The 144,179-nt window shown below is 43.9% G+C and overlaps 2 protein-coding genes across 6 annotated transcripts; both read right to left on the bottom strand.

The window, feature by feature from the left end:
* Positions 1 to 12,337: 12,337 nt before the first annotated feature.
* On the bottom strand, positions 12,338 to 100,180 carry sdf4 (stromal cell derived factor 4). The gene is made up of 6 exons (XM_072245367.1): positions 99,554 to 100,180; positions 59,151 to 59,287; positions 37,982 to 38,095; positions 28,322 to 28,480; positions 19,322 to 19,497; positions 12,338 to 14,360 (listed from the first exon to the last, which is right to left on the bottom strand). Exons 1-6 carry the CDS (start codon positions 99,862 to 99,864, stop codon positions 14,184 to 14,186), a joined length of 1,074 nt encoding a protein of 357 aa, XP_072101468.1. The 5' UTR covers positions 99,865 to 100,180; the 3' UTR covers positions 12,338 to 14,183.
* A 12,582-nt stretch (positions 100,181 to 112,762) lies between these two features.
* Positions 112,763 to 129,472, bottom strand: b3galt6 (UDP-Gal:betaGal beta 1,3-galactosyltransferase polypeptide 6). Of its 5 annotated transcripts, none has more exons than XM_072245093.1 (2): positions 129,257 to 129,472; positions 112,763 to 117,763 (listed from the first exon to the last, which is right to left on the bottom strand). In XM_072245093.1, exon 2 carries the CDS (start codon positions 117,727 to 117,729, stop codon positions 116,737 to 116,739), a length of 993 nt encoding a protein of 330 aa, XP_072101194.1. In that variant the 5' UTR covers positions 117,730 to 117,763; positions 129,257 to 129,472; the 3' UTR covers positions 112,763 to 116,736. The 5 variants fall into 5 exon arrangements, 4 of the variants coding, with proteins under 4 accessions (XP_072101194.1, XP_072101195.1, XP_072101196.1 ...); XM_072245094.1 differs by having other exon boundaries at positions 129,179 to 129,262; XM_072245095.1 differs by lacking the exon at positions 129,257 to 129,472 and adding an exon at positions 127,622 to 127,643.
* Between the last annotated feature and the right edge of the window lie 14,707 nt (positions 129,473 to 144,179).

Below are 144,179 nucleotides of genomic sequence, written 5' to 3' on the forward strand. Positions count from 1 at the left end.
GGAGGGAGAGGGAGGGGGAGGGAGGGAGGGAGAGGGGGGAGGGAGGGAGGGAGGGAGGAGAGGGGGGGGAGGGAGGGAGGGAGGGAGGGAGAGGGAGGGGGAGGGAGGGAGGGAGAGGGAGGGGGAGGGAGGGAGAGGGAGGGGGAGGGGGAGGGAGGGAGAGGGAGGGGGAGGGGGAGGAGGGGGGAGGGGGAGGGAGGGGGAGGGGGAGGGAGGGAGAGGGAGGGGGAGGGAGGGAGAGGGAGGGGGAGGGAGGGAGGGAGAGAGAGGGGGAGGGAGGGAGGGAGAGGGGGGGGGAGGGAGGGAGGGAGAGGGGAGGGAGGGGGAGGGAGGGAGAGGGAGGGGGAGGGAGGGGGAGGGAGGGGGAGGGAGGGGGAGGGAGGGGGAGGGAGGGGGAGGGGGGAGGGAGGGGAGGGAGAGGGGGAGGGAGGGAGGGAGAGGGGGAGGGAGGGGAGGGAGGGAGGGGAGGGGGAGGGAGGGAGAGGGAGGGGGAGGGAGGGGGAGGGAGGGGGAGGGAGAGGGGGGGGAGGGAGAGGGAGGGGGGGAGGGGAGGGAGGGAGAGGGAGGGGGAGGGAGGGGGAGGGAGGGGAGGGAGGGAGAGGGAGGGAGGGAGAGGGAGGGAGAGGGAGGGAGAGGGAGGGGGAGGGAGGGAGAGGGAGGGGGAGGGAGGGAGGGAGAGGGAGGGGGAGGGAGGGAGGGAGAGGGAGGGGGAGGGAGGGAGGGAGAGGGAGGGGGAGGGAGGGAGGGAGAGGGAGAGGGAGGGGGAGGGAGAGGGAGGGGGAGGGAGAGGGAGGGGGAGGGAGAGGGAGAGGGAGAGGGAGGGGGAGGGAGAGGGAGAGGGAGGGGGAGGGAGAGGGAGGGGGAGGGGGAGGGAGGGAGGGAGAGAGAGGGGGAGGGAGGGAGAGGGAGGGAGAGGGAGGGAGGGAGAGGGAGGGAGGGAGAGGGAGAGGGAGGGAGGGAGAGGGGGAGGGAGGGAGGGAGGGAGGGAGGGAGGGAGGGGGAGGGAGGGAGGGGGAGGGAGGGGGGGAGGGAGGGAGGGAGGGAGGGGGAGGGAGGGAGGGAGGGAGGGGGAGGGGGGGAGGAGGGAGGGGGAGGGAGGGAGGGAGAGGGAGAGGGAGGGAGGGAGAGGGGGAGGGAGGGAGGGAGGGAGAGGGGGAGGGAGGGAGGGAGGGGGAGGGGAGGAGGGAGGGGGGAGGGGGAGGGGGAGGGAGGGAGGGAGGGGGAGGGGCGGGGGAGGGAGGGGGAGGGAGGGAGGGAGGGAGGGAGAGGGAGGGGGAGGGAGAGGGAGGGGGAGGGAGGGAGGGAGGGAGAGGGAGGGGGAGGGAGGGAGAGGGAGGGGGAGGGAGGGAGGGAGAGGGAGGGGGAGGGAGGGAGGGAGAGTGAGGGGGAGGGAGGGAGAGGGAGGGAGAGGGAGAGGGAGGGGAGGGAGAGGGAGGGGGAGGGAGGGAGAGGGGGAGGGAGGGGGAGGGAGGGAGGGGGAGAGTGGGGGAGAGTGGGGGAGGAGGGGGAGAGGTGGGGGAGGAGGGGGAGAGGGGGGAGGAGGGGGAGAGGGGGGAGGAGGGGGAGAGGGGGGAGGGAGAGAGGGGAGGGGAGGGGGGGAGGGAGAGAGGGGAGGGGAGGGGGGGAGGGAGAGAGGGGAGGGGAGGGGGAGAGGAGGGGAGGGGAGGGGGAGAGAAGGGGAGGGGAGGGGAGAGGAGGGGAGGGGGAGAGGAGGGGAGGGGAGGGGGAGAGGAGGGGAGGGGAGGGGGGAGAGGAGGGGAGGGGGAGAGGAGGGGAGGGGGAGAGGAGGGGGGAGAGGAGGGGAGGGGGAGGGGGGAGGGGAGGGGGAGGGGGGAGGGGAGGGGAGGGGAAGAGGGGAGGGGAGGGGGAGGAGGACTGGAGAAAAAAGATGAGGAGTTAGAGTAAGAAGGGGGGAGGGGAGGAAGAAATGCAAGGTGGTAGGTGACAGGTGAAACCAGGAGAGAGGGAGGGGGTGAAGTAAAGACTTGGGATGTTGATTGGTGAAAGAGATACAGGACTGGGGAAGGAGGAATCTGATAGGAGAGACCAGGAGGCCGTGGAAGAAAGGTAAATGGGAGGAGCAGCAGATGAGGAGATAGGTGAGAGAGGGAATTAGGATTGGTGAAGGGGATCATTGCCGGAAGTCCGGAAGTTCGAGAAATCGACGCTCATGCCATCAGGCTGGAATATAAGGTGTTGCTCCTCCAACCTGAGTGTGGTCTTATCACGTTAGTAGAGGAGGCCATGGACTGACATGTCGGAATGGGAATGGGAATGGGAATGGGAATTGGAATTGGAATTAAAATGGGTGGCCGCGGGGAAATCAGCGTCTCTGATAGTTTACCCCTTTGCAGTACAGTATTGCGAGCAGTTCTGGGCAATGTACTTTGTGCCTTCCGCTATTTTCTACATTATTTAAGATTAAAAAAAAGGTAAGATAAAACTTTATTTATTCCAAAGGAAATTATTGTTGCAAGCTTGCTCAGTCAGAAATATATACTTCGAAATACAAAATGTAAGTATAATACTCCACAGCTTCTGCAGCGTCCTCCGCTCAAACACAAGTCAGCAGGGAGACGAGCTCCACCCCCAGAGCAGAACCAGCCTTCCTGACGAGCTTATCGATCTTCTTGGTGTCAGCTGACTACAGCGTAGAATAGAATGCTGGCCACCACCGAGCCGTAAAGATTTGCAGCATAAGCACAGCAGACGTCGAACTTCCAGAGCCTCCTCAAGAAATACATTTGCCTCTGACTCTTCTTGTACAGAGCCTCTGTATTTTTAGGCCAGTCCAGTTTATTGTCCAGGTGAGTTCCCTGGTGTTTTTAAGTCCTGGACGACTTCCACATCTGCTCCCCTGATGGAGATGGGAATGCAGGATGCTTTCACCTTCTTGAAGTCCACCACCGTCTCCTTTGTCTTAGTGACGTTGAGCAGCAGGTGATTCAGCCCACACCACTCAACAAAGTTGTCCACCACTCTTCTGCACTCAGCCTCTCGCCCCTGGCAAATTCAATTGCTGACTTGTACACCATCTTCTTTCTCTTTTTAAACCTTTTCATAGAACCATAGAAACTACAGCACAGAAACAGGCCTTTTGGCCCTTCTTGGCTGTGCCGAACCATTTTCTGCCTAGTCCCGCTGACCTGCACACGGACCATATCCCTCCATACACCTCCCATCCATGTATCTGTCCAATTGATTCCTAAATGTTAAAAAAGAACCCGCATTTACCACCTCGTCTCGCAGCTCATTCCACACTCCCACCACTCTCTGTGTGAAGAAGCCCCCCCTAATGTTCCCTTTAAACTTTCCCCCCCTCACCCTTAACCCATGTCCTGTAGTTTTTTTCTCCCCTTGCCTAGTGGAAAAAGCCTGCTTGCATTCACTCTATCTATACCCATCATAATTTTATATACCTCTATCAAATCTCCCCTCATTCTTCTGCGCTCCAGGGAATAAAGTCCTAACCTATTCAACCTTTCTCTGTAACTGAGTTTCTCAAGTCCCGGCAACATCCTTGTAAACCTTCTCTGCACTCTTTCAACCTTATTAATATCCTTCCTGTAATTTGGTGACCAAAACTGAACACAATACTCCAGATTCGGCCTCACCAATGCCTTATACAACCTCATCATAACATTCCAGCTCTTATACTCAATACTTTGATTAATAAAGGCCAATGTACCAAAAGCTCTCTTTACGACCCTATCTACTTGTGACGCCACTTTTAGGGAATTTTGTGTCTGTATTCCCAGATCCCTCTGTTCTACTGCACTCCTCAGTGCCTTACCATTAACCCTGTATGTTCTACCTTGGTTTGACCTTCCAACGTGCAATACCTCACACTTGTCAGTATTAAACTCCATCTGCCATTTTTCAGCCCATTTTTCCAGCTGGTCCAAGTCCCTCTGCAGGCTCTGAAAACCTTCCTCACTGTCAGCTACACCTCCAATCTTTGTATCATCAGCAAATTTGCTGATCCAATTTACCACATTATCATCCAGATCATTGATATAGATGAGAAATAACATCATATCAGTTAAAAAAAAATTTAGCACTAACATTTACAATTTTTCTTTTAAATAACTACTATCCTTAACTTTAAGTCAGCCATGGTCAATCAGCCTTCTCACAGAGCCATTCTTTCTGATTGGAATATACTTTTTCCTGACATTTATCGAGTATCCTCGCTGTCCGCTATTGCTGATTCCCTATTTTAATCTCCCACCTATTCTGCATACAAGGTTTACACACTCAAATTGAAATAGAAATTCTAAAATGCGAGGGAGAACAAAAGAAACCTTTACCCCCACTCCCTCCTGCAACAGTAACCACATCATATGTTTGTCAAATTTGCTGAGAGAGGCACGAGTTTTTTTTTCTCTTTTACATAGTTATTCTGATGTGGTATTCATTGCCTGAAAAGCCAGCGGAAAGAGATTTAGCAAATTAACCATGTGCTGGAAAGGTAGTCTGCGTGTTGATGGGGGAAGGGAGACTGCAGGTATACGTGTCGAAGCCTCCAGGACTGAATGGTTTCCTTTACAAGATTTTAGTTGAATTTGGCGCAGGGTAAATTAATTACCTGGGTTAAAATAAATCAAGTTTTGATTACTGCAGACGGTTCCTAACTTCGTGGTCAATAGACTGCCATCTGAAGAGATAGGTAGCAATACCTCATCCACAGTTATCTTTTTTCACAGGAAGTTGTGCTGTTGCCCCATAAACACTCACGTAAGGTGGGAGATATCTTTGATAAGCTAATTGTTTTACTGCAGCAGTGAGATGTCCTTGAAGCAGCAGAATCCTTGAAGAGGAGGCAGCTCAGGGGCAAAACAGTTGCCACACCAAGCTGTAATGCATAAGAAGCTTTGCATAAAAACTGGTAAGGGTCAAAGCATACATACTTGACTTGTTTATCCTAAAGTAGAAGCAGCATTGGTGGGTTTTCTGGGCCAAGGCATGTGGTTTTTGACCAAGACAGGGTACTGGGTGACATTCACTTCTAGGACCTGCACCTCTCCAACCCCTTTGCCAGAACCAAAAAATGTACTAGGTTTTCAAAATTTTAGAAAAGACAGAGTAAAAGGTTGGGGGGGGGGGGTAATGTGAGCGAGGTATTTAATAAGTACACTGCTTCAGTATTTCTCAAGCAAAAGGATATGGAGAACTAGGAGATCAGTGCTGAGTGTGTAAATATGTAAGGACATTTAGAGGTCAAGGAGGAGGAAGTGTTGGGTCTCCTAATGAGAACGGCAGATAAGTCCTCAGGGCCTGGCAGAATTTACCCCAGGTTACTGAAGGAGGCAACATATGAGATTGCTGGGCCTTGGCCAATAACTTCAGGTCCTCACTAGGCACAGGTGAGGTCCCAGAGGACTGGCGAGTGGCTAATGTTGCACCTCTATTTAAGAAGAGACAAGGGAAAATCCTGGGAACTATCTCACATCAGTTGTAGGGAAATTGCTGGGGAAAAATGTGAGCATTTGGAAACCCTTGGCCTAATCAGGGAGAACCAGCGTGGCTTTCTGCATGGCAGGTCATGCCTTTCCAGCCAGGTTTAATTTTTTGACAAGGTGATGAGAGAGATTGGTGAGGGTAAGGCAGTGGATGTTGTCTACATGGATCTTAGTAAGGCATTTGACAAAGTCCTTCACGGGAGGCTAATCCAGAAGATTAAGATGCATGAAGTCTGCAGCAAATTGGCTGTTTGGATTCAGAACTGGTTTGAGCATATAAGACAGAGGATAGTGGTTGAAGGGACTTATTTGAGCTGGAGGTGTGTAATTAGTGGAGTTCCACAGGGATCTGCGCTGGGACCTCTGCTATTTGTGAAGTATTTAAATGACCGGGATGAATATGTCGATGGGTGGGTTAGTAAATTTGCAGATATGAAGATTGGTGGAGTTATAGTGTAAAAGACTGGCAAAGAATACAGTGCAATATAGATCAGTGCAGATATGGGCAGAGAAATGGTGGATGAAGTTTAATCCAGATAAATGTGGGATAGTGCACCTTGGTATGGCAAATGCAAGGAGACGGTACACAGTTAAGGGCAAGATCCTTAACAGTGTTGCTGAGCAGAGACATCTTGGGATCCAAGTTCATCACTCCTTGAAAGTGGTTACACAGGTCAATAAGGTGGTTAAGGTGGCTTATAGTATGTTTGCTTTTATTAGTCGGGGCACTGAGTTCAAAAGTCAAAAGGTTATCTTACAAGTTTATAAAACTCTAGTTAAGCCACATCTGAAATATTGCAGAGAGAGGTGCATACCTGGAACATGCTGCCTGATACAATGGTAGAGGCAAATACAACAGCAACTTTTAAGAGACATTTAGGTAAGCACATGGATGCAAGGAAGGTGGAGGGATTAGTATTTGGGTGTTTCTGATTTGCTTTTTAGCTGGTTTGACACAACATTGAGGGTCAAAGGGCCATTTCCTGTGCTGGGCCGTTCTATGTTCTATGCTGGAAATATTGAACAACACACACTCACACAAAATGGTGAAGGAACTCAGTAAGTCAGGCAGAATCTATGGAGGGGAATAAACAGTTGATGTTACTGGTCATCTGAACTGGAAAGGAATGGGGGGGGGGAGAGAACCAAAATAAGGTGAGGGAGGTGAAGGAGTCCAAGCTGGCAGTTGGTAGGTGAAACCAGGGTGAGGGGGAATGTGGGTGGGTGAAGGACGAAGCTGTGAGAGATAGGTGGAAGAGCTAAAGGGCTGAGAAAGAATCTAGTAGGAGAGGACAGCTGACTATGAAAGAAACAAGAGGAGGAGGAGGAGGAAGGAGGAAGAAAAATCAAGACATCTTTACCAATTGGGAGCCACGTATTCACTCAACTTGCCCAAAGACTGTGTACCTGCAAACTTCATGGGACGCATTTTTCTGGCAGAATTAAGTGTTAAGGCCCCTTTGACATATCAGTTGGAGCCTTATCCCAGCTCATGGGCTGCCTACACTAGCAGTTTCTGCTTAATGCAACAGATGGCCTAATGCCCTCCTGACCTTGGATACAATAGGTTGACTTAATTCTTTATTACAAGCATCCACAGCACTGACAAACAGAACCCACCCCTCAAAAACCACAAATTGGAGGTCTTCAGCTAAATTTGGACCCATTCACTTCCCATTATTATTGATGATGCCTGGGTGATACACAAACCTTACTATCCTACTTCATTGCTGGCAGCTCAATCCAAATATGCACCACCCTTTACGTGAAGCTGCACACGATGCTCCTCTCAAATTTCTCACGTCTAATCTTAATCCTATGCCCTCTTGTCTTTGGCACCTCCTCTCTGGGAAAAAGACCATGTCCTTTCACACCTCATGATCTTATATAACTTCTGTCAAATCACCCCTCCATCTCCTATGTGCCCGGGAATAAGGCGCACATTTATTCCAATTCTCCATTTTTTTTTTTTGTTCCCCACCCCCCAAATTCCCAGAAAGACAGTTTTTAAAAAAAGCTTGTTGGAAACAGTCAGCAGATCAGGAAAATATTGTGGAAAAGGGAAATGGAGTTGGCCTTTGAGGACAAAGATTCTTCCGCAGAAATGGGAATAAAAACTCTTCACAATTTTATGATGCAAAGAAACAGGGTAAAAGGAAGGAACAAAGTGATGGCGTGTGAAGGAAGAGTGGAAAAGAGACACTAGTGACTGAATGTATGATGGGACAAGGGAAAAGAGGGAATACAGAACAAGTATAAGGGCCTCTGTCAGTCAGGTTGACCACGGATGTTGCATCCTGGCTGTCTAGACACACAAGTCTGGGCAGTACAATATGGAAAGCAAGCCATTGCCCTTGTAGCAAGTCCTTCCTCTCCATTCATTTGATGAACCCAAAGGGACAGTAGAGACTGATAGAGTTTGGCACCAGCAGCAACACAGGAGTTTCCCATTAGTGTTGAACTCAATATAGGTCTGCCTTAGGGACCCCAGCTCTGGATTTTTTCCCTCGGGGTTTACTCCCAAAGCCTTCCTCATGAGTGGGTATAGCCGCAAGGCAGCGGAGGTCTGAGATCAGAGTTTTTCTTCTCCTAGATGAGCCCCATCTGCCTGAAGCCACTGGTTTTGAGATGCCACTAGCCTGCCTTTGACCCTTCTCATGTCAGTAGAAATGGTTCAGCCTGGCTTAGTATTTCAGCCCTATGTGAAGGGCAGGAGCTGGACTTGGTTGTCAGAGGCTACTTGAGGTGCACACCATTGGAAGCATTTAATAGGTAGTGGGAGCTTGTCCCCATTACTACCCCCAGCTATAACAACCTTAAGGAATAGGTAAACAAATAGAAAAGGTCAATTTAGAGGTGGTTTAAGTGGATGGAACCTCATATTTAAATCTCCATCACTTTTTTTTTTGATCAGGTTCTCCCCAAACCCCAACTTCTAAGTATTCTTTCCTAACTTCCTCAAGCTTCAGCTGACCAGCTCTTTCCTACGTAATCATTTCCCAGTCTCCAGCAAATATCTGCTGGTAGTCTAATGTAAGTGAGTCTAATAAAAACGGTTAATAAAGAAAACTCTACTTGCTGAACATTTTGCCATCTCATTCCTATTTTATTCCCTGAAGAAACTTTTAATAACTCTTCTGGTCAGATATTACAGCAAAGCAAAGAAGTGAAACTTGTCAATGAAAGTACTGATTTATAGATACATCAGATAATATCATTGTAACCATTTCCCTAGAATGCAAGTACAAACCACATTTCCAGAAAAGTTGGGATATTTTCCAAAATGTAGTAAAAACAAAAATCTGTGATATGTTAATTCACGTGATACTTTATTTAACTGACAAAAGTACAAAGAAAAGGTTTTCAATCGTCTTACTGACCAACTTAATTGTATTTTGTAAACATACACAAATTTAGAATTTGATGGCTGCAACACACTCAACAAAAGTTGGAACAGAGGCATATTTACCATTGTATTACATCACTTTTCCTTTTAATAACACTTTTTAATGGTTTTGGAACTGAGGATTCTAATTGTAGATTTGCAATTGGAAATTTTGTCCATTCTTGCTTGATATAAGACTTCAGCGGCTCAACAGTCCGTGGTCTCCGTTGTCTGATTCTCCTCTTCATGATGCGCCATATGTTTTCAATAGGAGATAGATCCGGACTGGCAGCAGGCCAGTCAAGCACATGCACTCTGTGTCTACAAAGCCACACTGTTGTAGCCCGTGCAGAATGTGGTCTGGCATTGTCCTGTTGAAATAAGCATAGACGTCCCAGGAAGAGACGTCACCTTGATGGCAACATATGTCTCTCTAAAATGCTAATATACACCTCAGAGTCGATGGTACCTTCACATACATGCAACTCACCCATGCCGTGGGCACTGATGCACCCCCATACCATCACAGATGCTGGCTTTTGCACCTTTCGCTGTAACAACCTGGATGGTCGTTTTCATCTTTGGCATGGAGAACTCGACGCCTGTTTTTTCTGAAAACTAGCTGAAATGTGGACTCATCTGACCACAGCACACGGTTCCACAGTCTTTCAGTCCATCTGAGATGAGCTCGGACCCAGAGAACTCGCCGGCGTTTCTGCATAGAGTTGATGTATGGCTTCCTCCTTGCGTAATACAGTTTCAAGTTGCATTTCTGGATGCAGCGACGGGTTGTATTGAGTGACAATGGTTTTCCGAAGTACTCCCGAGCCCAGGTGGCTATAATTGTCACAGTAGCAAGACGGTTTCTTATAGGCAGTGCCGCCTGAGGGCTCGAAGATCACGCGCATTCAACAGTGGTTTCCGACCTTGCCCTTTACGCACTGAGATGTCTCTGAATTCTCTGAATCTTTTCACAATATTATGTACTGTAGATGTTGAAAGACCTAAATTCTCTGCAATCTTGCGTTGAGAAATGTTCCTTTTGAACTAACAATTCTCTCACAAATTTGGCACAAAGGGGTGAGCCACAACCCATCCTTGCTTGCAAAGACTGAGCCTTTGATGGACGCTACTTTTATACCCAGTCATGATACCTCACCTGCTACCAATTAGCCTGCTTAATGTGGAGTCTTCCAAACCGGTGTTACTTAAATATTTTGTGCACTTTTCAATCTTATTTTAACTCTGTCCCAATTTTTGTTGAGTGTGTTGCAGCCATCAAATTCTAAATTTGTGTATATTTACAAAATACAATTAAGTTGGTCAGTAAAGCTATTGAAAATCTTTTCTTTGTACTTTTGTCAGTTAAATAAAGGTTCACGTGAATTAACATATCACTGATTTTTGTTTTTATTGCATTTTGGAAAATATCCCAACTTTTCTGGAAATGGGGTTTAAATTATTGGAGAGTAATGTTCATTCTCAAGAAGCCGTCACAAAAGAAACAAACAATGCAACATTTAAAAGAATGCAACATACAGTTGCCATTATAGATGACAATTAAGGTTGAAATATGACAATAATAGAACGACAAATGCTTTTCAGTGCAAAATTCTCAGCTATGTATTTTTAAATGCTTGCATGGTCCTTTAGTCTTAAAGAAAAAATACTCAGCTAACTTTCTAGCAAAGGAATGATTTACCCAAGAAGATTTACTGCAAATTGGATGCTAAGGTGTGTGAGCAAACTTCTTAAATAAATGCTGTTTCCTGGTCATAAATTGAGGATGTTTTAAAGTAATGACAAAAGTCTGCAGCTTCTTGAGTGAATATAAAACAATATAGCATTACCTCAATGTAATATTCACTATATGGATTCATATAGATTTATCAGCATGAACATCAAATGCACAAAGTATTCAATTTAAAATAATATTTTATAAAACATCCACCAACAGGCTTTCCACTCTTTGTACAAGAGCACATGTCGAGGACAAGATTCAGCTAGTGGCATTGACTTTGTAATAAATAACTCAGGATTTTTATGTTAATTTTTAAACATAAACTTCATCAACATCTTCAGCACTGCCTGTCTGGATTGTAGAATTTAAGTAAATTAAATTTTTAAAAAAACTATATATGCTGGAAACCTGTGAAAAGAGAAATAAAATTAACACTACAGGCCAGAGACCCTTGGTCAGAACTAAGAGAGAGAAAGAAAATAAAGTTTAATTTGCAGAGAAGATGATGGAAAGAATAAAGAGAATATCTGTGATAGGGCAAGACCAATCATATAGCTCAAGATTTTAGTCCTCCCTTGCCCTCTACACCAATGGATGAGTCTCACACATTCGTGGAGGATTTTCTAGGCCAGGCACAACAATTATGCGCTGGATGAGAACTGAAGACTCTGGGATGGGCTACATCAGAAAATCTCAACATGAAAAAAACATGAAGGTAGTCAAATAGACCTCAGGATCTACAATGGGTTGTGCTGATTGTATGAAGGACTACCAGACAGATGACTACATTAAAAGTAGAATAGAGTGCTGTCAGAGAAGGAAACAAAATATGGAACACAATTTGATTGTTTCCCTCCCCCAAAAAGTATAGGACTGTACACATGAATTGAAAAGTCTCCTCAAGCATTGCACTCTTGTGTGTACATTTCAACTCTCATAGAGTAGTTGTTCCAGTCTATTAACTGCAATCTCTATAACCCATCATGAAGAAAATCCATCAATATCTTGAGTTGTCATATTTAATTCCCGAGTTTACTTACCTGAAACCTCCTGATTTTTCTTTTTATTATTACACGTTTGAAAAGCAACATTAGGTATGTTCACCCCTTTCATAATTGAATGAACTCTTTAGTTTCTCCACAAACGAGAGAAAATCTGTAGATGCTGAAAATCCAACAAACACACACAAAATGCCGGAGGAACTCAGTAGGCCAGGCAGCATCCATGGAAAAGAGTACAGTCGACATTTCGGACCGAGACTCTTCAGCAGAACTCCTGATGAAGGGTCTCAGCCCAAAATGTCAACTGTACTCTTTTCCCTAGATGCTGCCTGGCCTGCCGAGTTCCTCTGCCATTTTTTGCATGCGTGTGTTTGTTCTTTAGTTTCTCCTCCTGCTTTTGCTTGCTTTGTTCTGCTAATTTGGTAAGATATTTGGTTTTGGTCCTGAATAAGTCAGCATCAAGTCATCCTATAATTTCAAGTACTTCAATTCTTTTCAGTAACGTAGAAGTTATAGATTCACACCACCGCCATCAAGTTTGGGTCCTTAGCACTGAAATGGTTTGGTGAGCCACTCTGAAAGCACAGTTCAGCAAGAGAACTATGCATGGTGGAAGCATTCGTTTTCTTTCAACGACAAACTGGACAAAAGCATCTTAAAGTGGGGTTTGATGTGGCACTACAGTAGTCAGGTACCTTCACTAAGTAATTTTCAAATACCTGTTTAAAAACAAGATTTCTACCGTAACTCCGATTCATGACTTTATTAAGTGCATTTGCAGCAAACAGATTTCACTTAAGCAATAAATATCAACTACAAAAGCAAAGTCAGGCTCAAAAAGACCAAGTTTAAATTACTGAATCCAAAGTGAAGACTATTTAACACGTTAATTGAATGGTCATTACAAAGGGAGAATCACTGAACTTTCACCTACACCAAATTCTCCTTTGAGAGAATTCTTTAGAGATACAGCACAGTATCAGGTCCTTCCCGCTCAATGTGCCCGCACTGCCCAATTACACCCAAGTGACCAATTAACCTGCTAACCCATACATCTTTGGAATGTGGGAGGAGACCAGAGCACCCGGAGAAAAGCCTTGCGGTCATGGAAGAACGTACAAACTCCTTACAGACAGCAGCAGGAATTGAACCCGGGTCACCGTCACCGTAACAGTGTTACGTTATTGTGTCACACCAAATGATGCTGGAATTCAGTCACCAATAGCTCCTTTGCCAGATTAACCCTAATGAGCAGCATTCTAGAAAGCTAGATGAGAAAATTAGTGAGCAGCTGATGCAAAACATAATTCTTTGGAAGGAAAGCTTGCATAAATAGTTAGTCATTGTGATTATTCAGAAAATCATCCAGCAGAAAGTTTAGGAAGATTTTTGTTGAGATAGTTGCATTGACTGTGAAGGAACACCTGGATTAGTATTTTTTCAAAGAACAGCCTTCACATCAGCTTATAGTAACCATTACAAAATTCCCAGCTGGCAACAGAAGCAGATAGGAAGTTAATTGTTTTGCTTATTCATAGATTGGTCAATTTAGCATGCTATCACACCCAAGGCCACCAGGAATCATGAATCCACAGTGCACTATGGCACAGAAACAGGCCCTTTGGCCCATCTCGCCTCTGCTGAACTGTCATCCTGCCTAGTCCCATCTCCTGCTTCTGACCACAGTCCTCCACACTCTTCCCATCCAAATTCTCCATCTAAACTTCTCTCAAGTATTACAAATGAACCCGTGTTCACTGGCAGCCAGTTTCACACTCCCACTACCCTCTGAGTAAAGAAGTTTGGGTAAAACTAACCTTGTGTCTACTGCTAGATAAGTTTCTACAATTCCAGAATAAGGCAACCAACCAAGGGGCAGGGAAATGATTATCCAGCCTTTAGGTGATGGCCATGAGAAAGCTCAAGCGATTACAGTATAATTAGCGATCATGATTGGGAGTCTCATAGCCTCAACAAGTTATTCAGTGTTTGCTTCCTGCTGACTTTACAGTGGATTGTGAGATCCACTGTGGAAATCCAAGGGCAACTTTTAGGGAAACTGCATGAATTGAAGAATTTCTTTTGCCACAAAGAACAAAAGTAGTAGTCAAACTTCAGCTCCGGCCACAGACAGCAGAGCCACTCAAGTGGAAACACTACACTTCAGACTAGTGGCGGTTAGCATTCCAAACGAGTGACAAAGCATCAATAGCCAAGTTAAGCTAAATTCACTCGGGTACGGTTACAACTCAACTTAGCTGGAGTCATTCTAACTCGGCAGCAGGAGTCCTCTGTGGAGCTCCGTGAAGCACTGCAAGACTTATACCCACTGGTCCCTGAACTCTGCTCCACCAACCACACTGCACGGTCCTTCAGAAAGCAGAGTATTAGAGTTCCCACTGTGCTGGCTTTTCAAGGAGATTTTACACAAAGTAATGTTACTGCTTGATGGTTAAGGAGCTCCATCCAAATGCAAGGGAAATTGTATTGACACAATGGGAATAAAGTAAAAAGCATATTTTGTTAAGCGCATTTCTGGTTGATAAAGCTGAAGAGATTTCAGATAGCGTCTTCTAACATGGGATCCACGTCCCTCAGAACTCCTCATGGACACTCTGGGCGTAGTTCATCAGTTTGCTTCCCGTGAAGTACTCGCTGTACTTTAGGACCTCTTCCAGTTCGAGGTAGTGGTCCTGATTCTCGTCTGCCACAGCTATCATCTGCTTGGCCTCATTCAGGGCACTGTACTCATTCATGGGGTCCATGTATTCCTGCCAGAGAAACAGCAAAGTGTTAGAGACAGCCCAGTGTTCCTCAATGTCATGGGAGACAGAACTATTCAATCCAACGGGGACAGAGGCAGAGATTTAAACCAGAGTACTTTTTGGAGGGTATTGCACTCTCACCCTTAACATAGTTAGTAATTAAGAGGGAATCTTGCACCTTTTGTTCATCGCAACCCCCAATCCAAAGTAGAGGTCGTTTAGTGCTATTCCAAATGTTCAGGATGCAGCTCTGTAGAAGTGAGAATCAGAGGTGTACAGCACAGGCCCATCACACACCTAACACTCAACTGCAGTAATCCCATTTCTCAGCACTTGGCTCAAACCCTTCTATGTCTAAGTAACATACAGACTTGCATGCTGTCAGCCCCACTACAACCACAGCATTTCAGGTACTCAACTCTCTCTGGATGAAAAATACGTCCCTCATATTCTTTCTGAATCTCCTACCTGGGATGAACACTTGGAATAGTACTCGGTGACTCCTACTTTGGATTGGGGTTTGCCGTGTTCTCTGGCCTGCCCCATCTATACCGCCTCAATTTTATAAACCGCAGCTTGCCGCCGTTCCTTTCCATGCCTTGCACCGCACTGGGCGGCATTTCATTTGCCATTTCCGTAGCATTTGACTGTTACAGAACATGAGGGGAAAACTGCTTCACTCAGAGGGTTGAGAGAGTGTGGAATGAGCTACCAGCACAAGAGGTGCACGTGAGTCCATTTCAACTTTTAAGTGAAGTTTGGATAGATACGTGGATGGTAGGGGCATGGAGGGCACTGGTGCTGGTGCCAGTTGACGGAAGTAGGCAGTTTAAATGGTTTCAGCAGAGTAGATGGGTCGAATGGCCTACTTCCGTGCTTTTCTTTTCTATGGCTCCATAATTGAGGTCACTGAGGAACTGCATGAAACGGCAAGTAAACTTGTGCACAGTGACTAAAAATCTTGCTTCAGGTGTACAACGAAGCTGCAACAATCCTCAATCTGATTATTTGGAAATGCTGGTAGTTTGACGTTTGACTCATTGGATGACCTTTGTCATACTCCCGATTCACCAGGACCATGGCTCCTGCGCTCCCTTTAAATTCATCCAATTTACTGGAAAATTAATTATAATTACACATTACATGTACATAAACTGTATTAAAGGTATGTTGAGGTGTTAGTGGATATAACATCCAAACACCTGGGAAACCTGCCAGTCTGGCACCTGTAATTATTAGAGATTTACTGCATTGAGCCCAGACTCCAGCACTGATTTCTACTCTTCTTCAATGTGCTGCAACAGAAATCTGCGTGTCCACCTTAGCTGTCAAATGGGATGTCAGGTGAGTGTCCCCTCAGTATGTCAATACCTCAGACACTGCAGGCTCTGAGCACAGAATGGTACAGTACAGGAACGTGCCCTTCAGCCCTCGATGGTGCATTCGTAATGAAATGCCTAAGTAAACTGATCCCTTCTGCCTACAGAATGTCCATATCCCTCCATTCTCTGCACTTCCATATGCCCTTCAAAGAGCATCTGAAATGCGTCTGTCACATCTGTCTCCACCACCACGCCCTGGTAGTGCATTTTATTCGTCCACCGTTCATTCATTACGCACCGTGTCGTATGATCTGGGTGATCATGGTCTTTCCGTGACCATGATTGTTCTTGCCAAATTTTTCTACAGAAGTGGTTTGCCATTGCTTTCTTCTGGCCAATTGTCTTTACCATTATCAATACTCTTTGGAGAACGTCTGCCTGGCATAAGTGGTCGCATAACCAGGACTTGTGATATGCACCAGCTGCTCATACGACCATCACCTGCTCCCATGTCTTCATGTGACCCTGACTGAGGGGGGGGGGGGCGGCACGGGGGTGCTAAGCCTTACACAAGGGTGATCTGCAGGCTAATGGAGGGACCTTACTACTCCTTTGGTAGAGACATATCTCCACCCCACCGTCCACCATTCTGTGAGTTTAAAAAGAAAATGCCCCACACATCTCTTTTGAAATTAAGCTCCCATCACCTTGCATTCTCTGCAGTATTAGGCATTTTGAGCCCCCCAAAAAGATGCAATGTGTCTATGCCTCTTAATCTGACAAACTTCTATCAAGGCAAACACGAGGAATTCTGCAGATGCTGGAAATTCAAGCAACACACATCAAAGTTGCTGGTGAACGCAGCAGGTCAGGCAGCATCTCTAGGAAGAGGTACAGTCGACGTTTCAGGCCGAGACCCTTCGTCAGGACTAACTGAAGGAAGAGCTAGTAAGAGATTTGAAAGTGGGAGGGGGAGGGGGAGATCCAAAATGATAGGAGAAGACAGGAGGGGGGGGGATGGAGCCAAAAGCTGGACAGGTGATTGGCAAAAGGGATATGAGAGGATCATGGGACAGGAGGCCCAGGGAGAAAGAAAAGGGGGAGCGGGGGTGAAAACCCAGAGGATGGGCAAGGGGTATAGTCAGAGGGACAGAGGGAGAAATAGGAGAGTGAGAGAAAGAATGTGTGTATATAAATACCGGATGGGGTACGAGGGGAAGATGGGGCATTAGCGGAAGTTAGAGAAGTCAATGTTCATGCCATCAGGTTGGAGGCTACCCAGATGGAATATAAGGTGTTGTTCCTTCAACCTGAGTGTGGCTTCATCTTTACAGTAAAGAAGGCCGTGGATAGACATGTAAGAATGGGAATGGGATGTGGAATTAAAATGTGTGGCCACTGGGAGATCCTGCTTTCTCTGGCGGACAGAGTGTAGGTGTTCAGCAAAACGATCTCCCAGTCTGCGTCAGGTCTCGCCAATTATATAGAAGGCCACACTGGGAGCACCAGACGCAGTATATCACCCCAGCCGACTCACAGGTGAAGTGTAGCCTCACCTGGAAGGACTGTCTGGGGCTCTGAACGGTGGCAAGGGAGGAAGTGTAAGGGCATGTGTAGCACTTGTTCCACTTACAAGGAAACTTCTATCAAGTTTCCTTTCAGCCTCGGCATTCCTTTAGAAATTTACTGACTACACACAGTCTAGATTATGCCCAAGTCAGTCAGGAGGGATATAAACGTCCAACTATCCTGACCCTAGAGGAGGAGTGTGAAAGCTGACACTGCAAAAGTGGAACAGCATGGTCACTTCCCCATGCAAGGGGCCAGGAACCAATTGCAGACGTGTGGCTGAGCATAGGAACCCACAGCCATTTTTGGTACACTGTTGGAGTAGAAAGTGAAGCCAGTCACAGCCTATCAAGGACACCATCTTGGAAGCCAATGAATCAGCAAACAGTTCATGGAACAGTCAGGATTTTTATTTTGTATTTCCATTAGTTGCTTTATAGTTGCACAACATTAGGGACTTTTCTTTTTCTTTTAACTGCCTATCTGGAAATTAATCTAGCTTCCTGCTCTGTAGAGCTGTCAGAGATGTACCTAGAAGTGTCATAAGGGGGGCGTTGGTGGCGGACCCAAATACAAGACACAGACACTGAACTACTAGGAACAGGACTAGAGTTAGGGATGTGACAGGATGCAGACTAGGAGTTGGGACAGGAACACAGACTAGGCTAGGGAAGCAGGACCAGGACGAGGGACTGGGAACAAGGAGCCTGGGCTTGGACTCCGAGCCAGAGACTGGACAAGGACCCGAAACCTGGGTCTTGACTCGGGCTCGGACCCCGGATCTAGGCAAAGACATGACGAGGCTTGGGTTCTTCGAGGCTTGGGTATGGACTCCGAGCTAGAGACTGGGCAAGGACCCAGAACCTGGGACTTGACTCGGGCTCGGACTCCAGAACTAGGTGAGGACAAGACGCAGCTACAGGAAGAGGAGTGGCAACAGGACTGGACATGAGACTCCTGGACAAGACAAGGGAACCCCAGCACAGGATGAGGGAACCCCAGCACTGGGCTGGGCAAGGTGCTCCTGGGCTGGGCGAGACACAAGGACAAGCCGAGAACACAAAGTCATGGCTTGGACAGGACTTGGACTAGACGAATTTCTTGGACGTGGCTTGGACTAGACGAGGTTCTAGGACGAGACCCCGAAGCTTTGACTTAGTCGAGGGAGAGACAGGAACGCAGAGCTTTGGTCGAGGGAAAGACAGGAACATGGAACACAGAGCCGGGACCCCTCCTTGGAAACAAGACGTAGGGCCGGGACTCATACACAGAACACAGAGCTGGGACCCCTCCTTGGGTACAGGACATAGGGCCCCCGGGACTCATTACACAGAATGCAGAATACAACGAGATGGTTCCTAACACAAGGCAGCGGCAGACGGCTGGACCTACCTAGTGAAGGCGTGGACACAGACAGTTCCCAGCACTAGGTAGCGGCAAACGGCCGGACCTATCTAGTGAAGGCATGGACACAGACAGTTCAAAACAATGATATCCTTATCTTGCTCCGGCGACTGAACTAGACAGTGGTGCAGGCAAGGGTTACAGGCAAGGCGAGGCTTCAGATGAGGCAACAGAAGGAAGGGGAAGGGAAGGGATACAGACAGGGGGTTTGAACAGGAACAATCCAGCAGCCAGAGGCTGAATCCTGAAGCTATTTATGAAGCCAGCCTAAACGAGAACCAGCTGCCTCAACAGAAACTGGGAAAAACCAGAAAACCTGGAATAAGGAACATGGACCGGACCGTGAACCGGAATGCGGATTTCATGGACCGGACCATGACAAGAAGGACTCCTGGAACTGATCTTAGACTAATGTGTCAGACTAGGTCTGGGTATCGGACAGGAAGGAATCTCCCCATTTCAAAGGGTACACTAAAACTCAAAAATTAAAATGTTTGTAAAATTGTGACTCAAAGTTACAGCTAGCGTAGGATGTTTAAATTCTCCCCTCTGTAAAAAGCAGGCTTACGCAGGATCAGCTGAATTTAAGTACATATACGAGTTCAAAGGGAAAAGCTGTAGTTTGAGATTCTTACAATTACGAAAAGAGGGTGACTGAACAAAAGTACCTACCACTAATTCTTCCATCGTGACAATACCGTCTCGATTGGCATCAATAACATCCTCAAACTCCTTCCTTCTCTCTCTGACCCAATCATCATCAATGTCTTGAGCCTCCTGGTTTTCCACAGTACCGACAGGTAAAGAAATAAACTCTGATACAGTCAACTTTTTGTCTCCATCTTGATCTGCAGAAGAATGTGAAAATGATGTTTTATTAGTGCAACAGTTGACAGAACTGGATTCTTTTTAAATTCTAGAGACTGTACTGCAAGGCCAACTCAGATGGTAACAAAGTAGGTCACTGTTCTTTATTAATCAATTAGGCTTTAATGGTCAGCCCACAAGTTAAACCCAGTATCAGAATCAGATTTAATACCACCGGAATATGTCATGAAATTTGTTACCTTTGTGACAGCAGCACAATCTAATATGTGGTAAGTATAGAAAAAAAACTGAATTAGAAGTATATTTACGTACATTAAATAGTTAAATTAAGAAGTGAAAAGCAGAAATTTTAAAAAAAGTAGTGAGGTAGTGTTCATGGGTTCAACGTCCATTTAGAAATCCGATGGCAGAGGGCAAGAAGCTGTTTCTGAATCGCTGAGTGTGTACCTCTGTCGTGATGGTAACAATGAGAAGGGGGCATGTCCTGGGTGGTCGGGGTCCGTGATGACAGAAGCCGCTTTTCAGTGGCACTGCTCCTTGAAGATGTTTTGTGTACTAGGGAGGCTGGTACCCAAGATGGAGCTGACTAGTTTTATAACTTTCTGCAGCTTACTTCGATCCTGTGCAGTAGCACACCACTGCCCCGCGCCCCCCCCACCACCCCAGACTGTAATACAACCAGTTCGAAGGCCCTCCAAGGTACATCTGTAGAAATTTGAGTGCTTTGGTGACATATCAAATCTTCTCAAACTCCTAATGAAATATAGCTGCTTCAATTTCAAGAAGGCACAGAAATTGTTCACTCTGTCTACGAGGATTGGTTTGTGTTCCCTCATCTTACCCTTTCTGAAGTTCACAATCAGCCCTCTGGTCTCACGGACATTGAGTGCAAGGTTGTTGTTGTGACAACACTCAACTATCTGCTTCAAAACATTTCAAACAAAGGGATGCATTCACCTTGAAATCTGGTTCCTTGTTGACAACAGAATTATTGTCTATTTATAACTGCAGTTCCTTGAGGGGGTGGCACTTCCCATGACCCACCCAACATGATTGGTAGAATTCTCCGATGTCTCTATCAGTTTGGGCCACAAGTGTTAATCTTCGCCCACCTTGGAATTGAGATATGGATCATAGCCCGCCCAAGGCTATCAGAAGTCCCACCAATGGAATCATAGTGCCCCAACCACTGACGCTTTCGTGCACCATCCAAGTACTCCCCAGCTACCCCCACCTTTTGGAACATTTAATTTCTACACCTCCCAAGCCTCTCAGACACCCCTACACCCGCCATCAAGTGCTACTTGCCAAAGCGGAGCACACAGTGTTCCTCTGGATAAGGGACTTTGAAAAGTATCACACAAAATTTACAACTGCAAAACTCAGATGCTGTGTGGCTACGTGACTGATCTCGGTATGTCGATCATTTACAGAAACCACAGGTTTGCCTACAAAAGGTGATAAGAATAATTTTCTATACAGGTAGGCATCGCTTAACGTCCGCCATACGTTCTGTGAAATCGGACGTTATATGATTTGGACGTTGTGTGAACACCATATTTTATACTTAGCAAACCTATATGGAGTACTGTAGTGTACCTGTATTGACTAAATAGCCAAGAACTTAGACTAAAACTGTATACTGTACAATAGGGGTCGCCAACCTGTTGATCGCGATCGACTGGTCGATCTTTCAGACTTTCCCAGTAGATTCCGAAGAAAAATCAAAAATAAATACACAAAATGTTGTAATGTGAGCATTATAAAAGTAAGTAATACTAATTAGGATAATGGTAATACAGCAATATTTTCACTAAAAAGCTGTTTGTAGAGAGATTGTTTCCGGGTTGCAGGGGTTTAGTTCCGTTCTTTCTGCCCAGTGCGCATGTGTGTAGTTCCCCCGCCATGCACCGCATTTTCAGCGTAGCCTGTGCTGCATCAAAGTGACCAATCAGATTAGGGATAAGAGTACAGACTGTCGCAAACACCAATATATGGCAGTGTCCCCAACCTCCGGGCCGCGAAGCAGGCAGTGGTGCAGCGGTAGTCGGGATGCACACAGCACATCTTTAAGAAAAAAAGCCAAAGTAAACAAACTAATTAATTAGGTGCTGCCCAGCACGTAAATGTCAGCTCAGATCAGAGGCGACGCAATAGGCAATCGCTTGTGATTTTCTGATAGCATAGCGGAGGCTCCACAAAAGGCGGTGAAAACATACAAATTCCATCCAGAATAGGAAGAGGAATTTCTATTTACCTCGGTGAAAGACAAGTGTGTATGTATGTTGTGCCACCAAACACAAGCACTGACTAAAAGAGGAAATCTGGAGCGGCACCACACCACCAACCACCAGGAATTTAAAGACACCTACCCCCCAAAGAGCGCAATTCGTGCCTGGAAAGTTGAGCTGAAATTGGGGTTGAAGGCCCAGCAATCGTTTTCCACAAAACATGATGCTCAAAATAAGGCTGCTATTGAAGCATCATTTCGTGTAAGTCACCTTTTGGCTGAACACAAGAAGCCTTTTACAGATGGCGATTTATTACCGCAGTGACTGTTTTTAATGACTTTAAAAACAAAAACGTCATCACAACCTGCATACGTAATATACTGCTTGGCCCTGCAACAGTGACAAGGAAGGTAGTCACGTCAGAGGACGTGAATATTTTTCACTACAGTTCGATGAATCCCTGGATGTAATGCAAACAGCTCAGCTTGTTGTATTTGTCAGAATGGCTTTCCAGGATCTTACAACAAAGGAGGACTTCCTCACTCTTTTGCAATTAAAGGAAAGAATGAGAGGTGAGGATATTTACAATGAGTTTAAAAAAATATGTCCCTGAAAATGACATCCCCATTCATAAACTGGTGGCAAAATTACTACTGATGGGGCCCCAGCAATGCGCGGTGTGTGCGTTAGTTTTATAGTCATAGTCATACTTTATTGATCCCGGGGGAAATTGGTTTTCGTTACAGTGCTCCATAAATAATAAATAGTAATATGTAAATTATGCCAGTGCCTACTTCGGGTCAACTTATCTATGTGAAATTGCATTTTCACAGATGAAAATTATTAAATCTATGTACAGGAGCTGATTTACTGACAAACACCTCACTAGGGTTGCCAACTTTCTCACTCCCAAAGAACGGACAAAAGTAGCAGTCAAATCCCAGGATATTTGTGTTTACCCCGAGAAAGACTACCATGACCATGAAGCCTTGCGCAGGCACCTGTGTGCGCATGCGCGTACGTGCCGATTTCTTCTCTTTACCCCACCAATCGGTTTTGGCTTAATTTTCATTATTTCTACTTTATATAGGCTGTGTATTTGTCATATCATTCCTGCTTTTACTATATGTTAGTGTTATTTTAGGTTTTGTGTGTTATTTGGTATGATTTGGTAGGTTTTTTTTGGGTCTGGGAACGCTCAAAATTTTTTTCCATATAAATTAATGGTTAATTGCTTCTTCGGTGTAAAGCATTTCGGCACGAAAGGTTTCATAGGAACGTTCTACCTTAGCAGGGGGAATACGGGACAGTTGGCAACCCTACACCTCACAGACGGTCTCAGACTGGCTGTCTGTAGTTATGAGCCAAATTTCAGAGAACTAGCAGAAAGTATTCCGTCCCAGTCATGACACTGAGTGCAACAGTCAATTTTTATTCATTTATTTTTCGTGTTGAAATAAAATTAAATAATGAAACTTAGAATTAAAGGTGTGAAGTATTGTAATATTCTTGAAGAAAGACAGCTAGCTATGGCCTGTTTGATATGCTAGTTAGTGTTTTCTTGTTCAAATTAATTTGGAAGTTTGACAGAAGTATTTTGTGTAATTCAAATACAATTTGCCCAAATAAAAGGCCTCAAATTGGAAGTACAATCTGAGCTGTTTTTTCTCTAAACGATTTAGTAGGTAGATCTTGCCTTTCACTGAGGTCGAGGTAGGGGATCTTGGGCTTAAAAAGGTTGGTGACCACTACTGTACACTATAATACATACACTATCATTTTTTTATTTCATTTTAACCTTTTAAATTTTTTTCACTTTTTAAACTTTTATGTAAACACTTTCTTAGCCTCTATCACACACAATTTATCAAAGATGATCAGGGTGATTCAACATCATCTCAACCACCTCACAGTGTTCCACTGGGAGAGTTTCAGGTCGAATAACCTGCGTATGGAAATCATCATGCACCTTATGGTAATATTTTCGAAAGAAAATTAAACAGAGAGATAATACTACTACACTCAAGTGACGCATGATACACGAGATTGGTTACGTCCATGTCACGTTCTCCGATCGGGACTACAGACATAGTTCAAATGGACGTTAAGTGGCGCACACCTGTATATCTTATTAATCAGTCTCTGGGAGATGGATCCTGAGATCAGGGAAACTGTCCAGGGTTTACTGTGGATCAGTTTTTGTTTGGTGGTTGATGTTGTAGGGTGGGAGCCATTGGTACATGTTTTTCTGTTTTGTATTTTAAGTCATGCTCTCCTGCATGTTTCAGTGAACAAGTCTGTTATGTTGCTGCCTCCAACACACACACACACATGCTAATGCAGCTGAGAATTAAAAACTAAATAAAAACACACAGTGGAATGCATTGTTTGCGTTAACAACCCACACGATCCAAGGATAAGTTTCTCGAGGACAACTCAGGATGGCTCAACCCACAAGGATCACATCCCTCGAATGAGAGACCAGTTCCGGAATCAATCTGCGAAATGCCTCTGCAGCCCCTCTCTACTCTTAGATTAGGAGAGCTGACTGAACACAATATTCTTGCATTTCAGCAGGGCTCTATAAAACTACGTCTTTTTTTTACTCTTGTACTCGTTTTCCTCATGTTAGAAATACCAACGCAGCGAAATACAAACAGAGCATGTGGAAACACTCAGTAAATCAGGCATTTGTTAAAAAGAGAAATGGTCAATGTTTCGGGTGCAGAACAATTTTTCATCAGAACAATTTTTTTTACTATCAGCATACCATTAGCCTTCCTAGTTGTTTGCAGTACCCCTTATTTTAACTTCCAGCATTTCATGTCCAAGGACACCCAGGTCCCTCTGAACACCAACACCTTTCAACGTCCCAATGTTTAACAAAAGAAACCATTTTCCCACTTTCCTGACCAATGTCACATCAAGCACGTCTACATGAAGTGTTGCTGTGGAAAAGTAGCATCCATCATAAAAGATCCTCACAACTCAGGCTATGCTCTTTTCACACTGCTGCCATCAGGTAGACGGTACAGGTGCCTCAGGACTCACACCACCAGGTTCAAGAGCAGTTACTACCCTACAGCCATCAGGCTTTTGAACAAAAGGGGATAACTAAACTCATTCTATTTTTTGTGTTCCCATAGCCAATGATCTCACTTTAAGGACTCTTTATCTTGTTATCTCATGTTCTCATTATTTATTACTATTTATTTACATCCGCATTTAAAAAGTTTGTTGTTTATTGATCCTGTTTACAGTTACCATTCTTTAGATTTGCAAGTAAGCTTGCAGGGAAAAAAGAATCTCAGGGTTGTATGTACTCTGATAATAAAATTTTATTTTGAACTTTGAACTTTTATGTAAAGGAACTTGCAAATTTCTATTCTGTAGCCCATCTTGATGGCTTACTTGGGCAGTATATATCCCTGTGAACCTTTCTGTGTCCTCTTCACATGCTAACCATGACAAATGAGAATCTACCATATCCCGTGCCCTTATCAATAACATTGGTGCAGATTATGAACAGCTGGGGCCCCAGCACCATCCGGTACGTCCCACATATTCCTATCTCAATTCATACCAAATATTACTGCCAACCCCTTGTACTCTAAATTGTTTACTAAACATATCGGGCGTGTGGCTGAAGGTGATATGAAAATCCAATTATACTGAACTTCCACTGGATTCCCTTTCTATTGATTCCACTAAGTACAATGGCAAAAAAAAACTAAGATTTGTCAAACGTTTTCTTTTCATAAATCCTTACTGACTCTGCCCAATCACATTATTATTTGTGCCCAAATACCACTTCTTTAGTAATAGATTGAGACACTTTCCAAACCACTGACATCAGATGTTTTTTTCTTTTTCTCCCTTTTTTAAAATGGGGTTGAATTTGCAACCTTCCAATCTATGGGAACCATTCCGTATGGTGGAATTTTATAATAGTTAGTGAATCCATTAGCACCATAACTTAGATAGGGAATTTATTATCCTTCAGTCCCATTAATTTCACCAATGCTCATTTCTTTCAGCTCCTTACTCTAGACCAGGGGTTCCCAACCTTTTTTATGGCAGGGACCAATACCATTAAGCAAGGGTTTTGGTTGTGGACCCCAAGTTGGGAACCCCAGTCTAGACCCATTCTGCACTACTTCAGGTGGTCTTGAGATTCATTGTAGAAAGACAAAGTATCTCCTACCACACCATGTTTTCCCAATATAACTTATTCTGTTTCGTTTGTAAATGACCCAAATTTTCTTTTGTTTTTACTGTCATTTACATTTATATTTCTTACCAGGTTATTCTTGTATACAACTTTCCCATACCCTGATAGAGCTTTGCTGAATTCTGGTATACCCAGTCTTCAGGCCAACTCCTTGAACAACATTAAGCAAAAAACAAACAACTTGAGGATTGAGCAGCATCAGAAGGGAGAAAGGAAATATCGACTTTTCACGCCAAAACGCTACATCAGGACCACTTTGCTCGTTGGGCTTCTATTTTTCTTTTAAAAAATGAAAACATGTTTTCTCATAAACTATGCCAAACGTTGGTCAATCCTAATTCACAATCACACGTATTTATGTGGTTGGTTGTCTGTTGTAACCAAGAGCAGCAGGAGACCTGTGTGGGAGAGCTTTTAAAGTGGAAAAGCTGCTGCACTGAGACAGTTCCACTCCCTTGACCTTGAAAGTCCAGGTTCAGTGGTATGAGTCATCATCACAAACTGGGGTCTTCCTTGGACGCAGTGAATGACCATGACTTCACCTGTGCCTTGCCGCGCCCTTCACTCCTCCACGAAGCATTGCAGAACTGCCTTCCTGGCCGTTGGATCTCACTGTTGATCTCATCCGTCCAGTCCACTGGAGCTGATTTCACATAGTAGGACAGGCATGTCCCTGTCTCACCAGGGTTCGGGGCCTGCCAGCTACCTTCACCTGGTTTAACCCAGGTCTGTCAAAGCACCATACCAGGGCATGGCTGTTGTCACTTGCAAATAGCTGAGCCACAGGTGGGAGCTGAGTATTGGGTGGGTACCAAAGGTGAGTGAGCTGCCTGGGAATGGACATGACAAGCCCCTTCACCAGCAGTGCTACCCTCTCCCTAGACATCCCATTTATGTAATGCTCCAATTTATTACAAGTCTCACCTGTGTTACGTACCCCGTAACTGGGTTGCCAAACCAGCAGAAATGGACCACTCGTTGGAGTCTGGATTACTGGGAACTAATAAAGTTGTATTAAAGAAATAAGTAACACAGTACTCTAATCGTAAGGATATAAATGCAACAGGTTAGCAAAGATAAAACACACATGTACGCAGAACTAGGGTAATAGGAATCAACCAAGCTCTATCGCAGTCTAGGGGTAAAATGATCAGTTTCAAGTGACGCAGAGTTCAGTTCAGCTTAGTACAGTTCAGAGGGGGAGAGAGGGGGGAGAGGGGGGAGAGAGGGGGGAGAGAGGGGGAGGGGGAGGGTGAGGGGTGAGGGGTGAGGGGGTGAGGGGGTGAGGGGGTGAGGGGGGAGGGGTGAGGGGTGAGGGGGAGAGGGGGAGAGGGGGAGAGGGGGAGAGGGGGAGAGGGGGAGAGGGGGAGAGGGGGAGAGGGGGAGAGGGGGAGAGGGGGAGAGGGGGAGAGGGGGAGAGGGGGAGAGGGGGAGAGGGGGAGAGGGGGAGAGAGAGAGGAGAGAGATTCAGGCAGACCTTTGATGTTCACAGGTGGTTTCGGGTGGACCCTTTTACGTCTTCTATCCTGCTGTGGTCACCGAATGTGACCCCTCCGTTCCGAATACGACCGTTCTTCCGCGGTGAACCCGGCACCCAGACAAGGGCGGACACACACACCAGGTTCCTACCGATCGTACCTTTACACCCTGTGAGCCTATGGTTCGTTCCCACGAACCGGACCTCCAAACTCCCACCACTTGTGGGAGCACACCGCTCTTTCCAGGGGTCTGGTTATCTCGTGATCTCATGGTGTCTCGTGCCTTAGCGAACCTGTTCTTTTTATCCTGCTGGGGTATCGCCCGTCCATCAAACTTCAAACAGTTCAGGTTCAAAGCAACCAGTCTGTCAATATTCTGAATTGTGTCTCTTTTCGTTATCTCTCTTTCCTCTCTCATTAACATTTTGAACGTTTTTCCATTGTCTCCCTTATCTCTCTCTCTCATTAGCATCAATCGTCTGATAACTTGGTTTGTCGTCACACCTGACACATATACTTGCTTAGGACTATGGCTCTGCTTTCAGACTGAACTGAATTATATGTAGTCTCTACATAAAATTTTAAGATAGAGGGGAAACTTGTACTACATTTGAATATAAAGTTTTGAATGTTGATTTATGGACTTTAATCATTGCACAGCAAATCCTGAAACAGGGCAAGTCTCCAGTTTGAATTGGGAAGCAGTTTTGAATCTGCAACATTTCTTTCTCAAAAAAAACAAGTCCTAAGCTGTGTACCTACAACCAGTTAGGTGTTAATACCATCATACACATGAAGTTCCAGTTCAACAGATTTGATACATTGTTAACGAGATGGTGTATGTCTTACAAATCAACCGCTCTAGCGATGTACTTTGAGCAATGGCATGGATGAAATCCCTTACCTAAATCGCGGATAATTTCTTTAACCATAAATGTAAGCATCCCGCGGCTGTGCTCAGGATGGAGAAAAGCCAAGAATTCATCCTCATTCAGGAGCTGATTTGCAGGATGCTCGTCAGCTTGAAACCAACGATCTTTTAGATTATCCAGAACTTCCTGAGCTGAAATCAACAAAAGTATATTTTACTACATTGTCGCTTTTTTAAAAAGAACACTTCTCAAGGCAGGGGAAAAGGATATTTTACTGATCAAAGTAGCAATTTCAAGATTATATTTTTGCTGCAAGAATCATTTCCCACCAAACAAATTCTGGGCTGTTTACCCATTATCATCAGAGATCTACAAAAAAGTAGAACACACTTACCTTGTGTGGTTCCCCGACATGAGCTAGATGAACAAACAAGGCTCCATATATCACAGCATAAAATACCGAGCAAATGCTTGTCAGTAGCTTATCTAGTGACTAACCTGAATCATTAGCTCAGTCAAAGCTTTTAAAATATCTGTCCTTGGCCTTCTCCATTTCTCTGGAGACACCAAATACAAAGTGTAAGATCACTATCTCATATTTTCATTCACTTCATTAAATTAGGACAGAGAGCTGGAAATAAAAACCTGCCCTTAAGTGTTAAGTCCAAACACAGATATTAAAATTGAAATTTCCACCAATCTTTCAGGGTTCCAAGATATTCTTTCCATTAATAGTATCCAGAAAGAAACCTAAAAGTCCTTAGCTTGTCGCTTTCATTAAGAATTCCCGTACTGAGAGTACTTGGTGTTCAGAAATTCCACAACTCATTCAGAAAAAAAAGTGATCTATAGAGTATTGCCTCAACTGGCAGTGGAGCCAATAAGAAACGAGTTAAATGTGGATCACCTGTTCTGACTTCAACTATTTATTTCTAACTATTCAGCAACACAAACTGCACACTGATATCACTGTAAAAGAACAATAACTTTCTGTCAGAAACATTCCTCGCGTTGAGGTGTCTGCCCAGACTGTCAGCACACTTATCGCCCAAATTCTCTTATCATAGTTAATGATTTGGCTTTGAACAATCATGTTTTTAAATCTTTTCTTTTCTGACTAGAAACCAGTTTCAAACGCCTGTCTTTCAGAAAAAATAAAGCCCAAACCGAGGGAAAAAGCTATCGGTCCATCATACCTCAGTTCTTCATTCATTGTCTTGCGTAATATTTTTCTTTCAAGTACATCAGATTTTAACTCAAATTCTTACTAATTACCACTAAGGACCTCAACGTGCATGCTAATGTCCAATTTATGTCCAGCTAGATGCAGGAAATCAGGCTGGAGAAATACAGTTATGGCATCTGATGAGAGTTAGCACCGAGAAAACAAACAGATCTGAAATGCCAGTTCCTATGCTCTCCACAGACCATTAGCATCATTTTCTGTTTCCAGCAGTTTGCTTTCGAACTAGTCATTAACTAAGCAGCAACCAACGATGCTTTAAAATGGGAAAAGCCTACTAATATTAACTTTCCTAGAGAAAAAGAATCCAAATGGTCAGCTGTAAACCATAGCTCAATGTGTCTGTATGTTGGACATTAGCTGGCAGGCTGCTGCCAATGAATCTTATGCTACGACTTCAAAGAAAGCCTTTTATGTCAATACATAAACAGAAAATCTTCTGCCACCTCTGGCTCGGTGTCTATTTCTTTGGCCAGAAGGCTTCACTCCAAACTGCTGGCGAGTGGCAGATGCCTGGAAGGCACTGTCTGGTATGATGGCAGAGGCAAACACATAAGAAGCTCTTAAAAGACGTTTAGATAGGCACATGAATATGAGGAAGATGGAGGAATATGGACGTGGTGTAGGTGGAAGAGATCGACTTTTGGGGGAACACACATAAAAGTTGCTGATGAACGCAGCAGGCCAGGCAGCATCTTTAGGAAGAGGTACAGACGACGTTTTGGGCCAAGACCCTTTGTCAGAACTAACTGAAAGAAGAGATAAGTAAGAGAGTTAAATATGCAGAAATGAGTTCGGTGGGGTAGGAGCAAGCTGAGACAATGGGTCTACCTGGACAGGCAGGTTTGTGGATCTTGGGTAGGAGGTAGAAATCGGAAGTGCCAGGTGTGGGAACTATAAGGTTGGTAGCAGTGGATGGGAGATCCTCTGAGCGGATAAAGTCGCTGATGATGTGGGAGACAATGGCCTGGTGCTCCTTAGTGGGGTCATGATCGAGGGGTAAATAAGAGGAGGTATCTGCCAGCTGTCGTTGTGCCTCAGCAAGGTAGAGGTCAGTGCGCCAGACTACAACAGCACCCCCTTTATCGGCGGGTTTTATAGTAAGGTTAGGATTAGTGCAGAGGGAGTGGAGAGCAGAGTGTTCAGAAGGAGTGAGGTTGGAAATGAGAACATTACTCTTACTATCTCTTCTTTCAGTTAGTCCTGACGAAGGGTATCGGCCCAAAACGTCAACTGTACCTCTTCCTAGAGATGCTGCCTGGCCTGCTGCGTTCACCAGCAACTTTGATGTGTTGCTTGAAATTCCAGCATCTACAGGTTTCCTCGTGTTTGAACTTTTGGGGGTTTTTGATTTACCTTTTCTGCTGGTTTGGCACAACATTATGGGCTGACGGTCCTGCTCCTGCTCTTGTGCTGTATTATTCTATGTTCCTACATCAGTCTACTCTATTACTGATCCACCTCCCCTTGACCAGTTACCCGAAGAAACTTCTTGATCAAGGGTCTTCAACCTTTCTTTCCTTATAGATGTAGGTACATTGGGAAAATCAGGTTGGAAATGAATCTCAAGAGAGCGAGTTTGTTGAATGCCGATCAGATGCTTTTTAGAGCAGTTTGTCATCGAGCCTACTAGGGGACCAGCTATACTGGATTGGGTGTTATGTAATGAACTGGAGGTGATTAGGGAGCTTAAGGTAAATGAACCCTTAGGAGGCAGTGATCACAAAGTGATTGAATTCAAATTGAAATTAGATAAGGAGAAAGTGAAGTTTGACGTAGCAGTATTTCAGTGGAGTAAAGGAAATTACAGTGGTATGAGAGAGGAGTTGGCCAAAGTAAATTGGAAGGAGCTGCTGGCAGGGATGACAGCAGAGCAGCAATGGTGTGAGTTTCTAGGAAAAATGAGGAAGGTGCAGGATAGATGTATTCCAAAAACAAAGAAATACTCAAATGGCAAAATATTACAACCGCGGCTGACAAGGGAAGTCAAAGCTAATGTAAAAGCAAAGAAAGGGCATACAACAAAGCAAAAAATTAGTGGGAAGACAGAGAATTGGAAAGCTTTTAAAACCCTACAGAGAGCAACTAAAGTAATTATTACGAGGGAAAAGATGAAATATGAAAGCAAGCTGGCAAGCAATATCAGAGTGGATAGTAAAAGCTTTTTCAAGTATGTAAAAATAAAAGAGGGACGAGAGTGGATATAGGACCACTAGAAAATGAGGCCGGAGAAGTAACAAAGGGGGCCAAGGAGATGGCAGATGAACTAAATGAGTATCTTGCATCAGTCTTCACTGTGGAAGACACTAGCAGTGTGCCAGGTGTTGAAGGAAGAGAAGTGAGTGCACTTCATATTACTAGAGAGAAGGTACTCAAAAAGCTGAAAGACCTAAGGGTACGTAAGTCACCTGGGCCAGATGAATTGCATCTTAAGCTTCTGAAAGAGGTAGTGGTAGAGATTGTGGAGGCATTAGTAATGATCTTTCAAAACTCACTGGACTCTGGCATGGTGGGAGAGGACTGGAAGATCACAAATGTCACTCCACTCTTTTAGAAAGGAGGAAGGCAGCAGTAAGGAAATTATAGACCAGTTAGCCTGACCTCAGTGGTTGGGAAAATGTTGGAGTCAATTGTTAAGGATTAGGTTATGGAGTACTTGGTGACACAGGACAAGATAGGATAAAGTCAGCATGGTTTCCTTCATCTTGCCTGACAAACCTGTTGGAATTCTTTGAGGAGATCACACGCAGGATAGATAAAGGGGATGCAGTGTTTGTTGTATATTTGGACTTTCAGAAGGCCCTTGATAAGATGCCAAACATGAAGCTGCTTTCTAAGTTAAGAGGTAGGAGGCACTGAGTGGGAATAAAAGGATCCTTCTCTGGTTGGCTGGTGGTGTTCTGCAGGGGTCGTTCTGGGGACCACTTCTTTTGATGCTGTATATCAATGATTTAAATGATGGAATAGATGGCTTTGTTGCCAAGTTTGCAGGTGATACGAAGATTGGTGGTGGAGCAGGTAGCGTTGAGGAATCAGATAGGATGCAGAAGGACTTAGACAGATTAGGAGAGTGGGAAAGAGAGTGGCAAATGAAATACAATGTTGGAAAATGCATGGTCATGCACTTTGGTAGAAGAAATAAATGTGTAGACTATTTTCTAAATGGGGAGAAACTCTAAAAAACTGAAATATAAAGGGATTTGGGAGTCCTTGTGCAGAACACCTTTAAAGTTAACTTGCAGGCTGAGTTGGTGGTGAGGAAGGCAAGTGCAATGTTAGTATTCATTTCACGAGGTCTAGAATACAACAGCAGGGATGTGATGCCGAGGCTTTATAAAGCACTGGCAAAGCCTCACCTTGAGTATTGTGAACAGTTTTGGGCTCCTCATCTAAGAAAAGATGTGCTGTGTCGGAGAGTGCTTAGAGGAGGTTCACAAGGACGATTCTGGGAATGAAAGGGTTATCATACAAGGAACATTTGATGGCTCTGGGTCTGTACTCACTGGAATTTAGAAGGATGAAGGGGGACCTCTTTGAAACCTTTCGAATGTTGAAAGACCTAGAGAGTAGAATGTGGAAAGGATGTTTTCCATGGTGGGAGAGTCCAGGATTTAAAAGGTATCCAAGGGCATGATTCCTCCACAAACACACACAAAGGGTGGTGGTTATGCCAGAGGAAATGGCAGAGGCAGGTGCAATTACAATTCTTAAAAAGACATTTGGACAGTGACATGGATAGGAGAGGATTATAGGGATAGAGGCCAAAAGGGACGAGCTCAGGTAGGCAACTTGTTTGGTTGGCATGGATGAGTTGGGCTGAAAAGCGTACTTCTGTGCTGTATAACAATTAGATTCAAACCTGCAGCAAATCACTCTAACCAAAAGTTTATTTTCAGTGCTAGCCTTACAAAAAGTAAAGCAGTGAATGATACCACTGGCTTTGTTAGTGGGTTAAACATTATAAGAAAAAGGAGAATTTGCTGGTCAATCAGACACTTAAAATTTACTGTTTTGCTATTCAAAAGGATTATGACTGATCCATTCTAGGCCTCAGCACCACTCTCCCAGTCTGACCCCATACCCTTCATCTCCTCATAGATCAAGTGTCTATCAACTTTGTCGATGTCCACCGTTCTGGCCTAACTGCTCCCTTGGGTCCATCTGCCTACTCAGTAGAGTGAGCATTGTATGCCTTACTGCCATTTAACTGGGCCGGAGCTGCCCGCTACCTCCTGCCTCATGCACAGCTTAACTTCCTCAAACTAGTTCCTTCCAAGATCTCGGGTAAGAATAGGAGCTCAGATTTGTCACATGTATATTGAAACATAGAGTGAAACGCATTGTTTGCATCATCATTTTGCGATGTGCTGGGGGCAGCCCTCCAGAGTCGCTGAGCTTCCAGTACACCCACAACTTGTGAACCTAACATGTACTTCTTTTTGGAATACTGGAGGAAATCAGCACCCGGAGGCAAGGCAAATGGTTAAGCAGAGAACCAACACATTACAAACAATTTTCTGATTGCAGGCACTGTAAAACATTCTGCTAATTGCTATGCGACCCAAGAATCGCCAAGAGACATGCTGCGAAGTATGTGGCAAGCAACTCCCCCTCTGCAAATTCCACATTATCCGAGACTTTTACAGATGAACGCTTCACAATCTGGTTCAATACCTGGGTAGCCGGTGCACAGTCCTGCACTCTGAGTCAGTGGTCCCATCACCTAATTGCCTCACAGTAGATAAATGAGCCTGGGTACTTCATGATTATCCAAGAGACTCTGCAGAGATTGCAAATCAAGATGCTGGGTTCCTTTGCAACATTAGCTCATTTCTGAATGCCACGACTGAATTTTCCTCCCACACCACCTGTGCCAGTGCATTTCACACCTTTCCTCTCCATTGGCTAAGAACAAGAGACATGGAATAAAGATTTCCCTCCAACCCGTCTGACCATATGGCTCTCATTTCCATCATAGGTCAAATGTCTGTCAACTTTGTCAATGTCCACTATTCTGATCAATCTACTCTGTCAGGTCCATCTGCTTCACTCAGAGTGAGCACTGTATGCCTTACTTCCTCTAGCAGTTCTCCCTCTACCTTTGTGTTTCCACTTTACCCTAAGAATTAAAGCTCTCCTCTCCATGAGATCAACTCTGGCAAGTCTACACTGTCCCTTCTGCAAAGCTTTCAGACACACTTCCAGAACTGGACAAGTAATCCAGCAGAGGCCAAATGAGTATTTGATGAAGGTTCACATCTTCCTTGCTGTTGTACTCTGCCTCAGTTTATAAAGCCCAGGATTCCACATGCTTTTCTTTAGCAACTACTTTCGATTTGATCTGCTCTTTCAAAATGTACCACAAGACCATAAAATATAGGAGCAGAATTAGTCCATTTGCTCCATCGAGTCTGTTCTGCCATTTCATCATGGCTGATCCAATTTTCCCCTCAGCCCCAATCTACAGCCTTCTCCCCATATCCCTTCATGCACTGAAAAATCAAGAATCCATCAACCTGTCTTAAATAAACATAAAGACTTGGCCTCCACAGCTGCCTGTGGCAAAGAATGTCACAAATTCACCACTCTCTGGCTAAAGAAATTCCTCCTGATCTCCTTTCTAAAAGGCTGCCTCTCTATTCTGAGGCCGTGTCCTCTGGTCTTAGACTTTCCCACCATAGGAAACACCTTCTCCACATCCACTATCAAGGCCTTTCAACATTCTAAAGGTTTGAATGAGGTCACTCCTCATTCTTCTGAATTCTGGTGGATATGGGCCCAGAGCATCAGATGCTCTTCATATGACAAACCTCACGTATCTGCTCTTAAAACCCATGCCCTCTAGTTTATATTGTCCATCCCATTCTTCTTACATAAACACTTCACATCTCAGGATTAAATTCCATTTAGCCATTCTGCCAGCCTACATGCCCTTGACGGTTATAGTTCACTCAAGTTCTTTGTCAAATTAAAGACCTGCTTGCTATAACTTATAATATGCCAGTTTGATATTTAGCCTGGGACAAGTCTGAGCACCAATCAATATTTTGTTATAAATGCTACCAACAGTTTTTTTTTGATCCAAATCCCCACCCACAGACCTCTCAGTGGATTTGAGGGTGCTCAAGGACAAAATGAATGAATAGTTAGTGGATAAATTAAAAGGGGATTGGAATACTGGCCTCCTAATTCAGGAGGGTGGGAGAACAAGTGGGGAGGAGATGCGGCGCATCTGTTGCAGGTATTTTGGATGGACAACATTTAAGGCACCACATCTCAGGAAGGACACTGTGCTGATTCACCAGAACAACGTCAAGCCACTATCCATAAAATGTGATATTCAGGCCTTTGAGCACCAATTTGCTGGCAAAAGTGAAATTAAGGATTTCAGTGCAGAAAGAATCACAATGGCACAGAATGATTACACTGCACTTTATGCTCGGAGATTGGGTTAAATGGAATACATGGGGTAAAGCACGTTCTAGTTTGCGTAAAGGGCAAGTAAATGGAACAGAATTTATTTTCAGTTTTCTGACATTTAACCCTTTTATTGGTAAATTAACTTACCTGAAAATTTCCCCAAACGTAAATACACAATCTCTACTCAGCTTTAACATATTAAAGTTTTTCCACTATTCTAACAAGTTCTGACAGACCTGACTTTTAAGATTGGAGGCAATGCTGATAACATCAGTGTGTGTGTATATATGTAAATGTACAGTTGTCTTTCATGAGGGGGCGTTGCAACAATTGAATTTCATGTACTTGCATAGAGAGAGAAAAAGAAATATGATTCTACCCAGGCTCATGCAGATAAAGGCAGCAAAGGAGTGGAAAGGCTGGCTGATCCCAATTTTTTTTTGCAAACTCAGTTCTCCAAAAGGGGAAAGAGAAGGAGCTTGAAGATAGTGGAAAACTTTGTAGTATGAGGATGAGTCATTGATGGTAGGATACCCAGCCCCTGCCCTGAATTTACAACCACGTAGCTATAGAGATAAGAGCCTGCAGATGCTGGAAATTGGAGCAAAATAGAAACTTCTGGAAGAACTCAGCACGTCAAGCAGCATCGGTCAAGACCTGCATCAGGACTGAGAGGGTAGAGGGAAGAGCCAGTATATAACAATGAGCAGTTGAGACAGAGGTTGGTAGGTAAAAGGTGGAGCTAGATTGGGGGTTGCGGGGGCGGGGGGAACGATGGGCAGATGGAGCCATGTTGGCGAGGGAATTAGGAAAGGTGAAGCAAGGAAGAAGAAACACAGGTAAATAGTTATGTGGATGATGGGCAGACGGAAGCAAGTAGAGGAAGGATGAAAAAGGCAAACAAAATGAGAGATCCAGACTAGACTGGCATAAAGGAGAAAGGAACATAGGGTTACCTGAGATCGGAAAATTCAACGTTCCTAGCATTGGGCTGTACGTTACCAAGTGCAATACAAGGTGGCAGTGCAGAAGGCCGAGGACAGGGAGGTCGGTGTGGGAATGGGAAGGGGAGTTGAAATGTCATGTAACCAGAAGCTCAAGATGGCCACTGCAGGCAGAGAGCAGGTGCTCTGCAAAATAGTTGCCTTTCGGTCAATGGTGACAACCAGGATGCTGGTGATAGGTAACCTGATGATAATTACACCCCATGACATCAAGAAGTGGTTATTTTTCACTTTTGTAACACTTGTGGTGAAAATATTAATTGGACACTTAGCAGATCAATGCCTGAACGTTGCTTGAAACTTGATACGAGCAGGCACGGACTGCTTCAATTCCTGGAGTTATAAACTGCAATTGAACATTTAGAAATCGTCTGCACAATCTTCAAACAGCAGTGCCTCAAGAAGGTGGCATCCATCATTAAGGACCCTCACAATCCGGGACATGCCCTCTTCTCATTTCCACCATTGGCAAAGGAAGTACAGGAGCCTGAAGACACACACTGAAAATTTTAGGAATAGCTCCTTTCCCTCCGGCATCAGATTTGTGAACAGCCCATAAACACAACTTCGTTATTCCTCTTTTGCACTATTTACTATAACCTACAATAGTTTTGATATCTTGCTTTGTAGTGCTGCCGCAAAGCAACTCACTTCAAATCAAACGTCAATGATAACAAACATGATTCCGACTCACTTTGGACCATTTGATGGGGGGATGGTCACTGGTGAAGATGATTGGTCCTAGGAACGGATGAATTACTTTCTTTATGTGAGCTATGACTCCAGCTGATACGGTTCATTCCCTTTCTTGCCCACTGAATTCGGTTTTACAGGGTCTGTAATGCCACCTTCAATTCACAGGCTGCTTTGATGTGAATAGCAATCATGCTCATCTCATTTCTTGAAATGGCTTCCTACTTACTAGGGTCAGAACACGAAATCAACGGCACAAACACACACAACAGGACATCAGCAGGAACAAGGCATGGGAAGCATGGGGCGGTGACCTGCACACAAGTACTTACTCTCTTCATCAATCTTCAGCTCTTCGTTGTTCTTGATTTTCTCTGCCACTTCTTTCTCATTAAATCCCTTGCTTGTTAGAAACTTGATTCGATATTCATCCCAGGATACTTGACCTACAGAGAGATGGTACATTATGTCTTTTTTAAAACAACACATACATACAGTTTTAGGAAAACAAATTAAACAGGGTGTAACCAAAGGAAGGAAATCTAGAGCAGACCCAGAGATGGATGTGCTCTTGCACAGAGACGACCTGCAATGTCTTAAACCTCTTCCCAGTGCTGTGAGCTTCTCTGTGAATCCCTTTCTGGTGTTTTTTACAGAAATAGTTTTAATTAATTACATGCCTCTGTTTGTCAATGGTAGAGGGATTGGATGCTTGTGGAAGGGGTACCAATCAAATGGGCTGCCTTGTACCGGATGGTGTTGAGCTTCTTCAGTGTTGTTGGAGCTGCACTCATCCAGGCGAGTGGCGAGTATTCCATTACACTCCTGACCTGAGCCTTGTAGATGGTGGACAGGCTTTGGGGAGTCAGGAGGTGAGTTATACGCTGCAGGATTCCTAGCCTTTGACCTGCTCTGGTAGCCACGGTGTTCATATGTCTAGACCAGTACAGTTTCCTGTCAATGGTAACCCCCTGGATGTTGATAGTCGGGGATCCAGTGATGGTGATGCGATGGAATGTAAGAGGATGATGGTTATATCCTCTCTTGTGGCACTTGCATGATTCAAATGTTATTTGCCACTTGAAACGTTGAGACTGCTGAATGAAAGTTTCCAATGAATTTTGTTTTGTTCAAAATAGAAGTTTTTCTAAAGATTACTGTCAAACAATGAGCAATGAGAAATGAGTCAACCCAGCCAAACTTTAAAATAAGGTTGCAAGTTTTAATTTTTGGGATATAGGCAAGGGTAGCACATACTACCCATCCTTACTGCCTTCAAAAAGGTGATGAGCATCTGCCTTGCACTGCACTTATTCTCCTAAACTTGCCATCACATTGACACTGGAGTGGGAGTTCCAAGATTTAGACTGTTGTTAGAATTAAAGCAATTTCCAAATCAGTATGGCTGCACCTTGGAGATGTCCACATCTGCCTACTGCCTTTGTCCTCCTTGGTGATTTGGGCTTGGAAGGTGCAGCTGGTATGCACTGGTAGTGATGGGATTAATGTCTAAGGAAATGAATGGGTGCTAATCAAGCAAGCTGCTTTGCCTTTGGTGGTGTTGAATTCCTTGTGAACAGTGGAATTAGCCAATGATGTGTGAGGACTGGGGTGAAAGGTCTTGGACAACCAGGGTGCCACTTATTATTATTGAGATGCAGCACGGAAAACACCCTTCTGGCCCTCTGAGCCGTGCCACCCAGCAATCTCCCCAATGACCAATTAACCCACCAACCAGCACACCTTTGGACAGGAGGAAACTGGAGCACCAAGAGAAAACCCACGCATCACGGACAGAATGCACAACCTCCTTACAGGCAGTGGTGGGGATTGATTCCAGGTCTCTGGTACTGTAAAGCACTGTGCCAGCCACTACACTACCATGCCACCCTACTTCGTAGTCCTGCTGATGATCTCTTCCATCGGTTTGCTGATTATACAGAACAGGTTGATTTAGCCAGTTTGTCTTGGTTTTGTGAAGACATATTTCAGTAAAGTTCCCCATTGTCAAATGGATGCCAATGTTGTAAACGTATTAGAACAGCTTGGCTAAAGAAACAACTAGCTCTGGACTGTTGATCTTCAGTACTACAGTTGGGATGCTGTCTCATTCTATAGTCAGTGGTTTTTTGCTTATTTCACAATATCACAAGAAATGACTTGGCTAGTAATAAGAATGATAGAGACAATGGTACTTCAGGAGAATTGTTACTAAAGCCAAATAAATTCTTAGAAGTTTCCTTGAAATTCAAGTAAAAGCCAGCAATATTTCTTCCCAACCCTGAAATTCTATTACATGAAGAGGAAATTAGTCACTGGAGAGCATCCATATAGAAAAGTACAGCATAGAAAAATGCTTTTGGGCTCACAATGTTATCCTGAACTAATTAAACTGGTAATTAAACACCTAACTAAACTAATCCTTTTTACCTACAGAATGACTATATCCCTCCATTCATGTGCCTATCTTAGAAACTCTTAAACAACTATCATACTTGCCTCACCTACCAACCCTGGCAGTGAATTCCAGGCACCCATCATTCTTAAAAAAAAACTCGCTTCCTTCACCTTAAATGTATGCCCATTGGTATTAGATGTTTTGATCTTGGGAGAAAAGATACCGACTGCCTTATCTATTCTTCTCATAATCTTATAAACTATCAGGTTTCCCCTCTGGCTTTGTTGCTCCAGAGAAAACAACACAAGTATGTACACCTCTCCTTAGAGCACATGCCCTGTAATCCAGGCAACACCTTGGCAGATCTCTTCTGCACGCTCTCCACAGCCTTCCTATAATTGGGTGATCAAAAATAAATGCATTAATCCAGATGTGGCCTCACCACAGTTTTATAAAGACGCAAGGCATCTTCCTGACTCTTGAACTCAGTGCCCTAATAAAGACAAACCTTCTTTCATCATCATCAGGTGCCATTCTCAGATTGAACCTTGACTGCCATGGCCCACGCACTCATGTTTCGGGTCAAGTGGATCAATTCATTGGTATTCATTTCCAGTTCTCTGGCTGCTGTCTCCAACATCATTTGTCTTTGCCTTCCTCTTACTTTCTTCCCTTCAATCTTTCCCATAATTACCGTGCATTCTAACTCCTCTTTCCTGATCACATGTCCAATGAAGTCACGTTGCCTTTTCGTGCTCTCATACATTATTTCTCTTTTTGTACTTGTTCTGTTCATGACATCCCCGTTAGATATTCGTTTCGTCCATATTGCATCCTCCTCAAAAAACCACATCTCTGCTGTTTCAGTTCGGTTCCTCATGTTACTAGGTATTGTCCAACATTCTGAATCATATAACATAACTGGATAAACATAACATTTCAGTACTCTGAGGTGGGTTGTCATGCCTAGTTTAGTGTTGGTCATTATACTATTCATTCTCGTAAAGGTGTCTTTTGCCATCCCTATTCTTCTTTTGATGTCCATGTCGCACCTGCCATCTGATGTCACCCAGCTTCCTAAGTAGCAAAAGTTCTGTATTTGTTTTATGTCTTCCCCACTCATTTTCAGTCTGCAGATAGGATTCTCCTTCTTTTTGGGTATCACCATACATTCTGTCTTTTTGCAATTTTTGACCCATTTTTGCACTTTCTTCAACAACTATATCAATTAAGTTTTGTAGTTCTTCCTCTGTACTTGCAATTAACACAGTGTCATCTGCATATCTGAAATTATTGATGTTTTTACCGCCAACTTTGATTCCCAAGATGTCTTTTTTTTGTAATATTGTTTCACTGTACAATTAAACAAATCAGGGGTGAAAACACACCCTTGTCTAACACCTCTCTTGATTTTCGTAAACTGACTCACTTCTCCATCTATTCTTACAGCAGCAGTTTGTTCCCAGTACAGATTTCTGATAAGGCAGAGGTCTTTCGAATCTAGATCTAGAATTTCCTGTAATATTTCAAATAACTTATTGTGCTTCACTTTATCAAATGCTTTTGTGTAGTCGATAAAACAAACAAATCTTTTTGCACCTGAATAGCTCGTTCTGATAGTATCCTTAACTTCAATATCGCATTTCTTGTGCCTTTGCCTTTCACAAAACCACATTGTTCTTTACCTGTTTCAGCTTGTATCTTACTTTTAGCTCGTCATCAAAATTCTTAGAAGTATCTTGGTGATATGACTCATCAAACTTATGGCCCTATGTAATTCACATTCTATTGCTCCAGGTTTCTTCGGAAGAGTGATAAATACTGGTTTTTTTTCATCTCTTCTGGTATTATTCCAGCCTCATAAATGTCATAAAAACCTTTTTACCACCCTAATAACCTGTGCTGCCACTTTCACAGGAACTATGAACTTGGAAGCCAAAGATGTACTAACTGCAAGGGTCCTGCCTTTAATTATATATTGTCCCTTTATATTTGCTTCTCTCAATGTGCATCTCCTCTCACTTTGCCGGATTAAAATCTACCTGCCATTTCTCTGCCCATATCTGCAACTAACTTAAATCCTGCAATCTTCTACACTATCCACACCCCAATGTTATTATCGCCTGTGAACGTGCGAAAGGACACTGGCTGTACATCTCCCCCACAATTCCACACATACACACACGCACAAGAATTGGACAAGAAACCTTTTCCCCATATGTGCTACTAAGGGAGGAATTCTCACTTGTAGGTGAATACAGACTGACTATTTGACTTGGACAGGCTCAGTGCTCCACTCTTAATTCTAAATTTTATGCAAACAGTAAGAATTTGGGTGGCCAATATTCAACACCCATCCCTAATTGGCCTGGTGAAAGTATAGGTGTAATACTTCCATGACCTCTTATGGTCAGGTCCTTCAGGACACAACCAGTTGTACTACAGATCCAGTCAAGGTAAAGAACATATCAAACCAAGAATACATCAGGCAGCATCTATGGAGAGGAATAAACAGTCAACGTTTTGGGCCGAGACCCTTAACGAGCCCTGATGAAGGGTCTTGGTCCAAAATGTCAACTGATCCGCCTGACCCGCCAAGTTCTTCCAGCATCTTGTGTGTGTTAATCTGGATTTCTAGTAGCCGCAAAATCTCGTGTCCAAGAATACGTCACACTCTCTCTACTTTCTGTGTTTCACCCAATATGGAGACAGATGGAGTTGGAGGAAGATGGATTATTCGGCTAAAAGGAAGGATAAGTGGCAACCATGAGGTCAGAAGCCTTCAGGTTTAGTGCAGCTCAGAGTAGATGCTGCAGACTCCTTAGATCACTCCCTCTTCTGGATCACATAATATGGGCTGGGTCAACCTGCCGGCAGGAGATAATAATCAGCAGAGGAGATGAAAGAATCTGGGGGCTTTGCTCAAAAATAGTATTCTGTGAGATTGACAGCATTCAACTGAGAAATGTACCGGTTTTATTAAAGTACTATTTTAAATAAATACCAGAAACTACATACATACAAGGCAGGTTCAGGAGGAATGAAATGATCTCAGAACACTAGGACCAACTAGACCTCAAAGCCAGGAAATAAACAAAACATAAATGTGACTATGAAATAAATTAGTATCTGACTTAAGTAATACTGCAAGTAACCAGTTAACATTAAAAAAATGAAATACAGCTGGAAGGGCAGACATTTATTGTTGAATGTCCCAGCTGTACAACAAAGGATGAGTTGTAGCTTTATGGATAAACAGCTTACTAATTCGAAACGATCACAATGGATTGGATAATGGGGTACTTACACCAAAGTATCAGCATTTAAAAGCAAGAACTTTGAAAAATGTATACAAGTAGTCAGACAATTAATTTCTTTTGTTCCTCTCTGCACGTTGTGACACATCCGGCAAGAACTTTGCCATTTCTTTAGCATTTCTCTGTTTTTTTGCTAACTCGACACTCAACCCAGCACTGATGGAAAGTGTGGAAGGGGCCGGCTGGATTCGAACCTGGGACCAGTCGCCTTGAAGTTCAATGCTGACACCACTGGCCAGCTTAAAGACAATCCATTAAAATTGAAGGCAAAAAAAAGCACGAAGGATGTTAAGAAATTGTTGACAGAGACCAGAAATGAAATTGATTCTAACTAAAATCAAAAAGTTTAAGAGGAACAAAACTTAATTGAATCAGAATAGAATATTGAAATGCAAAGTCTATCAAAAGTTCACAATGTAGCTAAAATTATACTTTAAAAGATAAACATGCTGCCAATGCCAGCTCAAGCAACAAATACAAGCCAAGCATGAGAGATGAACTTGTAAAGAATGCAACATTCATAAAGCTATCACTTAGAGAGGAAAACGGACTCAAATTTCTCCCAATTCCATCAAGCAAGTTTGGTGTAATTGAGAACGCAAGCAGATCTGTTTTAGTCAGCTTCCGGAGAAAAGTACACATTTCTGGGCCTCAGTTTGAGAGTTGGAGTGGAGCTTTATACTTGCTATGAATTAATTGCGTCAGAGGATTATCTGATACTAGACAACGGGGTGACCCGTTGGGGCACCCTTTGAGAGAAGGGTGCAACCTGATGTGACCAGAATGAACATTAAATTTTCCTGAATGCTATTGGTATCGCTTTGCTTTGGAAACTGAAGTAGAAAACCTCAGTTTATTAAAGAAGAACGACGTGTAGCAAAGTGAATATAGCTGCTCCTCATTTAACGAAGGACACTTTTGATGGCATCATTTCTGATTTATCTGCCACCCTTGTGCCTCTCGTTGTCATTCTGGAGACGTGCAGCCCTTTCATCCCCCGTCTCTCCATCTCTTCTGCTGTTTGTTGGTTGTCTCTGATCCTGGAGACATGCATGCCTCTCCTCCTCTGTCTCATCTCTCATCTTTTCTTGTCCTGACTCTTTGATCCTGGAGTCGTGCGGCCCTGGCCTCATCCGATTCTAGTTCTCTCCCTCTCCTTGCCGCTTCCCGACAACGTTTGGCGTCATCTCACGACCATAATGTCCCCCTTCCCTTTCCACGCCACATAATTAGGTTGACCATTTTTTTTTTTTTACCCTAATGCTGGATAGAAGGTACGAAGCAATATAACACCAAAGCATGCTGATTATTCCTGATGATGTGGTTGGCGCGCTCCTAAATGGACATGATATAGTCACCGCTGTCCTTTGGCTGCAGCAGAGGGTTTTATGGGTGTCTTAAAGTACATCATTACAATAAGATTTAATTACCTCTTATGGATGAGTGGCAGTTAGATCTGTCCCAATCCTGCACATGCTGATGGTGATGAGCAGAATGGAACCCCCTGAAATAGAGCTGCCCTGCCCTTTTGCTCCAGTAGGTGTCGCTGCTGAGACTGCCCGTGCGCATGCGTTGGGCTGTTGCGTCCTGATTTCCATGATGGCTGATCGGCTCTCGGGTTAAATGGAAGCCTTTTGATTTTGGCGAATGAGCAATTTTATACAAATATATAACCCTGAACTTTGCCTGCATTCTGTAAGTTAGCACATTTTAATTCGATTTAGCCAAAAAAAGTGCCGCTGTAATGCACCGTTTGCGCTAATTGGAGGTCACTAACAGACAGAGCATGAGAGTTTTAGTAGTATATAGATCTTTTGAGAGTAATGACTACACCTCAGTGGCCAAAAGGGCAGAGGAAGGAAACAAATTATTCTGAACCTGTGAAAATTCTGAAAGTGCCTAGTAAGCAATTAAGAACATCGTTCTCATCAATAACTATTGAAAACTTAAGTTGTACTACAGAGTTTGAATGTGTGTTAAAAAAATTGACAGGGGCTGTATGCACAGGATGGTCTGCAAGACTTCAAACTCCACATTATAAAAACTTGAAATGAATAGGTGACTTGAAAAATTTACGCAGATGATATTTAAACAAATATCAACATTTAAACAGCTAAATTTCTAAGCAGCGTAGTAGGGTAGACCCAACCATGCAATTGGGCCCCCCTCAAATAATATCCAGCAAGGCCAGAGCACACCAGGGGCCACCTATGTCTTGGGGGAAAGCTGAGTTCACGTGATGGATGCCTGCTTCCAAAATGAACAGGGACGACCCAAGAGGTTGGAGTCATTGTGGGAAACAGGCCAGAGAAGGCATTAAGATACTACGCAGCGTTGGCCAGGCCAAAGGGAAAGGACAGTAGCTGGCGTCAAGGTAGAAAGCAGATCTCTCTCTGCAGCAGGAAGGTCTGAAAATGGTGCAGGATCACGCATTTCTAACCCTACTGCTGCGGCTATACGAGAGGTCGACTAGGCTCTTGCATGTGTAACGTTCAGTTATATTGGCTCATATATGTCTAGGGGAAATCCCACCCAGCACCCACCTCAACACTTCCCACGGGGTCGGTGGCCACCCGAATCAGTCCCAAACATCAATCATCAGTCAGCACATCCAGTAAATTTTAACAAGTACACTTTATAGATATTACTAATTCTATGACATCACTATGGATCCACCGGGGAAAGCCATAATGAACAAAGTACTTCTCCCATAACACCTTCGCCACTGTAGTCGCTTTCTGGTCCTCAGTAGGAAAAGCCTGCACATATCTAGTGTCAAGCAACACACATCAAAGTTGCTGGTGAACGCAGCAGGCCAGGCAGCATCTCTAGGAAGAGGTGCAGTCGACGTTTCAGGCCGAGACCCTTCGTCAGGACTAACTGAAGGAAGAGTGAGTAAGAGATTTGAAAGTGGGAGAGGGAGATCCAAAATGATAGGAGAAGACAGGAGGGGGAGGGATGGAGCCAAGAGCTGGACAGGTGATTGGCAAAAGGGGATACAAGAGGATCATGGGACAGGAGGTCCGGGAAGAAAGACGGGGGGGGGGGGACCCAGAGGATGGGCAAGAGGTATATTCAGAGGGACAGAGGGAGAAAAAGGAGAGTGAGAGAAAGAATGTGTGCATAAAAATAAGTAACAGATGGGGTACGAGGGGGAGGTGGGGCCTAGCGGAAGTTAGAGAAGTCGATGTTCATGCCATCAGGTTGGAGGCTACCCAGACGGAATATAAGGTGTTGTTCCTCCAACCTGAGTGTGGCTTCATCTTTACAGTAGAGGAGCCCGTGGATAGACATGTCAGAATGGGAATGGGATGTGGAATTAAAATGTGTGGCCACTGGGAGATCCTGCTTTCTCTGGCGGACAGAGCGTACATGTTCAGCAAAGCAGTCTCCCAGTCTGCGTCGGGTCTCGCCAATATATAAAAGGCCACATCGGGAGCACCGGACGCAGTATATCACCCCAGTCGACTCACAGGTGAAGTGTTGTCTCATCTGGAAGGATTGTTTGGGGCCCTGAATGGTGGTAAGGGAGGAAGTGTAAGGGCATGTGTAGCACTTGTTCCGCTTACACGGATAAGTGCCAGGAGGGAGATCAGTGGGGAGGGATGGGGGAGACGAATGGACAAGGGAGTTGTGTAGGGAGCGATCCCTGCGGAATGCAGAGAGAGGGGGGGAGGGAAAGATGTGCTTAGTGGTGGGATCCCGTTGGAAGTGGCGGAAGTTACGGAGAATAATATGTTGGACCCGGAGGCTGGTGGGGTGGTAGGTGAGGACCAGGGGAACCCTATTCCTAGTGGGGTGGCGGGAGGATGGAGTGAGAGCAATGTGCGTGAAATGGGGGAGATGCGTTTAAAAGCAGAGTTGATAGTGGAGGAAGGGAAGCCCCTTTCTTTAAAAAATGAAGACATCTCCCTCGTCCTAGAATGAAAAGCCTCATCCTGAGAGCAGATGCGGCGGAGACGGAGGAATTGCGAGAAGGGGATGGCGTTTTTGCAAGAGACAGGGTGAGAAGAGGAATAGTCCAGATAGCTGTGAGAGTCAGTAGGCTTATAGTAGACATCAGTGGATAAGCTGTCTCCAGAGACAGAGACAGAAAGATCTAGAAAGGGGAGGGAGGTGTCGGAAATGGACCAGGTAAACTTGAGGGCAGGGTGAAAGTTGGAGGCAAAGTTAATAAAGTCAACGAGTTCTGCATGCGTGAAGGAAGCAGCGCCAATGCAGTCGTCGATGTAGCGAAGGAAAAGTTGGGGACAGATACCAGAATAGGCACGGAACATAGATTGTTCCACAGGCATAGCTAGGACCCATACGGGTGCCCATAGCTACACCTTTAGTTTGGAGGAAGTGGGAGGAGCCAAAGGAGAAATTATTAAGAGTAAGGACTAATTCCGCTAGACGGAGCAGAGTGGTGGTAGAGGGGAACTGATTAGGTCTGGAATCCAAAAAGAAGCGTAGAGCTTTGAGACCTTTCTGATGGGGGATGGAAGTATATAAGGACTGGACATCCATGGTGAAAATAAAGCGGTGAGGGCCAGGGAACTTAAAATCATCGAAAAGTTTAAGAGCGTGAGAAGTGTCACGAACATAGGTCGGAAGGGATTGAACAAGGGGTGATAAAACAGTGTCGAGGTATGCAGAAATGAGTTCGGTGGGGCAGGAGCAAGCTGAGACAATAGGTCGGCCAGGACAGGCAGGTTTGTGGATCTTGGGTAGGAGGTAGAAACGGGAAGTGCGGGGTGTGGGAACTATAAGGTTGGTAGCAGTGGATGGGAGATTCCCTGAGCGGATAAAGTCGGTGATGGTGTGGGAGACAATGGCCTGGTGCTCCTTAGTGGGGTCACGATCGAGGGGTAAATAAGAGGAGGTATCCGCGAGTTGTCGCTGTGCCTCGGCAAGGTAGAGGTACGTATGCAGAACTCGTTGACTTTATTAACTTTGCCACACATGCAGAACTCGTTGACTTTATTAACTTTGCCTCCAACTTTCACCCTGCCCTCGTTTACCTGGTCCATTTCCAACACCTCCCTCCCCTTTCTAGATCTTTCTGTCTCTGTCTCTGGAGACAGCTTATCCACTGATGTCTACTATAAGCCTACTGACTCTCACAGCTATCTGGACTATTCCTCTTCTCACCCTGTCTCTTGCAAAAACGCCATCCCCTTCTCGCAATTCCTCTGTCTCTGCCGCATCTGCTCTCAGGATGAGGCTTTTCATTCTAGGATGTGGCTTTTCATTCTAGGACGAGGGAGATGTCTTCATTTTTTAAAGAAAGGGGCTTCCCTTCCTCCACTATCAACTCTGCTCTTAAACGCATCTCCCCCATTTCACGTACACCTGCTCTCACTCCATCCTCCCGCCACCCCACTAGGAATAGGGTTCCCCTGGTCCTCACCTACCACCCCACCAGCCTCCGGGTCCAACATATTATTCTCCATAACTTCCGCCACCTCCAACGGGATCCCACCACTAAGCACATCTTCCCCCCCCCTCTGCATTCCGCAGGGATCGCTCCCTACACAACTCCCTTGTCCATTCGTCTCCCCCATCCCTCCCCACTGATCTCCCTCCTGGCACTTATCCGTGTAAGCAGAACAAGTGCTACACATGCCCTTACACTTCCTCCCTTACCACCATTCAGGGCCCCAAACAGTCCTTCCAGGTGAGGCAACACTTCACCTGTGAGTCAACTGGGGTGATATACTGCGTCCGGTGCTCCCGATGTGGTCTTTTATATATTGGCGAGAACCGACGCAGACTGGGAGACCACTTTGCTGAACACCTACGCTCTGTCCGCCAGAGAAAGCAGGATCTCCCAGTGGCCACACATTTTAATTCCACATCCCATTCCCATTCTGACATGTCTATCCACGGCCTCCTCTACTGTAAAGATGAAGCCACACTCAGGTTGGAGGAACAACACCTTATATTCTGTCTGGGTAGCCTCCAACCTGATGGCATGAACATTGACTTCTCTAACTTCCGCTAGGCCCCACCTCCCCCTCGTACCCCATCTGTTACTTATTTTTATGCACATATTCTTTCTCTCACTCTCTTTTTTCTCCCTCTGTCCCTCTGACTATACCCCTTGCCCATCCTCTGGGTCCCCCCCCCTTGTCTTTCTCCCCGGACCTCCTGTCCCATGATCCTCTCATATCCATTTTGCCAATCACCTGTCCAGCTCTTGGCTCCATCCCTCCCCCTCCTGTCTTCTCCTATCATTTTGGATCTCCTCTCCCCCTCCCACTTTCAAATCCCTTACTCACTCTTCCTTCAGTTAGTCCTGACGAAGGGTCTCGGCCTGAAACGTCGACTGCACCTCTTCCTAGAGATGCTGCCTGGCCTGCTGCGTTCACCAGCAACTTTGATGTGTGTTGCTTGAATTTCCAGCACCTGCAGAATTCCTGTTGTTTCCATATCTAGTGTAGTGATCCGTGAGGACCAAGACATTCGCGGTGTTGCTGGTGTCTGGCTCAATAGACAGGAAATCCATACACACCAGATCCATGGGTCCCCTCGCTCTGCAAGTGGGATAACGGAGCCGCCTGCGCAGGCAAGGTCTTCCTCCTGATGCAACGACTACAGGTCTTACAATATTCTTCCACCTCTCCCCTCATCCAGGGCCAGTAAAACCAGTCCTTGAGTAATCCATAGATCTTCTCTACCCCCAAGTGCCCGGAATCATCATGTAGTGCCTAGAGCACAGTCTTCCGATACTTCTCAGGCATGACCAGCTGCCAGCGCCGGGGGTGGTCCGGGGGCGATGTGACCCGGTACAAGACGTGGTTCTTCAGCTTCAACCGATGCCACTCCTTCAGGAGTAGGGGAACAGAGGCATGCTTCACCTTCTCCACCTGGCCCATATCACCCTGGCTAACCGCGTACCAGATACTGCCAATGCTCGGGTCATCACGCTGAGCCACCCCCACTTCCTGGGGACTCAACTCCAGCAGCTGCCTGTTCCTCAGAGCAGTCAAATTACAGTAAACAGTGGGCAGCGCGTCACCATCAGCCCCCAGTTGATCTACTGCCCGATCCGTTCCCATCTGTGCTCCTACTTCCCTGTCGCTCCCAACCTGACACATGGCCTTTACTCCCGGGGCAGGGACACTCTTCCACTCCTCAGCCGTGCCCGACTCGTCGTGCGCCCGACGAGACAGGGCATCTGCATCGATGTTCTGACTCCCCGGGCAGTACTTCAGGCTGAACTCATAGGCAGACAAGGCTGCTAACCACCAGTGCCCAGTAGCGTCCAGCTTCGCCGAGGTCAGGATATAAGTGAGGGGGTTGTTATCAGTTCTCACCTCAAACTGGGCCCCATATAGGTAGTCACTCAACTTGTCCACCACCGCCCATTTCAACGCCAAGAACTCTAGCTTGTGAGTGGGATAGTTTCTCTCAGATGGCGACAAGCTCCGGTTGACAAACGCCACCAGCCTCAATCCATTGCCCTGTTCCTGGTACAGGACAGCCCCCAGACCCTCGTGACTGGCATCAGTGTGTAGAACATATGGCTTCCGGGGATCAGCAAAAGCCAACACTGGGGCCTGAGTCAGCACACTTTTTAGAGATTGGAACGCCTCCTCACATTGAGCATCCCACCTCGATCCAAAAGGCTCCCCTGGGTTCAAGTATCCTTCTACCTCCGGCCCTCGGTCTCCCTTCCTCTTCCTCCCCACAGGTGGATAGCCACACAGCAGCTGGTTCAATGGATGACTCATTTTCACATATCCTTTCACGAACCGCTGGTAATATCCGCAAAACCCCAAAAACGAGCATAAGGCGCTCACCTTCTGAGGTCTCGGACAGGTGGTGACTGCGGCTATCTTACCCGGATCGGTGGCCACTCCATTTCGCGAGATTATGTGCCCGACATAGCTGACCGATGTCTTACAGAACTGACATTTATCCAGGGCAAGTTTTACCCCTTCCTCCTTCAGCCGACTCAGCACCTTCAGCAGCCGCTCCTCATGTTCCTCCAACATAGATCCAAACACTATCAGGTCGTCCAGGTACACCAATACCTCCAGCAGGTTCATGTCCCCCACTGTCCGCTCCATGAGCCGCTGGAAGGTGGCTGGGGCCCCCGAGATGCCTTGGGGCATTCGTTCGAACTGGAAAAATCCCAGGGGGCAGATAAAGGCCGTCTTCTCTTTATCGGCCTCACTCATCGGAATCCGGTAATACCCATCCCGCAAATCCAATACACTAAACCACTGTGCACCACTCAGACAGGCCAATGCGTCTTCCACCCTGGGGACCGTATACTGGTTGGGGACAGTGCGCCGGTTCAGGGTCCTGTAGTCCACGCACATGCGTACCTTCCCATTTTTCTTCCTTGCCACCACTATGGGGGATGCATAGGGGCTTCGGGACTCCGCAATAATCCCTGTATCCTTCAACTGCCACACATCTTCCACATCTGCTGGGGCCAACCGCCGCGACCTTTCTCTAAACGGGGTCTCATTTGTCACCCGGATAGTGTACCGAGTGCTCTTGGAACATACCACATCAAACTTGCCCTGAGAAAAGACATCCCCTAGCTTCAGCATCTTCTCCACCAGCCTGCTCTTACACTCCAGCGGTACAGGGGAGTCTTCACAATTAAAGGCCTCCTCGGTCAGCCCCCCCCGTTCTCCAATAGTTCTCCTCCAGTGGGCCTCACGGAGGTGCTAGACATCACCGTCACCAGGAACAAGTGTGCAAGGGGCATCCCGCGCTTAAAGGTGATCTCCCGCTCCGTTATGTTCCTTACCATCACCCCCATCCGCCGTGCCTGTACAGCTGAGGGCCTCTGCAATTCAGGTCTCACCAGGGCTCCAGCCGGGAACCGAGACTCCCCTTCCAGCTCATCTGGGGCGTCTACTAGCAGGGCCTCGCCCGCCGGTACTCCGGGGAATCTGGGGGTCCCCATCACTAAGGCCGCCTCCTCTGGCCGTATCACCTTAGGCCTCGCCTGAGTGCATCACACCGTCCCTCGTTTGCACTCAGGATCCAGCCCCTGGGGGTCACCCACTCCTTCGTACACCGCTCGGAACACTGGGTGTACCGAGAGGGTCTCCAGAAAGTTCTCCCCCGCCTTCTTCTTACAGGCTCCCAAGAGCAGTCGCACAGAGGGGAGTTAGTCCCCACTAGCAGGGCAGCACCACCGGTTTCCACCAGGTCCGGACAGACCAACACCAGCGTCTCAAAGGCTTCCGACGCTCCCACATCGCCCTCCGAGAATTCCAGTCTCACTGACAAGTACCCATCGTACGGGTAATCACCGTCACTTATGCCCCAAATCTCCAGTGCATTAAACGGGGTTACTGGCAAATGCTTCAGATATTTGTTGTAGAACGATCGGTACAGTAAGGTAACCTGCGATCTGGTGTCAAGGATGGCTTTCGCAAAGACTCCCTCTATCCATAGGGACATGCTGGAACGGGGTCGCACCAGTCCATCCGGAATTTGGGCTTGTACTTTCTGGGGTTCCATAGCTGTTTTCTGGGAACGTGTTCCTCCCGAGACTCCAGTCCATTCCCTCACTGAGCCTCTCCTAAGTTTCCCAACACCTCTCCCTTCTTAGTGGCCTGCGGGCCCTCCCCCCTCGGAGCATCTCGTCTCTCACGATCCCTCCGCAAGTGACCCGCTTCCCCACAGCTGTAGCACATCCCTGGCCACTCACATTCCCACCAGAAATGCCCCTCCCTCCCACAGTTATAGCACCCGCTACCCGCCACCTCTCTCCTCCCGGGGACCCCTTGGATTTCTCTGATCTCACCCCGGCTACCACCTCCTGAATCGCTGAAGACCGTCCCCGGGGGTCCGAGCCCCCGGTCGGCCCGAAGCACTCTCCTCTGCCCGTACCTCTCTAATCAGCTGCCCGAATGATGGAGGGGGGCTCCTCTTATATGACTGCCGGATACTCCAAGCCACCCTGTCCTCCCGGAAACCTTTACATACCTGGCTCATCCTCAACTTCGCCACTTCGTCCTCCCTCACTACCCCTTGGCACCGCAGCCCCGTAAGCTTCCCTTCTAGCCGGAAAATGTATTCTGAGAGCTTTTCCCCTCTTCTCTGCCCCATCTCTTGAAACTCTGCTAAATGTTGCAAGGGATCTCCTGACAGTCCAAACACTTCCTCCAAAGCGTCCAAACACTCCAACAGGGAAGCCGAAGGGCGTTCCGCTCTCAACTCGCGAACTACACGGGCCGCCCTGCCCCTTAACCTTTCCACCAATCGCTGTCTCTTTTCCTCATCTGAAACTGGCCACACCTCTAACAACTGGGACGTATTCTCAACCCAGGTCTCATATTCATTCTCCCCTTCTGGGGTGGGACTGGCTCCCCAGAAAATTCTCAGCTTCGGGCGGAGCCCCTCAACCCTTCTCGCCAGGGAGGTAATGGCAGCCGCTAACTCGGAGGTCTCAGCCCTAACTGGGGGATGGGGCCTGGCCAAGCCTTCCCACTTCACACCTCCACCCCTGGCTACTGGCACCTCCCCTGGGGCCTCAGCTAGCTCCTCCTCCAGCACCTCCACACTTGCGTCCTCGGGGAGGGTGTGGAGATTCCACGGCCCCGCCTCCCCCTGGACATGGACTGTCGCTGGTAGTTCCAAAGTCATGACGTCGGCACTCGTCCGCACCAACATCCAGCTGGACTCCAGTTCTTTCCCACCCCTTCTAGCTACAAGTTCTACCTGCCCGATACCTTTAATCAAACTCAAACCTCGCACTAGTACATCTGCCGAAATGCAAAAATGCACCCCACTTAGCACGCACGCATGATTCACCGGTACCTCCTCCAATTCACACCAGCTTACAATCCATCTTCGCACTACTTAACGCGACGACTATACAACTTTACCGAAAATCCAGATCCAGACGAGCCCCCACTTGTAACGTTCAGTTATATTGGCTCGTATATGTCTAGAGGAAATCCCACCCAGCACCCGCCTCAACGCTCCCCACGGAGTCGGTTGCCGCCCGAATCAATCCCAAACATCAATCATCAGCCAGCACACCCAGTAAATTTTAACAAGTACACTTTATAGATATTACTAATTCTATGACATTAATATAAATTCGATACAGAGAGGGAAGTAATGAAAAAAAGGCGCCAACACTTATCAAAGTCCAAGTACTTCGCGCGCAACCGTTGGAGCTCAATCGATTCCCGACGACCACTGGAATCCTGTTGACTCACGGCTCGGGACCACCCGGAGTGATCGACCGGAGCCTCTTCGCACGTCCGCCATCCTCCCCGTCTCTCCTCTGACTCCCCGTCTCTCCTCCGTCTCCCCGTCTCTTCTCCGACTCCCTGTCTCTCCACCGTCCTCCCCGTCCCTCCGCCGACTCCCTGCCAAAAACACCCACACGTCCGCCGTCCTCCCCGTCTCTCCTCCGACTCCCCCCAAAAACCCCATCTCTCCTCCGACTCCCCCCCCAAAACCCCATCTCTCCTCCGACTTCCCCCCCGCCAAAAACCCCGTCCACAGTCATATGATACAGCATTGTATCCGAAAACAAAACGATACATGACCACCCATTGGCTAATAGCACCCTGCTGTCTATAATAACCCAAGCAACTGTCTAGTTAGAGACTTTCTCAGCATTCCCCAGTATAACATAACAAAGAAGCCATTTTAAATTTAACAAAAAAAAAGACCCCGAGGATAATGAAGCCCGCAACTGATGCACCATCATGGATTCTTACCCCTGCTGCTGAGGCTACACAAGAAGTTGGCTAGGCTTTCGTGTGGATAATGAAGTCCGTAAATCCGCAGTAAGGAGATAAAGGGGATGACTTTACAGGAAGCAGAGTGAGAAAATTCCTGATCCATGTGACATTGGGAAAGCCTACCAATACAGACAGAGGGAAAAAGATGTGCAAGGTATGTTAAGTTTATATTTACTTTACCTTTTGTCCATCATATACTGTGGTACTGCTGCCAAAAGCTAACCTTCATGGTATTTACACCCTGGGTATGTTGTCACAGGCAATGGCAAACAATGGACTTGAACCTGAAAAGCATCTGGCATCACAAGCAGAGTCAAAGAGGGGCACTGAATCGGGTAGCAACAAAACACGTTCTGCACGTGACTGGTGCTACAAGGTGTAGCAGAGGCCCAACATCAGACAACTTGTAGCTCCATTCATTTTCTTTTAGCATCCGCAGGAGCTGCAGCAACTGATGCAGTCAGAGGGAACACAAGGTCCTCCTGAAGAGAAAGAAAGGGAACCCAACTACCTGAAATCACCAAGTCATAGATAAAAGCACGGAGTGATTTGCACTGTGCGCTCTGCTTCCGAAGCTCTCTTACTTTGGAGTTTTGAGTCCTGAAGAACTGAAGGTTTCCATTCTCAGTCTGTATTTTTGTGCTTTGGATGATTATTGTGGCAGCACCTCATTTCTGACGCATCAGGGGCAGTATTATTTACTGGACACGTTTGGAATGTCCATAGCTCAGGGCTTACTTCAACTGCCAGGTTTCACCAGCAGGCCTTCCCGGCTTTCAGGATCTCCAGAAATGAGAGGAGCAGAATTAGGCCATTCCAATCCATCCAGTCTGCTCTACCATTCAATCATGGAAGATGTATTATTATTCCCACTAAACCCCATTCTCCTGCTTTCTCCCCCTAACCTCCGACACCCTTACTAATCAAGAACCATCACCCCCAGCTTTAAGTGGATCCTATGACTTGGCTACCACAGTCATATATGTCAATGAATTCCACAGATTCACCACCCTCTGGCTAACGAAATCCCTCCTATCTTCTGTTCTAAATAATGTTCCTTTATTTTGAGGTTGTACCCTCTGGTCCTAGACTCTCCCACTATTGGAAACATCCTTTCCACATACACTCTATCCAGGCCTTTCAATACTTGCTTTGGTTCAATGACATCCCACCACCCCACACCCCCATCATCCTTCCAAATTCTAGCACGTACAAGCCTAGGACCATCAAAAGCCCCCCTGTATATTAATGCTTTAATTCCCAGCAACTAGTAATTTAAAGCTCCCATTTAGTCACCACATAGCACTTTATAGAGTAGTACAGCACAGGAACAAGCCCTTCTGCCCATCTAGTCTGTGCTGAGCCATTTAAACTGCCTACGTTCATTGACCTGCATCAGGATCATTGCCCTCCATATCCCTACCATCCAAGTACCTACCCAAACTCCTCTTAAATGTGAAAATTGAGCTCACATACACCACATACGCTGGTAGCTCATTCCACACTCTCATGACCCTCTGAGTGAAGAAGTTTCCCCCTTATGTTCCACTTAAACTTCTCACCTTTCACCCTTAACCCATGACCTCTGGTTGTAGTCCCACCCAACCTCAGTAGATAAAACATGCTTGCACTTACCCTATCCATACCCCTCATAATTTTGTATATCTATCAAATCTCCTCTCAATCTTCTACGATGTAAAGAACACATTCCTAACCTATTCAATTTTCCCTTGTAACTCAGGTCTTCTAGACCCAGCAACATCCTTGTAAATTTTCTCCGCACACTTTACTGTAAGTAAGTGACCAGAACTACACACAGTACTCCAAATTAGGCCTCAGTGTCTTAAACAACATAACATCCAATCTTCTGTACTCAGTACATTGATTTATGAAGGCCAGAAGCTTTCTTTATGACCCTAACTCCCTGTGACACCACTTTCAATTAATTATATACACGTATTCCCAGAACCCTTTGTTCTATCATACACCACAGTGCACTACCGTTCACTGTGTAAGACCTACCCTGGTTGGTCCTACCAAAGTGCAAAACCTCGTACTTGTCTGCATTAAATTCCATCTGCCATTTTTCAGCCCATTATCACAGCTGGTCCAGATTCCACTGCAAGCTCTGATAGTCTTCCTCACTGTCCACTACACCCCCAATCTTGGCGTCATCTGCAAATTTGCTGATCTAGTTAACCACATTATCATGTAGACCACTGATATATATATGACAAACAACAAAAAACCCAGCACTAATCCCTGTGGCACTCCATTAGTCACAGGCCTCCAGTCTGGGAGGAATAATCTACTACCACTCTCTGGCTTCTCCCACAAAGGCAATATTTCATTCAATTTACTACTTCATCCTGAATGCCAGGTTACTGAACCTTCTTGACCAACCTCCCATGTGGGACCTTGTCAAACACCTTACTAAAGTCGACGTAGACAACATCCAGTGCCTTGCATTCATCAACTTTCTGGATAACTTCCTTGAAAAACTCTAAGATCGATTAGATATGACCTACCATGCACATATTCTTCATCAGTCCAGGTCTATCCAAACAATTAGCTAACCAGTCCCTTAGAATACCTTCCAATAACTCTCCCACAACTGATGTCGGACTCACTGGCCTATAATTTTCTGATTTTTGTTTGGAGCCTTTTTTAAGCAGTGGAATAACACCGACTATCCTCCAATCCTCAAATACCTCTGCTATCACTAAAGATGTTTTAAGTATCTCTGCTAGGGCCCCGGCAATTTCTGTACTTGCCTCCCATAGGGTCTGATAGAACATCGTGTCAGGCCCTGGGGACTTATCCACCCTGATTTGCCTCCGGGTAGCAAACATCTCCTCTTCTGTATTCGTACAGGGTCCATTAAGTTGATGCTACTTTGCTTCACTTCTATAGACTCTGTGCCTATCTTCTGAGTAAATATAGATGTAAAAAAAATCCATTTAAGATGTCTTCCATCTCTTTTAGCTCCACACATGAATTACCATTCTCATCTTCCAGGGGACCATTTTTGTCCTTTGCAATCCATTTGTTCTTAACATATCTGCAGAATCCTCCATGATTCTCCTTCACCTTGTCTGCTAGAGCAACTTCATGCCTTCTTTTGGCTTTCCTGGTTTCTTTCTTGTGTTCTCTTGCATTTCTTGCACTTCATAAACACCTCGTTTGTTCCGACTTGCCTATAACTGCTATGAACACCCCTTTTTCTCTTAACCAGGGCCTTAATATCTCTTGAAAACCAAAGTTCCTACACTTGTTATCTTTACCTTTTATTCTGACAGGCACATACTTCGCACTCTCAAAATTTCAGTTTTGAAAGCCCCCCCACTTTCCAGGTACACCTTTGCCAGAAAACAGCCTGTCCCAATCCAAACAAATAATATCGAAAATGACAACTTAAGTAACACGATTTTTATTAGAACATGAAGATGTTTGAATGTTTTAGATTGCATTTTCTGACAACTTTCCACAGAGCGATCCAGTTCAGAAACATGCCCTTTGCCCCAGCGAGTCTACAACTGTCATCAACACCCATTGACACTATTCCTATGATGCTCCATCTTTATTCTCCGCCCCCCCCACTGTTCTCATTAAATATTCCAAACTTTACCACCCACCACACTAGGGGTATCTCACAGCAGCCAATAACCAACCAACCTGCAGATCTTTAGGACGTAGGAGGAAACTAGTGCATCTAGGAGAAGCTTCACACAGTCACCAGAACATTCAAAACCCATATAGACAGTACCCAAGGTCAGGAAAGAGCCTGGGACTCTGGCACTGTGGGACAGCTGCACCACTGGCCCTGGAACCATCTGCGGTGTTAATGACAGAGAGTGATTAGTATGTCTTACTCTACTGTATACTAACTCTTCAACATTTAAAAGAAAATAAAGCACTCTAGAGAGATGGGAAAATAGATTGATCTAGAGCATGAGCAAGTCGAGGCAGAGATTACCTTTTCTTAAAAAAAATTGTATAGATAGGCAGATGGTTTCAAAGAAGGGAGGAACAGAAGGGAGTTTAACAGACATGGAGAAAAATTCATTACCATCTCCATCAGGATCCACTGTTTTGAAGTAGTGCTTGTTTTCTTCAGCAGCTTGTTGAAAATGTTCCTCCGTTTTCTCCATAATCCATCGCTGCATCTCACTTGCACTAATTTTCTTATCAACGTTGGCATCGACCCTGTAGATGGAAATACATTAAAATGATGAACATTGACTAACGGTACAAACAAGAAAATTCAGCCTTTGGGTCCACTGACACGGTCTGACATCCTGGAGGCAAATCTCAAAGGCACTACACTGAAGGATCAGCAACTGTGGGCTGAATTGGTCAGTCTTCCTCCAGTACTGACTTAATCATTCACTAGACTGGCCTTTTTTGGTGAGTACTTGTCTGTCAGGTATCCAAAGTTCTCTTCCCTTCAAAAAGCATTATTTGAACACTGACATCACATGCTATTAGTGAAGAAGGGTGTCTACTCTTTGGTTTTTACTACAAGATTATAGTTTTCTCTTTGGAAAGCTTGGATGCAAATGAGAAGCCCTAAATGGTTATGGTGCATAACATTAAATAATTAATTTATTTTAAAAAAATAAGCTTTAATTGCAATAAAAAAAATTTACAAGAATAAACCATGCAATGTTTTTTCATTAACACAAGAAAATCTGCAGATGCTGGAAATCCAAGCAACACACACACACACACACACAATGCTGGAGGAACTCAGCAGGCCAGGCAGCATCTATGGTCCTGATGAAGGGTCTTGGTCCGAAATGTTAACTGTTTACTCTTTTCCATGAATGCTGCCTGGCCTGCTGAGTTCCTCCAGCAATCCTGTGTGTGTTGCAATGTCTTTTCATTCTCAGTCAATGCAACATTGAAAGTGCCAGTCAGCAGCGTTCCTCCACAGATATCCTGGTGTGCTGGCAAACCAGCAACTTCTCAGACCAAACATGAGGAAATCTGCAGGTGCTGGAATTTCAAGCAACACACACAAAAAATGCTGGTGAACGCAGCAGGCCAGGCATCATCTATAGGAATCCAAGGGTCTCGGCCCGAAACGTTGACTGTACCTCTTCCTATAGATGCTGCCTGGTCTGCTGCGTTCACCAACACTTTTTGTGTGTGTTACTTCTCAGACCAATTGTTAAGTTAAATGGGTTACATTTTCCAGGCTATATTGTTGCCTTCAAAAGATTTAAGCAAATGGACGACAGCTTTTGTTAAGTGATGTCTGTGTTTCCAGATGACCTTGAGGTTATCTATCAGAAGGAGACTATTTTGCCAGCCAAATTATAATTTGAGAAGGGAGAAAGGTTCAAGGCACTGGAAGGGCCTCTTTTTGTGCTTGAGAGTGTGGAATGATTTAAAACAGCCTGATAGTAGACCACTGGGCCTACTGCTGATCAAATGCTGTATCTTTAGCTTGGGAAGTTGGCACATTTGTGTGTTAGGGTGGTCATGGTTTTCTGGAAGGTGAGTTAGCAAGTTTTTAAGAAGCACAAGAGGCTGTGGTCAGTGGTCACATGTGAAGGAGTGGCACAAGAAATGCTTAATCATGGGATACATAAGATTCAGGGAATTTATTATTTAAACATACAGCAGAGTAGCAAGCCCTTCCAGCCCAACAAGACTGTGCCACCCAATTACACCCATGTGACCAATTAACCGTACGTCTTTGGAATGTCAGAGGAAACCGACATGATCACAAGTGGAACATACAAACACTTTACAGGCAGAGACTGGATTTGAACTGGCACTGTTATAGCTTTGCGCTACTGTGTCGCTCCCAACCACTACTGGAAGTTCGTCCTTGAAATGGAAATAGCCAGATATGGTATCTAAAGACTGCAATTGAAATAAATAAAAATGGGGAAGAATCAGAATGCTTCTGCAATAACTTTCTCACATTGTGACATTTGAAACCTGTCCCTTTCTCCACAGATTGGAATGGGCTATTAGGTAATTAAGCTAAGTGATTGGGCTAATGCTCAGATGGCAATCTGAAACCAGCTTTGAAAATAAAAGTTACAATAACCTATGTTCAAAAGGGAAGAAAATCTGCTGATCAAAGCAGAAAGCACTAGGAACACACTGCAGGCCAAGTGTCACGGCAGCAGGAAGTCTCGGAATTGAGTGGGAGCTGAGATCCAGTCTCCTGTGTGCCCAGCTGTGCCCACTTTTCTAAAGAAAAAACATCAGTGTTCTCTCCAACTTTCAAGTGTACTGGACATTTACCCACCTTCATAAACAAGTTTATCAACTCTGTCTGCAGCCAAACCATGTCCCATCATTCGTGCTTGCAAGCTTAAGCAATCTTACTAATAGCTCCTAGGTCCAAACTCCTTCATCCATACTGCCGTCAGACACATCTGCAATCCTTGCCTCCTGTACATCCCTGATCTGGATGCCCCGACAAGCCTTCATCTGCCACGGACCCAAGTTCTCAAATTTCTCACTTCGGCTTTCAACCCAACTCCTTAACCAAGCTGTCATTGCTGTACCAAACTCCGATGACTTGATGTCAAATTTTATTTTGTCAATGGTACGTGGATGACACTGGTAAGGCTAGTACTGCTGATCCCTGTTTACTTCTTGACCATAGACCAATTCTGACAGTGCTTAAGAGTCAACTGCATGAACAAGTCTGGAAATAAAAAATAAATTCGGCAGATGCTGGAAATCTAAAACAAGAGCAGAATACTGTGGATACTCGAAACATATTGACTCTACCCAAAACTAATATGACCAAGTTATAGTCTTAAGGCACTGCATCACAGAAACAGGCTCTTCATGTCTAGTCCATGCTGAACTATTATTCTGCCTTGTCCCATTGACCTGCACTTGACACAGAGCCCTCCATACCCCTCCTATCCATGCACTTATGTAAACTTCTCTTAAATGTGGTGAACGCACATCCACCACTTGCGCTAGCAGCTCATTCCACACTCTCACCAACCTCTGAGTGAAGAGGTACCCCCTCATGTTCTCCTTAAATGTCTCACCTTTCACCCTGGACCTCTAGCTCTCACCTCAGCTGGAACGGAGCATGGGGCAGACCGCAAGGATAGCAGATTTCCTTCTTTGCAACATCACCAGGTAGTTGCAAAACCCCATCTGGTCAGGAGCTGACTCTCAAGCTTTTAAGAGCTCACTCATCGCCGCAAGGTTTAATTTTTGTTGTTATTCCTCTCTGCACGTCAGGCACACACTCAGCACCATTTGCCTCAAAGCCTGGTGCTGATGCGACTACACCACCGGGTGGCTAGAGTTGAACTACTTGAAGTTAAATTCCTCAGCTGCAGTGACAAGATCCAAAACCTCTTTGCATTAGTGGTCTGGACCTCTGGAAATTAACGTCTGTGCTACTGTGACCTGGTTAATTAGTCTGTAAGGTTTCTTGTATTTAATAAATTGAAACATCCACATTGCTGAAGCTGTCTCTATAACCTGGTCATGGTAAATGCAAACAGGCGTTTTCAACTGAGTCTGGGTGAGGCTGGAACTAGATATCATGGGTTACAAGTGAAAGGTGAAATGTTTAAGGGGATCATGGGGGGAGCTTCTTCACTCAGAGGGTGGTGTGAATGTGGAACGAGATGCTCGTGGAAGTGGTGAATGCGGGACTGATTTCAACATTAGAGAGAAGTTTGGGCAAGTACATGGATGGGAGGGTTACAGTCCAGATGCAGGTCAATGGGAAGAGGTAGAATAGTATTTCAGCATGGGCTAGACGGGCCAAAAGGCCCGCCTCTTTGCTGTAGTTCTCTGACAAATTGGAATTCCTAGGCAGGGCTCTGACAGAGAGATCAAAGAAAGCTGCTCCCTTTCAGAAAGGGATACTAGTCTTAAGAGAATTCGAAGAGGCAAATCTTGCAAGAAAATAACTACTTCAGGATAGATGTGTATTCCCAGCATTTTCCACTTTTTTTTTTAAATAAGAAAAATGAAATCAAAAGAAAAAAATTACACAAAGCTGGAACAACACATTCAAAAAGGAAACCGCTTTTGGTAAAAGCTACCTAATTGAGTCTGGCTGTGGGGGCGCACTTCACAATTTAATCACTGTTTCCAAACATCTAAGGCTTCTGCCAGTTATTGTTCATTTTCGACGCGGTTGCACTTCATTTCAGCGGACATTTGGGAGTTTTTAGTCCCACCCCCATCAGACACGACTTCAACCCACGGCCCGATTCCAGGCTGCTGCCAGCACGCAGCGTGAAGTTTGTCCTGATGGCAGGTCACAGGTGACCATCCACCATAAGCATCATCTTTCACCACACAGCACAGGAAGAATGGATCGCTGGTCCCCAGTGTGATGAAGACGTCCAACAAGTAACAATGGAGATCAAAGAGTAACACACTCAAAATGCTGGCGAGCTGATGAAGGCTCTTGGCCCAAAACACCGGCTGTTTATTCATCTCCATGGATGATGCCTGGTCAATGTCTCCAGCCTTTTTTGTGCTCTACTCTGGATTTACAACACTTGCAGAATCTCGTGTCAATGAAGGTCAAAACCAAGCTGATCCAAAACATTGGGAGTGCCCCTACATCCTCCTCCTCTTCATACATGGAGGGCAGAAATAACTCTACCAAGTGCATGCTTGTTTTACGTCAGCGCCTTCACACCCAGTCGGTCTACTGATGAGATTACGGGATTACTTGCACAAGATTTTACCAATACTGTCACTAATCTCAATTTGAGTGAGCTGCAATTATTTTGATGCCCCCAGATAACAGGGTGGAAGGCTTCAAGATGTCCGGGCACCATTTCCACTTGCTGCAATGGCCCTTGCTGGGAAACGGAGCAGCTGGATACCGACCCACACCAAAGGCTCTTGAGTTATTCATTCATTTTTCAGGATTTGGGCACCACTAGCAGAGCCAGCAGCTTTTGTCCGCTCCTGATTTCCATAGGGTGGAGATAGTGAGCTGCCCACAGCCGGGTAGCTTGCCAGATCATGCCAGAGGCCATTTAACCACCCACTATGATGCCTGGGTACAGATTCCCATAAAGGATCTTCTGAGAATGGTGGCAGATTTCTTCCCCTGGAAGATCCTGAACCACATTTCTTTTATAACAAGAAGCCAGTAGTTTTTGCAGGGGTTTTAACTTTATTTATTTATTTATTGATATTTATGTACTTTATATCGGTTTCCTTCAGATTTTTGGTGTTTTCTTTCTTGTGGACGATTGGTAGGTGGGTGGGTGTTCGGTCAATTTTTGTGTGTAGGGGTCTTTGGGGATAATGGTGTTATTGATGTTGTTTTCTGCGAGTGCGAGGGTCGGTGTTCGTTATCGTGGCTGTTTTTCGCTGCGGGGGAGAGGAGTTTTTGACACCTGCAAGTTTTGTTTCCTTTCTTTTCGGCGCTGGAAGGAAAGGTTGATGTTTTATCTTTCATCAACACCCATTGCCTTTCTGTATTTAATGGCTATCTAGGGAAGACAGATATCAGAGTTGTGTTGTACATGCATAAAATAAAATGAACCTTTGAACCTTTTAGTTATTTAGAAATACAGCACAGTAGCAGGCCCCTCCTGTCCAATGAGCCCATGCTGCCCAAACACACCCAAGTGGCCAACTAACCTACTAACTCGCAAGTCTTGGGATGTGGGAGGAAACCAGAGCACTCGGAAGAAACCCACATGGTCATGGGGAGAACGTACAAACTCCTTACAGGCAGCGACAGGAATTGAGCCCAGGTAGCTGACACTACAAAGCAATGTGCTAACCATTATACTACTGTGTCACCCCCTACGTTACCATGCAGTCCAAGCCAACTACTATCTCTTCACCAGGTTGGTTCCAGAGACAACAGGGTTAGACCATGAGGAGAGATTGAGTCGCCTGGGACTGTACTCGCTGGAAATCAAAAGAATGAGAGGAGATCTTATAGAAATTATGAAAGGGATAGATAAGGTAAGAGACAGGAAAGTTGTTTCCACTGGTAGGTGAGACTAGAACTAGGGGACATAGCCTCAAGGATCGGGGGAGTAGATTTAGGACGGAGATGAGGAGGAGCTACTTTTCCCAGGGAGTGGTGAATCTGCAGAATTCTCTGCCCAATGAAGCAGGGGAGGCGACCTCAGTAAATAGTTTCAAGACAAGGTTAGATAGATTTTTGCATAGTGGAGAAATTAAGGGTTATGGGGAAAAGGCAGGCAGGCAGAGATGATTCCATGGCCAGATCAGCTATGATCTTATTGAATGGTGGAGCAGGCTCGATGGGCCAGATGGCCGACTCCTGCTCCTATTTCTTATGTTCTAACATCGCTGATTTTCCAAGTTGCTAAACAAGTTATATCCGGCAGTGGGACTTGAACTCAATATCAAACCAGGTTTTACGAGGCGAACCAAAAGACCAACAGCCTTATTCCACTTCTCTGTTCAGTCTGCAGTCCACGGCTTCAGCTAGAATATAAATTGTCTGGACGCTGGTCACAGGAGTGACTGACGCGTGCCCAGGTCAATGGAGAAAAAGCTCAGAGAAACAAAGTGCAGTGCAGGTAGACAAGGTGCAAGGTAATAATGAAGTAGATTGAGGGTCCATCTTATTGTACTAGGGGGCATTCAATCGTCTTATAGCAGTGAAGTCGAAGCTGATCTTGAAGATTATGAAAGCTGGAACCAGTATAGTGATATCCTGAAATACATCCAATATTACTAAAGAGGAGGTGCTGGCAGTGTCGACGCCCATAAAGGTGGATTAAACCCCCCTAAGGACTGAACAAGTGTATCCGGGAGGATGTGGAATCGATATGGGTAGAGCTGCATAACACTAAGGGGCAGAAAACACTGGTGGGAGTTGTGTACAGGCCACCTAACAGTAGTAGTGAGGTTGGGGATGGTATTAAACAGGAAATTAGAAATGCGTGCAATAAAGGAACAGCAGTTATAATGGGTGACTTCAATCTACATATAGATTGGGTGAACCAAATTGGTAAGGGTGCTGAGGAAGAGGATTTCTTGGAATGTATGCGGGATGGTTTTTTGAACCAACTAGAGAGCAGGCTATTCTAGACTGGGTATTGAGCAATGAGGAAGGGTTAATTAGCAATCTTGTCGTGAGAGGCCCCTTGGGTAAGAGTGACCATAATATGGTGGAATTCTTCATTAAGATGGAGACTGACATAGTTAATTCAGAAACAAAGGTTCTGAACTTAAAGAAGGGTAACTCTGAAGGTATGAGATGTGAATTAGCTAAGATAGACTGGCAAATGATACTTAAAGGGTTGACGGTGGATATGCAATGGGAAGCATTTAAAGATCGCATGGATGAACTACAACAATTGTTCATCCCAGTTTGGCAAAAGAATGAATCAGGGAAGGTAGTGCACCTGTGGCTGACAAGGGAAATTAGGGATGGTATCAATTCCAAAGAAGAAGCATACAAATTAGCCAGAAAAAGTGGCTCACCTGAGGACTGGGAGAAATTCAGAGTCCAGCAGAGGAGGCCAAAGGGCTTAATTAGGAAAGGGAAAAAAGATTATGAGAGAAAACTGGCAGGAAACATAAAAACTAACTGTAAAAGCTTTTATAGATATGTGAAAAGAAAGACTGGTTAAGACAAATGTAGGTCCCCTACAGACAGAAACAGGTGAATTGATTATGGGGAGCAAGGACATGGCAGACCAATTGAATAGCTACTTTGGTTCTGTCTTCACTAAGGAGGACATAAATAATCTTCCAGAAATAGTAGGGGACAGAGGGTCCAGTGAGATGGAGGAACTGAGGGAAATACATGTTAGTAGGGAAGTGGCGTTAGGTAAATTGAAGGGATTAAAGGCAGATAAATCCCCAGGGCCAGATGGTCTGCATCCCAGAGTGCTTAAGGAAGTAGCCCAAGAAATAGTGGATGCATTAGTGATAATTTTTCAAAATTCTTTAGATTCTGAGGATTGGAGGGTGGCTAATGTAACCCCATTTTTTAAAAAAGGAGGGAGAGAGAAACCGGGGAATTATAGACCGCTTAGCCTAACATCGGTGGTGAGGAAAATGCTAGAGTCAGTTATCAAAGATGTGATAACAGCACATTTGGAAAGCGGTGAAATCATCGGACAAAGTCAGCATGGAATTGTGAAAGGTAAATCACGTCTGACAAATCTCATAGAATTCTTTGAGGATGTAACTAGTAGAGTGGATAGGGGAGAACCAGTGAATGTGGTATATTTGGATTTTCAAAAGGCTTTTGACAAGGTCCCACACAGGAGATTAGTGTGCAAACTTAAAGCACACGGTATTGGGGGTAAGGTATTGATGTGGATAGAGAATTGGTTGGCAGACAGGAAGCAAAGAGTGGGAATAAACGGGACCTTTTCAGAATGGCAGGCGGTGACTAGTGGGGTACCACAAGGCTCAGTGCTGGGACCCCAGTTGCTTACAATATATATTAATGACTTAAATGAGGGAATTAAATGCAGCATCTCCAAGTTTGCAGATGACACGAAGCTGGGCGGCAGTGTTAGCTGTGAGGAGGATGCTAAGAGGATGCAGAGTGACTTGGATAGGTTAGGTGAGTGGGCAAATTCATGGCAGATGCAATTTAATGTGGATAAGTGTGAGGTTATCCACTTTGGTGGCAAAAACAGGAAAACAGATTATTATCTGAATGGTGGCCGATTAGGAAAAGGGGAGGTGCAACGAGACCTGGGTGTCATTATACAACAGTCATTGAAAGTGGGCATGCAGGTACAGCAGGCGGTGAAAAAGGCGAATGGTATGCTGGCATTCATAGCAAGAGGATTCGAGTACAGGAGCAGGGAGGTACTACTGCAGTTGTACAAGGCATTGGTGAGACCACACCTGGAGTATTGTGTGCAGTTTTGGTCCCTTAACCTGAAGAAAGACATCCTTGCCACAGAGGAAGTACAAAGAAGGTTCACCAGATTGATTCCTGGGATGGCAGAACTTTCATATGATGAAAGACTGGATCGACTAGGCTTATACTCGTTGGAAGTTAGAAGATTGAGGGGGGATCTTATTGAAACATATAAAATCCTAAAAGGATTGGACAGGCTAGATGCAGGAAGATTGTTCCCGATGTTGGGGAAGTCCAGAACGAGGGGTCACAGTTTGAGGATAAAGGGGAAGCCTATTTGGACTGAGATTAGGAAAAACTTCTTCACACAGAGAGTGGTGAATCTGTGGAATTCTCTGCCACAGGAAACAGTTGAGGTCAGTTCATTGGCTATATTTAAGAGGGAGTTAGATATGGCTAAAGGGATCGGGGGTATGGAGGGAAGGCTGGTACAGGGTTCTGAGTTGGATGATCAGCCATGATCGTACTGAATGGCGGTGCAGGCCCGAAGGGCCAAATGGCCTACTCCTGCATCTATTTTCTATGTTTCTATCCTTGGACCTTGTGGGATGCAAGGGAAGAAATTCCAGGGGACCTGTTGGAGAATTTTCTATCTTCTTTAGCTGCAAGTGAGGTACTGGAAAACTGCAGGGGTGGCTAATGTTGTGCCTTCATTTAAGAAGGGTTCCGAAGATATGTCAGGGAAGTACAAGCTGGTGAACCTAACATCAGTGGTGGGAAAGTTACTGGAAGGCATCTGAGAGTCAGGATTCATCTGAATTTGGAAAGGGGTAAGGATTTGACCGATATAGCCAGCATGGGCTTGTGTATGGGGAAACTGAATTGGACTGAGGTGATCAAGAGGATTGAGAAGAGCAAGGAAGTAGTTAAGCAATTACAGAAGGCCTTGACGAGGTCAAAGGTTGGGGCTGAGGGAAGGGATTCAGCCTATTAAGATTCTGCATTTGGTTTTGGTTCTGCACTCCAGGGAACTGAGTCACCAGTCAGCTTCTGAAAATTAAGTTATGTTCAGTGCTCAGCTAAGGACTTGGACACCTCTGTCACCTTTATCATAGTCAGATTGCTGCAATGGTTTCTTGAGTTCAAAGCATTTTCCTCTGCATCATTTGGTATCAGTGTAGTCAACAAAAAGCCTTGCACTCATTTCGAAACCCTTTGAAGTAGGTCTGGTCACCCACTGTGTTTCATGGTCAGTAGATGACTAAGAACGAAAAGCTGAATTCTCACTTGCACTCTCCACCTGTGGGCACAACAGGGCTTCCCTGCGCTGTCGTTCCCTCACCACCTGGCTGAACCAAAAACTAGCACGGTGCGAGGTTGTGGATGGTGGTGAAAAAGGGCAGGATTTGGTCTCTTGTTAGTTAGTTAACAGGTATTTTCATGAAATTGCTCGTGCAATCCCACAGTGAATACCTGGGGACACAATGGGATTACTGATCAGTTTGGAACAGGATCCCACCAGGAGTGATCAATATCCAGGAGATGAAGTGAGAGTAACTGAGCGGAGAGGGAACGACGATTGGCGGGAAAGTGATCCATCTTGTGTGTGATAAGGTGCGTTTCTATGGTGTGGATCTTCAAAGAAAATGCAGAAGGGCAAAGTGGCAAGCTTGTCTGTAGCTTGGCTTCAACGGATGCAAGAGGTTTTAATCCCTGTGATCATTAAGGTGATGAGTGACTGGGAATAAACTTCACTCACAGTGACATTCTGAATGTAGTTGGCAGTGGTTGGCATTCTTGTCTCTAGAAGACTATGGGTTCAAATCCTGCTCCAGAGACCTGATAACAGAAGATCTGGAGAGACACTCTCCACCGCTGGACTGAGGGAAATGCTGTATTACTAGAGATCTGCACTCTCGGTCAGATGTATTTTAAGTAACCTCATTTTCCCGCCAGTGTCAGTACCACAAAAATGTCATGGAAACGGACGATCAGGTCACTTCACGTTGCCTTTGGTAGGTGTTTCCTATGATTTGACTCAAAGTATTTCATTGGAAGAAACATGCTTTGAATGCTCTCAGAACATAAAAAATATCCCATAAATGCAAGTTTCTCTATGAATGTGTAAGATGAGCATTATGCAAACTTTGTGTGTGTGTGTTTGTTGGGGGTAGGATAGGTACAAGCCAATACACACCAAACTACTTGTGAATTTTAGCCCTGACTTCAAGGTGACAATTCTGCATTTAAACAAAAAGAGCATGGTAACCCAGAATCTTATTATTAAAGGACATGGGAATCAGTCCTGATGAAGGGTCTCGGCCCAAAACGTCGACTGTTTATTCTTTTCTATAGATGCTGCTTGGCCAGTACTTAGAGTGGGATAGTTTGCCAGGAGCATGGGTAGAGGTTGAGGTAAGAAAGCTTCTGTTATTACATGCCAGAAAGTCAGGGCTGTTGCCAGACAGACAAGTTTCCTCTGGTGGCAGTCCTGGATCAGAAACCACCCCCTCCAAGTATTGAACTAATTTTGATACTAAACTTTGAAGTTTCTGGTTGCAGGTGCCAACAATAAAATTGAAAACTGCATCACTTTCTGTTTCAGGTTTTCAATGACTTTGCACTATCAGTCTCAACTTGAATGTTCCACCATAAAAGCAATCATCCCAGCCACATATACCACCTTTTTCCTGGCCAGTGCCTCAATATCCCTCATCCTACCAACCTTGCTCTTCTCGCTGACAGAAACACATTGTCCTCAAACTTTTAAAAGCCTCCCACTTGTCAGATAACCTTTAAACTACATGCACTCTCTCCCAATCAATCTTTGCAAGTTTCTGTCTAATGAAATCAAAATTAGCCTTGGCTCAATTTGTGGACCAACTCCTTCTCTTTCCATAACTAATTTTAAATGAATAATCTTAAAGACACTGGCTGCTCCTTCAGTGCCACTTCAGCCAGTTGCCCTTCCTCATTTTCAACAGCACGTCAAGTGTTGCTGCTCTCTAACAGACATCTACAGTACTGTGCAGAAGTCGCAGGCACCCTAGCTACATATATGTGCCTAAGATACTTGCACAGTACCGTACATATTACTCAAGAAAACTTTCGGTGGACCAAATTCTATCCTATCCAAGCCCTTAGTACTATGGCAGTACTAATCATCATGAGGAAAGTTAACACCATCTGCTACTACAATCCTATTATTCTATAGCCATTTCTGATACCCCCAATGTATTTGTTCCTCACATTCTTGCTGACTTTGGTGGGGCTGCTGATATAATCCTATCAGTGATCATTCTCTTCTTATTCTCCTACAGCCCCACTGGAGGATCATTAAGAATATCGCTTCCTCCACTGCAGTAATGTTTTCCTTCAGCTAAAGTTGCAACATCTTCTCCTACTTCCACCTCTATCACTCTTTAGCCTCTGCACCCTGGAACACTGAGCTGCCAGTCTTGCTCATCCCTCAACCATGGATCTATCACAGCTGTATGACCTCCGTGTCACGTGTCTTTACGTGCCCGAAATTCATCTGTCAGGCTTCTTGCATCAGAATACAGTCGCAAGAAAAAGTCCACAAACCCATTGCAAATACCTGGTTTTCACATTCATTACTCATAAAATGTGGTCTGATCTTCATCCATGACACAATAATCAAGCACGATCTGCCTAAACTAAAACACACAATCAATTGTACGTCTTCTCATCAATACTGAGTATACCATTTAAACATTTGCAGTCTAGATTCAGAAAAAGTATGTGAACTTCTGGAGTAATGCCTTCTACAAATTATTTGGAGTCAGCTGCTCGAATCAATGAAATGAGATTAGAGGTGTGGGTTGTAGAGGTGCCCTGCCCTATGTGAAAAAAAAACACACAAAGTCAGGTTACTGGCAGTGCCTGTTCTTCTCAAGAAAGACCTGTTTACATGCACCATGCCTTGATCAAAACAACTTTCAGAGGACCTTAAAAAAAGGTGTAGAGATGCATGAAGCTGGAAAAAGCTACACAAGCATTTCTAAAGACCCGAGTGTTTTATCAGTCCACAGTACGAACAATTGTCTATAAATGGAGGAAATTTAGTACCGTTGCTTCTCTCCCTAGGAGTGGGCGTCCTGCAAAAATCACACCAAGAGCACAATGCGCAATGCTGAAAAAGGTGAAAAGAACCCAAAGATAACAGCAAAAGACCTGCAAAAACATCTAGAGCTTGCAAAGACTCTGTTCATGTGTCCACTACAGAAAAACACTGAACAAGAATGGTTTTCTTGCGAGTACACCACAGAGGAAATCAATATTCTCCAAAAAGAGACATTGCTGCCCGTCTCAAGTCTGCAAAAGACCACTTGGATGTTCCACAACTCTTCAACAATGTTCTGTGGACAGATGAGACAAAAGGTAAACTTTCTGGCAGAAATGCCCTTTGCTATGTTTGGAGGAAAAAGGGCACTGCACACCAACACCTCATCCCAACTGTGAAGCATGGCCAAAGGAGTATCATGGCTTGGGGCTACTTTGCTGCCTCAGGGCTTGTACAGCTTATAATCAGCGAGGGAACAATGAATTCAAAATTGTATTGACATTTTATTGGAGAATGGTAGCAGTCTGTCACCTGAAGCTTAATAGAAGTTGAATGATGCAACAAGACAACCATACAAAACACAAGTGTAAATCAACAAACAGCACACACAAAATGCTGGATGAACTCAGCAGGCCAGGCAGCATCAATGGAAAAAAGTACAGTCGATGTTTCAGGCTGAGACCCCCTTCAGTCCTGCTGAAGAGTTTTGGCCCAAAACGTCAACTGTACTTTTTTCCCCATAGATGCTGCCTGGCCTGCTGAGTTTCTCCAGCATTTTGTGTGTGTTGCTTAGAGTTCCAGCACCTGCTGATTTTCTCTTATTTGTAAATCAACAACAAACTGGTTTAAAGAAAATGAAATTCATGTTTGGAATGGCCAAGTCAGAGTCCAGACCTTAACCAAATTCAGATGCTGTGGCCTGACCTGAAGTGGGCTGTTCATACAAGGTATCCCAGAAATACTGATGAACTGAAACGGTTTTGTATGGGGAATGGTTTAAGATTCCTCCTTGCCATTGTGCAAGTTTGATCAGCAGCTATAGGAAATGTTTGGTGGAGGTTATTGCTGCTAAAGGAGGTTCTACCAGTTATTAAATACAAGGGTTCACATACGTTTTCCTGTCTTGACTGTGAATAATTAAATAATGTGTTCAATAAAGACATGAAAAGTACACTTGTTTGTGTGTTATTAGTTTGTCTATTATTGTGGCTTAAATGAAGATCAAAAGACATTTTAATGAGTAATTAATGCAGAAAACCAGGTAAATGCAAATGGTTCACAAACTTTTTCTTGCAACTGTACATGCATTTTGATTTAACAGACCTTCCTCACTACCTTGCCTTGTCTACTGAACCTGTTTGACCTATGCTTCTACTTGTTTCTCAACTTCATTTGCCGCATCACCAATTTGGCTCCCAAACCTCCATCGAGTTCTTTAAAGCCTCCTGGGTAGTTCCTCAACAGTATCGTGGTCTTTGTTGCAGAGAAGACCTTAAACAATGAAGTTTAAAAGTCAAGAGTGGCATACTGGTTTGTGCCAGGAATCTGCTTGCTCAACTAATTGGCAATCAGCTGAACACAATGCCACCACAACATCCTCCCCTCTAAGTCTTCACCCTACACATTTTCCATTTGCAATTTGGATCCTTTGGTAATTTTAATTCATAAACCCTTTCAGGAATGAACTTCGTAAGCAACTGAACTGTCATATGCCCTGCCCTATCGTTCCTTGACATTGAATAGCAAAGCAGCTCCCCACCTTGCAATGCAGTTTCCAACGTACAGGTCTACCAATGTACCGTGGAGAGCATTCGAACCGGTTGCATCACCGTCTGGGGTGGTGGCGCCACTGCACGGGACCAGGATAAGCTGCAGAGGGTTGTAAACACTGCAAGTTCCATCATGGGCACTCCACTAACCTCCCTACCATCGAGGACATCTTCAAAACGCGATGCCTCAAAAAAAAAGATAGCATCCGATAAGGACCCAGCACTCATTATTACCATCCGAGAGAAGATACAGGAACCTGAAGAGACATCATCGATGCTTTAGAAACAGCTCCTTCCCCTCTGCCATCAGGTTTTTGAATGAACAATGAACCCAAGAACACTACCTATGTTTGCTTCCTTTCTGAACTTAATTTTTAATAAATTTTCTTATTATAATTTATAGTAAATTTTATGTATTGCACTGAAGCAAAAGAACAAATTTCACGATACATGCCAGTGATAATAAACTGGATTCTGATTCTAAAATTGATTCCAGACTCCAATACCATTCCAGCTTGTCAGTCCATGGCCTCCTCTATTGCCACGATAAGGTCACTCTCAGACTGGAGGAGCAACACTTCTTATTCCATCTGGATAGCCTCCAACCTGATGACACAAACGTTGATTTCTCTAACTTCTGGCAACCTTCCTCCTTCCTCCTCCTTCCATTTCCCACTCTGGCTCCACTTGAACCTCCTCACCCACCGATCCATCACACTACCCCGATGCCACTCCTCCTCCTCTCTCTCCCTACTTCTTTCTTCCTCCCCCACCCACCTTGCTTCATCTATCACCAACAGGAGAAAATCTGCAGCTGCTGGAAATCCGAGCAGCACACACAAAATGCGGGAGGGTCTCGGAAGACCAAGCAGCAACTATGGAAAAGAGTGCCATCGGCATTTCGGGCCGAGGCCCTTCATCAGGACTGGAGAAAAAGATGAGGAGTCAGTGTTAGAAAGTGTGGGTGGGGAGGAAGAACCACAAGGTGAGAGGTGAAATTGGGAGGGGGGAAGGGATGAAGTAAAGAGTTGGGAAGTTGATTGGTTAAGGAGATACAGGGCTGGATAAGGGGAAATCTGATACGAGAGATCAGAAGGCCATGGAGGAAAGAAAAGGGGAAGGAGCACCAGAGGGAGCTGATGGGCAGGCAAGGAGATAAAGTAAGAGAAGGAAATAGGACTGGAAACTGGGGGAAGGGGCATTACCAGAAGTTTGAGAAATTGATGTTCATGCCATCAGGTTGGAGGCTACTGATGGCATGAGCATCAAACCTGAGTGTGGCCTCATCGCAACAGCAGAGGAGGCCATGGACTGGCATGTCAGAATGGGAATAGGAAGTGGAATTAAAATGAGCGGCCACCAGGAGATCCCACTTTTTCTGGTGGATGGAGCGTAGGCGCTCGGCGAAGCGGTCTCCCAATCCGCATCGGGTCTCACTGATATACAGGAGGCTACACCGGGTGCACCAGATACTGTGGATGACCCCAACAGACTAGCAGGTGAAGTGTCACCTCAACTGGAAGAACTGTTTGGAGCTTGGATGGTAGCGAGGGAGGAGGTGTAGGGGCACTTGTTCCGCTTGCAAGAATAAGTACCATGAGGGAGATCAGTGGGGAGGGATGAACGGACAAGGGAATCACTTGGGGAGCAACCTCTGCAGAAAGCGGGGGTGGGGGTGGGGGAAGATGTGCTTGGTGGTGGCACCTTGTTGGAGATGGTTCACCTATCACCTTCTAACTTGTACTCCTCCTCTTCCCCCCTTTTTATACCGGCTTCTTCCTCCTTCCTTTCCAGTCCTGATGAGGGGTCTCTGGCTCAAAACATCCACTGTTTATTCATTTCCAAATGCTATCTGACCTGCTGAGTTCCTCCAGCATTTTGTCAGTGTTTCTCTGGATTTCCACCAAGGTAGAATCTGTTGTTTCTGATTTCAAAGCTTGATTCTGAAATGGTGCAACCCTGCCCCCTAGAGGAACATCAATGCACAAAAGCAAATTTTGCATCAACACATGACAAGAAATGAAATATTTATCTTGTAACTTTGATATGGACACCAATTTCCCAAATTAAAAAGGATGAACCTGAAACATTAAAATGATACATAATTGCGAACGCACCAGCTCCTCTACAAAGATCCATCTGCATGGACAGACACCTCAGTTTTCATAAACACAGAAGATTCGGCAGATGCTGGAAATCCAAAACAGCACACAAAATACTGGAGGAACTCAGCAAGTTGGGTGATATCTATGTAGGGGAATATATAGTTGCACTTCCTGGCTGATGCCCTTCATCAGGACTGGAAATGAAGGAGGCAGAAACCAGAATCTTTCCGGGTCTTTCACTGATTCTGTTACGGTTATTATTTTATGGATTTACTGAGAATGCCTGCAAGAAAATTAATCTCAGGGCTGTATATTGTGAACGGGTAAAGGTGGGTTACTGGCATCTTACCAGTGGTTTACCAGTTGCTTCAGGCAGATGGCACTTGTCACCTGTGGTTGGCAGCTCATCTAGGAGAAGGAAAACGCTCATCTCAAACTTCCACTGCCTCGCGGCTATACCTACTCATGGGAAAGGCTTTGGGAGTAAACACCATGGGAAAAATCCGGAGCTGGAGCCCCTCAGGCAGTCCTACACTGAGTTCAACGTTGACTGGCAACTCCTGCAACGCTGCTGGTAACAAACTGTTATCGGTCTCTCCCGTTCCTTTGCGTTCATCAGATGCATGGACAGGAGTAAGAGCTTGCTCTCCATATCATACTGCCCAGGCTTGCGTATCCAGACAGCTAGGACACAATATCCATGATCAACTCTGCCCACCTTATTCAAAGTTCAAAGTAAATTTATTATCAAAGTACAATAACGTCACAATATCGAGTTAAGGGCCTCCGTCAGTCCGAGTCACCATCCAAGCTGGAGAGACCAGGTGAGGCAGGTGAAGGAGGAGTGACGAAGTAAGAAGCTGGGAGGGGATAAGTGGAAGATGGAAGGGCTAATGAAGAAGAAATCTAATGGGAAAGGACAGTGGACTATTGAAGAAAAAGAGGGAGGAAAGGAACCAGAGAGCGGTACCGTACAAAACTCCTTCAATACTCCAGAAATGTAGGACTCTACCCTCCATTTCCACATTTGCTGTACCTTAAGAACTACAGTATATCTAACTTTTCCCTAGTTCTGAAGGAAGATCATCCAAGGTCACATTCCCGTATTATGCGTCCTGTGGCAATACTTTTTCTTAGAAGTTTAAGGAGATTCAGCATACCGTCAAAGACTATGACAAACTTCTCAGCGGAAAGCATTTTGACTGGTTGCATTACAGCCTGATGTGGGAACTCCAATGCACAGGAATACAAGAGGCCAGAGAGTGGTGGACTCAGCCAGATTCATTAAAAAAAAGTACATCTACAAGAGGCAATGTCCCAGGAAGATGATGTCCAATAGCAAGGTCCCTACCTGCTATATGGGCCACCCCTTCTTCTTGATGCTGCTACAGCAGGAGGTACAGGAACATGAGGATCTTCACCTCAAAGTTCAACAAATTCTTTCCCACTGCCATCAGTTTTTACAACGGACACAAAAAAACATAAAAGCCTCCGGTGTGTCCAGTTTGACTCCTATAACAGAGCCAGCCTTTCTAATCAGTTTATTGGGCCTGCTGGCATCATCCAAAGTTCCCCAAAAGTTGATAGGATGACTAAGTACCATCAGGCTCTTGAAGCAGTGTGGATAACTTCTCTCACCCCAACAATGAACTGACTCCACACACTATGGACTCATTATCAAGGACTCTACAAATCATGTTCTCAATAGTTATTACTTATTTGTTATTACTATTTTATTTTGAATTTGCATAACTTGTTGTCTTTTGCACATTGGTTGTTTCTGTCTTAGTTGTGTGCATTTCATTGATTCTATTGTGTTTCTTACTGTGCATGCCCACAAGTAAATGGATCTCACAGCTGTATGTGGTGACATATGCAATTTGATAATAAATTTATCTTGAACTTTTGAACACTGCTGGGTGCATGTAACGTGCTGTCAAGTGGTGGAGGCAGAATTATTAGAGAGATTTAAGACAGGCACGTGGATGAAAGGAAAATGGAAGGCTATGTGGGAGGGGAAGGGTTAGATTGATCTTAGAGTAGGTTCAAAGGTCAACACAACCATATTGTACTGCTGCTTCAAGAGGCAGATCTTCATAGCATTGCTACCCCCAGGTATGTGTGCCTAAGTCCTGGACATAGAGGGCTCTCTCTTCGTAACACTTCAGTTGCCATGTAGATGTGGGGCCAGTGTAACTTTATTCCTCCTGAAATCCTCTTTGGAGAGCTGTTTATTCACTTGGTAAGTTTGTTTGTTTAGTTTCTGTTTGGTCATCATTAGTTCAGTTCAATTAGTGGTTTGATTATCTGGTCCTATCTTATCAGCAACAAGCAGTTGTGGTCTTTCTTTCCACGGATAGCTGTTCCTTCAACTGTCTTGTCAGTCCAATGACTTCATCACATGTCATTTCTTGACCTCACAGGCTCTTTTCACAAGCTTGTCTCATTTTCTTTCTGGCTCCATTGTGTATGACCGTGGTGCACAAGTCATGTCCCTGTGAATCCAAAAATGGGCATGACCCCTCAACTTGTGAATTCAGCTTCTGAAAGCCCCTCACCACAGCCTCAAAATAACAAGTTGGCCATGCAAGATAAGAAAATGCTTAGGGCAGAGAATTTTTGGAATTCAGGACCAAATTGCTGAGTATACACAAGACAGGTTGATGTGGTTTTGTGTATTAAGGGAATCAAGGGATATGGATTTAGTGCAGGTAAGTGGTGCTTAAATTAAACATCAGCCCACCATTTCACTGAGTGGTAGAGGAAAAACAGGGAGGGGCAGGGTGGGAGGGAATGGCCGATTCCTGCTTCACAGAAACGTTCTCTGTTCCTCCCTCTCTACAGGTGCTGACTGACCTACTGAGCATTTCCACCACCACACTGACAACTCTCTGAACCAGCCACTCAACTGTAGCATTACCAATCACTCTGATGAGGGGAACAGAAGACTTTGCTAAGTCCTCCTCACAGTCATCTGGGGATCGGTGGCTACCAGTAAAGTCCCATGACATCAGATTAAACATGGACATAGCAACTTGGCTATTCCCTACTCTTGTCACGCTAAGAATCGGTGCTCCCCACAATGAGCAATACTTGGACGAAGCACCAAAATCCAAGATCTTTTAATGTCATTTTCAGTACACAAATGTAAGGAGAATGAAATAATTGTTACTCCAGATCTGATGCAGCACAAACAAAAACACACACGAGATAAAGAACACAATGACAATACTGTAATAAAAACAATAAACAAATAAATAAGATAGCTTATATACATAGATTGACCATAAAGTGATGCTAGGCTGTATATAAGGTAGCTGATAGGAAATAATAAAGTTAAAGTCTTTATTATCCATCAGGCCAGTGTTTATGCCGGTTTCTGTGGCGTGAAGTGACTGAGAGTATGAGACTCCCCCCTTCCTCCCCCCGGATAGGACGCCAGTCTACCACGAGGTTAACCCCCAGCACTTGCTGGTACCCATTTTCAGCTGAGTGGACCGGAGCAGTGTGTGGTTAAATGCCTTGCTCAAAGACGCAACACGCTGCCCTGCCCGAGACTCGAACCCACGACCTTCAGGTTGTGAGCCCAACACCCTAACCACTTGGCCACGTGCCGTACTGAAATAATAAAGTAGTGGTGGGTTAATGGGTGGTGGTGTTGTTCAGCCTTACTGCTTGGGGAAAGTAACTGCTTTTGAGTTTGGTGGTCCTGCTGTGGATGCTATGTAGCCTCCTCCTTGATGGGAGTGAGACAAACAGTCTGTTAGCAGGATGGGTGGGATCCTTCATGAGGTTACTGGCCCTTTTTCAGCATCTTTCTATATATATGACCTTGACGCTGGGTAGGCTGGAGCCAGTGATGTGCGATACAGTTCTGACTACCTGTTGTAGAGTATTCCTATCCTCTGCAATACAGCTTCTGTACCAAGTAGTAATGCTGCTGGTTAGGATGCTCCCAGCTGCACACCTGTAGAATAACATGAGTATGGATGTGCAAAGTTTAAGCTTTATTCAGCCTCCTCAGAAAGTAGAGGCATTGGTAAGCTTTCTTGACTGTGTAGGATGTGTTCTGGGACCATGAAACTTTGTGTGTGATGTACACTCCCAGGAGTTTGAAAATGCTTGCAATTTCCACCACTGTGTTGCTGATATAAAGAGGGGTATGAGTGATGCAAGTTCTGTTGAAGCTGATAACCATCTCCTTTGTCTTGTTGACATTAAGGAAGAGGTTATTTGCCTGACACCAGATCTCAAGCTCTTCGGTCTCCTCTCTGTAGCCGTCTCTTCCTTGTTGGTGACTTTGAATGCCACAAGGACAAAAAACCTCAGGGGTTTCAGTATCCATCAGGAATGAATAGGTAGTGCTAACACTGACCAAGTGGTAAAGGGACACAACAACCAAACAGTGAATGGGAGGTAGCAACTTCAAAAACATCCCCATCATCCATTATGGTGGGACCAGCGAGTGAGTGTTAAAGGCTGAAGTACTGAAAACTTCAACACTGAGATCTCCAATTTACCAATGGTAGTCTCCTGACAATTAGATTGGCATGAAAAAAAATGCAATGCGACTAGATAATGTCCCAGATGCTCTTCTGCTTCACTGTTCCAGTAGTTACAACACTGCTCAGAGATAAAGGGGGAAACATTTGGAGTTGCAGGATGAAAGGGAGGTCCCTCATGAATACTTGGCTTCAATGTTTACCAGGGCAGGGGACTTTGATGAATGTGAGGTCAGCATAGAACAGGCTAATATGTTGGTGCATGCCAAGGTTAAGACAGAGCAGCACTGGAGCTTGAGAAAAACATTAGGATAGGTAAATCTATGAAAGTTCTCAGTCATCCAGGTCATTGTATATAAAGCAGTAGTGAATCAGGCAACTGGACTTGCTGTGTTGTCCAGAAGATGTTTTGCTACTCATCCGAGGCTTCTTCAGATCTGATCCATGGGGGGTAGTTTTCAGGGTTATAAACTCTATGAGTTGTTTAAAGGTATAACAATCACATGAGAGTCATTAAGTGTTGTAGAGGTAATGACAGGGTCATTAGTCTTACTTTGCATGAATGGAGGTGTGAACTGTTGTGGAGATGTTAGGACTGCATTGTAAGTAGCTGATAGGTGGTGTAAACCCCACCCCCCCTCTGTTCAGGGATGGGCTTTCCACTTTGACAAAGATGTTTCTTTTAACCCCTCCTTCAAACCACCTGTCCTCCCTGTCCAAAATGCGCACGTTGTTATCAAAGGAATATCCCTTGTCCTTTAGGTGTAGATATACAGCACAGTCTTGGCCTGAGGTGTTAGCCCTCCTATGTTGGGCCATCCGTCTGTGAAGTGGTTGTTTTGTCTCGCTGATATACAGATCTGTGCAGTTCTCATTGCATTGGATAGCATATACAATATTGCTCTCTCATTACCTCTATGACTTTTAGCAAGCCTCATGTGATTGCTATACCTTTAAACAACTCGGAGTTTATAAGCCAGAAAACTAACCACCGTGGATCAGAACTGAAAAAGCCTCTCGGATGAGTAGCAAAATGTCTTCAAGACAACCCAGCAAGTCCAGTTGCCTTGATTTACTACTGCTTGATATTAGGATAGGTAAGACATCACGGCCAGATGGGGTAGACCTCAAATTACTATGGGCAAGGAGGGAAGAGATTGCTGGAGCCTTGACAGTTTTTGCGTCCTCCCTTGCCACAGGAATAGTAACAGAGTATTGGAAGATAGCAAATGTTGCATTGTTCAAGAAAGGTAATAGGGATAATTTTGGGAATCAGTATTATATCTGTAATGGAGTGGATTCTTTCAGATGGAATTTCTGAGCATTTGAAGAAGCAAAGCCTTATTAGATTGTCAGCACGGCTTTGTAAGGTACAGGTCAGGCTTCATGAGCACAACTGAATTTTTCAAGAAGGTGACAAACTGACAGAAGTAGACTGATATATGTGGTGCGTATGGATTTTAGTAAGGCGTCTGACTAATTTCACCTGGTATGGCCACCCAGAAAGGCTTACGGGATGGGATCCAAGGATACTTGTTGCGTGAATTTGGAATTGGCTTGCTCACACAAGGCAGAGAGTGGTAATAGATGGGGCATACGCTGCCTGGAAGTTGCTGACCAGAAGGTTCTGCAGGATCTGCTCTTTGTGATTTTGATTTTTATAAATGACTTGCATGAGGAAATGGAAGGGTGGGTTAGTAAGTTTGAAGATGATACAAAGGTTGGTGGAGGTGTTGTCAGTGCTGATAGTTGCCATAGGTTACAACAGGATAAAGACAGGATGCAGAGCTGGGCTGAGAGGTGGCCGATGGTGTTCAACCTCGAAAAGTAGAACGTGATCCACTCTGGAAGATTGAACCTAAAGGCAGAGTACAAGGTTACTAGCCGAATTTTTAGCACTATGGAGGAACATAAGGCTCTTGTGATCCAAGTCCACAATCTTGTGATTCCTCAAAGTCACCATGCAAGTTGATAGGGTGATGGGAAGACATATGGTGTGTTGGCCCTCATTAGTCAGGGGACTGAATTCAATAGCCATGAAGTAATGTTGCAGCTCTATAAAACTCTGGTTAGACCACACTTGGAATACTGTGTTCATTTCTGGTCACCTCATTACAGGAAGGATGTGGAAACCTTAGAGAGGGACACAGAGGAGATTTACCAGGAAGTTGCCTGGATTGGGGAGCATGTCTTAACGGAGAAAGACTGAGTGAGCTAGGGCTTTTCACTGTGGAGCAAAGAGGTGACTTGGTAGTGGTATTTAAAAACGCGAACACGAGGAAATCTGCAGATGCTGGAATTTCAAGCAACACACATAAAAGTTGCTGGTGAACGCAGCAGGCCAGGCAGAATCTCTAGGAAGAGGTACAGTCGACGTTTAGGGCCAAGACCCTTCGTCCTGCTGTGTTCACCAGCAACTTTTATGTATGTTGCTTGTTAGTGGTATATATGTTATGGGTTTGGGTCTGCACACTCAACGCCAGCACAGAGCAGGAGATGCAGCGTGAAATGGACTGCTTCTCACAAGCCTGCGACAACTTCGGTCTCACTATCAGCACCAAAAAGACCGAAGTTATGTACCAGCCTGCCCCAGGAAAGCCATACCAGGAGCCGCGCATCACGGTGAAGGGTCAGAACCTCCAGGCAGCCGACAACTTCACCTACCTGGGCAGCATACTCTCTCGCGCAGTGAACATAGACGCTGAGGTCAACAACAGGATTGCCAAAGCCAGCGCCACCTTTGGGAGACTCCGTGAGAACGTCTGGGAGCGGAGGGGACTCAGCCTTACCAACAAGCTGAAGGTCTACTGTGCAGTGGTCCTTACCACACTCCTTTACACTATCGAGACCTGGACTGTCTACAGCAGACACGCCAAACAGCTCAACCACTTTCACCTGAGCTGTCTCCGCAGACTCCTCCACATCAGGTGGTAGGACAAAGTCCCCGACACGGAAATCCTGGAACGAGCTGGGCTCTGCAGCGTCTACACCTTCCTGCTGAAAGCCCAAGCCAGGTGGGCTGGACATGTGGTCAGAATGCCAGACAGCCGATTGCCTAAGCAGCTGCTGTACGGAGAACTGTGTCAGGGCAAGCGCTCAGTCGTGGGGCAGAAGAAACGTTACAAAGACTGCCTGAAAGCGTCCCTCAAAGGCCTGGGTGTCGACATCAACACGTGGGAGACGCTTGCCCTCGACCGTCCAGCTTGGTGCAGCAAGATCACCACAGGAGCCCGTGCAGCTGAAGTCAGGCGCATCATCGAGGCACAACGAAAGCGTGCTGTGCACAAGGCCCGAGCAGCATCCACTGCCACGACAGCACCCACCCACTTGTGTCCCACATGTGAGCGAACCTTCAGGGCCCAGATTGGCCTCATCAGTCACCTTTGGACCCACAGCCACCAATCTCCCATTTGACTTTGAAGCCATGGTCATCTTCGACTACAAAGGACGAACAACAACAACATGTTATGAGAGGCATAGATACAAGAGGACAGTCAGTGCCTTTTTCTCCAAGAAGGCAATGGCCAATTAAGGTGAGTGGAGGGAAGTTTTGAGGAGATGTCAAATGAAGAATTTTTTTTTTTTTAAAAACACAGAGCAGTAGATCTTTAGAATACAGAGCCAGGAGTGGCAGTAGAGGCTGATACAATTAGAATACTTAAGAGACTCTTAGATGGAAACAAGGATGGAAGACTAATGCAGGGTTATGGGCTGTGTAGGAGCGAAGGATTAGATTCAAAGTACATTATCAAAGTATGTCTACATTATACAACATTGCGATTCATCACCTAACAAGCAGCCACAAAACAAAGAAACCCAAAATAAGCCTTATTAAAAAAAAAACTGTTGAACATCCAATGTGCAGAGGAAAGAAAAACCATAGAAACCATAGAAAAACTACAGCACAGAAACAGGCTTTTTGGCCCTTCTTGGCTGTGCTGAACCATTTTCTGCCTAGTCCCATTGACCTGCACACGGACCATATCCCTCCATACACCTCCCATCCATGTATCAGTCCAATTTATTCTTAAATGTTAAAGAAGAACCCGCATTTACCACCTCGTCTGGCAGCTCATTCCACACTCCCACCACTCTCTGTGTGAAGAAGCCCCCCTCCCCCCATGTTCCCTTTAATCTTTTCCCCCCTTCACCCTTTAACCCATGTCCTCTGGTTTTTTTCTCCCCTTGCCTCAGTGGAAAAAACCTGCTTGCATTCACTCTATCTATACCCATCATAATCTTATATACCGCTATCAAATCTCCCCTCATTCTTCTCCGCTCCAGGGAATAAAGTCCTAACCTATTCAACCTTTCTCTGTAACAGAGTTTCTCAAGTCCCGGCAACATCCTTGTAAACCTTCTCTGCACTCTTTCAACCTTATTAATATCCTTCCTGTAATTTGGTGACCAAAACTGAACACAATACTCCAGATTTGGCCTCACCAATGCCTTATACAACCTCATCATAGCATTCCAGCTCTTATACTCAATACTTTGATTAATAAAGGCCAATGTACCAAAAGCTCTCTTTACGACCCTACCTACCCGTGACACCACTTTTAGGGAATTTTATATATGTATTCCCAGATCCCTCTGTTCTACTGCGCTCCTCAGTGCCTTACCACTTACCCTGTATGTTCTACCTTGGTTTGTCCTTCCAAAGTGCAATACTTCACATTTCTCTGTATTAAACTCCATCTGCCATTTTTCAGCCCTGCAAGCAAATAGTGTTCTGATCTGAAATCCACAAGAGAGTCCCGTAGTTCAGCGCAGAACTGAGTAAACACAATATTGTGGGCCAAATGGCACATACTGTGCTGTACTGTTCCATGTTATCTAATCCCACATCCCACAGAGCAATTTAGTCTTTCAATTAGAAACCTGGGAAGCAACAGAACAGCATTCTTACTGAACTCCCTATAGGTACCCACCAAAGCAGACCAAGGCTGGTCAGTACATACAATGGAGATGATCCAGTTAGCTGACCAAACCCCATAAACATCTCAGTCAACACACAGAAAACACTTGCAGGAACTTTGCAAGTCAGGGTGCATCTGTGGAAGTGAATGCACAGTTGATGTTTTGAGATGAGACACTTCATTATGGCTGGAAAGGGGGAAAGAAGCCGGAATAAAAAGGTGGGAGAAAGGAGGAAGTAGTACAATGCTAGAAGGTCATAGGTGAATCCAGGTCAGGGGGGGAGGGTTAAAGTAAGAAGCTGCAAAGTGATAGGTGGAAAAGGTAAAGGGATGGAGAAGGAGGAACTTGATAGGATAGGGACCATAGAAGAAAGGGGCATCAGGGAGACATGATGGACAAGATGAGGAGAAGAGAAGAGGTAAGAAGTGGACCAGAGTGGGGAATTGAAGAGGGGGAAAATTTACTGGAAGTTGGAGAAATCAGTTTTCATGCTATCTGGTTGCAGGCTGCCAAGACGGAATGTGTGTTGTTGTTCCTCCAACCTGACAGTGGCCTCATAATGGCAGTAGAGGAGGCATGGACCAACATGTCAGAATGGGAATGGAGATTGGAATTAAAATGGATGGCCATCAGGAAATTCTGCTCTTTGCGGATGGAGCAAAGGTGCTCGACAAAGCAGTCAACATCTCAGTGACAATGCTTTTGGTACACACACAAAATCCAAGTCTGGCAGCATCTCTGGGGAGAAATAAACAGTTGTCATTTTGGGCCAAGACCCTTCATCAAGACCAAAAAAGGGGGTCAGAAGCCAGAATAAGGTTGTTTTTTTTTTTGGAGGGGAGGAGGAGCACAGGGTGGCAGGTGATAGGTGATAGGTGAGATCAGGTGATGGGAAGGGTGGACGGGTGAGAGAGGGGATAAAATAAAGCTTAAGGGAATTCGTAGAAAAGGGCTGAAGGATTCTGATAGAAGAGGACAGAGGACCATGGGAGAAGGGAATGAGGAGGGCAACTGGTAGGAGGTGATAGGCAGGTGAGGAGAAATGGATAGGGGGTAAGCAGAATAGGGAATGGAAAAAGGGGGGAGGAGAGAACACTGTTCATTGATGCTGCCTGACTTATTGAGTTCCTCTAGCATTTTGGGTGTGTCACTCAAGATCCCCAGCATCTGCAGGATCTCCTACATGTACATTGCTTTTAATCACCGTTCGTTTTCCCTCTCAGGTCGAGTGGCATGGCTTCCTACACCACTATCTGCGAAAGTCTGTGAAAGTTTCAGGATTGTCAAGACACATACTCAACTTCCTGATCTAAGCAGCTGCGCAAACATGTCATTTTCTGGTTGGCAAGAAACAAGCAGTATGCCACAGAATACAACTCTGAAGCAACATTTCAGTTTATGAAAGTGGATCACAGCTTTTAAGGTATAGGCACTATGTTTACTAATGGAAGAAAGACAGAAAAGCAGATTCTGAAGGGGACACAAGCAGAAAGGCCCAGATAGAGTGAATGTGAAGAGTATATTTCCTTGAGTGGCAGAGTCTTGGACCAGAGGGTCCAGCTTCAGAATAGAGGGATGTCCATTTAGAACAGCGATGAGGAAGAATTTCTTTAGTCAAAGGGTGGTGAATCTGTAGAATTCATTGACACAGCTGGTTATGGAGGCCAAGTCACTAGGTATTTTTAAGCAGAGGTTGTTAAGTTATTGATTAGTAAGGGCATCAAATGTTACAGGGAGAGGCTTTATAAGGCATTGGTCAGGCTGCACTTGGAGTATGTGAGCAGTTTTGGGTCCCTTTTCTAAGAAAGGATGCATTGGCATTAGAGAGAACAGGGGAGGTTCACAAGAGTGATTCTGGGAGTGTAAGGGTTATTGTGTGTAGTGTTTGATAGCTCTGGGCCTGTACTTGCTGGAGTTTAGAAGAATTTTGGGGGGGGGAGGCTCACTGAAACCTATCCAATATCGAATGACCTAGATATACTGGACGTGGAGAGGATATTTCTTTCCTTTCTTTTCAAATCTTTTCATTATTATCCAAAATTTACAAGAGTACATCGAAGTAAACAACACTTACAATGTCTCAAGAAAAAAAACATTATGAAGATGGAAAAAAATTTTGATTAAAAAAAAAGAGGAAAAAAAACCCTACTAGCAAGAAAAAGTGAGGAAAAAAACCCATTAGGTGTTCAACCCTGGAGCCATGCGTCATACAAAAGCTTCTAAAGATAAACTTCAAACCGCCAGCAAAAAAAAACCCCAAAAATTTACAATTAGATCGTGGGGGAAATCTATCAATTAACTCAAATTATAATAACGAGCAAATGAACACCATCTTTTCTCAAAATCAAACATAGGTTCACAGGTTCAACTTCTAATTTTCTCCAAACTAAGACATAGCATCACTTGAGAGAACCATTGTGACAAAGTGCAATGATCTATCCTTGCACTTCAACAAAATGACCCTCCTAGCTATCAATGTAACAAATGCAATAACATGTTGGTCAGACACAGAGATACCACGGATATTTTGAGGAATTATTCCAAAAAGCACAGTTAATTTGTTAGGTTGTAAATTAATTTTAAGTGCTTTAGAAATTGTAGAAAAAAACTGACTTCCAGAACTGTTCCAGTATAGAACAGGACCAAAACATGTGTGTCAGTGTAGCTGTCTCAGTTTTACATCTATCACAAAAACTATCAACGTTAGGGAATATTTTAGACAACCTCTCCTTCGACAAATGGTAACGATGTAAAATTTTAAATTGAATCAGCGAGTGACTAGCACAGATCGAAGAAGAGTTAACCAGCTTCAGAATCCGCATCCAATCCTCCGTCATAAAAGTCAAGTTAAGTTCCTTTCCCCAGTCTTGTTTCATCTTAAATAAAGGATGCTTATCCCATTGTAATAGTAAATTATAAATTCTTCCAATGGAATCCTTTATCGAAGGGTTCATACTCCTAAAAGTATCTAACAGGTCAGCATCCAATATGTAAGGAAAATTACTTAAATATTTTTGTAAGAAATGTCAAACTTGAAGGTATTGTAAAAAGTGTGAGTAAGAAAGAGAATATTTATCAACTAATGGTTCAAAAGACATCAGCCTATCTTCTTTAAATAAATCCAAAAAAGAATTAATACCTTTATTTTTCCAAAGTAAAAAAATTGGATCAAAGAAGGCTTAAAAAAGTAATTTTGATAAATTAAGACTACAAAGTTTAAATTTTTTAATATTAAAAAAATTGTGGAACTGGAGCCAAATTTGTAAAGAATGCTTAATCACAGGGTATAAATTTAAATTAGTAACTAGTTAATTGTATAGGTAAAGCAGCTCCCAATAACGAGGTTAAATAAAACTTTCATAGCTTTCAATTCCAAGTCTACCCAAATTGGCCGATCGTTCTTATCAACCCAATGTAACCAAAAGGACATGTATCGCACATTAATAGCCCAGTAATACATTCTTAAATTAGGCAAAGCGAGACCTCCATCCTTTTTCAACTTCAAGATATTTCTATTAGTGGGCGAGTCTAGGACCAAAGGGCACAGCCTCAGAATAGAGGGACACCTATTTAAAACAGGTGAGAAAGGAATTTCTTTAGCCTGAAGATGGTAAATCTGTGAAATTCATTGCAAGGGCAGCAGTAGAGCCCAAGTCATTGAGTACATTTAAAACAGAGGTTGATAGGTTCTTGATTAGTCAGAACGTCAACGGTTATTGGGAAGATGGCAGGAGAATGGGATTGGGGGGATAATAAATCATCCATGATTGATTGACAGAGCAGACTCGACGGACCGAATTCTGCTCCTATGTCTTATGGGAGTGAAGGGATTATACACAGGTGAAGTAAATGGTAAAAGCTCTGGCGATTACAGTATGGACTTTGTCAGTAAACATTAACTGGCAGAGCACTGCTGAGAGATCTGGGTGTCTTATTACATGACCCACAAAGGTTAGTTTGCATGTAGAGAAATTAGGAAACCTAACAGGAAGTTATCACTTTTTGCTGGAGGCAATGAAGCAGAAAGCTCATGCTTCTACTATACAGAGCATTCATGAGATGACATCTGGAGCATTGTAAAAGTTGCTGGTGAACGCAGCAGGCCAGGCAGCATCTCTAGGAAGAGGTGCAGTCGACGTTTCAGGCCGAGACCCTTCATCAGGGCTAACTGAAGGAAGAGCGAGTAAGGGATTTGAAAGTTGGAGGGGGTGGGGGAGATTCAAAATGATAAAAGACAGGAGGGGGAGGGATGAAGCCAAGAGCTGGACAAGTGATAGGCAAAGGGGATACAAGAGGGTCATGGGACAGGAGGTCCGGGAAGAAAGACAAGGGGGGGGGGACCCAGAGGATGGGCAAGAGGTATATTCAGAGGGACAGAGGGAGAAAAAGGAGAGTGAGAGAAAGAATGTGTGTATAAAAATAAGTAACAGATGCGGTACAAGGGAGAGGTGGGGCATTAGCGGAAGTTAGAGAAGTCGATGTTCATGCCATCAGGTTGGAGGCTACCCAGACGGAATATAAGGTGTTATTCCTCCAACCTGAGTGTGGCTTCATCTTTACAGTAGAGGAGGCCATGGATAGAGATATCAGATACAGTAGAGGAGGCCTCCAACCTGATGGCATGAACATCGACTTCTCTAACTTCCGCTAATGCCCCACCTCCCCCTCGTACCCCATCTGTTACTTATTTTTATGCACACATTCTTTCTCTCACTTTCCTTTTTCTCCCTCTGTCCCTCTGAATATACCTCTTGCCCATCCTCTGGGTCCCCCCCACCCTTGTCTTTCTTCCCGGACCTCCTGTCCCATGATCCTCTCATATCCCTTTTGCCAATCACCTGTCCAGCTCTTGGCTCCATCCCTCCCCCTCCTGTCTTCTCCTATCATTTTGGATCTGCCCCTCCCCCTCTCAAATCCCTTACTCACTCTTCCTTCAGTTAGTCCTGACGAAGGGTCTCGGCCTGAAACGTCGACTGTACCTCTTCCTAGAGATGCTGCCTGGCCTGCTGCGTTCACCAGCAACTTTGATGTGTGTTGCTTGTATTTCCAGCATCTGCAGAATTCCTGTTGTCTGGAGCATTGTGCAAGTTTTCATCTCCTTACTTCTATAATGTTAATGTATGAAAGAAATTCAAGGGAAGATTTATTACCAGCAATAGGCAATTGTTTGAAGGACAGGTCAAACAGGCCTGGTTTGCTTCATGGAACTTTAAACAGAACTAAATTGAAGCAGAAAACCCTGAGGGAGCTCAATGGTTAAGGAGCAGCAGAGGATAAATCTCATAGAGAATCTAACAGTAAGGGAGTGCTGTTCAAAAATGATGATGGAACCTTTAAGATAAGGAGTGAACTGTTCTTCTGAGGTTTGAGATTTTGAGCTTTTTCTCAAAGGGTGTGGAAGTAGTGTCATTTTTATGGCAGGAGTTGATAAGGAGTGAGATGTTACCACAGATTCACAGGAATCTGGAGTTGAGGTTAGCCGGGAAGTTACCAAGTCGCCTGCTATCTGATTTGCAAGCCGACAGGATGGTATGTTTAGCATGTGGCTTGGCAGTAATAGTGCCAATATTCAGATTTATTTATCGCACGTACGTATGTTAGCACACCGTGAATTGCATCATTTACATTAACAACCAACACGCCCAAGGATGTGCTGGGGACAGCCCGCCCGCAAGTGTCGCCGTTCCTCCCTCCTCATCTACATCCCACCCACACGTCCAGGGCAGGCGTCCTGTCTCCAGTCCATCCTGTCCTGGGGTAGGAATTGCAAAACAATCACCCACTCAATATCTTGTTTTAGAAAGTTAATTTTCTGTTCGACAGGTAAGGCATTCCTTTGTTCAGTTCATCACAACAGTAAAGAATATTCTGTGTTCCCAGCTTACATATCCCCAAACTACAACCTCTCTCACCCCTGGACTACATCCTGGTCCACTCCATCTGCACCTCCCCCTTCATTAGGGATGTCCTTGTTTCCTTATCTTTCTTCATGCTTGCCCCCACCTCCCCACAAGCAAAACTATTTATTGGAAAGGTCCTGATCCACATTGACAAGAAATATCTCTACCCGAATCAATGTGACAACTTACAAACTTACAATCATTGCAATCATGTATTATCCTCTGGCCGTTTCAGGCAACGAACAGGAGCCAAGCCAGACCTGATGAACGGTCTCAGTCCGAAACGTCAACTGTTTGCTCATTTCCATAAGTGCTGCCTGACCTGCTGAGTTTCTTCAGCATTTTGTGTGTTGCTTTGGAGTTCCAGCATCTGCAAAATTTCTTGCGTTTAAGATTCTGCAGATACTGGAAATCCAGAGCAACACACACAAAAAGCTGGAAGAATTCAGCAGGTTAGGTAACGGCTATGGAGAGGAATAAACAGTTGATGTTTTGAAACGCTTTACCCAATTTAATTGCAGATAAGTGCTAGAGCGATAATTACAGTCATAGAGAAATACGGCACAGAGAAAGACCCTTCAGCCCATCTAGTCCATGCTAAAACCATTTAGCCTGCCTATTCCCATTGACCTGCACTGGGACCATAGTCCTCCATACCCCTCCCATCCATGTTCAAATCCAAACTTCTCTTAAACGTTGAAATTGAGCTTGCATGCACCAACTGTGCTAGCAGTTCATTCCACACTCTCATGACCCTCTGCATGAAGAAGTCTCCCCTCATGTTCCCCTTAAACTTCTCACCTTTCATCCTTAACCCAGGACCTCTGGTTGTAGTCCCACCCAACCTCAGCATAAAAAGCCTGTTTGCATTTCCCCTATCTATACCCCTCAATTTTGTGTACTATCAAATCTCCTCTTAATCTACTTTCTAAAGAATACAGTCCTAACCTATTCAATCTTTCCTTATAACTCAGGTCCTCCAGACCTAGCAACATCTTTGTAGAATTTCTCTGGACTTAGTGAAATGAAAGACTTATGGACAGCTGTCAGGAACACAATCCTAGCATAATCCAGGATGCACCTGTATACATCCATGTTCTTTCAATGCAAACATACAAAATATAGAAGAAAAACTTGACATGAATGTGTTTGTTGTGTCATTAGGATAGTGGTTTCGTGCTGTCCGTGATTGATACCTAGACCAGTATTATTTCATATATCAGACTCTCTTATTCAGGCACCAAGATGCCAGGAATTTGGTTGTGGCCAGATCCAACAACAACAACTATCAATCCTGCAAAACATCACTAACTTGGCGGAAGATCTCATGCACTTCAGTACATGCAAACAAAACCAATTTTAACCCAAATATTATAAGAATTTCTAAATATGCAAAAAAAGACAGCAGTGGAAGTTAATTCAAATAGAGGAACAGCTGGGCATAATAATAGGAAAGAAAGAAAAGGCCGAGACATTGGAATAATCTGTACAAAGTCAACTACACAATCATTCCAAATACACTCAGAGGCCACTTTATTAGGTACACCAGCTCGTTAATGCAAATATCTAATCAGCCAATGAGATGGTAGCAACTCAATACATAAAAGCATGCAGACATGGTCATGAGGTTCAGAGAAAACACAAGAATGGGGAAGAAAAGTGATCTAAGTGACCTTAACCCTGGCACCCGCCAGCGTGGTTTGAGTTATCTCTGAAATTGTTAATCTCCTGGGATTTTCCACACACAACAGAGAACGATGGAAAAACAAATGAAAAGCAGCCAGTGAGCAGCAGTTCTGTGGGTGATATAATGCCTTGTTAAGAGGTCAGAAGAGAATGGCCAGTCTGGTTCAAGCTGACAGGAAGGTAACAGGAACACAAATAACCACGCTTTACAACAGTGGTGTGTTGAAGAACATCTTTGAACACACAACACGTCAAACCCTGAAGTGGATGGGCTACAGCCGCAGAAGACCGTAAATGTACTCAGTGGCCACGTTATTAGGTACAGGAGGTATCAAATAAAGTGGCCACTGAGTGCACAATGGGAATATAATAATCTAATGAGAAGAAGAAATTGGGAAGAATTAACATTGGCAAAGAAAAAGCACAGTGGACAAAAGCTCAAAAATGACCAAATCTCCAAACCAGATCCAACATCCCACTGGTGTATACTTACATAGTGCAGGTATTAGTTGTAGCTACCTTACAGAATTCTGTTTTCTGTAATGGTCCTAGGAAACTGGATTATAAAAGTAAGTCTGCTATTGAAGAAATGGCAGGAAAGAGAAAACTGAACTATACGGAGTCAGTGAGCCCAGTGCCAGATGGCAAAGTGTTAGAATCTATTATTTAAAGGAAGTTATAACATAGGGTATCAGAGAGGGGGAAAAAAATCATGGTTTGGCCAGATCAACATAGTTTTACAAGTGGAAACCCCCATTTAAAGCTTCGTGAGAATGTAACCATGAATGGAATAAGGAAAAAACCATGGAATTTCCAAAAGACTCTCACTAAGATGACAGGAAGACAAAAAGTAGACAAGGAGATACAAAAGTTGATTTACATGAGAAAAATGTCTGTTAAGGGAAAGAGAGAAATTAATAAATAGTATACTGGTGCGGGGGTACATCTGGGTCTCATGAAAGGAATGTCGCATCCGGAGTTTCTGCAGTTAGCAGACGATTTCCCTCCACGCCTCTCTGACGTAGTGGGGAACTGCGTACGAGGCAAGTTACAGCAGTGGTTTGCCATTGCCTTCTGGTGGGGGGGGATCTCATGAAACAAAGTTAATTAGCAGGTTCGACAACCAGCTGGCATGAATGATGCCATCTTTATTGCAATAAGATTAAGGTACACACAAGTTTTGCTTCACTGCGAGTTTCTGTCCTGACTTCCGGGCGAAGTTCGTACATTCTCTCTCCATGGCTGTGTGGGTTTCCTCTGGGATGCTCGGCATCCTCCCACATCACAAATACATGGCTGGACGTCATCTGGCTAATTGGGTATAGGTTAACAGCAGGCATGAGGGAGAGAGGATAAGCTGCAGAGGTACAGGGAAATAAGGCAAAGGGGGAAATGAGACTAATGTAATTGAGTCTCTGGCCCCCACCCCTCAAGACGCGATATGGACCAAATAGACTGAATGATTTCCATCCACGAGATACAGCATGGAACAGACCCTCCTGGCCCTTCAAGCCATGCTGCTCAGCAACCACTGACTGAAGCCTAGCCTGATCATGGGACAATGTACAATGTACCATTAACCTACCAACCGGTACATCTTTGAATTGTGCAAGGAAGCCCACACGGTCACGGGGAGAACGTAGGAACTCCTTACAAACAGCGGCAGCGCAAGGACGAAACGAGGCCATTGCAGGAGTAATGAGTGGAAGGTTGGTCTCCGTATCAGGGATGGATATAATTGGCTAGGAAGTACCACAGGATAGATTCAGTAAGTTGATTTCAATGATAAGGGCTTCCATCCACCAAACGAAATATTAAGGAAACCAGTCTTATTCTTAGGGGTTTAGATGAATGAGGTTCTTATTGAAGAATGATTAATTAAGTGGATGCTAGAAGGCTGTTTCCTCAGGCTAAGATTATCTATGATAAGGGGCCAGATTTTTAGGACAAGGATTATGCCACTTATAATTCAAATGTGAAAACACTTTCTTCAAGAGATCAAGATTCTTTGGAAACCTTCATTCCATGGGTTTTTGGACCAACACTCAACGAGATTAATCAATATCAAGATTTATATACTTTTGGATTTAAAAGAATCATGGGCTCAAGTAGGAAAGTATTGCAGGTTTGAGGGGCCCATTGGCCATCTCTTTCTGCTGGGTCTTGACAGTAAGTTGTAGTGTCAGCACCCTTTCTTCTTAGTGAAAAAAAAACACAGGTTCAAGTCTTGCCAGAGAGAAGTGGGCACCAGATCTAAGCCAATGCTCCAGCCAACACTGTCAGGCAAGAATGCAAGTGTAAGTAAAATGTTAAAATTGTTTTTTCATCGCAGCTGCTGCCTGCCCCCATGTTTTCTATTTGTATTTATATTAAACTGAGGCCCTATCTTTTCTTACACATGGATGAAGGTGATCTCATGGCATGTGTAAGAGGAATTCTCCCAGCCCCGGTGACCTGGCTGATACCCATCCTTTACTAATGGCACTAAAATTCAGAAGGAAAAAAACTGCTGGAAATGCTGAGTAGGACAGGAAGGGCGAACAAAGGGGATCGAGTTTTCCCAGATTGATGGCCGTACATCATTGACTTAAAACATTGTCTTTCCTCTCTCCATAAATAGCACTGTTAATTAACTTTTCCAATATCTTGTTTTTTTTTGCAATTTTTTTTAGTTTATTTTGCTTTTTACTTACTTGAAAACATGTTCTGCTCATTATCACAAGTTTGTGGAACTTTGCCTTATACAAATATTTGAATGTCTGGCTTCCGAGGACTTTGTATTGCATTCTTGGCTCCATAAACACACAATTTAAATACAGAAATCTGCTTAACTTTCTAAAATAAATCCAAGGAGCTACTCAGGAATGGAATCAGATTAAAATATGGTTCTATGATTTCAGCAAGAGTTGTGAAAATTAGGCCTAACAGCAAACTCTGCAGAGAAGGAGAGAAATTGTTTCAGATTGACATGGTGAAATTTCACTGAATAGAAATTGTCAATTTCCCTCTCCAGGAACAATGCCTGATCTGTTGAGTATTTGCAGCATTATTTTGGGTTTTTTTTAAACCTCAGAGTTCCAGCATCCGCTGTATTTAGCTTTTTGAAAAACAACTGGATAGGTGATTAGAAGCAAGAGAAAATCTGCAGATGTTGGAAGTCAAGCTGAACACATGAAATGCTGGAGAAACTCAGCAGGCCAGGCAGCATCTATGGAAAAGAGTAAACAGTCAACATTTCCGACTCAACTTAAGTCTATAGTAATAGTTAATCTACCATCAGATTTATTATGTAGCTGATCACTTGACTTTTCCAATATCGGTTTATTTATTTATTGACATACAGTGCAAAATACACCCTTCCAGCCCTTCGAGCTACTCCGCCTAATCACGGGACAATTTTTACAATGACCAATTAACCTACCAACCAGAACATCTTCGGACTGTAGAAGGAAAACAGAGCATGGGGAGAACACACAAACTTCTTACAGGCAGTGGTGGGAACTGAACCCGGATCACTAGAACTGCAAAGCGTTGTGCTAACCACTAGGCTACCACGCTGCCCCAGCTTACATCCTTACATGTTCTACCTTGTATCTTACTATTGTATATTTATATCCATAAACTAACCCAAAACTGCCCTTAAATCCGATCCCAGGTTCCACTTCCCATTACCTTCACCTAGGGCATGATGTTTTGGTCAAACTTTTTAAACTCTCAGCCTCATGTGCAAGCTTTGTTTTGATTTTCCGCCCCCCATACTCGTAAGCTTTACCTGCCCTTTAACCCACCAGCCCCTTCCTCTCCATAATTCAGGGCTCTATTCGCACTTCCTTTTCTTCACTTCAGCATTGCTGCCCAGCTTTTGTAGTCCAGGCATCCCCTTCGGCAATTCCAACCATAAGCAATTTTAAATCTATCACTTTGGTTATAATCTCAATTCCCTGATTTGGCTATGATTGTCCACATTAAAACAACACATTAATACATGAACCATGCTCCAGGATGAATCATCTTCAACAAGACTTGGAAACAGTCTTAAACAGGACAGACTTAAACAGGTAATGATCATAAAAAATCAGAATCCGGTTTATTATCACTGATGCATGTCATGAAATTTATTGTTTTGTGGCAGCACTAAAATTCAATACATAAAATATACTGCAAATTATAATAAGAAAGATATGTAAAAATTAAATTAAGTAGCGCAAAAAGGGAGCAAACGATGGTGAGGTAATGTTCATGGGCTTATTGTTTGTTCAGTAATCTATGGCAGAGGGGAAGAAGCTGCTTGTAAAGTGTTGAGGGTGAATCTTCAGGTTCTTGCACCTCCTCCCTGATGGTACCAATGAGAAGAGGGCACGTGCTGGATGTTGAGGGTCCTTAATGATGGATGCCACCTTCCTGAGGCATCACCTGTTGAAGAGGTCACCACGGTGGGGAGGCTGGTGCCCAGGATGGAGCTGGCTGAGTTTACAGTCCTCTGCAGGTTTTTCCCAATTCCGTGCATTGGCATCTCCGTACAAGACAACGGTGCAACCAGTCAGAATGATCTACAAGCTATATCCGTATATCTCCTAACGAAATAAAGCCACTGCTGTGCCTTCTTTGTAATTGCATAAACATGTTAGGCCCAGAATAGATCTTCAGAAATGCTGGTACCCAAGAAGTTGAAGATGCTCACCCTTTCCACTGCTGAAGTGGACTGGTGTGTGTTCCCCCCAACTTCCCACTTCCTGAAGTCCACAAGCTGCTGGTCACAACCAACTACCGCCTGATATTTGGTGACTATGTCAGTGTCCAGTTCTCATAATGAAGCAACAAGATTCATGGCCCTCAGGTACCAGGCAATAACCAGTCAAAAACACTCATCACTTAGGATGGCACTGCTGTCATCTAAACAGCGGCAGCATTATCAACACAACTGTCTTCGAAACAATGATTTGGTATTTGTATTAATCTGTCACGTTGCACACACTCTTGGTGTGAACAAGACTTGCCTTTAGTGTTTCATTTGGATCTGTCCAAGAACATCTTTCAAAGGTTTTAATAAGGGAAAGAAAAAGACAAAAGCAAACTGGACAAGAAAAATAACAGAGTCTATAAAAGCTTCTATGGATATGCAAAAAAAAATGATGAGAATTTCTTAGGCAGAAGGTATAGCGGGGAATTAGAAAATGAACTATTATCTTGCATTATTTCTCTTGGAAACAACACAGAAGTACAGTCCAGACAGAATGAACAGCCAAAATAAATTAGCATTAGTGGGGTGAGTTGGGAGGGAAATCTTGATGAAATTAACAGAACTGAAAGGTGGCCTGACAGCCTGTATGGCGCCCGGGAAAGGCACAGTCTTGAAGACAGTGGATGTTCTAGTCATTTTCCAAGTTTCAGAAATTCCAATACAGATCCCACAGATCTTCACTTAGCAAATTTAAACAGTGAGAAGGTAGAAAACTACTGTAATCTGTTGCAACTATTGCAAAAGAGAACTTACAAAATAACGACAGTTGAGCTGGTGGAATGTAGATGTGAATTTGAAAAGGAAACCATGTTTGACAAGTGGGTTTCTTTGAGGTTATAATTAGCAGAATGGGTAAAAATATACTACAGTACGTGACATATTTGTACTTTCAGAAGGCCTTCAAGTTGCTGCACAGGGAGAATCTGAGCAAAGGGATTGAACCTAACTAATTGACATAGCAAAAGAAAGAAAATAGTAGGAATAAGTAGCTCATTTTGGGTTGAGAAACTGTATCCAGTGAGGTGTCCTAGGGATCAGTGTCTGGGGTCTCTACTGCTCACAATCTACATCAATTGCATTGAAAGTATTGTATTAGAACATGGCTGCATTATGGCCTGGTATGGAAACATCAATGCCTTTGAACAGAAAATTCTACAAAAGATAGTGGATTCGGTTCAGTACATCATGGGTAAAGCCCTCCCAACCACTGAGCACATCTATGCGAAATGCTGTTGTAAGAAAGCAGCATCCATCATCAACTATTGTCACCACCCAAGCCATGCTCTTTTCAGGTAGAAGGTACAAGAGCCTCAGGATTCACACCACCAGGTTCAAGAACAGTTACTACCCCACAACTATCAGGCTCTTGAACAAAAGAAGCTAATTACACTCATATATGGAGATGTTCCCACAAACAACAATCTTACTCTAAGGACTCTTATCTTCTTATCTCATGTTCTCATTCTTTATTGCTATTTATTTATATTTGTGTTTGCAGTTTGTTGTCTTCTATGCTCTACTTGATCTTCCATTGATCCTGTTTACAGTTACCATTCTATAGACTGTTGAGTATGCCTACAGGAAAATGAATCTGAGGGTTGTATGTGGTGACATGTTTGTACTCTGATAATAAATTTTACTTTCAATTTTGAAAATACCCGAGAATGACAATGGTACAAGATTTGGCAGCAGTACTATTTACCAAATATATCCAAGGCCAACGTTCGTGGGATTTCTTTTTGATATTTAGATAATCGATATGGCATGAGTATGGAGAAGTGCCAGCGAATTAAATCAATTATTGAGGAGGCGCGCGTACTTACCGACATTTCTAAACCGGTGCACAAGTGTGTGCCCACCCAGATATCAGTATAGAGCAGAGATGACCAGCCAATTACCTGGAGTTGAACATTTATAAAGTTTTGCAACACTCATTATCTTCATCCCCATAAAGCGCGTCATGCGAAAGATTACTCACTTTTCAAATATGGAAATCAACTTTTTCCTGTTCCTAACGGGTTCCGAGTCTTCCTCGAACTCCTCTATCTCCTTGCCCAGGAAGACCTCCTGGTGGAAGTCCTTGTTGAGGTTGCCCCCCTTCTCCAACTTGAGCCCGTTCACATGATCCGGCGGCTGGATCTCGTTCTCGTCCTTGCCGACGGCCGGCTTCTCCCTCTTGGCCGCCGAGTTGTTGGTGGGTCGGGCGTAAACGTCCACCAGCAGGAAAATGGAGAAGCAGCCCAGGTAGAGGCTGGCAATGCTACACAGGACAGACTTGACGGAGACCATGGTCAAGGTGCACGTCTGGGCAGTGAGGGAGAGGGCGAGGCAGAGGGTGGGGACTACACTGATGCAAGCAGCCAGCGACTGCGTCAATGGCGAGAGCCCGTCATCTGGCCCGGGCCCAGGCCCCGGCCTCGGCCATGGATAGACAGCCTGTTCGCTGCGGTACACTCAACCCACGGCTCTCCCAACTCTAAGCGCCCGGCTAACCCACCGACTGCGGAATAAGCCCAGCCGCAAAAAGACTTCCAGCGGGAAGGTATCTGCGCTGCGGCGCTGAGCAAGGTCTACCTTCGGCGAGTCAGCGAGAAAGCCCCTCTGGCGCCTCCTGGCCTGGACGACTTGTTCTTTCTCTCCGGCGTCAGGCTGAGCGCTCTCCACTCAGCTCCAACCCCGGTGATCCCCTGGGTCTGGCCCAGTGCCGGTGGCTCTGCAGCTGCCTTCCATCTTAGCCGTTCCCCTGGGGTTGAGGATGAGCACTTGGAGCTCCTGCCTTGTTCTCATTACCATCAGGGAGGAGGCACATACTCAAGAGATTCAGGAACAGCTTCTTCCCCTCAAATGGACATTGAACTCGTGAACACTACCCCACTACTTTTTAAATTTATGTTATCTTGCACTACTTACTTTATCTCAGCTGTTTAATATAAGATCATAAGAAATAGGAGCAGGAGTCGGCCATCTGGCTTGTCGAGCCTGCTCCGCCATTCAATAAGATCATGGCTGATCTGACCATGGACTCATTTCCACTTACCTGTCTTTTCCCCATAACCCTTAATTCCCCTACCATGCAAATTATATAAAACTTAATGTAACTCAGTCTTTTTCTCTATATTTATTTATCATGTATTTCATTGTACTGCTGCTGTATAGTTAACAAATTTCACGACATATGAGGGGTAATGGATAAGTTCGTGGCCTAAGGTAGAAGGAGTCAATTTTAGAAAACCTAGCACATTTGTTTTTCCTACATTTACACACTTAGTCCAGCGGTCGTGGAGCATACGGCATCTTGGACCTCCAGAAAGTGGTCCACAGCAGCGCTGATTGATAAGTTCATGGCCTAAGGTAGAAGGACATTAATTATTAACTTCAAACTTTCTGCATTTTCACTCAGAGTTGAATTGCACGTGCATGTAAGGAAAGCGGTATAACTCATCTCCTTCTACCTTAGGCCACGAACTTATCAATCACCCCTGCTGTGGACCACTTCTACAAAGAAGGGATCCATATGCTCCATGACCGCTGGACTAAGTGTGTACATGAATAAAGGGGCTATGTTGAAAAATAAATGTGCTAGGTTTTCTAAAACTGACTCCTTCTGCCTTAGGCCACGAACTTATCAATCACCCCTCGTATAATGGACAGCGAGAAAGGTTGTCAAAGGTTACGACAGGACTGAGATTAGCTGGAGAAACAGGCAAGGGAATGGCTGATGGAATTTAATGTAGAAAAATGCAAAGTGATGTAACTTGGGAAGTTAAACCAGGGCACAACATATGGAGCAAATGGAAGGCCCCAGGAACTGCTATTGAACAGCAAAATTTTGGGTTACAAGTATATAGTAAATTGTTAAGTTATTGTCACATGTACCAAGGTACAGCGAAAAACTTGGCTTGCATCCGTTCATACAGATCATTTTATTACAACAGTACATTGAGGTACAAGGTGTAACAATAAAAGAGTGCAGAATAAAGTGTTACAGTGAGGGAAATTGCAGTGCAGATACTGTCAACTTTCATGAGATCTTATGTGAGGTGAGAACAAAGCGAGGTAGATTGTGACGCCAAGAATCCATCTTAGGTTCAAGCTTATTGTCATCTGATTGTACATATATATAACCCAGCAGATTGTCGGCACCCAATTGCCCACCATTGAGAACATCTACCATAAACGCTGCCTGGGCAGGGCAAAAAGCATAATCAAGGATGCATCTCACCCTAACCATGGACTTTTTACTCTCCTCCCATCCGGTAGGTGCTGCTGGAGCCTCCGCTCCCGCACCAGCAGGCACAGGAAGAGCTTCTTCCCTGAGGCTGTGACCCTGCTGAACCTCACATCACAGCGCTAAGCAGTATTGCACCCATATTGTACTGTCTCCGTACTTTTACATTTGTGTGCTGTAGCACTTACTTTTTATTTGCAGTTATTTTGTAAGTAACACTATTCTTTGCATTTCTGGTCTGATGCTAACTGCATTTCATTGGCTTTGTATCTGTACTCGGCACAATGACAATAAAGTTTAATCTAATCTAATCTAATCAAAGGAAACCACGTTCCTCTGGATCGCCCACACAGCACATAAACCAAAATATTATACAATAAATAAATTAATAAAATATAATTCCCACCATTGCCCACCATTGAGAACATGTACCATTAACGCTACCTGGGCAGGGCAAATGTGGTTTCCTTTGATTAGATTAGATTAGATTAGATTAAACTTCATTGTCATTGTGCCGAGTACAGATACAAAGCCAATGAAATGCAGTTAGCATCTCACCAGAAATACAAAGAATAGTGTTATTTACAAAATAACTGCGAATAAAAAGGGCTGATATGTCTAAAACCAAACTGGCGAAGTTTTATCCTGATATTAGTCCCTGGTGTGACAAATGCAAAGGAGGTGAGGCTTCCCTTATTCATATGTATTGGGCTTGTCCTTCTTTGGAAAAATTTTGGAAAGATTTTTTTTTAACTTTATCTTCTATATTAAATTGTCATTTGGAACCTGATCCTTTGATTGCTCTTTTCGGTATTTCTCGAGACTCTGACAAGCATTTGATCCTGGCTAAACGACGAACATTGTCTTTTGCCTCTCTTTTAGCTAGATGTGCAGTACTCCTTAAGTGGAGAGATGTAGTTCCCCCTACCCATGTTCAATGGCTTAGGGATATTATGTCTTGTTTAGATCTTGAAAAGATTTACTATTCACTTCTTAATTCGGACATAAAATTCCATTAGGTGTGGGGACCTTTTCTTGAATATTTTCATAATTCTCATCCAGATTGACAGGTGTATTTTTTTTTCTTCCTTTGATAGTCAGATCCCGCATTTCCAGCTTTCTTTGATTTTTTTTTTGATTAGTTAGCAGGCTGCTTTTTTAATTATTATTATTATTCATTTCTTTTTTTACTACAATGTATAGCTCTGGGGTGATAAAAGTTTATCTCTAATGTCCTTTCAAATATTTATACTTATAATATAATGGTTGGCTTGGAGTTGGATAGTGGGTGGGTTGGGTGCTTTTCTTTTTATTTTTTCATTTTTAATATGGGTGACTTGCTCATTTGTTGATATATGCATTATTGTTATTTTTGTCTGTATTGCAATGATCCTTCTATTTATACCACTGATTTTTTTTCTTCTATGCTGTAGTTTGTAGAAAATCATAAGTAAAATATTTTTAAAATATATATATAATTCAAGATGCAGTTAGTAAAGTGCAGCACAGGTAAACAGTAAACAACTCGCTGTCCTAGTGATGAGACCTCGGTGGTGGCAGGGTATTCATTCATCTCACAGCCTGAGAGATGAGGCTGTTACCCAGTCTGGTGGTCCTAGTCCTGATGCTCCTGTATCTCCTTCTTGATGGTAATGGGTCAAAGAGATTGTTGGTTTGATGGTAAGAGTCCTCAAAGGCAACCCTCCTGATAAATGTCACAAATAGGTGGGATGGTAACCACTCCTTATCCTTATGGCACTAAGGAACCATTCCATAGTTTTATAACTGCAGGAAGGAAGCTGTCCTTGAGCCTGGTGGTGTGTGCTTCCAGCCCTTTGCATCTTCTGCTTGATGGGAGGAGTAAGGAGAGAGAATGTCTGAGGTGGGTGGGATCATTGATTATGCTGGCTGCTTCACCGAGGCAGTGAAAAGTTTGGACAGAGTGCCACGTGGGGCGGCTGGTTACCATGATGTACTGGGCCGCGTCCACAACTCACTGCGTTTTCTTGCGAATGTGGGCAGAGCAGTTACCATACCAAGCCATGATGCATCTGGATAAGGAGGGTCAAAGGGTAATTTCTTTAGCCTCCTGAGGAAGTAGAGGCAGTAGTGACCTTTCATGGCCATGGCATCCATGTAGTTCTCTGATAGTTTTAACAAAGGTAGACAAGTTGATGAAGTAGGTGTATTGTATGCTTGCCGGAGGCATTCAGTATAGGAACTAGGATGTCTGATTACAGTTGTATAGATCGTTAGTTAGAATGCTATAGGAAAGATGTGATTAAGCTACAGAGGGTGCAGATAAACAAATGTTGCTGGGACTGGAGCGCCTTTGTTATAAAGGAAGATTGGATGGGCTAGGCCTGCTCTTTCTAAAGTTCTAAATTGGCCTTCATAAATCAATGTATTTGAGTACAGGAGTTGGGACTTTATGTTGAGATTGTACAAGACGTTGGTGAGACCTAACTTGGAGTTTTGTGTACAGTTTGCCTCACCTCCCTACGGGAAAGATGTAAATAAGATTGAAAGAGAGCAGAGAAAATTTACAAGGATGTTGCTGGGACATGAGGATCTGAGTTATGGGGCAAAGGTTGAATAGGTTAGGATTTTATTCCCTAGAACATAGAAGATTGAGGGGAAATTTGATAGAATACAAAATTATGAAGGATTTAGATACGGTAAATGCAAGCAGGCTTTTTCCACTGGGGTTGGGTGAGACTACAACTAGAGGTCATGGGTAAAGGGTGAAAGGTGGAATGTTTAAGGAGAACATGAGGGGAAGTGTCTTCATTCAGAGGGTGATGAGAGTGTGGAATGAACTGTCAGCACAAGTGGTGGCTACGGGTTCAATTTCAATATTTAAGAGGAATTTGGATCGGTACATTGATTGGAGGGCTATGGTCTGCATGCAGGTCAACGGGACTAGGCAGATTCATGGTTCAGCACAGACTAGATAGGCTGAGGGATCTGTTTCTGTGCTGTAGTGTTCAATGTGGGTGGCAGGGTGGAGATATGTCTCTAGCAAAGGAGATGCAAGGTGCTCCTTCCCTCCACTAGCCTGCAGGTCACCCTTGGGCAAGTTGTAGCACTTGCTTCAGCGCCACCATCGGGGTCAAGTGAAGCCATGGGAGCAGGCGGTGGGTGGTCGTATGAGCAGCTGGTACATATCACAAGTCCTGGTTATGCGACCACTGACGCCAGGCAGACAATCTCTGAAGAGTATTGATAATGGATGGAGTCATTTGTCCTGTAATGACACTGCCCAGAAGAAGACAGAGACAAAGACAAACCACTTCTGTGAAAAAATTTGCCAAGAACAACCGTGGTCATGGAAAGACCATGATTGCCTACGTCAAAAGGCACGGCACATTAGGGAACGAATGAGTGTTTTATCACTCTATGCAGTAAAAGAGGCTGAGAGACAACTAATGAATTAACCAACTCTGAGAGTCACAGGTAGGGTAGATAGTCACAGTCTCTTTCCCAGGATAGAGGGCCTGGATCTAAAACTAAAGGGCATAGGTTTCAAGGGAGAGGGGAAAGGTTTAGAGAGACATCAGTTCCATATAGCAGGTGGTGAACATATGAAACGAACTGCCAGGCAAAGTGATAGAGGCAGGTACAATTATGGTGTTTAAACAACACTCGGAATACGTCTTTCAGCCCAGTATGCTTTTAATTTTCACGCTGAATATGCATTTTTTTAGATTATGAAGACACGCAGTCCTCACTTATTGTCATTTAGTAATGCATGCATTAAGAAATGATACAATATTTCCTCCGGTGTGACACCGAGTACTGAGCGCCATCTCTGTCGGAACGATTCGACCTTGATCTCAGTCGCCAACAGCAGGCAAAGCCGGGGATTTTGAGGCCTTCCCTCCGGAAGATTCCCAACTGCACAGTAACAACAGTAGCGAACTGGCATTTCAGAAATTTCTCCAGATGTTCCTCTGTGCTTTCACGTCTGTCTCCATCGAATCACAATTGTCCACGGCCCCTATTTAACGGATACGATATCATTTTTCACCGGAGGGCTATGTACGTGCGGCGCGCTGCTCTTTCTCCTCCCGCCAACTGTAATTGCTGAATTGTTCTCATATGATCCCATAAGCAAATAGCCCCTTATAGTTATTAATTTCTTTCCATGTTTTCATACACATTTGTGACTCATCACCTTGAACCACTGGTGTCTTTATATTAAGGGCACTCCCACAGCATTTGGAAAATCTGCAGATGCTGGAAATCCAGAGCAACACATACAAAATGCTGGAGGAACTCAGCAGGTCAGGCAGCATCTATGGAAATGACACACAGCCTTACTGACTCAGAAGTTTCCCTATACTGCCGGTGGAGCTTGAGTGTTGATATTGTTTCTTACAGCATGGAATAGGCCCTTTGAGCCCCGCCACACGACAAACCCCAGATTTAATCCAAGCCTAATCACGAGACAATTTACAATGACCAATTAACCTACCACCCGGTATGTCTTCGGACTGTGGGAAGCCAGAGCACCCGGAGGAAACCCATGCGTTCAAGGGGAGAACGTACAAACTCCTTACAGGCAGAAGCGGGAATTGAACCTGGACCCCGGTACTGTTAAGTGTTGTGCTAACCAGTACGCTACCATGCCACAACTAGAAACTTTAAATTATCTCTTCTTACCCATCAATAGTTTTAGCTATATAGTTCGATCTTTAGATATTTCAAGTCTATTTAGACCATAAGACATAGGAGCAGAATCAGGCCATTTGGTCCATCGAGTCTGCTCTGCCATTCAATCATGGCTGATCCTTTTTTACCCCTCCTCAGCCCCACTCCCTGGCCTTCTTGCTGTAACTTTTCGAAGTTGTGGCCAATCAAGAACCTATTAATCTCTGCCTTAAATACACCAAACAACCTGGCCTCCACAGCTGCCTGTGGTAACAAATTCCACAAATTCACCCTCTGGCTAAAGAAATTTCTCAGCATCTCTGTTTTAAATGGACGCCCCTCTATCCTTGTCCTAGACTCCCCGACCATGGGAAATAGCCTTTCCACATCAAGTCTGTCTAGGCCTTTCAACATTTGAAAAGCTTTCAGTGAGATCCCCTCTCATCCTTCTAAATTTCAGCGAGTACATGCCATCAAATGTTCCTCATATGATAACCCTTTCATTCCCAGAATCAACCTCGTGAACCTCCTTTGAACCTTTTCCAATGCCAGCACAGCTTTTCTTAGATGAGGAGCGCAAAACTGTTCACAATACTCACGGCAAGGCCTACAGTGCCTTACTGTATAAAGCCTCAGCATTGCATCCCTGCTCTTATATTCCAGACCTCTTGAAATGAATGCTAACATTGCATTTATCTTCCTCACCACCAACTCAACCTGCAAGTTAACCTTTAGAGTGTTCTGCAGAAGGACTCCCAAATCCCCTTGCAACTCAGATTTTTGTATTTTCTCCCCATTTAGAAAATAGTTTGCACATTTATTTCTACTACCAAAGTGTATGACCATGGATTTTCAAACATTATATTTTATTTGCCACTTACTTGCTCATTCTTCCACTCTGTCTAAGTCCTTCTGCAGCCTTCCTGTTTCCTCAATGCTATCTGCCCCTCCACCAATCTTCATATCATCTGCAAACTTGGTAAGAAAGCTATCTATTCCATCATCTAAATCATTGATATACAGCATAAAAAGCAGCCCACACATCAACCCCTGCGGAACACCACTTGTCACTGAAAGCCAACCAGAAAAGGATCCTTTTATTCCCACTCACTGCCTCCTACCAATCAGCCAATGCTCTAACCATGCTAGTAACCTTCCCATAACACCACAGTAACTTGGTAAGCAACCTCATGTGTGGCACCTTGTCAAAGGCCTTCTGAAAATCCAAATATACAACCAGCCACTGCAACCCCTTTGTCTATCCTACTTGTAATCTCCTCAAAGAATTCCAACAGGTTCATCAGGCAAGTTTTTCCCTGAAGGAAACCATGCTGACTTTGTCCTAAGTCACCAAGTACCCCATACCTCATCCTTAACAATTGACTCCAACAATCCCCGGCTTTGCCTGCTGTTGGCGACTGAGATCAAGGTCGAATCGTTCGGACAGAGATGGCGCTCAGTACTCGGTGTCACACCGGAAGAAATAACACTTTCAGTACTCTATTTGCTACCTTTTTTGATTCTGCATCCCTAATGCACTGATGGTTGCAATTTTGTCCTATCGTCTGCCTGTCCTTCCTGACAGTATGACTGCACATTATCTTTGCTTTTTTACCATCTGCCCTATCCTGAGCCCCTTCATTCTAGTCCCATCCCCCTACCAAATTAGTTTAAACCCTTCCCAACAGCTCTAACAAACCTGCACACAAGAATATTGGTCCCCCTTGGGTTCAGATGCGACCAATCCCTTTTGTACAGGTTATGCCTCCCCAAATGATCCAAGAACCTGAAGCCCTGCCCCCTGCACCAGCTTCTCAGCCACACATTTATCTGCCAAGTCATCTTGCTTCTACCCTCACTGGCGTGTGGCAGAGGTAGCAATCCAGAAATTACTACCCTAGAGGTCTTGCTTCTCAGCTTTTTGCCCAGCTCTCTAAACTCCCTCTTCGGGACCCCTTCGCTTTTCCTTCCTATGTTCCAAAACATTTGACTGCTCTCCCTCCCTCCTCCAAGATGCCGTGTGTGCGATTCAAGACGTCCCTGACCCTGACACCTAGGAGGCAACATACCAGCCGGGTGTCCCATTCATGTCCACAGAATTTCCTGTCTGATCCTCTAACGACTGAGTCCCCTATTACTATTGCTCCTCTCTCACTTCTGCACCACTGACCCGTGCTCACTGCTAGTAACTTGATCTCTGTAGTATTCCCTGGAAAGGTCATCCCTACAACAGTAACCAAAACAGTATACTTATTATTGAGGGGAATGGCCACAGGGATGTTCTGCACTAACTGCCTGATCACCGTCCCATTCCTTCTACTGACAGTCACCCAGCTACCCGCTTCCTGCAACTTAGGGGTGCTACTTCTCTGTAACTCTGATCGATGATCTCACTTGCCCGTACAAGGTCATACAGCTGCTGCTCCAGATCCCCAACATGGTCATCAAGGAGCTGAAGCTGGATGCACTTCACGCAGATGTGGTCCCCTGGAAGACTAGGTCTGCCAAGACGCCAGCAGATATTATGTTAAAGATAGTATGCCATTTTCTTTATTTCTCTCTCTTCCCATGGTTAATACTCAGCAATTGTTTGTAGTGATTTATATCTGCTGTTTTGTTCACACATACATCATCATACTAACCTCAGTGTCTGAGGCATCTGCACAAATAGGTTAAGGGTGAGAGATCATTCTCAGAAGTTAAGGCTGACCCAGCAAAGTCCTATCAATAGTTCTGAGCAGTGGGAAATATCAGTGGTCTGGAAATTGCTCTGTGCAGTTTTTGGAATTGAAACTGTGCTGAGGGCACACTGACCAGCCTGTCAAAGTTGCAAAAGTCCAAGACTCCAATTTTAAGGTTTATAGGCCAGCAGTGTGTGCTACTGCACTGAAATTGCCAGTTTCAACACTGTACTCCCTGCTGATGTGTTGTTGGACCTTGCTGACCTTAACTCATTGGACAGTACAAACACTCTTTGTAGCTAGCTCTTAAAGGAAGAATTTAACAATACACTCTTCCCACTTCTGGATGAATAGATAATTTCATGAGGGGTGTGGCAGTTTTCCCAGTGAGATGTCCTAGGCATGTTGTAAAGAATAATGCATTTTAAGTTCACAAATGTGATTGAATAGATCACCTGTAATTTTCACTTCCTGCAGAATATTAATGTACATGGCTATGGTGATCCTCCAGGGCTACAGCCATCCTTGGCATAAAGTTACAAGGGAGGCCTCGGTGCAGTGTCTGAAGCCTGCAATGCAGGAATATGTCTGTGGGGAAGAAGTTTCTTCTCCTTGAGTAAGGGGTTTGTTTGTGTTACTTCCACAATGCAGGGAGCAGCAAGCTATGAAAAGTGGTAAAGATCAGCAGAAGCTCCCTGTAGTGATTCAGAGGCTGGGAAGCTGATTGCGATTAGACCATTGTAGTTAAAGCAGTTAAGCCACACAAATAACTTTGTCATTGAAGTTGTAGGTCATCAGAAATTTCAATAAAGACAAAATGCAAGAATTGGCTTTGTCAATAGCATGACTAAAGGCCAAGCAAATATTGTGAAATCTGACGCTTCAGTGAGTAAACAAACTGTTCTTTCCCAGACCAGTGAGGTTAAAATGTCCGCAGACAAATTTTAAGAGGGGAAAAATGCTAAAGCTCAGAACACCAAAGAAAGGACAATAGTGTTGACAGAAACGAGAGCTTTAAAAATGTATTCAAAATCAATCTATTTTAGATTAATTCAATTTTCAGCAGTCTTTTTTGTGTGGGCATGTGAATTTCTTACCTAAAGTGCATAAAAGCAGGTATTTGAATAATTTAGTGTAGCAACATGTATTATATCCAAGGTATCTGTATTCATATAAAAATTCAAATTAATAATGTTAGCCATTGGATTTGACTATAACATATTGCTTCTGGGTAAAAAGCACTGATCCTTGTTGGTGGCTGAGAAAACATGTTACAGAAAGCATCCAAAATGCTCAGTAGAATCTGAATAGAAAAATGTTTCAGGTTTACATCCTTCCATCAAATTGTGGAGGGAAAAATAGAAAAAACTGAAAGTAACAATCTGCTGTAGGAACTCAGCAGGTCAAACAGCATTGTCAGGAGGAAATAAATTCAGTGTTTCTCAGTTCTGATTCAGAACTTTGAGCAGAATGGAGGCACGAGATGGACTCCACTTCTACTTATGCTGGACCCACAACATTAAAAAAAAACTTCCTTTCTCCCATTGCTGCTACTTGATTGCCCAAGTTCCTCCAGCAGATTGCTTGTTGCTCCAGATTCCAGCATCTGCAGTCTCATGTCTTGATTAAAAATCTGTACGTGTGAAGAAAGAGGGGAAGAAAGAACAAATGGGAAGTTTATGAGTGTTTTAGTGGAGTAAGACAGAAGACAATGGGCAGCAAGATTGAGGGGGGCCGAATAAACAGCTACACTAGACTGGTTGCAGAGGAGTTTTGTAAAATGGACACCCCCCCCCCCACCCCCACATCAGTAGCCTTGATCATTTGGATACTAGTCTAGTAAGTTATCCACATTGTCACTACATCTTTCAATTAGAAGTTACAACATAATTAATAACACAATATTCACTGCTTGCCAAAAAAATATCATTTCACCAGCAAAATCTGATTATGGCTCTGACTGGTGGGAAACAAAGTTAAACAGCAGGTACTGCATTTCTGGAATTTCACAGAAAGGACACAAGATCAGATTCAATAGGTGACTGAGCAATAGATCTGAACAATGATTCTTCTCCCCCCCCCCCCCCCCACACACACCAAACGATTGTGAAAAGATAATAGTAGCATCACTTTGGAAATAATGCAGGTTGGCCCACTGAATCTGAAGGGCAGTGGGGTAGAAAGTGGAGACAGGAGAAAGCTGTGAGTTTGGAGTGGGGGGGGGGGGGGGAAGAGAGCAAGCTGTGGAACTGCACAGGGTTTGGTTGAAGGCCCTGGAAACCAGTGGTAAAGAATTGTTATTCAAAAAAAAAAGGGGGCAAATTAAAAATTACTGATGTGGGAGAAAGCAAATAGTATATTGGAATTGAATTCTTAGAAAATGGAGTAAGAATGAAAGTAGCCAAAGTAGAATTAGAGAGACATTGTTCACTAGCACTTCCAGAAATGAAGATATTGATGTAGGATACAATTAGATATGGACCATGTTAGGGAGGAAAATGCAAGAGAAAAAAAGCAGCAATTTGTGGCATCTATAGTTAAATTTTTAAAAACACTTCCTTTAAACTATTTGGATGGAAGTCATCAGGTCCTGACTGCCTTTAGTCCCAATAGTCTTCCAAAACATCAGCCTTTGTGCTAGAGGCTGTTCAAAGTTTTCTTCCTATTTGAAGCCAGCCCATCTGATATTTGCAATGTCCTCCCAATACAAAAAAATATCAGTTTAAATTATCTTTGTTTCCCCAGTCTCACTTCCCAAGGTTTTACTCTCAACTATCCTATTTTTCTGTATATTGCCAAACACTATTTGATTGACACTTTTCTCCCAATCTATTTTCTCCCTTCCATTTTAGGTATTTAGTTCTCTGCTGCTGGTTCCTGAAGAATTCCTGTTCCTTTTGCCCAGTTCTTTTAGCTTTGGTCAAATACAAAGATAGTATTAATACCATCTCATTTTAATAAGAGATTGTCATTATCACATTGTAATGATCGCATGGTAAAATTCCTGATACAGCATCAAGATGCACAAAAGCATTGAGGGGCATTACAAGGGAATGGCAGAAAAACTGTCCAGGGCAAACTGGGGAATGAGGCTAAAGTCAAGTTAGATGATCAGTGGCAGATATCCAAACAGCCATCTCAATGCACTGCAGAAATTCATCCCAATCAGAAACAGACTTAATGGTAAAGACAAACCGAAGGAGGTAAAAGAAAATATTAAGCCAAAACCAAAAGCATTGATAGTCAAATATCTGAGAGAAAATAAGCACTTTCAAACTGAACAGGTCCAAAAGGCTGAAGGAAAGCAAGGAAATCGGGGGAGGGGGGGCAGCAAATGTGTTTCTATTGTTCTACACAGATCTAGGGGGCTTTATAATGCCCACTCTATCCTCCGGAATGCTTCATTTGTGGCTGCTGGCTGAAGCTTCTCCACTTAACTAGGAATTGAAGTGCCAGGGAAATGTTCTGCCATTTAGAACCCAACTCCCATTTTCACCATAGACCTCAATACACTATTTGTCTTGCTCCAATGGATCTGACACCCACAGCTTTCAAGGTTAAGGTGGCAGCGGTGTTCATTAGGAAAAGCCAGAGGAATAACACAAACACAAAAATAACCATCATAGTGTATATGTTTTAATTACTGATCACCATACATTTAAACATCGTCACATTTTCCAACAGACAACGCATGATATTTTAAATTTGTTCATTAAAAGTCACTGCATAATACATTAATACACCTATAGAATTTGCTTTAAAGCAGATTTACTTCACACTGCATCCCCCAAGTACAGTGACCAGAGTATAGGGAACTAACCAGGGCAGGGCACAGCAAGTTGGTACAGTTTCGGCTGACTACTGGTCACAGGCAGACCACCTACTCTATTCTATCCCATACAGAGTGACGTGTACAGCAGCAAGAGCAACATGCTGACAGCCCAGAAGGCCGTGAAACTCAGCAGTATTCAATACATTTGGGGAAGGGGCATGTGGGTGAAATCTAAATAATAGATAAAAGAAATTGAATACAGAAGGTATTACATGTTAGAGTCAAAATTAGAACTTGGATAGGACTTCATAAACTGCATGAACAATAAAGAAATACAAAGATACAGATAATTATGGGATTTTTAAACTTAGAAGTATGTCCAGTTGTATTTCCTTATATATGTAACAAGTAACTAATTTCTGAGGTTTGGGAACTGCATCAGTTCATTGTATATCACACAGTACACCTCAGATTTAAAAATCACTAGTTCCCAACCTGAGAAAAAGACCATGCTTCTGGTTTAAAACTTCCTTTTCCATGATTTCTTTATGCAGCATCTAGTTTGATCTTCAAGCAAAAAAAAAAATGCACATTAGCTGCCCTGACTGCAAGTTCTGTTACCAGTTCCTGACAATCCACAAGTTGCCCTAACCCTGACAATTAAGCATTCTGTCCCCTTGTCAGTCATTAATGGGGCAAGGAGCATTTTATTAAGTGTTAATAAATGGGACTTTCAATCAGTTCAGAACCACTGACTTTAATTAATGAACAATACTAATAGTGTAGAAGGATATTTTTTAAAAAATGCATTTATTACCTTCCTTGTATTGAAATGCATACACAAATTGTGGTACCATTAGATGTTAAATATTGGTATGCACCATTAACCTTCTATACTTTTACTACACTGAAAATTCAAATGCATTACTACAACTCTACAATAGACATAGAAAATGTCCCAGGTATTGTGGAAAACTTCAAGTACTGGTTTTTCAATTAATTGAAAATGGAAATGTGCATTTTCAGCAGACAGCAAGAACTCATGCACAGAGGCAAGGTTAACAGTTTTTAAACTGAATCCAGCTGAAATAAGAGTTCCAATTCCAACAGCTCATTCATGCACAACAAATCTGTCAAGAGATCAGTTTTCAGCTCAGCGTTCTTTGATGTAAAATCTCTATCACAATCCATATATGGAAGCATTCAAGCACAACACATCATTTGCCCATTGTTCCCTTTCTGCTGAGATTCCAGGTGGAAGGTACAGTGATGGTGTACATCTTGGCATTGTCTCCAGCAAGTCATCATCCCCTACAGTGCATCAGTGATGCTGCGACGCTGCTGAAATATGAAAGCCTCCACTGAATGGAGGTGTGTTTGCAAGGGAAATAATAGCTCTATTGGCAATTTCTGCTGAAATGTCAGAGGCATTAAAGAAAGGTAATGCCCAATAAGGTAAACATCCACAGCAAGCTTCATACAAGGTGATAACTAGCAAAGATGTTATTTCTCTCGTTGTCATTCTGGATGGAAGGTTTTATCAAGCACAATTAACCAGCATTTTAATTACAAAATGATTTGCAGGTTTCACAGAAAATAAATAGTTACATTTAATTTTATCACTCCTATAGTTTACTCTATTTTACAGCAAGAAGAAATTTCAAACTAATAGCACAGTGGATGACAGCTCCACATGGGAGGTATATTGTACACTGGCTGGCTCAAGACTGTGTGTACAAGGTAAATTGGTACATACTTTAATATTTTCAAAAGCCTGAATAGTGAGAACTGGGTCCAGATTTACAAAACCTCCTTGGAGGAGCAAAAACACATTGAGAGCAAATATTTACCTTAATTTTAAAAACCAAGGTCTACATTCAAGGAAAAAGCTTCCATCAAGGTTTGTAAAACACACTATACCACAAGTTCCCATGTCATTTCTCCTATTGAGAACCATTTTTGTTCTGAAGGAAAACCTTTCCCCTTGAACCTAGCCATTTTCATTCTATTCCCACTAATTAATAAATACCTTATTTACTCCAAGAAATTTTATCAAAATAGTTTAAAAATCATTAGATGGTTCTGGATCAAAATTGGGGAGCAGAATAAAACAAAACTCCAAAATAGTGTTGCCACCCATCTTCCAACAAAATAACTAGCTATGTTTTTGAAATGATCACCAATTAGAGTTCTGCACTACATGTAAACTCAGTTTAGGCCTTCACAGGGAGCATGTTCACATCTGTTTACCCATTGCCTAATGAAAGGGCAACTTACCAGATCTTACTTTCAATTGGTGCTGGTTTTGTGCTGCGGCTCCTTGGTCATCTGCTGCATTGGACTCACAATTCCAATTGCACCAGTCAATGGACTACAACTTGGACATGCTCTTTGATTAGGTAACAGTAAAGCGTGTTACTGGAAGAAAAGTACGCTTCAATCTTTGGACATTGCCAGCAGTCATAAAAAGAAATACTCAGTTCAGCCTGCATCAAACTGATGCACCCTACCAAATGCTGAGAGACAGCAACAGTTTTGAAAAATCATTTAGCACCCACACAGAAGTTATACAAGTGCTTAGCTTTTGAAAATTGTTGCTATCTTTTCATGTGTTCTCTGCTGTTATTATTCAATCTCTTTTCCTATTACAAATATTTTTGGCCGTACGCAAGCACACATGTGGAATAGCAAAGTGTCCAAAATATTTTAAGCTTACCCTAGTAACAGCAGGCAAATACATCCCCAAAACTTAGGAGTCACTTAATTTTCAGAATTCAGCAAGCCTGTTCCATAATTACCCAAACTATTGAGTCTTCTGAATTTTATGATTCCCTGCAACGAAAACCAGCACAGCACAAACCCTACACAATAGGATTCTTACTGTGGATTCCTGCATTTCCAGAGAATTGAGTACACTCTACGGGAGAGTGAAATCTCAAAAACTGCAAACCATTGCGCACCCCCCGCCACCACCAAATCCCCAAGTCCAGCAGAGCTGCAGTTTAAAGATGAATCAATTCCGCAGTTGGTCAAAGAGTAAAACTGAACAATGCCAGCAGATCATGCAACAGCAACATTCAAGAAAATGCATTTGTCATGCAAATTTAGTTGGACATGTTGATAATATTTCCCCTATTGTAACATTTTAATGCAAGTTATCCCTGGCTCTGGTTTGTTTTTTTTTTAAAAAACAAACAATGTGTTGCTTTCTGAGCTAAAAATCAATCTTACTTTTAGCAAATTTTACGGTCAGAAAAGGGAGAATTCAAACTTACAATAAATGGACCAGAAGAAATTGACAAAATTCAAGGCTCAGAGTCAAGCCAAAGGCTTTTACCCAAAGAAACTATTAATAAGCATATAGATGCATATGCATACACACAAATATATTAACATTTACTGTTGAATTAGACAAATTCCAGAGCTTTAGACTCTTGTGCAATTAAATACAAGTACAATAGGACCCATGGACCCCTCTGTAGTCACTGGTTCAATTTACAAACACTGAGTGTTCTTCAGGACACCTTTTGCACACAGAAATTGAGCAAATGCAAATCTCGCCTATGAAGATAGTTAGACATGGACCAAATCCTTGGCACTACAATGTGCTATTCTCAACTCTGATCAGGAAGAACAGCAATTTTATGCTTTTTGGAAGAAAACACTTATTCAAGTGCAAATCCCAGACTTGCAATCAAGACCAATGTGCTCCCAAAGTACTGAGAAGTGATGGAGTCCCTTTTTAAGAGAAATTTCCTGCGTTGACATCCACTCCATCATTCTGAATAGGTCTCACTGACTCCTCCTTGTCAGGGCCAAGTTGTTCATCAGGGTATGCCATCTTTTCGCTGGCAGCACTGGGATGGTGGGACATACCAATCATAAATATACGAGAGCCTCACTTTTACCTCTTCTTTGCACAGTTTTCCTTCCCTTTGGAGTGTCTGCTGTTTCTCCAGCATATCCTCAATACTTTGCTTGTGCGTCACAATGTACTTGTTGTTGCAGCCACGTGATTTGTACTCTGTGTCAAACCGTGGGTCGTGCAGGCGTTTGACATCAACTGGCGCCAGCCAAGTACCCAAAGACACATCCTCACTCTGCCATACCTTCAAATAATCAATGTTAATTCGAATGTAGTGCACCAAGTCGGCAGATAGAACATACCCACCCCCGAGAGCATAAGGCAAATAATAGTCACACAGTACCCAATTGCTCTCTCTCCATTTTCCAGTGGACTTAACTCTTCCTCGTCCGGAGAAGAAACCCCAGTAGAGTTTCTTAGGCTCCTTTGCCTTCAGTTCTTCTTTAATGATATCCAACCTAGCAAAAGTGTCATCATCTGCTTTCAAGACAAACTTAAAATCCACATTTTGGTCCACCCATGCATACATGTGGAGAATCTTATTGGTAAGGTTCTCATAGGAGTCCTTCAAGTCTGGGAGTAGCAGTAGATCATGATGCCGACCATCTTCCTGCTCCAGGTTTTGAACTTCCTCTGGTGCAAGCCCACTAGTGCCGATGGCAAAGAAAGGGAGTATTTCTGGGTCTCGATTGGCTAGCCACGTGCTCCTGATGATGCTCCTTCTCTCAGTATACTTTGGGCCTGTGGTGATCAGCAGCACGAGAAAGGCAGAGAGACCTTTGGCTCTGCTGTGACCCTGATCGTTCGCTCGTCTTTCCACGCCATGTGGTAAGCCTGGAGATTTCAGTGTCTCTGAGGTGCATTTAGCCAAGTAAAGTAACATCAGTGCAAACAAGGATAGAGTGGCAATACCAAGGGCTGTTTTGTGACGACAGAAAAGTCGAGCTAGATTCATTGTGAAGGTGCTTGGAGCTCTGGAGTGCTTTCAGCTAGAGGGAGGGAAAAAAAGGCCGATTTATTAACAAGAAAAACAGGATTGTTCCATATTATCAGTTTTACCTTTTTGTTACTAACCTTTTATAGCAAACACACATCTTTTAACATAGTCTCTTAGTAATCTCTGAAAATAACTACTTGTTGCCAAATTAACTTTTTTAGTATCAGCTTATATGCACAAAAATCACTGAAAGTTAGCCAACGGATGGGGAAACAAAACACTGAACAATGTATACCGAGAAATTGACTAAATAACCATGTTTACAATTCGTAAAACAAGCTTTCTTAGAAACCTGAAATTATCTGACAGTCAGTTTATCATTTTGAATTGTTAACTTATAATTAGACATTTAATAGTTTTGGAAGAAATTGTTGCATAAAAATCTAAGAAACAGGAGTACAAGTAGACCAATTAGCTTTCAAATTGGCTTCATCAAATAATAAAATCCTCAACTTCAATACCATCTTCCTGCTTTCACCCCATGATTCCCATTGGTGTTTAAAGGCCTGTCAATCCCCACCTTCATAGCTACCTGGGATAGAGGATTCCACAGATTCATGGTCTTCAGAGAAGAAATTCCTCTTGCCTTTTCTGCCTGTACACTATGCAAGCACATCCAGATCTAAACTATGTAAAATTTAATCAGAACTTCCCCATTTAATACTCACTAAAAAGTCATTAATGTAAAGATGGAATACAAAAACAAGCTAGCCAATGATATGGAAAAAGATACTAAGTTTCTTCAGATGCATAAAGTGTAAAGGACAGGTGAGGTCATATCAAACCACTGGAAAATGACACTGGAGAGGTAGTAATGGGAGAACAAGGAAATGACAGACAAACTGATAAGTCTTTTGCCTCAGTCTTCATTGTGGAAGATACTCTAGCAGGATGGTGGAAGTTCCAGGTGTCAGGGTCATGAAGTATGTGAAGTTACCATTCCTAGAGAAGGTTCAAGGGAAATTGAAAGGTCTGCAGGTAAATAAGTCACCTCGATGAGATGGTGTACACACCAGGGTTCTGAGAGAGCTGGTTGAAGAGATTCTAGAGACATTAGTAATGATCTTCCAAGAATCACTAGGTTCTGGAATGGTTCCAGAAGAAACGGAAAATTACAAATGTCACTCCACTCTTCAAGAAGGGACAGGGGCAGAAGAAAGGAAACTATAGGCCAGTTAGTCTGACCTCAGTGGTTGGGGAGTTGATTATTAATGATGAGGTCTCAGGATACTTGAACGCACATGATAAAATAGGCCGTAGTCAGCATGATTTCCTCAAGGGAAAATCTTTCCTGACAAATCTGTTGGAATTCATTGAAGAAACAAGCAAGATAGACAAAGGAGAATTGGTTGATGATCTGTACTTGGATTTCCATAAGGCCTTTGACAAGGTGTCACACACAAGGCTGCTTAACAAGCTAGGAGCCCATGGTATTACAGAAAAGGTTCCAGCATGGATAAAGCAGTGGCTGATAGGCAGGAGGCAAAGATTGGGAATAAAGGGAGTCTTTTCTGGATGGCTGCCAGTGACTAGTGTTCCACAGTGTTGGGATTCATTATGTTACGTCAATGATTTGGATAATGGAATTGATGGCTTTGTTGCAAAGTTTGCAGACGATATGAAGATGGATAGGGGGCAGGTAGTTCTGAGGGAGTAAGAGGCTACGGAAGGACTTAGATTAGGAGAGTGGGCAAACAAATGGCAGATAGAACAGTGTCAGCAAGTGTATGGTCATGCACTTTGGTAGGAAAAAAAAAGGTTAGACTATGTTCTAAATACACAAATATGAGGCACAAAAAGGAGTTGTACAGGATTCCCCAAAGGTTAACTTGCAGGTTGACTCTGTAGTGAGGAAGGCAAATGCGATATTAGCACTCATTTCAGAGGAAAAGAATACAAAAGCAAGGATGTAATGTTAGACTTCTATAAAGCACTGGCGAGGCCTCACTTGAAGTATTGTGAGCAGCTTTGGGCCCATCATCACTGAAACTGGAGAGGGTTCAAAGGAAGTTCACGAAAATGATTCCAGGATTGAATGGCTTATCATATGAAGAGTGATGGCTCTGGGCATGTATTCACTAGAATCCAGAAGAATGAGGGGTGACCTTATTGAAACCTATTGATTGGTGAAAGGCCTTGTTAGAGTGGATGTGGAGAGGATGTTTCCTATAGTGGGAGAGTCTAAGACCAGATGATACAGCCTCAGAATAGAGGGTGTCCTCTTAGAACAGATGAGGGGGCATTTCTTTTGCCAGAGAGTGGCGAATCTGAGGAATTTGTTACCACAGTTAACTGCGGAGGCAAAGTCTTATGTATATTTAAGACAGTGGTTGATTGATCAATGATCAATCAGGACATGAAGGGATATGGGGAAAAGGCAGGAGATTGGAGTTAACAGGAAAATTGGATCAGCCATGATGAATTGGCAGAGCAGATTCAATGGGCCAAATGAACCAAGTCTGCTTCTACATTTCATGATCTAGTTGCAATAAAAACCAACATTTTGTTAGCTTCCTAATCATCTATTCTGTATGCTAACATTTAATGCACTAGAACCTCCAGATCTCTTTGTACTGCAACATTTTTTCTAATCTCACTCCATTTAAATAATAATAATCCACTTATTTCTTCCTCAAAGTGGATTACTGTCCACGCTTTCCTGCATTATAATCTGTCATCTTCATTCCTACTCACTAAGCCTTGGCTGTCTGCTTGCTTCCTCCTCACAACCTGCCAAACTACTCGTCCCTGGTCCACATGTCCCTCCCCATGGATCTCCCACCTGGCACTTATCCCTGTAAGCGCAACTACTACACCTGTCCCTACACCTCCTCTCTTGCCACCATTCAGGGCCCCAAACAGTACTTCCAAGTGAGGCAACACTTCACTTGAGAGTCTGTTGGGGTCATCTATTGCATCCGGTGCTCCCGGTGCGGCCTCCTCTACATCGGTGAAACCCGACGCAGATTGGGGGACCGCTTCGTCGAGCACCTCCGCTCAGTCCGCCAAAACAGACAGGATCTCCCAGTAGCCACCCACTTCAGCTCTGCTTCCCACTCCCATTCAGATATGTCCATACATGGCCTCCTCTACTGCCATGATGAGGCTAAACTCAGGTTGGAGGAGCAACACCTCATATACCATCTAGGTAGTCTCCAGCCCCTTGGTATGAACATAGAATTCTCCAACTTCCAGTAATTCCCTCCCCCTTCCTCTCCCTATCCCTATGTCACTCTGCCCCCTCCCCCAGCTGCCTACCACCTCCCTCTTGGTTCCACCTCTTTCTACTACCCACTGTGTTTTCCCCTATTCTTTCCTCACCTTTCCTGCCTACCACCTCCCTGCCTCCCTTCCCCCACCCCTTTATCTTTCCCCTTACTGGTTTTTCACCTGGAACCTACCAGCCTTTTCCTTCCCACCCTCCCCCCACCTTCTTTATAGGGCCTCTGCCCCTTCCCTCTTCAGTCCTGACGAAGGGTTCCGGCCCGAAACGTCGACTCATCGTTTCCACAGATGCTGCCCGGCCTGCTGAGTTCCTCCAGAGTGTTGTGAGTGTTGCTTTGACCCCAGCATCTGCAGATTATTTTGTGTTTACGCATCATCAACTAGTTTGTCCACAGTATTCCGCCACTTGATCCATGTCATTAACACAAGTCTGCAGTTGCCACATTGGCCACATCAGCCATCTGAGAACATACAAAATCAAAATGAAACTTATCCTCAACTTTAGCTGATCACCGAGTTATTATTATTGTGTGCACGTGACAGACCCTGAGCTGGTCCCATTCATCTACATTTGGTCCCTATCCTATTCATGCAGGTACAGTATATGAACATGTCTACATGTCTTCAAAGTTGTAAATTTATCTGCCTCTACCACTTTCTCTAGCAGCTTGTTCCAACACTCACCACCCTGCTAAGAAAAATCTTGTCCTTTAGGTCCTCTTTAAATATTTCCCCTGTCATCTTATATTTTTGCCCTCCAGATTTATTCTACCCTGCCCTTGGCAGACTGATCAGCTACTTCAAGAGATGTCTACCCTGAAGTTTAAATCTATCGATTTCAGCAAGGCATTTAATAAGGTACCCCATGCAAGGCTTATTGAGAAAATAAGGAGGCATGGAATCCAAGGGGGCATTGCTCTGTGGATCTAGAACTGGCTTGCCCACAGAAGGCAAAGGGTGGTCGCAGATGGGTCATATTCTGCATGGAGGTCGGACACCAGTGGAGTGCCTCAGGGATCTGTTCTGGGACCCTTACTCTTCATGATTTTTATATATGACCTGGATGAGGAAGTAGAGGGATGGGTTAGTAAGTTTACTGATGACACAAAGGTTGGGGGTATTGTGGATAGTGTAGAGGGCTGTCAGAGTTTACAGCGGGACATAGATAGGATACCAAACTGGGCTGAGAAGTGGCAGATGTAGTTCAACCCAGATAAGTGTGAAGTGGTTCATTTTGATAGGTCAAATATGATGGGAGAATATAGTATTAACAGTAAGACTCTTTGCATTGTAGAGGATCAGAAGGATCTTGGGGTCCGAGTCCATAGAACACTCAAAGCAGCTGCGTAGGTCAACTCTGCGGTTAAGGCGGCATACGGTGTATTGGCCTTCAATCGTGGAATTGAACTTAGGAGCTGATAGGTAATGTTGCAGCTATATAGGACCCTGGTCCGACCCCACTTGGAGTACTGTGGTCACCTCACTACAGGAAGGATGTGGAAACCATAGAAAGGGTGCAAAGATTTACATGTTGCCTGGATTGAGGAGCATGCCTTATGAAAATAGCTTGAGTGAACTCGGTCTTTTCTCCTTGGAGCGACGGAGGATGAGAAGTGACCTGACAGAGGTGTACAAGATGATGAGAGGCATTGATCATGTGGATAGTCAGAGGCTTTTTCCTAGGGCTGAAATGGTTGCCATAAGAGGACACAGGTTTAAGGTGCTGGGGAGTAGGTACAGAGGAGATGTCAGGGGTAAGTTTTTTTCTTAAACTCAGAGTGGTGAGTGTGTGGAATCGGCTGCCAGCAATGGTGGTGGAGGTGGATACAATAGGGTCTTTTAAGAGACTTTTGGCTAGGTACATGCTGCTTAGAAAAACAGAGGGCTATAGGTAAACCCAGTGATTTCTAGGGTAAGGACATGTTCGACACAACTTTGTGGGCTAAAGGGCCTGTATTGTGCTGTAGGTTTTATGCTTCTCTGCAACAAGAGTTCAGTAAAACTGTCTCTCACTGTTTCCCCCTCTGTGCTGGTATCTTTCCCCTTCTTTCTCAGTCCCGAAGGAGGGTCTCGGCATGAAACATTGACTGTTCATCCATTTCCATAGATGCTGCCTGACTGGCAGAGTTCCTCCAGTATTGTGTGTGTTGCTTTGTATTTCCAGCATCTGCAAACTTTCTCACGTTAATGATGTCCTTTTTCTCTGCCCTTCATGGTTTTAAACACCTCTATCAGATCAATGCCAAGCCTTCTTCAGTCTACGTAAAACAGTCTCTCCTTTATTACAGACTGTGGCAACTTTACCATCAACTTTCTATTTGCTCCCCTACTCCATCTTCTCCTTCTACAATTTTCAGTCATCCTTTGCTAGTTTAAAAAAAAGTATCCCAATTATCTGGCCAACCATTAGTCTGACCAATAGAGAACTCTATTTTAATTTTATACCATACTTAATTTCTTTTGTTAGCCGGAGTCAGTGCAATTTTGTCTTACGGAATCTTTCTTCCTCAACTGAATATCTTTGTTGGGAATTACAAATATCTGCCATCTCATCCCTTAACAATCCACTTTAGTCAACTCTGTCCTCGCACCACTGTAATTGCCTTTATTTAAATTAGGACACAATTTTCAGACCCAGGTTTCACACTCTCAAACTGAATTTGAAATTCCACTGTGCTATAATCATTCTTTCCCTGGGGGATTCTTTCTGAAGAAATCAATTAACCATATTTCAATACCGAAGCTAAAATAGTCTGCTTGCTGAGGTTCCCCAGTGTGTCAGTTTCAGAAATCATTCTTTGAATGTGTGGAAAGCTAATGCTGCCAATTTCATTTGGCCAATTTGTATAGTTAGCATCTCTTTGATTGCAGTACTTTGCTGACAAGCCCCTTAACTTGATTTATAGTGTGCCCTTCAGTATAGGTACTGTTGAGGCTGTTGTACTACATTTCTCACTAATTTTTTTTAAACTCCACCCCAAGCTGCTTATTGGACCTGTTATTCAAATCATCAAGAAGATTAATGGAACAAAGCACAGGACTACAAAGCCAAGTACATGATAATAATGTTGATTAGCCCAACTGGGAATTCAGTGGGAATGGATTAAGTCACCTTTACCCAACACATTACAATATACTGGAAAATAACTCCACAAAACACTGAGCAAGGAAGCTATTAACCTTTTACAGTCAGCATGGAATCAGAGTTGACGTATTGACTAAGATTAGAAATGTTGGCAGGTGTGTGGAATGAGTGGTTAATTAATAGCCAAGCAAATCTTTTTAAAAATAAACTGAATCAACATATGCTGAGAATAAACTGGATCAACATATGCGGGACTATGTTTGAACAAATATTTTTCCTTTATTGCATCCATCTTCAAATGCACCCAGATGAATGTCATGCTGGATGATACTTAAGGGGCTACACCCATTTTATGGTTGCTTCCATTATTTTGGCAAAAGAATGAGAAATTGATTTTAGGATCTCTTGTGCTACCTCTGATTTCCTGATTAATGTGAAGGACTTGCAAGCTTTAACTAACAGGCAGTCCCCCCCCCCCCCCACCCCCAAATTTCCTATGGAAATAAGACAGTTGCATTTATATACAATCACCTCCCAGAGCCACAGGATAACAATGGACATTTACAGCCAACAAACATCTTCTGAAATCCCCGCTGTAACATAGCAGACACTGGAGTTTCAAATCATCCTGTTCAGCTAATCTGCCAATGCAAAAGACCATCTTAACACAAGTGAAAATAGATTCTCATTTTGTTAGAGCATCAAGAATTATTGACATGATAAAAATAGATCATTGCACAAATCCAGAATGAACTGGAGAGGAGGCAGGGTCTCAGTGATAAGAGTGTTTTATGACAGGGTTGAATGCTATGCTGTGGTTACCTGACGGTGACATGAGGATGCCTGTGATTAGGTTTGTGGGTACAAACCTATCACTACTAATGAGGACGTGAAGCAAATGCAGGGAAGGGTCCCAAAATGCCAATTGCACATGACAAGGTGATGAGCTCAATGCCTTTGCCACCTTGTTCATCAGCAATTGGAAAAAGGCAGCCTTTATCTGGATTTCTTCCCCCTCATGTATAACAGGAAGAAAAATGTTACTCCAACCGCAACTTGATACTTGGACTAGTTTCAGAGGCTGAATAGAAACTGGAAGGGGAAAAATATGAGACAAATGGAAGAGTAATCCAGAAAGGGACAAAATTATTTCACTTTGTTTTTAAAATCATCAGGCTTGTATGCATATGAACTATTAACATTTGTGTCTGTAAACTATTCTAACCTACATTTACATGATTACAATGATCACTGTAACAGAAGTCAAACAGAAATGCTACCATGGTCACCTGAAATAGATTAGTTTAGATCATTAAATACTGAATAAAACTCACTGATCTCATCTGTTTTCTCAAATGATCAGTTTGCACCTATTCCAGAATATGCATAAGTTAGACATTGTGTCGACATTGCTAAAATTGATAAAAAGCCCATGACAAGAGGGACACTGATTAAATCGGAACATTTCCACAGCAACATTAGGAGATCCCTTCAGAATTTATGTATAGCAGTCAGCTATTGTTGCATTTCCAGCTTGCTGTTCACGACAATTAATACAGCTATGCAAAGAACGACCTCACCAGTCATATCACTGCTAGACTGATGAGCAGAGTGCTTCAGATGCTGAATTTTTCTGCTACACTGCACAAGAGCATAATGATTAAATGCGATCTGATCTGGTAATCCAATACCAAAACACAATGTTATAACAGTTTTCTGAGCAGCTAAACATCAGTATTCCATGCAGCAGTCACATTATTCAATACAGCACACCACCAAACATGAGACAGTGGTCACACTTGCTTCAGCACCAGTCCTATTTCACTGGAACACTTTCATAACAGTAGATCAGAGGCACTAAGCAAAGCACCTGCCAGGGCTGGAATCAAGTGGCATTTTTGATGTCCGAGGCTTAGCTCAGGGTCAAATGGGATATCAAGACTACTCAGTCCATTCACCAGCAGAGAGACCAGGAAAAAGTACAGTATCAAAGTGCCTGGTATAGGGTCTGAAACAGATAGTTACCAGATACAGTTTGAGAGCAATAATAGACGCAATTGGGGAGGCAGTGAAGATGAAGGCCATCTTGTACATGTAGAACCCAACAGTATACTCTTGGTTGGATAAGGAAGCACAAGGCTCCTTGAAGATTGAGGGGCAAGAGGAATGCCATTTAGCAAGATAGTCTAGCTACCAGCATGGACATTTCCAGAAAATTAATGGAGAGGAGCTTCTGAGGATGGTACTATTACAGTACAGAGATGAGGATAGACAAGGGGAGTCTTGCTCCAAAGGCAGAGGACTTTTTTTTACATTAACTTCGACTGGAACAGTTTCAATGCTCAGGTGGAACAGAATATGATGGAAATTCAAAACACAGCAGTTTTTGACTCTAGTGAAAGATGCTGAAAGACTTGGTAGCGAGGGAAATTACAGAAAGGTTGTGCATGTTAGAACACACCTAACACTGCACTCTCCAAGTTATTTCTGAATATTCTCAAACGGCATTGAGTTCCGCTGTATGTAATACATTCACAAATCCTACAGCATACATACATTAATCTAGACTATAGCCCAATTCTTTAAAATCTAAAATAAAAACAGTAAATTCTGGAAATATTCAGGAGGTTAGAATGGATCTGTGGAGAAACAATTAATATTTCAGACCAAAGTATTTCCAGCATTTCTGTTTTTATTTTAGATTCCAGCATTTGCAGTTGTTTTAAAAATTTCTCCTTTTTCAGGTGAGGAAGAACAAGGAGAGGTCAATGGGAGTAGGCAGTTTAAATAGTTTGGCATGAACTAGGTGGGCCAAGGGGCCTATTTCTGTGCTGTACTTTGCTATGTACAGGTATTGCACCAAAGGCAGAGGCTCCTTTCTTTTGAATGTCGTTGTTTGTCCATCTGTGAGTAGTTTTTAAAAAATAATTCTGCTGCATTTCTCTGTATCTACGATGAATGCCCACAAGAAGATGAAATTAATCTTTGGGTAGCACATGGTGATGTATAATAATTTGATAATAAATTTATTTTTGAACTTTGAAAGCTATTGCTTTTCTTGCCTGCAGGTCTCATCTCACGGTTATCAATGGAGAGTTTTATAGAAAGGGCTAATATTTGGCTCAATGAGGGATTGGGCAGGGATTAGGAGTAGGCCTGAGCCAAAATGTTGAGGAAACAGAAGAGCAAGGGAAAATTGGGCCAAGGCAGGGGTTGCCAAGCTTCTTATGCCATGGAGCAACATCATTAAGCAAGGGGTCCGCAGACACCACATTGGGAACCCTGAGTTAAGGTTTGACTTGGTGGCCTGAACGAGTTATGGACTCGATAGAGGAAAGTTCAATGTCTCACTGACGAGATGGTCTATGTCATACATTGTTGGATGAGAAGATAGAACAAAGATAGGATCAGAGATACTGGAAAGCAAAGACCTCTGGGATTACCTTTGCTACCTGGGATGACTGTGAAGTAGTAAAATACTTTGACAGAGGAGAACACGGCCAATGCTTGATGTGAACCTGACCATATCTAGACATGTACCTTGTGTGCAGACACTACTGTTTCATAGAAGACTGCACCTTTCAGAGCTTCAGGGCCACAGTGGAAATCTCACAACGATAAGCCAATGAGGCAGGACAGAATGCTGGATAAGATGGAGAGAGTGAGGAAGCAAATTAGAAATGTAATAAACAGAAGTAGAGTTTGAATCCTTTAGAGAAAGCTTATTCTCTGGAAGACAGACAAGTTAAAGGGATTTAGGGAATTTGCTGCTGATGACTGAAAACAGTCTGATTAGAGAGACCATTTGAGATTACATGGCTGGGGAAATGTGGTTAAATATGGCATCTGCATGTCTGGTGGGAGAAACATCCTCAGACTGTTTTGGTCGCTGATGAAAACATCACATTTCACTATGTTTTGATGTACATGTGACAAATAAAGCTGATTTTTAATTTCTTAATTTAAGAAATACAAATATCAGAAATGGGACAGAATTTCTGCAGGAGACCTTGGGAGGAAAGGAAGACATCTGAAAGACAAACTGGGTGGGAAGAAACCAGCTTGTTGAAAGCAAAGAATGAAGATCAAGGCAGATGTGAACAGGTGGAATAAGGCAGGGATTCAGGATTACTCAGGTCTTATAACATTTAAGTACACTACAATGGTAGATTAATGAATTTACTGTTCTTAAAAGAGATTTAGCCAGCACACTATTCAAGACATTGGTTCTCACTTCACTGAAGTATTTCCTAAATACAATTTAGATTGTGACAAAATACTCTGCTAGTCAGGATAAGAATAAATAGAAACAGTCAACAGTACAACCCTTTGCATTGTTCAAAATGATCAGGGCTGATCTGTTGCTTTCTGCATTAGCCTGACAATCCTTAATGCCAAATCTGCACTGACCTCTGTATTAAATATATCCAGCGGCCAAGTCTCCATGGTTCCAAAGAATCATTACCTGCTAGAGTCCAGTTCCAATATTCAGATAGCTCTTAGACGATTTAGGACAACAGTCTGCTTGATCGGAACATCAGCTAGTATCTTAGCCATTATGTGTACCATCTACAAGTACTGCAGTAAGTTAGTGAGGCTTCTTTATACTCTTCCGCCCCCCCCCCCCACCGTCACCCCAAAGGTCAAGGGCAGCAAGAGTATAGGAACATCATCATCCTAACTTGGAAATCTATCACTATTCTTTCATCACTGCTTGTTTTAAACACATGAATTTCAAACTCATTAACACTGTAGAAAGACTTTACTCGAAGACCACCACAGTTCATTTTAGCGACTACCACCTTGTGTTAAGGGCAATTAAACATGGGAAGCAAACACTGGTCCTGTCGATACAGCTTGTAATTTAATGAAAACACAATGCAGTATTTAGGGCAACGTGATATTATTTAGAATAATGTAATATTAGTCAGGATTATGCAGTTAAAGTAAGTGAGGTATCATTTCAAGCAATGCAGTATTATACAATTAGGACATTGCAATATTATTAATTGGGCTGTTAAATAATGTTTACAGTAATGTAGCATAAACACTTAAGGCATTATTATTCATGACAGCACAATAGTGCAGTATTATTACCAAGGCTGCAAATTTCAATATTATTGTCCTTGTCAACACGGAATTGTCTGTTCTGCTGAAACGGAGGCAATACTTCACCTTGCTCACCGCTCCATTGATTCCTGACCGAATGAGGCCGGCGACAACCCCGCGGAAGTCCAAGTGGCTCCGTCCTGCGCTTTTCCCGGCAGCGGCTGCCACCTCCTGGGCCCCAACCCCTGAAGAAGGACGCAACGAGCCGCCGCCAGCATCTCCGCAGCAGGCAGCGGCCCACTGACGTGGCACCACCCCTCGGCCCTCCCTCCCAGCTTGGCGACGGCGACGGCGGCCCCACTCCCCGCCCACCTTCTCTTTCGGAGGACTGCTCAGCGGCGCCCCTAGTGGCCGGGAGGACCCGGCAAAGTGCGCAGGGGCTGCGTAGGTCTCCGTGGTGACGGAAGGACCAGGCAGTGCATCACATGGACAGGACGGGAGGAATCGCCTAACCAGCCAAATAGTATCAACAGGGAAAGAGAGAGAAAAAAAAAACAATTGTCTCTTCGGACTGAGCATCTTTCAGCAGAACTAGAAGACTGAGAAGATAAGCTTGCAAAAAGGGGGATGGCGGGGCCTGCTGTATGACTGTCCCATACATAGGCCCTTCAGTTCACGTGCCCCTACCGAATATTAATTACCAGTTCCGATCTCATTTTCCAGCAATTTGTCTGTAACTTTGGTAATTCATGTGGAAATGTTTTAAGAGTCCCTGGCTCCACTATCTCTTCAAGTAGTGTTTCAGATTCCAATCATCTCTGTGTGAAAAAAATTCTTTTTCAGATCCCTTGTAAATCTCCTACCTTTAACTTACATCAACGTCCTATGGTGTTAAATACTTCACCATTCTTACTAGCCACCTATGTCCCTCATGATTTTTACATACCTTTCAGGTTCCCTCCTCAGCCTGTCACGCTTGAGGGAATACACACCTCACCTCTCAATGTCTCAGAGCTGAACCAGTTCATCACAGATAACATAACAAACTACCTCTATACTTTTTTCAAATGCAATTGCAGAGGCCATTTTATTAGGTACACCTGGACACTTGCTCATTAATGCAAGTATCTTATCAACCAATCATGCTGCAGCAACTCAGTCAGAATTAGATTTAATATCACTGGCATGTATTGTGAAATGTGTTACCTTTGTAGCAGCGGTACAATGCAATACAGAATAATAGAAAAGAATACTCTCCACGGTACATCTGGAGAAATTTTCACAACACACACAAAATGCTGGAGGAACTCAGCAGGCCAGGCAGCATCTATGGAAAAAAGTGCAGTTGACATTTTGGCCTGAGACCCTTCAGCAGGACTGGAGAAAATAAAGATGAGGGGGAGAGAGAAACACAATGTTCAACCCAGATAAGTGTGAATTGGTTCATTTTGGTAGGTCAAATATGATGGCAGGGTATAGTATTAATGGTAAGACTCTTGACAGTGTGGATGATCAAAGGGATCTTGGGGTCCAAGTCCATAGGGTACTCAAAGCAGCTGCGCAGGTTGACTCTGTGGTTAAGAAGGCTTACGATGTATTGGCCTTCATCAACTGTGGAATTGAATTTAGGGGCTGAGAGGTAATGTTGCAGCTTTATAGGACCCTGGTCAGATCACACTTGGAGTACTGTGCTCAGTTCTGGTTGCCTCACTACAGGAAGGATGTGGAAGCCATAGAAAGGGTGCAGAGGAAATTTACAAGGATATTGCCTGGATTGGGGAGCATGCCTTATGAGAACAGATTGAGTGAACTCGGCCTTTTCTCCTTGGAGCAACGAAGGATGAGAGGTGACCTGACAGAGGTGTATAAGATGATGAGAGGCATTGATATTGAGGATAGTCAGAGGCTTTTCCCCAGGTCTGAAATGGTTGCCACAAGAGGACACAGGTTTAAGGTGCTGGGGGGTAGATACAGAGGAGATGTCAGAGGTAAGTTTTTTACTCAGTGGTGAGTGCATGGAATGGGCTGCCAGCAACGGTGGTGAAGGCAGATACGATAGGGTCTTTTAAGAGACTTTTAGATAGGTACATGGAGCTTAGTAAAATAGAGGGCTGTAGGTTAGCCTAGTAATTTCTAAGGTAGGAACATGTTCGGCACAACTCTGTGGGCCGAAGGGCCTGTATTGTGCTGTAGGTTTTCTATGTTTCTATGTTACAAGGTGATAGGAGAAACTGGGAGGGGGAGGGATGAAGTGAAGAGCTGGGTAGTAGATTGGTGAAGGAGATCAGGGCTGGAGAAGGGAGAGTCCAATAGGCAAGAACAGAAGGCCATGGAAGAAAGAAAAGGGGGGAGGAGCACTAGGGGGAGGGCAGGCATGGGGACGGGGAATGGTGAAGGTGGGGGGGAGGGCATTACTGAAAGTCTGAGGAATCGATGTTCATGCCATCAGGTTGGAGGCTACCCTGACAGAGTATCAGGTGTTGTTCCTCCAATTTGAGTGGCCTCATTGTGACAGTAGAAGAGGCTATGGACTGACATGTTGGAATGGGAATGGGATGTGGAATTAAAACTGGTGAGATTTTTGAGTGTCTTAGGTGACATACCAAATCTCCTCAAACTCCTAAAGAAATATAGCCGCTGTCGTGCCTTCTTTGTAGCTGCATTGATATAAACAAGAGAAAATCGGCAGATGCTGGAAATCCAGGCAACACACACAAAATGGGGGGGGGAGCTCAAGCAAGCCAGACAGCATCCATGGAAAAGAGTACAGTCGATGTTTCAGGCCGAGACCCTTCATCAGGGTCACAAGGTTAATTCCCGGGATGGCGGGACTGTCATATGTTGAAAGATTGGAGTGACTGGGCTTGTATACACTGGAATTTAGAAGGATGAGAGGGGATCTGATTGAAACATAGAAGATTATTAAGGGATTGGACACGCTGGAGGCAGGAAGCATGTTCCCGCTGAGGGGTGAGTCCAGAACCAGAGGCCACAGTTTAAGAATCAGGGGTAGGCCATGATTTCACCCAGAGAGTGGTGGATATGTGGAATGCTCTGCCCCAGAAGGCTGTGGAGGCCAAGTCCCTGGATGTTTTCAAGAAAGAGATGGATAAAGATAGTGGAATCAAAGGTTATGGGGATAAGGCAGGAACTGGATACTGATTGTGGATGATCAGCCATGATCACAGTGAATGGCGGTGCTGGCTTGAAGGGCCGAATGGCCTACTCCTGCACCTATTGTCTATTGTCTATTGACTGGAAAAAAAAGTTGAGAAGTCAGAGTAAGAAAGTGGGGGAGAGGAGGAAGAACCAGAAGGAATAGGTGAAACTGGGAGCGGGGGCACCTATCACCTTTCAGTCCCGGTTTCAGCTATCCCTTGTGGTTCTTCTTCCCCTCCCACCACTTTCTTATTCTGACTCCTCACCTTTTTTTTCCTGTTCTGATGAAGGGTCTCGGTCCGAAACGTCGACTGAAAAACTCTTTTCCATAGATGCTGCCTGGCCTGCTGAGTTCCTCCAGTGTTTTGTATGTGTTGCTCATAGTATGATGCTACCTCTACCATACTTTTTCCTGGCTGATGCGCAGTATTAAATTTATGTGACACGTAACGCTTAGTGTTGGGGCCAAAAGTTCCATTTCAGTCTGATCTGGCCACAAGACCTTCTTCCACATCTTTACAGTCTTCTAAGTGATGTTTTGCTTGTTTTACGAGCAAGGATATGCTTTTTTTTTAAAGCCAGGGCTTCTTTCTTGTCACTCTTCCATAAAACCCTTTTTGTGCAAGGCCTTAGAGATTATGGAGTCATGGGCTTCATCTCCTGTTGCAGCCATTGACTTCTGCAGCTCACTCAGAGTGACTGTTGGCATCACAGTGTCTCTTACAAGCACCATTCTTCTCCAGCGACTAAGTTTAGAGAGGGGCTTGACCTAGGTGGTACAGCTGTGGTTTAATCTGTTTTCCACTTTTTCACGGTGGACTGCAGTGACTCTGAGGCATGTTCAGAATCTTTGAGATTACTGCTTCTATGATCATTTCCCTGACTCGTCTTGAATTCTCATTTGTCTTCGCTTGGTTTGGTCTGTTGAAAAGCTACCATACCGTTGGAACTTACAGAGGGAGGGAGGTATTTATTCAGGTGATCCTCCAATTCTCTACTTCAACAAATTGGGTGAGTTGGTATGATAATATACAGTAATGCACATAAGGAAAGTTAGAGTAATAATTACAAAGGGGATGAATATTTTACAGTTCTACAATTTTGATGTTTAATTTTTAGTAAATTGTTGGCAGGTTTTGGAGTTTTTCTTTTGATATGGCATGATGCATAATATTTTGTAAATTAGTTCAAAAATCCAACTTCAATATATTTTAAACTTAGAAAATGAGGCAGTAAAATGTGAAAATAGTTGTGGGAGCTGAATACTTTTACAAGGCACTGTATCTCGCTCCTGTATACCCCCTCGTCACCATCAGAAATTCTGCCAATAATGGTTGCATCATCAGCAAATTTATAGATGGCATTTGAGCTGTGCCTAACCACACAGTCATGGGTGTAGAGAGAGCACAAAAACATGTGGGCATAGTCAAGAGGTTCAGTTAACTGTCAGCAAGTTTTAGTGGAAGAGGAAGAGGTTTTGTTCATTCTATTAAGGCTGCCGGGTCTCTGATTGATTGTCCCATTTTATGGATCTCTGACCAGGTTGGGGCTGAAGGAAAGAGGTGGCAGACATTCTAGCCAAGCAATCATTAAAAGTTAAGGGTGTAAATGTGGTTGTGCCTTTGCATAAAGGGGAGGTGAAAACCATAATTACAAAGTCTATTCAATCACTATGACAACAAAGTTAGGGTAAGGAAAAGAAAGGACAGCGTGTATATAAAATTCAGAAGATGGTATGAACTCAATAGCAAGATGGGTATAAAAGTAGAGAAGAAGTTATGCTTACATGCTTACATATTGGACATACTAGGATGAATAATTCCTTATTCAGAACTAGTACGCATGGTACAGCCATTTGTAGGGAGTGTGCTTGTCAAGAAATAGTGCAGCATACAGTACAGTATATTGTTTGAACGTAGATTCTATGTGGGGCAAAGGAAATATCTAATTGCTAAATTGAGGTCTTTGGGACTGAATTAGTTCAACATAGAAATTTCTTAGGATACCACTGTCATTTTAATGTATATAAGTGTGTAATTGACTTTCTGAATAGTCTTAGACCTTTTGATATCATTTGAGGATTTTTTGGGGGGTGAATTAAAGTGGGTGTACCTCCTGCTGCACATGCCAGCTCAGCACGTGGTGGTAATGCATCGTATATTAGTCTAGTAACTGTGAATAAACATTACAAGGAGAAAAATAGGTTCAGTTGTTCAGACCAAACATCAGAATGGGAAAGAAATGTGATCTAAGTGACTTTGACCATGGAACGATTGTTGGTGCCAGATGGGGTGGCTTGAGCATCTTAAACTCGCTGTTCTCCTGGGATTTTCACACACAACAGTTTCAAGAGTTTACAATGAATGGTGTGAAAAACAAAAAATCCAGTGAGCAGCAGCTCTATGGATTACCAAAATACCTTGTTAATGACAGAGGTCAGTGGAGAATGGCCAACCTAGTTCAAGCTGACAGGAAGGTGACAGTAATTCAAATAACCGCAGGAGATGCCTAACAAAGAGGCCACTGAGTATATGTCGGTTTATGTTGTCTCTAATGCTATGAGCTTGTGATGGTGCTGCAAGTAAGATTTTCATTGCTCCTGGACATTCATGTACTTTGCACTTACTATGGAAGGCCTTTGAGTCATTTCTACACTGTAAACAATGGTCTTCTGTTTGGTGGGTTTTCAACTCCAGCAGAGCAGTATGTAGAGTTGGTCCTGCTCTGTTCCCGTCACCTGGCTCACAATTCTTGTACCTCTTCTTTTTCACTGCCCACCAGGTGGCAGTATGAGCACCTGGTTCTGCAGTTTCCAGCGGGATGTTGATTCATGATGCATTATGGATTGCCACGTGTGTAATTTTGATCGTAATCCCAATATTATAGAGCATTCCTTGTAACCAGTATCATGGATCTGTCTTACGCAGGCATCATCCACACAAGCCTGCAGCACACATAACTCATCGATTCACTTGTCACACATCCAGTCCTTGTGTAGCCAGATGGGGCTGTGTACATAGTGCCACTGTGTCACTGTGTTGCATGAGGGTGTCAGGTTTTTCTTTCAACTTAAGGAAATGAAAGTTGCCGTATACACTCAGGGACCTCAGGTATACTACAAGTGAACTTAGACTTAGCGATATAGGAATGGACTTTATTGTTCGGTCATTTAGTTGAGTCCGACTCTTCATGACTTCATGGGTCCATAGGGTTTTCATGGCAAGAAACAGAAGTAGATTGGACATACTATCTACTGGAAGAAGATAGGAACAATCCAGGCCTTTCTTCTGCAAAGACACTGCTGCTGCCCAGGTTGGGACTGGGTTTGAACTCAGGACCATCTGCCCTGAAGACCAGTGCTGATGCCACTACACCACCAGCGGCCCTCAGTAATTGGCCACTATACCTATAGGCGCATGTCTGAGACTGCTTAACTCTGGAGTACAGTGCAAGTGAACACAGATCCATCATTGCATAACACTAGGGGCAGTGCAAGTGGACTCAGCTCTGTCACTTCATTCCATCCCTATGAAATATTTGTGTGTTCAAGTCCTTTTTCAGTGGTTCCCAACCTGGGGCCCATGGACTCCTTGTTTAATGGTATTACTGGTCCATGGCATTAAAAAAAGATTGGGAACCTGTTTAAGTGATACGAAGTGCAATTTCTAAGAGCTCTTTTAAGGAACTGGTATAAGCACAATAGGCTGTAATTTTTTTTTCAATTATTGTCCCTTAGTCTCCCTAGCAGATCTTACTCTTTATATCTAGGCATGTGTACATGAATTTGAGCTAACTGGTTATTGAAGATGGAGGCGAAAATTGCATCCGGTTTCCTGGCTTAGGGGTATGAAAAATATGTTTCCGCGAGGGAGGTGTGAACCATTTTTAATAAAATTGAGCTGTTGTCATTTTTTCAGAATATGCATCAATGTATCTCAGTTGTGGTTTAGATTTTAAATGCCTTTCTCCCTAGGTAGGAATTGCAGACCATCACACTACAGGTAGACCTCCAGCTGTGGTACTGTTCCTGGATCACCCTCTCTGTGGGAGTGAGTGCCTCCATAGCCCTCAACTTCTCAACAGCTGGATTGCGGTTGCTGCTTCATAGTTCAGAGCACATCGTTGCAGATGCAGTGTGATGGGAGCCGTCTGCTTAATGAATGAGGAATTCATCTCCTTCAGTGGAGTGCAGCAGACACTGTGAGCACAGATTTGGCCAAATTGTAGGATTCTTAAAAGTTTAGAGTGATTGACTGCACACATAATATACTCAGGAATCCTCAAGATGACCATCAGTGGAAAAGCTTAACATTTCCAAAATATGCATCAAGTGTGCCCCATTGGTCAGAGCGATCAATGCCTTATTTCTGGGAAGTTTGTAGAATCTAACTCTGCCAGATTATAATTGCTGCAGTGGATGAAATAATAGTTCTTAGGGACAATCCTTGTACCTGCAGGGTGAAATTCTAAAGATACTCTGGTTCTCTAGAAATATTGTAGAGATTTCTTTAAGACCATAGAACATAAAGGGTATTATAGATCTTTTCCGTAGGAGTGCTGAGTTTTTCTTTTTTGCTTGGACAAGCTATGGGCATCCTGCAGAGAATCTTGTCGTCATCTGCTGACCTTCCATAATTTTATCATAGAGGGCAAAGCAAGAGAAGGATGAACAGGAGGTGACTGATAGAAAAGGAAAAGTCTTTGTGTTTCTAAGAGGAAGGTAGGAATCATTTTTAATAACTGAGCTTTTGTGCATTTTCTGAATGGTACATCAAAGCAAAATGTGCTTCACATGAGTGTGGTTCAGATTGTAAATTTGGCTGTCCCTAACTTATCAAGCTGTTCTGTGGTTCAGTTGAGGATCCCATTATAGAACATTGGCTTCAATGAAGTTAGAGCCCAGTCACACCAAGATTTATGCAGCCACTGGAGTATCAATGTTATGGCAATCTATCATAATGTTACTCCAATAAGAAGTCCAATACTTTTCCCTTGAGTTTAGGTTACTCAGCCATCCACCACCAGCATCCTGGTGTCCAACATTTCCTAGCAGGTGATCACCTGCTTAATTACTGTAGCTGCAAGGACACATGAAAAGTAGCAAGGACTTGATAAAGACCTTCCACAGGTCAGGGTGGTGGAGGATGCTTTCTACTTACCTGCAAAAGGACACCCTTTAAAAACACTGGTGAAACCTTAACTCACCCAGTGCAAAAGAGCCTGACCCAATGGACCACTCAAAACATTTATTGCATTCACCACCAACTAATGTGCCAGCTGTGTGTGCCATTTACACAATGAATGGCCAAAGCTTGTCGAGGCTTCATTTTGAAGAGATGAAAAGGTATCAAACTCTACCATCCAGAAGGAAAAAAGCAGGACTCTTGGATCCTCCAAGTCACACCCTATTCTGACTTGGAAATTTATTTCCCCCTTCTTACATGTTTGCCCTCCCTCAACATTGGAACTTCCCACCCATCAGTATCATGAGAGCTCCCTCTCGACAAGCATTTCAGGTTTTTGATTCTGTTGGCTGTTTTACCAAGGCAATGAGAAGTGTAGACAGAGATCACATAGGGAAACCGGCTTCTGTGATACACTAGCTCTGTTTACAGCTCTGCATCATGCAGTTATGGTCAGAACAGTTGCCATACCAAGCTGTGACGCATCCAGACAGAATTCTTCCTTCAGTGTTTCAATGTAAATTGATGACAGTCAAAGGGGACGTGCGGGCCTTCCTCAGCCTCCTGAAGGAATACAGGTATTGGTGAACTTTCTTTACTATAGCATCTATGAGGATGGACCAGGACAGACTATTGATGTTCATCTGAGAACTTGAAGCTCTCAACCCCCTCGACCTCAGCTCCCGTTGATGGAAATAGGACCATGTGCATTGTTCTCTCCACTCCCCCCCCCCCACCTCCCTGAAGTCACTTTTCTTTTGCTGGCATTGAAGATTATTGTCATGACACCATCCGACTAGGCTCTTTATCTCCTTTCTGTACTCTGACACATTGTTATTTGAACTATAGCCCCCTTTGATGATATCATCTGTAAACATAGATGGAACTAGGACAGAGTGTGGCCACAGATGTGAGTGTATAGGGAATAGTGTAGGGGGCTGAGGATGCAATCTTTTGGGGCGCAAATGTTAAAACTAATTGTGGTAGTGTTGCTACCTATCCTTACTGATTGTGGCCTGTTGGTCAGGAAGTCAAGAATCCACTTGCAAAGGGAGGTGTTCAGTTCCAAGTCTAGAAGTTTAGGGATGAGTTTGCTTAGAAACGCTCTGAATTATAGCTGTACTCAATAAACAATGGTCTAATATAACTGTCTTTACTGTTCAGATGCTTCAGAGATGAGTGTAAACTCAGAGAGTTGGTGTCCACCATTTTGGCACTAGGCAAGTTGCAGTGGGTCGAAGTTATCTGGGTGGTTGGAGTTAATATGTGAGCCCACTGCTGATAACTGATTGTGAATAACGAGAAGCCTGGATCTCCACAGTACCAACCCTCTATCTCAACATTCACACCATCATATCACGAGGCCAGAAACCACCAAATAGACAGGCCATGTCATTTTTATATATTCAGGCAGTCATAAAATCCTGCAAATGCTTGTTAATCACCTCTGTGCTTCCACCTAGCACCTGTTGTTTTGCATGGGTTTGTCTAACCTATTGTTACCGGGCTGTTTTGCATGGGTTTATCTAACCTATTGTTACTGGGCTGTTTTGCATGGGGTTGTCTAACCTATTGTTACCGGACTGAGTTCTCCCAGTGCATCAGGCTGAGGGTAATTGCTCATTTGCAGTGGAGATGACTTTAGGTGGCTGAAAAGAGAAAATAAGCATGACAAGACAAGAATTAGAAGCAGGAAGAGGCTACTTGCCCCCTCAAATCTCTTCTAGCATTATAAATGCTGATCTTTGGGCACAGCACTGTGCTTATATCTCTTGAATTCCTTAATATCCATAAATTCCTTAACGTCTAGTGACCAGGCCTCCCTGTCTCTAGGGCAGAGAATTGAAGAGATTTAAAGCCCCTTTTTATGAGGCTGGTTATAGATAGTCAGGGGAGTCACTATCCCAGCATCTCATTACTTCTAATGGGGAAGATGCACACTCAATGTTTTAGGAATAGCTTCTTCCCCTCCACCATCAGATTTCTAAACAATCCATGAAATCCCAAGAACACTACCTCACTATTCTTTTGTTGCACTATTTATTTATTTTATTTTTATCATAACATAGTAATCTTTTGTCTTACACTACTACAAAGAAACAAGTTCACAATATACGTTAGTGATAATAAACCTGATTCTGATTGTGATCCCATCAAGCCCTGTAAAAATGATAAGGGTTTTAATAATGCATCCTTTTCTTCTAAATTTGTCGGCATAATTTCTTCCTTTAGGACAGAACCCAATCACAGGAATCCAATGAATCTTGTTGAAGTACATCTTTCTTTTGGCAGGGAGACCAGGCCTGAACACAATTTTCCAAGTGCAGTCTTTTCAAGATAAGTCAATGTTACTTGTGTACCTAATTCCTCTTGCAATGAAATCATTTGCTATATTAATTGCCTGCTGTCAATGTGCATGAACTTTCAATGATTTGTGTTGGAAGTAAAAAGTAACAGTAAAGTAAATTCATTATCAAAGTACATATATGTCACCATATACAACCCCAACCCTGAGATTCATTTCCTTGGGGGTATACTCAACAAATCTAAAGAATATTAACTATAACAGAATCAATGAAAGACCGCCCAACTAAAGAATTCAACCAGAGTGCAGAAGGCAACAAATGCAAGAAGAGGAAATAATAATATAAATAAATTAGCAATAAATATCAAGAACATGAGATGGAGAGTCCTTGAAAGTGAATCTATTGGTTATGAGAACATTTCAATGATGGGGCAAGTGAAATTTAGTGAAGTTATCCCCTTATGTTCAAAAGGCTGATGGCTGAGGGATAGTAACTTCCCGAACCTGGTGGTATGACTCCTGAGGTTCTCCTACCTTCCTGGTGGTAGCAGTGAGAATGGAGCATGGCCTTCGGTGGTAGGGTCCCTAATGATGGATACTGCTTTCCTGCGATGACATTTCATGTAGATGTTCTCAATGGTTGGGAGGACTTTATCCGTGATGGACTTGGCCGTATCCACTACTTTTTGTAGGATTTTCTATTCAAGTACATTGGTGTTGTGTATCAGGCTGTAATGCAGCCAGTCAATACACTTTCCAATACACATCTACAGAAGTTTGTCAAAGTTTTAGATGTTACGTCGAATCTCCGCAAACTCATAAAGAAGTAGAGGCGCTGCCATCCTTTCTTCATAATTGCACTTAGTGCTGGGCCCAGGACAGGTCCTCTGAGATAGTAACACCTAGGAATTTAAAGTTGCTAATCCTCTCCACCTCTGGTTCTCTGATGAGGACTGGCTCATGGATCTCTGGCTTCCTTCTCCTGAAGTCTGTAATCAGTTCCTTGGTCTTGCTGACATTGAGTGAGAGGTTGTTGTTATGACACACTCAGCCAGATTTTCAGTCTCCCTCCTATATGCTGATTCATCACCACCTTTGATTTGGCCCATGGCAAAGGTGTCATCAGCAAACTTGAATATGGCATTGTAGCTGTGCTTAGCTGTAAAGCGAGTAGAGCAGGGGCTAAGCCCTCAGCCTTGTGGTGCACTTGTGCAGATCAGATCGTGGCGATGTTTTTGCCAATCTGAACTGACTGGGGTCTACAGGTGAGGAAATCCAGGATCCAATTGGATAAGGAGGAGGTCATGCAGTTTCCCCTTAACACCAATCTTTGAGCAGTTGTAGGGAAAGGTAGCTAAGTTTAGGACCTCGATGTGCCAGCAGGACTGACAGCTTGCCAGCCATGCACAGTAGCAAGAGGAATGCTGGAAGAGCAATGGTATGTGCAGAGGAGGTGTCTCCCTGAGGAAGGACTGTAGATTTGTATTTCACTGAGCTGGTGCCACTCCTAGAGGTAGAATATCAGAATTCCTAGTAACCTGCTGGATGTTAGACTGCTGGAGTATGATCATACCCTCAGAGGTCCCTCTCCACCACTTCCAAAAATGGAATCCATGCTGGCAACTTTCTGGGTTTGAAGGAAGCTATCAGTTGTCACTGCAAAACTACAACATCGGGTGACTTCTGTCTGTTGCTGCAATGGATGCTGTGATATCAGCAATTGGCTGCTACCCCTTAGCTGTGTCTGTTCACCTGAAAGTTACTGCCTCCCTTGTCCTGGGATGGATGAACTGCAGCTTCCTCACATGATTGTGTGCAAGGTCAGAATTAAACACTCCCAAGCTATCAAACATTTCAGTCAGATATTCAATGCCCTCAGCCTCTTGTACAATTGCTTTCATGTGTGAACAGCCCTATAATGACCTGACAAATATCACAAATGACCTGACTTGGTCCAACCAAGCAGAGTTCACTGCCAAGAATGCCCACCAATGCCTTTACTTCCTGAGAAAACTAAAGAAATTTGGCCTGTCCCCTAAAATCCTCACTAATCTTTATAGATGCACCGTGGAAAGCATTCTTCTAGGGTGCATCACAACCTGGTATGGAAGTTGTCCTGTCCAAGACTGAAAGAAGCTGCAGAAGATCGTGAACACGGTGCAGCACATCACACAAACCAATCTTCCGTCCTTGGACTCACTTTACACCGCACGCTGTCGGGGCAGTGCTGCCAGGATAATCAAGGACACGACCCACCCAGCCAACACACTTTTCGTCGGTCTTCCATCCAGGAGAAGGCTCAGGAGCTTGAAGACTCATACGGCCAGATTTGGGAACAGCTTCTTTCCAACTGTGATAAGACTGCTGAACGGATCCTGACCCAGATCTGGGCTGTACCCTCCAAATATCCGGACCTGCCTCTCAGTTTTTTTGCATTACCTTACTTTCCATTTTTCTATTTTCTATTTATGATTTATAATTTAAAATTTTAATATTTACTAATTTTTACTATTTTTAATATTTTTAATATTTAATATTTGTAATCCAGGGAGCAGAGAGCGCAGAATCAAATATCGCTGTGATGATTGTACGTTCTAGTATCAATTGTTTGGCGACAATAAAGTATAAAGTAAAGTAAAGTATAAAGTAAATAATGATCCCCATCCTAATGATTCAGAGCTGTACAAGGCTGCAATCTTTGGCAGACACTTTGGGCCATCACAATAAACAGAACTACCCTCTACAAACCGAGAGTAACAAAGTCTATTCCGACTCTTCTGTCCATCACATAAAATTTGACCATGGCAGTTTGCAACAAGATGGCTGATCAGGTTCCCTAGTTCTGAACATTTTGCCATAGTAAGGAATGAATGTTTACAAGTGAGTCTATCACAATCTCAGAACTTCCCAAATACATTCTTGCCCACATGGACATTGTGGTAGGTTTGAAGAATATAATTTGTAATGTAGGGAAGCACAGAGTAATATCCAGACGGAAGGCAGGATAATGCTGGATTGAGAGAGCATAAAACCAAGGCAGAGAGAGGGAGCCTGGAAAGTAAATGAGAATGAACAAGTGTAGAGAGTGAGTAATGGATCTGTGTTCCAGTCACTTTTTACAGTAAAATCATTCATTTATTTTTGACTTGGAAATACATTAAATAATCAAAATAGAGTTAAAAAACACCAAATTATAGATGTTTGTTCATTATGTGCCATGTTGCATGACATAGGCGACCGTGGTCTTTCCATGACCATGATTGTTCTTGGCAAATTTTTCTACAGACTTCTGTCTTTCTTGCAGAACAGACACAAGCCACCCTTTGCCACCTTCTGGGTGGTGTCTTTACAAGATGGGTGACCCCAGCCATTGTCAATATTCTTCAGAGATTATCTGCCTGGCATCAGTGGTCACATAACCAAGACTTGTGATATGCACCAATTGCTCATACAACCATCCACAAACTGCTCCCATGGCTTCATGTGACCCTGGTCAGAGAGGCTAAATAGATGCTACACCTTGCCCAAGACATGCTGGCTAGCAGAGGGAAGGAGTGCATTAAACCTCCTTTGGTAGAGACGTACCTCCACCCCACCTCTCAATGGATGTGATTAGATTCAGAATATTAAACTAATGCTTTGGGGAAACGTGATAAAGTGCATTCACAATTTGATGTAAATGTATTAAGTAGTGGGCTCCAGGAGAAAATTAAACTTTGGGGTATTTAAAAGCTGGTGTCAGCCATGGTTGGTGTTAAATTTTGCTATTAGAACAGGAGCAGTTACTCTTTTTGTTGCGGCACAAAATTATTTTGCTATAATTTGTGCCTCCCTCCAGCCACAGGAGGTCGCTAAGATGCAGTATTTAGTATTTACTCCACCTTTTGCTGGGACCGTCATATTTCTGCTCTTGAGTATCAACATTAAATCTCTTTTACTCAACATCAAAACACAACTCTGAACAAAGCAGAACATCTCTTGGCAAAACACAGTTGAAAATTCTACATGACCGGAATTAAGATGTTAGGCAGAAAAGATGTTAAAGTTCCTACTAACCAAGCTCCTGATTAAACATCAGCCGACAGAAAATCTGTTTTAAAAGCATCGGCAAATATTAAACACATGGTTTAAATATGTAAATAATTTGCAATAATTGAAAACCAGGGTTAATTGTAGTTTGCAATGAACAAAGAATTATAATTTCAACAGGAGTATGAGGATACACACCCAATATTTTAGGATCAGCTTCTCCCCCTCTGCCATCAGGTTTCTTAGCAGTCCATGAATCCATAAACACTACCTCACTGTTTTGCTCACTTTTTGTACTGTTTACTTATTTTAATATATTATTGTAACCTAAAGTAATTTTTAATTTATTGCACTGTACTGCTGCCACAAAATT

The sequence above is a fragment of the Mobula birostris genome, chromosome 27 (assembly GCF_030028105.1).
Source record: "Mobula birostris isolate sMobBir1 chromosome 27, sMobBir1.hap1, whole genome shotgun sequence".
Taxonomy (NCBI): Eukaryota; Metazoa; Chordata; class Chondrichthyes; order Myliobatiformes; family Myliobatidae; genus Mobula; species Mobula birostris.

What these genes read in the sequence shown, in the direction of transcription:
- sdf4 (XM_072245367.1), bottom strand. Translation starts at nt 99,864, where the DNA reads ATGGTCTCCGTCAAGTCTGTCCTGTGTAGCATTGCCAGCCTCTACCTG. An exon ending in AGAAATTATCCGCGATTTAG is followed by an intron (nt 19,498 to 28,321) that starts GTAAGGGATTTC and finishes ATTCTTCTGCAG; the next exon opens with ATCAAGATGGAGACAAAAAG. An exon ending in TCACGATGGAAGAATTAGTG is followed by an intron (nt 14,361 to 19,321) that starts GTAGGTACTTTT and finishes TTTCTCTGGCAG; the next exon opens with GAATACATGGACCCCATGAA.
- b3galt6 (XM_072245093.1), bottom strand. Translation starts at nt 117,729, where the DNA reads ATGAATCTAGCTCGACTTTTCTGTCGTCACAAAACAGCCCTTGGTATT.